This window comes from Pyrgilauda ruficollis, unplaced genomic scaffold (assembly GCF_017590135.1).
Source record: "Pyrgilauda ruficollis isolate IOZ18807 unplaced genomic scaffold, ASM1759013v1 scaffold30, whole genome shotgun sequence".
Taxonomy (NCBI): Eukaryota; Metazoa; Chordata; class Aves; order Passeriformes; family Passeridae; genus Pyrgilauda; species Pyrgilauda ruficollis.
Window position 1 is genome coordinate 7,281,449 of NW_024524378.1, and position 144,179 is coordinate 7,425,627.

Sequence of the window (144,179 nt, forward strand, 5' to 3'; positions counted from 1 at the left end):
AAAATTTCTTCATCTGTTTTCCTTCCTTTAGGTTTTTCTGTTCATAGTCAGCAAATAAATGTGATTAAAGGCCAAAAACCCATTTAAAAAATGTAAGAAATAATCAGTTGTGAAACAATGTTGCAAGGTTCTCCAGTGGGATAAACCAGGCTGTGTTTAAAAACACAGGGCAGTTAACTCTAAAGTATGTGAGTGTCACATCACAGGAACAACACAACCAATGTCACATAATGGACATTCCAAGATACCTTTACAATGGTTGTAAAACCATACATTAAAGCTGCATGCTAGAAGAAGCTTCTCACAACAGTTTACATTCACTCATAGAGATATGTTATGCATAGATGATGTAGTGTTTCAAATGTGCAGGCAATTTTCCTAATTGAATTGGGAATTTTGCACAACTGTACTTCAATCCTAGATCTAAAGTTCAGCCTGCCTGTGCTTTAAGACACATTTCAGTTTAAGAGGGAAAGAATTGTTAGGAAAACATCATCATAATGGAGAGTGAGATGAAAGATATAGATATGTAGTAAAAGCCAAAAATAATGCCAGAGACTTGAGTTTTGTTGTGAAGCCCTTTGTCACTGAAGTTTGGGTTAAAAAATTGTGAAAATTGATAAAATTGTATCTTATATAAAATAGCATCTTTGCTGTATCTAGCTTTTAGTTCAAAATATATGAAGAAATAGCAGACATTTACCATACACTAAGGGAGACAAAAAGAAAAAAGTATCTCGTGCCCAAGAGTGATGATATGACTACATGTTACTGTGATTCCTTTGAGACCTCTTCTATATGAAGATCATGAGAATGACATATTAATTTAAAAATTCCTACCAATTTCATCTGTTTTCACATTCCTGTATGTATGAGGCTATTATCATTTGTGATGAGTTTGTCACTGGAGTCCAGAATATAAAGGAGTGCCTCCTTTCAGTCCTGGGAAGAATTCTCTTTTGTGTGTCTTCACCAACACATATACATTACAAAAACCCAAAACTAAACCCAAACCAAACCAAATAAACAAAGAAACCCTCATCTAGCAATGAAACTAGATACATAATGTATGGAAAAATGCAGCATGCTGTGCCCCACCCAACAGAGTTATGAGAAGTTCCATGTAAATTGTGTGAACTTCTGCTTAGAAATTACACTTGTACTAAAAGGGGAAAAAAAAAGGCAACCCCGCTATGATTTTTACAGCTGGTCAGCCCAAAATATTCTTATAAATAGTTTATATTCCTATAACATCTTTTGCACATATACTCTTCACAGTACCTGTGGTGGATTCACATCACTGTTCCAAATTTAAAGGCAGAGTAAACGATATGCCGAGCATTTAAGTGACCAGTTCAAAATTGTGTAACAAGTTACTGTTATCCTGGCTGTCTCAAGCTCTCATACTCTGGAAACTACACCCCAACTACAATTTGTACTGAGTCATTTAGCCACAGACATGGTAAGCAAAAAAAAAAATTACATTACTCAGGTCTTAAAAAGGTGATACTCTGTGTACTCAATAAATCAAGGAAAAGGAAATCAGCAATGGGCTTTGAACCAAAAATGCAAATTCATGGCAAGATTACTCAGATTTCAGAATCCCAGAGTCACACAGAGTAAGCTCAGTTGGAAGGTACCCACAAGGTTCATCGAGTCCAACTCCCAGCCCTGCACAGGTCACACCATGTTCCAAAGAGTAAATTTGGTTATCAAGATAAGAAATTTTCACTGCCTTAAGAGAAAATCACCAGGGATTTCTATATAGTTCTTCTATCACACAAACCCTAATTCCTTCAAGAAGAATTTGGCATTTTCCAGGTAGGTGAGGCACAGCTCAGTAGTGACAATGACCCTGCTAGTGTACTAATGAGCAAAAGATTACAAACTATAACAGGATCTAAATAAACATTCATTTCCATATCTCTTAGATGGATGATTTGCAGAGCATTTTTTTTCCCTGCATATGACATCTTTTAAATGATCATTTAAAGAGCCTGTCTCATGTGACTTTGAGCATTTCTGGGCTGCCAGTAATATGCATTGACTGGACTCCAGTTTCAAAGTGCTGTGCTTTCTCTATGATGGTACAGAAACAACATTATTAGTATTAAAGACAAATTCCTAAAAGGAAAACTAGAGAACATCCAACAAATCTTTGACTTATACAAAAGTCAGAGCTGCATGATTCAAATACCAGAAATTCACTTTCAGGAATTTTGGCAAGTTTTTATAACTAATAAATTATTACTAGTTTTCCTTGGTATTCATTATAACATTAATAGTGGTGGATTCCTTCTTACATGTTTGGTTTTAATGTCCAAAAATGTGGGCATCCCTCTGGTATTTAACAGAACAAAATTAAACATCAAAATCATTGGAGGAAATCTAAAACATTTTCATTTTTAATAGGCAAATACTCAGAGGCTGAAGACTTAGTCTTCACTGAAAGGCTTTGCCAACATAGCTGCTGCTGATGATTATGATATTTTTCAAGAGACATAGACACAGCATGACAAAAGCATTCTTGACATCCGTCTTTCACATCTTATTTTATATGTCTTCCATAAACATGTGAATTCTCATGTTTTCTCACAAGCATTTAAATTAGTGAATTTTGTAGTCACCAAGCAGCTGAAGGGACACACCTCTGGGGCTACAATCTTTAATGTCAAGATACTACACCTTTTAAGCATGTCTTCCTGGAAGGAATCAAGTGGAAAAGCTCTGATTATGTTTTCCTGAAGAAGAACATGGGTTCCAAAACAAGTGACAAAGCCTAAGAAGGCATGCATGGCTTTGAATCCAGGGGCTGCTCACTGGCATCAGGGCTCTCTGGTGCCAGCTGGAGCCTGAGCCTCTCCTCCAGCAGGAAAGGCATCAAGTCCTTCCTGCTGATCATTCCAAACACTTAATTCTGCAGGTTCTACAGGATCCAATAAGAACATGGATTCTCTCCATGCTCCACATCCTCAATTATACCTAAAACATCAGGAAATACCGTAGTTAAAGAACCATTTTAATTTTTGGTAAACCATAAGTTTCAATCTAAATAAATTGTTATGACTGGAATGCACTCAAGTTTCACAGACTGGAAAAGCAAAGTTGAGGTCCACTTTCTAAGACTTTTCTGGTCTAAGATTTGCTTGAAAATGGTCAGTGACCCCAATGTTTATTAAGTTTTAAACTTTTTTATTGCTGCTATCTCATTACACAACCATTTATGACATTCTATAATATTTTGTAATACACACTTATAAAAATCAGTTCATGTAGAAACATAGGCTGCAAGGAAGAAAATCAATTAAATGGGTGCGAGAAGTGGGCCTACCAGTACTAAACTCTGGTGACTGAAAACTATGAGGGTTTTAATGGTTTCTTGATAGGAACAGACCTAAAGATCATTTTATTGTCAACCAGGCTGGTCTATATAGAGTATGTAGTTGTTCACTAAGACTTTATTTTCCCCATAATTCCATAGTATTATTCCCGTGACTTGGCCAGTTCTGTCAAAGAAGGTGTATTTTGCTTCCCAATGCTATGCTTCCCCAGACAGAGGAAGATTGAAAAAAAGACATGATAAAAGAAAATAAATTAATTTTATTTCACAGCATAGAAAGGCACATCTCTTCTCCCTCTCTCATTTACAGAACAGACCAGGCATTCAAAGACATAAGGAAGAAAACAAATTAAAAGTAAAGAGGTTTCCTCTTTCTATACCGCATGTAATTTTGCTGTGGAAATCACCACTGCAGGAAATCATTGCACCCAGGAAATTCACAATGGATATTTATGTGGATATCAGAAACAGAGCTTTCATGAGTGATAATAACAGGTTGTTGAAAGAGATATTAAACTTTGTTGCTTCAGGGATCACATCAGTATGAAATGTAATTGAGTTCTATAGGTTTCCCACAATAAAAAAGTTGTGTGGCCCAAAGGCATGAGCACTGGACTGGGCCTCAGTTTGAGCTGGCTTCTACTTCCATGTATGACCTCCTCTTGAACTTTGGAAAACCATGTGTCCTCCCTCCACCTCAATTTTCCTATCTATTAAAAAAAACTCTCAAACTAAACTAGATAATGCATATTAGGAGCATTGCGGGTTTTGTAAACTTTCTCTCCTTCTAGCTATTCTCAAAGCAAGGAATTTAGACCAGATGGATCTCAAATGAAGTCTCATCATCTTTACACATGAATTAACAGAAGCAGATTTTGTATCTTTTTAAAGAAAACCCAAGTGAGTTAGGCCTCTGACCTGGATTTCTCAGTGTCGCCCATCTCAGTTTCAATGACTGGAAATTCACCGAGGCAGAAACTGCATTTATTTTGTTTATAATATATTTATTTTAGTCCTTACTCTGTATACCAAACTTATTATTGCTTTTGGACCCAGTATTTTAGTACAGTATTTAGGAAATAAATGTGGCGATGTCATAGGAGGGATTAAAAAAAAAAGGAAAGGGAAAAGAAATATAGTTTTATTTATAGTTGATGTATAGGCACTGTAGTGTAATGGAGTTTAAATCTCAAAAGTGTTGCTTTATATTTGCTTTATAGGACTATAAGAGCCAAATAATGACATTTAAATGATCTATTCCATTAGCATTGTATCATTTTGTCAATCTGGAATGTATTTTAATCAAAAGCCCCCTTGAAATGGTCTCCTTTGTTGTATTTTCTTTTTGGCTCATTTTATCAACATCTGTTATGTTTATACAATATGAATTAAAACTTCGGAATGCTGTTTGTACTCAGCTACTTTTGTTGAGAATGTAACGTCCCAGGATTGGCAGTGTTTATGTAAATCAGTGCGGCTGACACAGCCATCATAAACAAATGAGAAAATATAACAAACATATTGTTCATGGAGGAAATGTTTGTTTTTAGACTTGGCTTCAGTCTTGCCAGATTGATGAAGAGTTGCTGATACCAGGGATCTGTAGTGTAGCGATTCAGCAGCATGGTTGGGCGCGACAGACTGGGCAGCTTCTCCGCTGTTATCTGGAAAAGGCAAGAACGCATTTCTCTTTCCTTCTGTGCAGCACATTAGAGGTTCAAAAGACTCCCAGTTTGACTCCTAACAAAAAGACTTCTAGCAGAGCTACACCAGCAGAACTTGTCCAAACTTTGTAAATTCTTTTGCCAGTAAGACTTAAATTAGCAATTGAAATTAGAGCACTCTTTAGTTACAAATTTTTGTTTTCCTTTACTGTAACTGTATCTCTATTAAGACAATGCCAGTTTTATTGGCTTAGGGGTGAGGTTTTTCATGCTGTTCAGATTCATGCACTAAGTGGTAATTACATGATAGCATAGTGCAGAAATATGCAGCAAAACTGGTATCAGCCATCAGCTGAGCTTCAGCCATTTTCCATAGGAATATCTATTTGAGTACTGGCACCTCATCATACATAACTGCCCTGATCCTTCTTAACATTATTTTGCCAGCCACATTCCCATGTGCAAACCAAGCTTCAGTAACACATGATGACTTTCCAGTTGGGCCTGTATAAATTCCTTAAACGACATTACTACTCTTGCCTTAGAAACTCACAATTTTCTTCCACTACGCTTAACGTTTACTATTATTAAAAATCCTTGGGTCATCTGTCAAGGGGAAGAATGCTACTTGCTTTTCAAGTTTGAGAGCTTTTATAAACACTCATCATTCAGAAAGGTGCTATCCCATATAGAATTAAATATTATAACAATTCTGCTATCCATAGAGAAGTCGAGAAAGAGAAGACTGGAATGGCCTATCTGAGCAAAGAAATTCTTTACCAGCAGTCTTGCACCACTTCCAGACTCTAAGTGGCATTATAGTTTATGAATATGTCCCTGTAAGTTTTCTGATCATCCTTAAATTTAAGTTGAACCTGATCACTTCTTTATCTCGACCACATATGTTGCATAATCTCTTCATTCATGGAGTACTCATCCTAAATCACCCAAATATGCTTATTAAACAAGGAAAGAACTGAAAGAAGAATGGTTACCTTCTCATAGGAGAGCAGATGAAATGGGGAGAAAGATTCATCATTTGTCTCCAGTTCAGAGATGTGCTTTTTCTCCAGCAGTATGCACAGCCTTAACCCGAAGTTAGAGCAGATGACTACATTCATTATAATGGACAAATTTTAAACAGCAAGTACACAATGCTTTAGCATCAGAGATGTGATGACACCACAAGTCCTGTGTGTAGGTTTGGGTTCTTGATAAGAAGGACATCAAACTATTAGAGTGTATCCAGGGGAGGGCAACCAGTATGGTAAAAGGCCTCAAGGACAAGACGTAGGGCAGTGGCTGAGGCTGCTTGTTTTGTTCAGCTTGGAGAAAAGAAGGCTGAGGGATGGACTATCATAGTCTACAACTTCCCCAAGGACAGCAGCAGACTGGGAGGTGCTGATCTGCTCTCTGGTGACCAGCAGTAGGACACAAGGAAATGGAATGAAGCTGCATCAGGAGCATTACTTATGGGTCCCTTCCAATTTGAGATATTCTCTGATTCTAAAGAATTAGTGGGCTGACCACACATTTGGCGTTCCTAAACATCCATTAGCAATAGCAGCATCACACAGATGTTTGCTGATTTAGGTTTGGCATATTAGATTAAAAGACATCACCTATCCTACGTGTTCTTCTTGACTTCTCCTTGACCTTGCCCTTGGCAGGACCAGCTTATGAACTGTGTAGTTTGCAACCAACAAGACAATACCTGTAATAAGCAAATACAATTATCTAGATGCAAGTAGACTGTTGTTGCTTCCCTCATCCTTCTTAAGTAACAGCTACATTAAAACAAGATCTGCCAAAATATTATGTCCTATTTTAAAGCATCACTGAAACCTTCGCTCACAGTACTGCCCTCTAGAGTTCATTAAGACATCTAATATTATTGCTGACTTAGTAATGTTAAAATCGATAATTTTATAAATTAATTTATAATTTCAAACCTTTCTTCAGAGTTCTACCTTTCTGCATTACACAGATAAGGCCTTGTCAAGCAAGATACATAAAATTGTTATTTTTTGTTTATTTTAGTATTTGTTTGCTACACTCACACACATACACACAGATTCCATTCATACTATCCACTTCTCAACTTTTAACTTACATTTTGGTGATAGATACTTTGGGGACCACCACAGATCTTTTTTGTTTGTAGCATACTTAGCATCATGCTAGCCTTATTCTGTGATTACAGCTAGGAGCTAGGAGTTAATACAGTAGTACAGAGTTTTGCAACACACTGCTAAATTATGTGCTTGATAAACTCAGAGGAGAGCAGTTCAGGATGAACTCAAAGGAGAGCAGCAATCTTCATTAGGGCATCAGAAGAAACATAAACAACATACCAAGTGGCTTTTGTGACTGTATCACCAAGTATAAGCTGGGAATTTTTAAACTGAGTATTTCTGTGTACAAAAATACTGTTTTATTCAAACCAATAGGGATGTTATAGGGATTTACTAGTTTTAACATAAATGTCTCCTAGGAAAAATCAGTCTGCTTCAAGGTGTTATTAGCACTCCGCAGCAGAGGGCTTACACTGAGGTCTTTAGCCATTTTAATGATTCCAGGACTCTGTGATTGTAAGAAAACATGCCTGCTTGATCCAAAAGATCCTAGAGACTGGATATGGAAGAACTAGGTTCAAGTCCTTTATTATGAAACACCATTTAAAGATACTCTGTGAGAATCTACCTCTGCATTTTTGTACAGATCTGGAACACATAGTTGAAGAAAGCTATCACTTCCACCTCCCACAAGTTAACATTGGAGAGAGACCCCTTTCTCCTGAAATGGTCAGCTATTGCACTGTGTAATCTTGAAATCTGCATTTTTTTCAATGGCTTTGGTCTCTCATCTAAGATTCTTAAAGGGATTTTTATAAATAAGTATGCCATGCGAGTATAACTTGTAGAAAAACATTAGTTCTGAAGGAAATTAGTGGCACAGCCAGAAATACTAGGAGTCTGTCACCTGCTCCCACCTTTAAAGCACATCCCATTCACAGGACAAAGAAGGAATTGGGTATTCTTCATAACTATTGAAACTTTATTTGTCTCTATTTGATATCTGACTGGCTTTGGTTTTAAAAAATCTCATTCAGATTACTAAAATAATCTGCAGCAGAGCTAATGGCTGAGCAAACACTTTGCCCTGGGTTCACATCTCCCCTCCTGGGAAAATCACTGATCTTCTCTAAGCCTCCTACCACATGCATAACATCATATGGACATGTAGCATAGACAATTAATGGACTTGGTTTTGAGGACAATGATGAGAACACACTAATGAGGCATGCTACAACAGGCAGGACCTCTTCCACTCAGACTATGTTTGGAGGAGAAAATGGAGAAAAGCACAGTATATTCAGAGTATATTCACTGCAGCAGAGGGTATGGAGAAGAAACTAATCCAGTCATTCCCTATGAATTACCTTTTGTGCATTACACAGTTCTGCAAGACTCTCTAAAGGTTCATATTCTACAGTCTTTCACAAAAAAAGGTCTGTAATCATTCTAAGAGACATAAATACACAGATCTAAATTATCTAAATTGTGCTCCGAGATCATCATGCACAGCTCCAAGAAGTCTATTTCAAGAAAGATCACTGGGCCCAGGAATACTCCCAAGACTTTAATCCTAACATATGTAGAGAGCAAGTGTGAAAGTTATGATCCACCCTGATCCTCAGCCAGACTCTGTTTGCTCAGGTCCAAAACACTGTTCAGGTCTGTAGCCCTGTCTGCACCATTTTCCACTTGAACATGATGCTGGACTTAAGGAAACAGTGACATTCACCATGAGCTGAAAGAGCAGAAACATTTGTTCATCACCAGTGTTTTGTTGGCTGGTTTTGGCAGCTCGCAGTTTGCTCGGCACCGCTCTTAACTAAATGCAGCAGGGAGTCACTTAACAAAACTTCGAAAAGTGTGAGAGAAATTTGGATAGTCAAAAAAAAAAAGCACACACAAACACAATGAAGTAAATCGTTGGAACATTTCTGATAAGAATCCAAGCCTATTAAAAACTGCCATATTATGGAGAAAAATGAGCATACATTATTTCACTTGGACTTCCAGAAGTCAGGCTTCAGAGGTATAACAACATCATTCTTTGATGTTACATACAACATCCTTCCTATCACATCATCAAACCTTAGAAAGCAGACCAAACATGTTTCTTGCACTATTTTGTGAGGTTTAACAGGAAGTGCTAAGATTCAGACTTGGACTCTGCAATTGTTCGTTTACTCTTTATTTATTTAAGAAGGAAGAAAACTCTTAAGTAGGGAATCTCATTTCAAAGATACCCTGGCAAGGCATTGCAGTAGTTTCATATGCTCTATCTGTTATAAAGCATGTATCATGAAGATACACCTAATTAAGATAACACATTATTATTCCAATATCCACATGTCAGTTTTGGCATGGAAGTCAGGAATGAAAAGTATCTGACAGCTGATTGTGTCACTCTTCTTGTCAAGATGGCCAATTATCTGAGGAAACTACAAATTCTAAATATTGGGTGAGTGACATAAAAGGAACTACAGCTCCAAGTAGTTGCAAATGAACAGAAGGAACATTAAAAGGTGATGCAACTGGCGAAAGCATTCAGGGCAAGACTCTCCTAAACAGAATGGATAAAATAGCTACACAAAGGGACAGGGGGAAGAGGGAGGATTAAAGAACATGAAGCATCATTTTTTCATTTACTTTAGAAAACTTTAGGCTTATTTCTCCTGCCTTAATCCACCAAAAGTACCTGAGTTTTTTGGATTTTTTTATAGCTGATTTTATCTATTGTTTTGGCCAATATTCAATGCAATCATTTGCCTGACTTGAAATAGTGTTGTGCTTTTTTAAACTTGTAAAAAAGAGTATTCTGCATATGGTGACCTAGACAGTAGAGAAGGACTAGGTCATCACATATCAGGAACTGTTTTAAATCAACCAAGTCTTCATCTTACACAATAAAATCTCAGGGTTACCGGGTTGTTTCAGGTTAGGCAGCCTAAATCATTACTGTTTACTTAATATTTCGTTCTTCAAATGAAGAGGGAGCGTTGCATGAATTTTTGGCATCTTACCTAAAAGATGATAAAAAGGTCACTATCAAGTACTAGGCTGAGGTTTTCCAGAGCAAAGATCAAATTCTGTCTATGCTACAGCTTTTCAAAGGATACTGAGCAAATATTTAATCTCTGTACCTCAGTTTTCAAATCTACAATACAGAGATTTCATTTACGTCAGGGCTGTGTTTTGAAGTTAATACTCATTACTTAAGTTGCCAGTTGTCAGGTTTTATAGGCAACATCATCAGGGTGAATGAGCAGACGGCAAGTCCACAGCCTCAACAGGAAAATGCAAAGGCAGCTGTTAATAAATTGTAAATGCAAACTTTATTTTTCAGACCTGCAGAAAGGCTAGATTTTAGAAATGTATGAAGACTTAAAAGTCAGATTTGTATTTCCCTACAAGCTGGCTTGCTGCTAGGCAGACTTTGAATTTCAGAAGAGCCTACCACACATATAAATGGCAGGACAAGCATGTGATCAGTCTTTCCATTCACACACCAGTTTTCCCCATGCCTATATTTGATTTCGACATTTAACAACACTCTGCACTTGCCTAAAAGCCACCCACATGCTGCAGTGTGGCTGCATACGTTTTTAATTTGGCTTTTTGCGTTAGCACACAGCCTCTGCAACACTCCAGTTTTCCCTGCAAAAGGCTCCATCACAAAGTCCTGCAGCACCTGCACAATTATTTGTAAGGCCAAGCAGGCCTACTTATTTTAAAAGTATCATATAATGTTGTTCTTTGGAAGAAACTTTTCGCACTTTGGATATGAAATAAAACCACTGCCACAGACTCTATAAACCTTCCTCCATCTGTGTTATTCACGAGCTACAGTGCCCCAGGACCCTGACAATGCATGGGAGGATTGTAATGTCCAGGGCTTTTGTTGAAAGTACTGAATTCCATTTATTTAAATAGGCAAGATTACTGTATAGTGTATCATTGAAATAAACTAGAGCAGCTCTTCAAAAGCAGGAGGCTGGACAGTAAAAACAATCAATGTGCTGACAGACTCTACTCTCTAACATGAAAACCAAGTAATCACAAAGGCACTTTGGTACTGCCATCAGATATTGCTGTCAGCTCCCTAGTCTGCACACCTAAAAATAGTTTTCAAATCCTTAATATGCTTCCCCTTCCCTTTTTTCTTCTTTGCTGGCTGAGTTCAGATGAAGTCTTCAAACCACTGCCAAAGGTGTTTCTAGCTTTGATCAGACCTGGTAGAATCACCATTGCCCAGAACATACAGCGAAGGCACAGTGAAAAGGAAGGGGGAAAGTTGACCGTGATCCTCTGGTAAGAAACAAAACCCCATTTTTATCTCCATTTATTGCATGAACTTAGCAGACTTCTGTGTTTGATTGAGTAACTTTGCATTCTTGTGCTCTAAACTTAGCAATCTCTCCACAACAGTGCCAGAAGGAAAAGGCTCTCCAGCAATCTTTCAAACCCATATCAGTTATTTTGAAAGTGCCAGCAGCAAGGCTGTCACAATATTAAGGTAGATATCACTAGCTCAGTAATTAATTTGTGAATTAAATGTTTCAAGTCTCCATTCATCTTTAACTTTCCTTTCTCTAAGCTGTTGCACCACATCACTACTGAAGGCAAGTACTTCTTCTCTTGCTAACGAAAATAAAAGTATTACCTTATTAAAACAGTGTGTGAGGACTCTCTGAACACATGTGCATGCACAAGCCTTGAGAGCAGTGTTTCATTAGTCCCAGCTGGGAGTGCAGATTAAAGAAAAATGCCAGAAACCATACCTACAGTCTGACATATCTAAGATATGTTGCAATGCCTGATATGTTCTGTGGGAAAGGAGATCTATATGCTATACTCAGCTTCACTGAAGTGCTTGGCAGAAAGCATTCCTGACTCACAACAGTGTCTGTTCACTGGACTGGCCAGAGGGGAGTCATACCTAATAAACTGCCATAAAATACACATACACACACCACTTTGGATCATTGATTTCACTGCTAAAGGATGTTACTGTGTATTACAGCTTTAAGTTTTCAACTTTGTCATATTTTCTAAACTCTGATCTCTTCAATTTACTTTCAGTTATGTGACATTCCCCTTTAGCAGAGCGAAAGCATGCATTAGCTAAACAATGTGGTTTGGATTTAGCGTTCCCATGCATCATTGTGAAAATGTTTGTCTCAGCAATAGTGTCATTATTGTTACTGGGAACAGCTGCTCTACTATGTCTTCTGATTGAGGAGAGCAGAGTATCTCCCTTCCCATACCACCTCACAAGCAGGGAATCTAAAGCAGGACCTTTGAGTAGAAGTAGTTCATGAGCACACAGTATTCTGTACCTGGCTTCCTCCTACCACAAAGGAAGCAGAAAGTGCAGGAGCGCAGCAAAGAACAGCAGCAAAATAAATATTGCCAATATTTAGAAATATAAATAAATATAGAAATGAAGTTTGGCTCCCTCCTCTGGCAGTTCTTCTGGATCTGAACTGGGGACTAACCTGAGGCAGAAATCCTCCTCACTCAGGTGCAGCTTTCTGGCAGCTCAGCTCCATTAGACATGACATCCTTTGAGCGAGAATTGGAGCAGGGAGTTTGCTGCTGATCAAGCGGATGTTTAATATCTCCCTTGAGTTTCTGAAGTAGAAAGATGTAACTCTCAGCATTCTTGCCAGTGCTCCCAGCCCCACTGAAGTCAGTTTCCACGTCCAGATCTACAAGAGCGCTGGAGTCCTGCTGGGTTTGCTGGGAGCATCCCAGCGGCAATGCTGTGCTCTGCCGGCCTGTGCAGCTCGGCTCAGGCCAGCTGGACATTTTTAAGGAAAGCTTACAAAACATATTTGTGTGATTACACAAAACAGCAGGCTTTAACTCACCTTTCAGAACAGGACCTTCAGAGGTAATTAAGTTTTATTTTAAGATGGATTGAATCTGGTTTCCAGGGTATTAGACCTTTTGAAATGTCTTTGGATGGGAAGCCATGTTTTCAGTCAGCAGGCATTTCTGCAAGTCCAGCCTCTAGTAACATTTTAGCTACATGAAGACCACAGCTTTTGGATGTATTTTATCTTTTGAAAGGATCTTAGATTCCCAACTTTGTCCTGAAAATTAAGTACTGTAAACACTACATTTGTATCAAACAAACTTAAGTAAGGTAATCACACAGTCAATACACTCTTGTGTAGCATATCCTTAACATACAATAATAAAACCATAGAATGGATTGGATTGCAAGGGATCTTAGAGATAATCTAGCTCCAGCCCTGCATAGGCATGGACATCTCCCATAGACCAAGCTGGTCAAAGACCCATCCAGCCTGGCCTTGAATGCTTCCAGGGGTGGGGTATCCAACTGTGATAAAACAGTTTGAACAAGCATGGTAAAGCACCAGGGTTTTAGACAACTTTACCTTGAATATTTTATTTAAATTTCGTTTTGGCTTCAAAGTAGCTATTTCAATCAACCACAAATGCTGAAGTTCCGGTAAACTTGATGGGTGAGAAGAGATGGGGTTTCCTAGGTGAAAAAATACACACAAAAATGCAGACACAATGTCAAATAATTTCACATCCCCCTACAGAAGTAGCATAAAACCAAGTTTTACCCATTTCTGCTTAGACAGTTATATTCTGTACAGTCTGCTTACCATCAGCGATATCGTGGTTTCTGCATAATTACTTTATCCCAGTCGAATTAAATCAAGCAAAAAAAAAAAAATCCTTCATCTAAAAGATAGACAAACAGAATGCAGAGTAATGGCTAACAGCTGTGTAGGTAAGAGTACAGAGGCAAGCACAGGGAATCCAGCCCTCAGCCTGACAGGAGGAGAGGTACGTATGGTACAGATCTGAGAGCCTCAGGCGTGAACAAAATGGCTTATTTGTTATGGTAAAATTCCCAAACAGGCTACTCAGTGGTATTTGTCAACCTCGTATTTTCTCCAGGAAAATTGTCTCGCAGCTGTGTTCGAGGCAGAAATTAAGATTGCTGGGCAGCATTCCAGCTTTTGACTCTCTTCACCATTTTTCCTCAAAGGACACAGAGGGGACAGCTCCTGATCTAACAAGACTCCAGCATGCACCTGCTTTACTTCAACGGACACCAGGAGGATTTAACCACAGTATGGAAAAGCTGCTCCCTAATTTTCCTTAGCAAAAGGGAAGGCACAAGCAAAAAACGCCACCAACATCAGAACAGTCCCTGGGAGGAACATGGGAACTGACTCTTCATCAGTCACAAATGTGCAGGAAACGTACATAAAACAAGGAATAAACAGCATCCCAGGAAAAAAACATCTAGGTAGAAAGCGCGTTGTCATCCATTACACATGCCTGTAGAGGGAGGCAATCAGAGGATGCAAAGCATGGCAACAAAGGTGTTGCTGCTGACCATGGAATATCATCACCCTACATGTTATATCCCAGACGTGTCCACAGACAGGGAAAAGAAATTCATTACCTACAGTTTTTCTCCTCAAATCCTCCATGTCTTCTGGTTTTATTGTGCTTTACATTATGAAGTAACCTCTGGCAAAGAAGATGGAGCAGCAAAACACAAGTGATGATATGTCTAATCTCTTCATCATGTCAAAGAACCACTTCATTGCCCCACAATGGCCCTGCACCAGTACATTGTAACATATGTGGAAATGAAAAAAATAGCTCTTTTTTCAGATTTGGTCTCACAGAAATTAGGCAGAAGCATAACTCTATCTTTTCGCACTGGAGGAGGATCTGGAGCCACAATCTAGAGCAGCCAAGACAAAAGAGAGCCAAGGGACCTCCCAACAACTCCTCAATATGCATTTACAGCCTCATGCTGTTTCTCTGGCAGAAACGGCCTGGGAAGGAGGGCAGTGGTCCTATCCTCAGGTCACTCTGAAGAATGAATTCCACCTAGCCAGGAGGGCATGTCATTGAGGGCATGACATTTACAGCTCTCAGCGGACTCAGGGCTAACACATTCATAAACAGCTCAGCTCAGCTGCAGTCACTGGGGGGGCAACAGGGGAGGCATTTCAGCTGCAGTGCGAAAGAATAGCCTGTTTTGTTCTGATGTGCAAGTATCATCACTACTGTGGGAGAAATGAAGGGGGCCAACCAGTTCCTCAACCCCCTGTGCTGCGCACAGTAAATCGATCAACCAACCAATGCATCCAGTTCACCATCAAGTTCTGTGCATGCCTGGGAAACCCCTGCAGAGTTCAGTTTGACGAACGTGTAGCCACACGTTCCTCAAACTGAACTCTGCAAGGGTTTCCCAGGCATGCACAGAGCTCTGACTGTGGCAAAGTGTCAAATGTATTACTCTAAGGAGATCTTTGTTTTGGAAACTTGCTTCTCAGCTACAGCTTGCTTCCTCTTTAACAATTTTAAAGCCAAGAAGTTTTCTTTAGTTGTTGCTTTTGTTTTTATTTTCTATTGCTTGCTCAGCTGGGGAAGATAACAGTTTCAGATTTAGGTCACCCATGGTAAAACGTGTTTGGTGATCTCATCTTGATCCCCAGTGGGTAACCATGCAGATCACAAAGAGCAGGAGAAAAATCTAGCCCCGCTAGACAGATCTGGAAGATCTGGGGGAGAGGGGGAAGCACGTCTGCGTTTTTCTTTAATAAAATTGGAATATCTACATGTTTGCTACAGTCCAACACTAAGGTGTATTTGTAGGCCCATGCAAATTCCAGCCAACATTGCTTGGCCACCATCCTTGCTTTTGTAGGAACTGGCATTGACCTTTTTTCTTCAAAGGGTCAGAACCACTCATATGTGTTATGAAACATAACAACACTTCATCCGTATACAGCAACTCTCATTGCTGCAGTTTCCAAGTGCGGCCAGGTACTGAATAACTTTTACATTTGGACCAAATTTACAGTGTTTTGTCCATGCTTATTTCATGAGAAAAAAATGGTACAAAAAAACATATAAATGAGAAACATTATTAAAAAATTATGAGCTGCCACTGCCTTCTTGCAAGCTTAGCAGATTGTTTGTTTCTTTCCCTTCATTAGCTTGTTACTCCATTCTTTTTAATCTAATAACAACATTTTTGTTCAAGAGAGGAAAAAACCCAACAAACATATTTGAGAATCAATAATTACATACAAGGCAACTCTCAACAAAAATATCATGGCAATTATTTTTTACATCTTCCCCAAGCCACTTTTTTAAGATATGTCAGTCAAGCCACACATCTTCCACTTTAACATTATTGATGTACAAGATTGGTAAATAACTTATCACTTTTCTGCTGTGGTCATGTCACGTCCGTATGGGATTTCCTTGGATCTTATAGAGCAAGAGGTTGAACAGTACCCTTCTCCTTTAAGGAATTCACAGCATTTGTCATTCTGGTCTTGAGAGTTACGTGCTGCAAGAGCAGTAATTTTATGAGTAAGATGGAAAACCTAAACCCTAAATGCTTCTGGTCATGAACACACAAATTCCATGACACATCACATTACTGGAGATTTGTTTCAGAGGATGACTGCAGAGCATTCCCTTCCCAGCGTTGGTGAGAACAGCAGGACAGCAAAGTCACCTGTGGTCCCTGCTGGGGACAAGGCATTCCAAATTCATCATGAAAGTCCTCAAGCCACTGGGCAAACCCTGGGGCAAGAAGGGGTGTTGTCACAGCACCCCAGAACACAATTCTTGCTCCCAGACAACCTCTCTGTATGTGTTTCACTGGAGTGAGGTACCAACTAGCCAAAAAAGCTATTTGATTCTTGTCAACCATTTATAGTATTATCCTGGTTTTATTCAGAACAGTCTAACAGCAGTTCATTTATGCTGAAAGTGACAGGGAAAAAAACTTCTTCCTTCATCCCTTTGAAAAAGCTCCAACAGAATGTATCACCAAAGAGCTCTGAGGACTGAGAGAACCACAACCCTACCAGAAGTTTTAGGGAGCATCAGCTTTTCTCTACAGACACCTTTCTTTGGAGTGTCCTAGTATCAGCCTTCCTTTCTCCCTTCTTGCTTCCCTGGACACCAATTTGCTTTGCATTATAAAGCACGACAGTATTTACATGAAGTCTGCATATGCCTCAGCAGCCTGGGCCTGTAAAGTGAATTTTAAAGGAACTTGGGCTGTAGCTGTTGCTAGTGTGCTTTCTAGTTTTATTGCTGTGAACAGCTGAGAACTAAAAAAGCACACTAATTTATGTTCTATAATAGCTTCAGACTGGTACACACTGCAGACTACCACTCAGAAATTTAGGTTTTAAGGCCTTAGCACATTTTGTATTAATTATGTTTATGATAATAACACTGTGAGGAAACAAGTTTATGTATCATACACAAGTATACAATATTGCACTTATTGATGTCATTACTCCTCCAGGCCACTAAAACCCAAACAATTCCCACTGTACAATTCTCATTGCAAGAAGATATTTGTTGTCCTAAAAGGTTTATACAAACTGTTTCACTTGTCACTGATGCAAGTTCAAAATTTTTATTAAATATTCACTCAGCTGCTGGTAGTTCATTCTTGAAAATTTGTTACAAAGTAGGCAAATGGGAAAATCCTAATCAAATCTCCACCAATGATGCACAGATAGATTTTTCCACCATCCATATTGACAGAAAAAAATACTTTTGTTCTTGTTTGCTCACAGGTAGCTCCAGTTAAGTTAAAAAGATAAAACAGAAGGGGATAGAAAGGGAACTCTGTACAAGAAAAGATCTAGAATACTACAATCATTTAGGACAAAAGAAATCATGAAAATTATGAAAAATTATAACATTACAAAACAAAACTTGCCATCTGTTTTTATTACATGTGTCCAGTTTTATTGTTATTGGAAGCAGAATTCATAGGGCTTTGCTTTGTGAACGCCAATGCAATAGGAGGTGCATATGCATCTTCTTTTCTCTAGGATACTCAAAGTGGAAATTAAGTCACTGCATCTCCCACTCATGACCCACCACTCAAAGGACAGTCTTAATATCCCTTCCTAAAAGGATGAATTCACTCTTGCTGTCATATGAAATACAGTACCACAAATACTTCATTTATCAGGAGATTTTATATGCCTTTTGAGAGTGCCCCATATGGCAAGGATTCCTTTAGTCTGATTCTTGTTTACCCTAGCATGTTACTTCCAGTGACTTTGTTGCTTATCTTGTCTGTAATATGATTTATGTTAACTCATTTCCTGTAAAAGCATACACTAATAAAATGAAAAAAAAAAAAGTGAAGAAAGAGCGGGCCAGCTTTGAATTGGCATGGGAAATGTCATGAGTAACTGGATTCAAATCCTTTTAAATTACTGTTTCAGTGAACCTTTAAGGCTCCAAAGGGCATTTTTCCCTTTTTCTGCTGTTCCCATAAGATCATTTCATTGTTGCTGTTTCCATAAATTCCTGATGCAATAGATAACCTTGTGGTAGAAAGGACCTGGCTCCTTTCTTTAAAGGACACCTGCTTTTCATGCTAAAGAAAGTAAGAGCAAGTTTTGTATACATCCCAAGTAATCTTCACAAACAGATGCTTAAAGAAAGAAAGAAACCATCTGATAAACAGCCAGAAACATCGCATGTCATCAATTTGGTAGCATTTTTACCTTTTAATAGTTCCCTGGAACACCTCTGCACATTCTGGCTTGGGGCTGCAAACCACTAGGAATCGGCCATGGCTTGTATTTGCAAGAAGTCAAGCCAAGGAGGCAATGTTTTCCTTCAGGTGGAGGGCTCTGACGCCAGGCTCCATGACGTCCCTGGCAGAGAACAATTCCAGGTTCAACCTGAAAGACACAAAGCAGACGGCCAAAGGATTACTTAGTAAACAGGAAATGGCATACTGCACCACGTTAGCATTTGACGAGTTTATAATGTGCTAGTAAATTACTTCAAGATGGAAATCAATCTGCTTTGCAAATGTAAAAAAAAAATGTAATTACCCAATAAAAGTGCTTATCAAGCATTGCCTTGCTTTGTGTGATAAACTCTACCATGTGCATGACTTGGTCATCCTAGGCAGGATGTCGTAAGACCCACTTATCAATTTGCATGACTTTTCATGGTAAAAAAAGATTTTTAATCTGAGTTGAAATCCTCTGGAATTTCTGGATGATATCAAATAGATTAAAGTTAAGCGCTTTGGAGAAATTCATGCTTACGCTTATCATTGCAATAGGGTTGGTTTTCTGCAGCAGTAGCAGCTAGAAAAATTGTCCTTTCAAAGATAGTTCACAAATCATATACAGATTCTTGCAGTATTTTCTAATAATTTTCAGGTTCTAGGCAAAGTTTCAGAAAATATGAACATACAAAATTGAAAAACGTGTACCCCCTATTTCTGACAGTTGAGTGAAATGGAAAATAAAGATACTTTCTGCAAAATTTTAAGAGTTATTTCTATGGAATTATAGTAGGCCAGAGTCTTATAACTGAAATCAATTAACTGCTCTAGTTATAAGCTTGTTTCATAGTTTCTGTTTTCAAAAAAAACCCCGGCATTAATTATTCTGACTATCATCTGGACACACCATAAGCCAGAAACTCCTGGTCAGAAACAGGCTGACACAAACCACAGACAGACAACTGGAGCATACATTTGCCCACATCCTGTTTTACCATGGTACCTTTCATCCCTGTGGTAAAAGTAACTCTTTCCATATGCTATTAATTATTGTCCTCCCTCCTGACAGATATGAGGTTATTTTTTCAAACCAGTTATTCTGATGGTTTGTTATATGACCACCTGTCTAAGAGTAAATGAGCTGAGAAGACAATGCACTTCATACATGGCACCTACAAAGTTGAAGTTTCTTCTTCTAAACTGGGATGGATTTAATTTAATGCCCCCAAAAAATAGTCTTATATGCATCAAAACACGTCATACCCATCCCCAGTTATATGAAACAGACTGCAGCAATATAAATTTGGAACATCATCTTATTAGAGAGCCACATTTCAAGGGACCAAGAACACAAATTTATGGAAGTAATGAACCTCTCTGAACTGCATTTTGTTTCTGAGTTAAAATGAGAAATAATTTACCTTGCAAATCAAAGTGGCTGGGTGCAAAATAAACAAAATTTTTAAATCCCCAAGAGATGTGTTTTTATCATTCTTAACCTCATTGAATTCTACCAATTAATGAAGTATGAGGGGTGAAACTCAAAGGGAGCCATAGATGCTGACAAGCTGCTGTCAGAATTGTGCCACTGTGGCTGCTTGTTGTGTAAAACACTCCAGCAAAGGAATTTCATTGTTCCTAAGTGAGTAGATTCCTGCTCATCCTCTGCCTCTTTTCCATTTCCATAGGCTAGAAAAAATTCTATATTTGCCTGCCTTAAGCTTTGTTTAGGAATATGACGACCTAGCACAGTGAACACCATGTGAAAACATGATTAATGATAATAGCTACTTCCTGAATCTCATGAACTATGTACAAACCCCAAACAGTTTTTAAATAAGAGCAATGTGAATACTGTTTCATTCCAGCAATTTCTGGAGTGCATTTCTTAGCAGAGGGCAGACTTTCAGTCTTCACAACTTTACAATTTTTCTCTGTTGCATGGAAAGCAAATATTTCACATTATTGCAGAAACCTATGAAATATCCTTTGTTTTGTCAAATCAGCCACTTATAAAAATCTGAGGGACATCTCATTAAATGCTTCTGTGATCTAGGTTTTGTCTGGGATCATGAAGTGTGTGTATTGCCTACATCCACTATACCCCTTGCATTATCATCAGTGAGTGAGGTAAGAACACAACTAAAGACTGTGCTGATTCACTGCTCATCATCAGTGACACTGCTTTCATAAAGTCTTCTGTCTGTTGGTGTAAAGAATATCTTTGCTTTGGGGGTATAGGAAACCAGCAGGCAAAATAGTCTTTATGAAAGACTGTTACAAGGCCAAGGCATCTTTAAAAAGAATTGGCTAAAGAAAGCCTTTACCAATACATTGCTTCTCAGGTAAACACCAAGCCAAGCTGTAGTTGCACCTGTAGGATCATAAGAATCAGGGATTGTTCAAATCAGAAGGGATCTCAGCAGTTCTCTGGACCAGCCTCCTGCTGAAGGTGGACTCCACCATGAGCTCAAACAATTTCTCCCATCAAGTCTTAAAGACTTCCAAATGATGAAGGCTATGCAACCACCTCAAGCAGCCTGTGCCACTATCCCACTGTCCTCATGGTGGGAAGGTATTTCCTCATATCCAATATGAACATCTCATTTCAACTTGTGCCATTTTTCCTTGTCCACCATGCCCTGCTGTGGATACCATGGCTCCATGTCCTCAATGACCTCCAGTAGTTGTGGGGGTGAGGAGGAGGGGACACACTGTTAGGGGCCTCCAAAGCCACCTCGTCTCCAGGATGAACAAGCCCCAGTTGTGCAGCCTCACAACACCAGCGGTCCAGCCCTGACCATTCCAGTTTGCCAACACTTGCAGTTCTGTTGAAAGCACACTCCACTGCCTCCTCCAAGTAATTTATGGAAATGTTAAACATTTCTACTGATAGACCCTGCAGTACTCCCCGTGTTAGGCCTCCAGGCAGTGCATGTCCCACTAATCAGCACCCTCGAAGGCAAACCACCCCACTGGCTATTTCACCATCTGGTTGTTCGGCCTCAAGACTGAAGACATTGGATACAAGCATATGATACAAAACAGCGTCAAAAACCTTGCTAACCTTCACAACCACAAGCTTGCCCAAATGCCTCCTAAAGGATGCTTTGCTCAGCTGCTGTGTGCCACTGCTGCTGCACACACATGTTGATGCAACAAAGGCCTCAGTTTTGAAATGCAATTTCAAGCAAGGACATTTCATTTACCATGCTGAAAATGCCTTTTTATGGAATAATGCAGGGTACTTACATTTGGATTTTATCAAGTAGGCCTGTCTTACTTTAATAAATTTACCTCAAAAAGAGACACAGAACTGTAGCCACACTACAAAAATAGAACCAATGTAAAGTTTTCTTTTATAGGACATGTGAGAACATTTTCTCCCAAAATATAACTCACTATAGTAGCACAATGTGTTAAAGTACTAAGGCTATTTCACCAAAGTTATGATATCCAAGTTTCAGGTTGCTTTCAAGACCACATCCATGGGATTGGATATAACATGGAATAAAGACAATCTGCCTTGTGATCTAAGTAAAAAAGTCATTTGGTAAGAAGCCAATATTCCCGAATGGCAAACTGTCTTGAAATGATTCATGAATATGTAGTTCAGACCCTGTTGCTATTAAATCCAATGGAAGCTTTCCCACTGAAATAAATTGTTAAGGATCTAACCATAACAAATCTAATCATAACACGGAGGTTTCCTTAGACAACCTGCAGTACAAGAGAACTTTTCTTCAAATAGATTTATTCCATATTTTATGTAAGTTTCAGATTATTAAAAGGACTTAAAAGTGGGTGGGAGGGAAGCATAATCCTAATTCAAACACATGACAAGGACTAAGGTGCATGAGAACACAAGCAACACTGCGTGATTGGATTTATTCACAGACTTTCCTTCCTTTCCTTCATCTGTTTTAGGCTGTTTCTCTCCTCTTTTTCTTTTTGCATTGAGAATGTTTACCCATTGACTCGCCACAGGCCATCCTGCTCAGGACAGCCCTAGGTTTTATTTGGGCTTCTTGTAAACCACTGTTTTACTGCCCTGACTGACCACTGCATCTTGTATAAATAGTTCTCAGGAGGACGTTTTGGGGGTTGCTTAATACTTGTGGTGGTTTTTCGTCTGAGTATGGTCAGAAGTTTGAGCAATTGAGAGGACAGGCTCATCAGCTAAAGGGAATTTTTCAGGTTGGAGGATGTTAAAATTACTTACCTGTGTTATGAACATTGGCAATTATTAAAGTTATTCTGTTCTAGTCTCCACTATTCATGCATTTTCTGAGACTAGAAAGTTCTTTTTTTTTTTTTTTAATACATTTCATTTTTCTGGAAAAATGGAATATTCATTGTAGTATTGAACAAGCCACACTGCTATGATGACCTGTAGCTGCTACTACGTTATAAATCCAGTTTATTTTTTTTATATTAGCTTTCTTACTATCTGTCATCTTTAAGGTTACCCCATTGTGAACAAACTCACAACATCACAGGAAATTGCTTTCATTTAAATACAAATTCTTTTTTTCCTTGCCTTAAAAGTCACAAAAAAGTTTTCTACAATACTTGTCAGAGGCCCACCATTTTTCTTTTCTACAGGACATTTAGTGAAAACAAACTATGAAAAAGCTTATCCAAAAATTACATGCCAATATGGATCTCACTGTGTAACAGAATAGTACATATGTACCACAAAAATGTTAAGCATGTGCAGATGACTAAATTCAGTAGTTTTGCAAGTAAGCTGTGTGAAAAATAAAGGGTTTTTTAGCATGTTCATAGAATACCATTGAGATCAATAAAGGGAAACAGAAAAGCCTATAAGACCTCCTTACACTGGAAAAGAGCACCACTTTAATTAAATTTAAAATTTATTTGCTCCACTCAGTGCTAGCCCATGAAATAGACACATTTAAGCTGATTTGAAGTTAAATTAAACCTCTGAAATCTCTGTGTGCTTTGATGTAAGTGCATGCATGCTACTGATGTACTTTTGTTTAATTAGTTCTATTGAAAATCACTCTTCAGTGGAACTTTGCACGGCAGACCAGGCCTATGACTCCTTGCTGTCTCTATTTTAGTTGAACACTAAACTAAGTGAGAAATCCTTATGGCTAATTCAGGAGCCAGAAGTTTTGCAGGGTTCAGACTCCCTTCAGAATATCTACAAATATTTACATTGACTGTAAGACAACAAGCTTCCCAGCATCCCCTGATCCTGGCTCCCTCAATATCCTTAAATCAGGGAACATTTAGCTATTCAGTCTAAAGGCCTTTTGGTAGAACAGCACTTACTGTGAAATGTGTTGTTTGGGTTAGCTGAATGTCTCCCTGTCACTTGTTTCCCAGAGAGGATTTGAAAGTTATATATGTTTAGCAACTACTGTACACTAAAGAAAAATGGATTTCCACAAGGTCTCATAACCTGCTGGTAAATTGTCTCTCTCTAATGCTTGAAAAATTGCAGAACAAAAAAGAAAAAGGTCAGAGATAAAAAGGTCTCTGTGTTTTGGAAAAGAGATGGATTGGGACAAAGAAGATGAGGGGTGGGAAAGATGGGGAAAATGTTGAATGTTTGGAGATTTTCTTCCAAGAGTTTGCTTTTCTATTCCATTACCTTTTTTTTTTTTCCTTCATTCTTATGAAGTTTTTCCCACCAGCACCATCAGTATAAAATACTGCTAAGTTAGAAGAACAGCAGCTTCTACCCACTTTGTATAGGTGCAATTGTTTATGCAGGGGCACTTAGTTACAAATACATGAATTAGGATGTATATGTGACCTTGGGATAAACAGGTAAATGATCATGGAAGTGGATCCACGTGCTTGAACTATACAAACAGCAACTTAATCACTACAGCCTCAACTCACCACCTGCAAAGCCATAGGTAAAAATATAAAAGTCATAGTTCTTAACTAAGTTTTCACACTACAAGTCCAAAAACAAATTTCAAAATGTAATTAGCAGCCTTCATTAGCGATGTCAGTATTAGGGGAATACAGGCATCTAAATATTCAGAGCTATTGACAGTGCCTGGTCACTGCTTCCACCCAAACCTGAAGGCATCTAAACTCAGTTGGTGTTTCTGTCCAGAACTGGGCATTTCTCCATGTGATTAGTAGCAGTTGTGGAAATGTCTCATTTCCAACAAGCAGCTGTCTGGCACACATCTGGTCTCACCAGCTCTCCAAGTCCAACAGAAGGTGCTGCACCCTGGCCACTGAAGAGTGGAATCCAGCAGACATGACCTCTAAAAGCCCACTTTTGGTAGAAACATCAGAGAATCCAAAATGGGTTCTCACCTCTGCTGTGGGGATTATGAGCCCTCACCTGGGATCTCCAAGACATGGGGGGTGATGCAGCACCCAGGCTCTCAGCAGGCCAGGAGCAAACACCCTCCTGCCAAGGCTGCTCAGCTGAATGGTCAGGAGAGAAGGAGCCCTGCAAGTAATGCAGAGCCAGCTCAAGAGAGAACGTATATGAATGTGTGTAAGTGTCCACAGTCAGAAGGATCCAATGTCAGATCAGCTATCTCCATGTCTAATGGGCTAACCCCAGAACACATTGCTGATTATTATTGTATTAAAAATGGCAATGATTCGGCTATCCTTGCATTTTCCAAGTTATTATCTAAGCCTGTGCTAATCTTTTCCAAAAACAAAAAGGGTTAAGCTTGTGTTAAATCCATTGGCCCTGGCATCATAACCAACCAGAGGCAAAGAAAGTCATTTCTCAAAATGAGACCAGTACAAGCTATCTAAATTCAAAGAAGTATTTCAAACAAACTTCCATAGGAATGGAGGAGAGAAGTGAGAGAAGCAAGTAAATTGAGCACTGAAATAAATGCCTTGTGAACTTGCTTATAACCAACAAACAGGGAAATGCCTCTTCTCTGGATGGAGCATTGAAGAGCAATTTCCAAGGGAAATTCACAGAGTACTAAGCTGGCTTTTGCTGTTTGAATGCAAAGACATGATGAGTTTCTTGCAAATGTATGCCAAAAAACCTAATCCAAACTGGAAAGAAGAGAGGAAATCTCCTATGAGACAGTTTTTATAAAAGCTTCATTCAGGGCCTCCACCCTCATGTACTGCCCCAGCCACCTTAGTTTTTCCACTCTTCCTGGTCCAAGAGAGCACCGACTAGTATATTAAAAATTCTGGCTTTAAAATGTTTGGGAATAGACAGTGATAGCTGTATATGTTTTAATAATCAGGCACAGATTATCGGCTGGTGTTCTAGTCAAAATTGGTATCGAGATTTAGGTCTAATAGATTACAAAACAAGTAAACTAAAGTAACATAGATGGAAAAAAATATAACAAATATTTCAAATTTCTCAATCCCTCCCAGAATCAGACACTTTGTAGTGGAAAACTGTAGTCAGGTTATTAAAACACAACATTAGTTACCTAGAGATACAGATTACACCCTGTTCCCAGTCCAGCAAATATAGGGGTTTGACATTTTTAACCAGAATTTCAAGCAAAAGCACTTCTCCTTCCAGCTGTACAATCAACTGCCTTGGGAAAAGCATTTAACCCCTCAAACTTCAGCATTCCTTTTTCTAAAAGAACTATATCCCTCTTATAGCTCTTTAACATTAGGAACTGTAAATAATTTTTCATAAAAATAATTTGAGCTACAAATTTCTATAAACTTTCATCATTAAAAAAAAAAATCCCTCTGCTTTTTGCGTACCATTCATGTGCAGCGCATGTTTTTTCCTCAGTTATGACTTACAACAAGGACCCTCCACTACAAGTGCAGAATGTGTTAAAAATAGTACCCTGGATGCTGGTATTACTTTCTGCTCTTCCAGGAAAAAAGTGGCTGTCTCTGCACCTGGCAGTTTATTTATAGCGAAATGTGGTCGATATATGCACCTACAATTCTGGGAACAGAATTTTTGTATGTATGACTTGCTTTCTTTTTCTCCTTCCTTGTTTCTCCCCAGCACCAGGATTCAGCTTCCTCAGGCTTTTTCTGTCTAACGAGGCTTTCGTGTCCCATTCACCTGCTGTCAGAACTCCATGTATGGAATGGCAGCAGCTAATAAAACTATGCTCATCTCTTTATAGCTTTTCATAAAACTACTCCATTCTATGTCTTTTTATTTGTGCCTTACTTCTGCTGTCGCTCTGTGCATACACAGTATACTGAATAAAAACCTCCTTCGCAATTGTGCAAAATAGCATTTAACACCTTCACAAAACTGATATTTCTAAAACAGGTATTTAATTTCTCAAACGTGCTGAAATTCAATGAAGTATTTTGTGCCATCTGTTTCTTCTTTTTTAATAAATAAGTCTTTTCATCATGGCAACCATTATGACAACCTACCAATATTTATGAGGACATAGCAACACTCACAGGAACAGAAAAAGTGACATATGAGCAGCAAAGAGACTCTGTTTCAGCTTAAGGTGAACTTGGAAGGAATCCCCGGTGCCAGAATGAAGATGATGTCCTTACACGCAACTCCGGAATGCTGAGGTGTAACTATTACGTCAATGGATGTCTGTATTCCCACATCCAGCAAAGACCCCCAGGGGATTCCAGCCTGCCTCGAACCAGACCCACCATTTCTTGAAGGAGTTCAAACAGTTGTTCAGTGACATCTTCATGAGATCAGCCGCACAGCTGGCTTTCTGGTGAGGCTGGCTGGCTTTAAGTGGAAACTGTCAGTATCTGCCAAATGGTGGCCAGACACCAGAACAGACTTTCCAATTAGTGGAATACCCCATTTGATGGCTGGATGTGATTTTCCTCTGTGTGTGTGTGTGTGTATGTGCATGCTCTCCCTGCGTGCTGCCACATCTGAAGGCTGCGGTGAAGCCCTTGCAGGGAGCCTGTCGTCCCAGGTGAACCAAAAGGGAGTCAGGCAGTCTCCTCCTCACTGGGCCAGCAGAAGCCGTTTCAAATTTCCCACAGCTGAAAATCACTGTGTGCAGGTTTTACGTAAGGGCCTGCTGGAGCCGGAGCGGCTCCCTTGCTGCCCACCAGTGAGCTGTGAAACACAGGTTATTAGTTCCAGATGCTGCTTCAGCGCCTTTCCTTCTGCAGAAAGTGTGCAGAAGTCACTTCTTTTGGTTTCTCAGGACTGCCCAGAAATAGAAAACACCACCAAAAGTCACTGTGGATTTGTTATCCCTCTCTCAACATCAGGCAGAAAGTCTTGTCCATGAGCCAAAAGGGATCTGTATTACACTCACTATGGACCTTACAGCTGATTCACAATGGACCTCACAGCAAGAGCCAGAGCCTCATATTAAGTACCAATCCATTGTCACTGCATGTCTAATACATGCAGCAGGTATGCCAGCTCCATGACAGTCCCACTGACACTCTAACAGGAGCCTTATTTTGGACAGAAAAGAGAAGCGCCTTGTGACAGAAACCAGAGGAACACTCAGCTGCTTCAAAATTCCCTGCACTATGTCTTCATGCCTCCAAACTTTCACCCTGAGGTTTTAAAGAGCTGCCTCAAACCTTTCAAACTTCTTACAGGTTTGTTTCTCTCAAAAATCTCTCTACAGAAAAGTCATTTTTCTTATAACTTCTTAATTATAATAGAGGCAAATACTGTGGATGCGTCTTTTTGCCAATTTATGGTACAACATTCTCTTGTAAATTCAAACCATTTTCTTCCTACCACACTGTGATCATAATCAATACATAACTTTGGTAGAACTCACCATTTACATTCTGCATATTTGGAGATAGAAAGGAATCCAGCTTTAACTGTTCATGAGAAAAAATGGTCCAGTAGAGAAGCTGAGCCTGCAGTTTTCAGATGTATCAGAAAATATAACTTCTTAAAGCCTGAAAACATTCCAGTGTTAAAACATTTTGGGCTCACGGAAAGGTAATTGTGAAAATATACAGGCCCTGTGTAAACATTAAAGTATTTACGAGGTCCTTCAAGGATTTCAATCCGACAGATTGTTGGCTCGTCTTCACAATCCCTGTATTCGTAACTTCTATTGTATATCCTTGGTTATGAGCACTGCAGTAACTACCAGTGCACTTCCAAGGGCAGTAGGTCAGCAGTGTGCTCTAACTCAGCCTCCAGCCCTTCCAATCCAATCCCTCCAGCCCTTCCAATCCCTCACCTCAGCCAGCTCCATACTTGCTCCTCACCCACCTCTCTGTGGAAGCCTGCAGCTCCAAAATTGGAGGGCACAGTGCCAGCTCTCATCCTGGATGTTTTAGGAAAGGGAATGGCTAAGACTGGGAAAGGTTTATTTTAGATTAGAGGAAGAGTTATATCTGTTGGTATTTACTCTAGCATGGGAAAGGCAATTTGTTTCATTTGTTCAGAGTCTGCTCTACAAATAAACAACTATGTAATGTAATGCAACTGGAATCTTGGGCTTCTTTTTATGGTTTCACCAATCTAAATAGATAAAATCATTTTGATTCATGTACTATCTTTAGGTAGTACCTTCATTAAATAGTCAAAATGAGACCAGGTAAAAATCATCTTCTAGAGTTCACAAGAAATTTTGCCTTTACATAAGGCCTTTTGTTTAAGAAATTGACAATACTTGGCAAAGACAATGGACACTGAAAGCCACATGAGACACGGAGGCATTGTTTTCCCCTCTGTAACTGAGAATATTGAAAAATGAATTGGTTTGGCCAAAGCAACATGAGAAAATGGGGCAGGCCTGAAAACAGAACTCCTCCTGCTTCCCCCCATATAGCCTTCCTCTCCCTGTCTCCTTTGAATATTCACATAATGTGATTAAACTGTTTGCATGTGACTTTTTTTCCTAATGGATTTGGACACTGAAATCACTTCATGAAAAATTTGAAATTTGGGGCGAAATTTAACAGTAGAAAACAGTGTCTATGTTCTCTGAGGATTAAAGCTGAAAAGGCTCATTAGTTCATCTTTGTGGCTCATTCAGTGTCACTGAATTTTGGGTTTGTTTTTTTTTTCCAGAACTCCTATAAAAAGAGAAAATCAGATCTCCTGAAAACTGCAGAGCTAAGTAGCCTTGTTTACCACACCTGTCAGAAAAGCATGCCTCCAAAACATAAATATTTGGGTTAATATACACCAGTAACTCTGCCCAGCTGGAAGTTTGCCTTCCATTCATGTTCAGATGAACCTTCTTCACACAGGTTCATGTGCATCACCTCCTCACTTTGTTTTGTTGCTTTCAGGAGCAGTTCTGGATAACCTGGTTGCAAGCACAGTCTGAAAGCCGGTGCACAGTGAAGCAAGCTGGCATCAGCCCCTGGCCAGGTTAAGAGGATCATGAAGGGAGACACGCTGGACTGTCCCACAGAGAGCTGCTGTAGGTACAGGAGGGAGCAGTGAATCCTTTCACCCATCCCACGTGGGCACCACCAACTGCACCACCCTGAAACCAAGGCAAGGCTGCACTGCTGCTCTTCGGTGCACATAAAGCAGCCCCTGGTTCTGCCATAGCATTTTTGTCAGGGGTTCAATTCCAATGTTCAGGGCTCATACAGCTGCTTTTTGGGTAATGGGATCACACCAAACTCAAAACCCAACACAGGAGAATAGGCAAAAAAAGGGAATAAAAATGGTTCTTTGCCATGTTTTCTTAAACCTGACATAGGCTTAAAGCCCAAATGTAATTTTAACAAATCTCACCCACATCTCAACACCTTCTCTCCATCTTTTCTGTGGTATCCAGGATGCTCCTGAGACAAAGCATGGCCTTGTTATAGCAGCTCCCTTTTTCCTTTGTGCAGCCAGAAAAGGATCCAGCTTCCCCCACAAACACTCTAAAATAAAGATGGACTGGATGCCCTCTGATGCAAAACTTTGCCAAGTCCACCACCTAATGATGTCTGTCAGTAAGAAAGCACCAAGCAGTCATACAACACACATCTTCTCTGAGAGGCAAGACAGGATGCACCACATGTTGCACCATGTTGGCAAGCTGTCTTTGAGCGAATACTCATGCCAGCAAGACGAGAAAGGAATCTTTTCATGTAGTAGTTGCTAGTGCAGGCCCAAACCAAAAGCACCCTCCCAAAAGTCTGCTGATTTTCAAAGTCCAAGGTATCATCTGAAAAAAAAAAAATCACTAATTACCCAAATTTTATTACAGGCCAAACCAAGACCTTGGATCCCAAATAACCCTCAGACCTGGGTTGGCTCAAATTCTGGATCCAATGTCTGCAGTGTGGGCTAAGGCAAAACCAGAAGGGAGAAAGAAAAAAAATCGGCCTTGCTCCATGGATCTTTAATATAGGGCCACCTCTGATACACTTTAGAAAAATATAATGAGACCACTATAATATATGTTCCAGCCAAAATTCTTGGCTCCCAAAACCAGCTTTATATGGTATGTAATACAGAAACACCCAGGAGACGCTATAAGAACTTCGACAAGGCTAATATTAAGCTAGAACAAAACAGAACTACTGGCACCAGTTCCACTCAGCTCTTAAGTAAACTTGTCCCATTAAAAAGTAGCCTCTAAGATATTTTCTCTCTGAAGTGTATAGTAGCTTATAAAAAGCAGGAAGGGTTGCCAAGTCATAGATGTGTTCAAGTACTCCTTACCCTCATTAAGGAACATTCCCTGGCAGCCAGCAGCTTTGAGTGTTCCAGTGAACCAGATTTTATAAGGGGGGTGTTTACAGTGGTGTGTGCAATGTAGCTGGAAATCATAGTGCACTGTAGCAGCCCTGCACTAGATACAGCTGTGTCTGGAGCCTTATCACCCAGAACACAGAATAAAACAGGCAGGGTGATCAATGAGGTTCCAAAAATATAATGAGTATTAACAAAACAAATCTTAGGCCTCCCTGCTCCATAGGAAGCAGAGCATCCAGAGATGAGTGCCTAAATACAAATTAGGCAGTGAAATACCACTGAAGATCCAGGTCTCACTTCCAGCAGTTTTGTACATAACTATTTACAGAGATGTCTTCACAGTCAGTGTGTAGATAATGTAGCTTCTCAATGTACCCACTGAATTCTGCAGCAGCTAGGAGTCACAATCCTTTGTGGAGTTGGACCTTAATGCTGCCCCCCACCTTGCTCATCTAAGGGCTGGTTTTGCTTCTCCATTCTGCCTAGGGATATTATCCAGACCTGTAAGAGGAATCAACAAGATGATCAAACACAGAAGGTCTTATCATCCTTAACACCAATAAAGAACTAAGTAAGAGAAAATCCACACTTTGACACTACCAGTGCTGAGGACCTAAAATCACGTGTTCTCATGAGTCTGTCACTTTTCCTCTCTGCTACCAACCAGGTGCTGTTTACCGAGGGTTTTTCAGTTTCCATTGAGGAAAGATCCAAATCTATGTGGCATTTAAGCAAGCTGTTAGTTATCTGAATCCTTCACTCTGCATATACGAATATAATTTATCACCTGTTTATAAATACATGCTAGCTACTAGTTCCTACATAGCTGACCCCTGTCCCTGTTTTGATTTGGGGAATCCAGCAATGCACAGTTTATAAATCTTGTGATCTTTCAGAATAATACTGAACAAAGAAGATGCAGAACCTGGCACAAATGTAACTGTGTCATCTACACTTTCCCAGAGCAGCAAACCCTCAACCAAGCTGACACAACTAGAGGAAGAGGTCAGTCTCTGCAAAATTACATCTGGGTGTAGGCATTTGAAGATTAAAATACTACTAAAGTGTAGCAAATAAGTGGAACTTAAAAACAGCAGAGCCTTACATAAACTGTGTGGTCACTGAGATAAAAGACCAAAGAAGCAAACTGGCAGGCTCCCACAGCATCTTGTTAGCTGCAGGATCAGTCAGAGAGAAAAAAGAAAGAGAAACCTTGGTCCACAGGGAAAACACATGGAAAGATCATTGCCAGACACCTTTCTGTAGAATTTCTGCTCCAGAACTTCTGCTAAAGTTTCAAGGATGCTCAGAAGCAATGAGGAAAGAGAGATAAGGTAACATGTAAAGAGACTAATTTTTTTAACTGTCTTATCTTAATCTGTGGATTTCCCATGCTAGGTGAAGTAACAAGATCTGAAGCTTGGAACTCTTACTAAGACTTAATGGTAGGCCTCATAATTTGTTTCAATTGAGTCACTATTCAGGGTTTGGGATGCCCAAGCTAGAAGAGAGCTGGGGACCAGTCCAAATCCTAGAGGTCTAAGGTGGCTGAATGGTGAAGCATCATTTGTTTGAGAGGATAACAAGGAAACAGAGCATCCAAGAAGTATGCTGGAGAGACCAGGGACAGAGAATGATATAGAATCGTTTGGGCTAGAAGAGTCCATAAAGATCATCCAGTTCCAACCCTCTATACCATGGGCAGGGGCACCTTCCACTAGACCAGGTTGCTCCATCCAACCTGGGCTTGGACACTGCCAGGGATGAGGCATTCTCATCATAAGAAATGTCTTCCTTATATCCAATCTAAACCTCTTCTCTTTTAGTTTAAAACTGTTGACCCTTCTCATATCAATAGAGGCACTGATAAAAAGTCTTTCTCCATTTTTCCTGTAAAGCCCATTAAACATTAAAAAGGTGTCCCCAGAGCTTTCTTTTTTCCAGGTTGAACAACCACAGCCTTTCTTCACAGGAGAGGCATACCAGCCATCTGATCATTTTTGTGGACCTTCTCTGGACCTGCTCCAAGAGACCTCTGTCCTGAGGGTTCCAGAGCTGGATGCAATGTGCCAGTGAGGTCTCACAAGAGCAGAGTAAACCTGCTGGTCACATTTCTTTTTACACAGTCCAGGATACAATTGGCTTTCTGGGCTGCAATTACACATTGCCAGCTCATATCTGTTTTTTTGTCAACCAGCATCCTCAAGTCTGCAGGGCTGCTCTCAGTCCATTCATTACCTCGTCTGTACTGGTGCCAGAGATTGCCCCAGCACAGGTGCAGGACGTTATGGAACTTCATGAGGTCCACAGTGGCCCACTCCTCAGGCCTGCCAAGGCCCCTGTGGATGACATCTTTTCCCTCAAGCAGATGAACAGCACTACTCAGCTTTTCATCACCCAAACTCACTGAGGTTACAATCCCACTGTCTATGATAGTTGCTGGGGTCTGCCTTTTTATCCTTCTTAGAAATGGGTATGAAGTTTCCCTTTTTCCAGTCACTGAAGACTTCACCTGGCTGTCATGACTTTTTAAATATGATGGAGAGCAGCTTAGCAACTACATCTGCTGTTTGAGATATATATCAGCCTATTCAGACTATGTCTAAGAGGATTTAGGCTAAAACTTGGCAGTCTGTAAAGTGTCTAGCTATAAAATCCTTACCAAGTTGTGATGCTATGTATTTTGCTTTAGAGTATTGGTATAGTCTGTGATCAGGTTGTCCAGAAACTTTCTTTAATGTGCTTGGAGAGAAAAAAAAGAAGGAGTGGGAGTAAAATGAAATTTTATATATATATAAATGTATATATATATGTCCTTCAAGTGAATAGGACCTCATTCTGAACCAGGAAAGCAGTTATAATTCTTTCCGTGGGCTTGTCATCTAATTGGAATACCATGGGAAACTTTATGGCTTCTTCCCCTCTGTTTTATCTGCTGTGGTACATATAGAAGTCATCCATAATGTCACAGATTGTTTTTATTTCCTCCTACTGCATTGCTGGCAATTTTTCCTCTCATGATAAACACAGTTAGATTATACCCAACATTCAATGTGCTTGTTAAAACCTTTCAGGCATGGCTACATTTGGAAGAAAATGTGGACAGAGTGAGTCGCCAACATTTTATTTTTCTAGAGGGTCATTTGAAGCTAAAAGATTGTCCAGTAGACCTCAGTACTGGGAGAAAAGTGAAGTGTCCTGGAAATAGCTTTGGCTGTGGATCTATACCTAATTAATTCCTAGAGAACATCTCAAAGAATCAGCATTTCTGCTAATTATTTTATAGAAGGCAGAGTTGTCACTAGCTAGGATAAATACAGACCCAGCACCTACACTTAGGAGAGGAAACAGTACTTATTACCTGGCATAAATGCCATGAAAAAATGAAGATTTGGATACTAGTTTATACACTGAAAGACACACAGGACATGTTGGATTAATGTAGAGTTAAAAAATAAAGGATGCAACTTTTTTCCAAGCTATTCATTTACTCTTTAGTTAAAGCAAGCACTTTCAAAAAACAATTCTTCTTACCTGCCTTTAATTGCTGTCCTCGGATGGCAGGAATCACCACCTGAAAAGGTACATCTGTACAATGGTACCCAACACACACGAAGCCCAGACCAGTCATCCAGAAGTCAAACCACACTCCACCATACTCTGTTGTTTCTCTGTTCTACAGCTTTTGCTCACAAGAAACAGTGACAATGGTCTGTGAAAACCTCCACTGGATTCTCAGTGGGACCATTAATAAACAGCATCCACCTGGGCACTGTGGAGCACTTACTGCTCTCAGGGCTTCAGTGGCAGTGTAATTCAAAACCTACCACAAGCCTGAAGAGAAAAGGAGTCTTTCATTCTCTTTGTACAGCACATCACACTATGGGGACCTTGCTCAGGACCAGGGTCTCCATTTTCCCCTTTTTCTCTCTAAGCTCCAGGTCTCAGAGAAGCCACACAGCCTCTGCAGAAAACACGACACCGCAAAATTACAGATCAGCAACACGAGAGACCTCACCATTTTCTCCTGTAACGAACAAAAGGTTCCACATCCAAGTAGGGAATGTATTTCAGCTTCATGAGGGAGCTCTACAGGGGACACATTGGATGAGGATACATTGAACAAGTCACCAACCATCTTGGGCAGCATGACCGCCAGCACTACCTGTGAGGAGGACTGGATCATTTGTGAACTCCACCTAAGGAAAAAATGGAACAAAGGACTTTGCAATTTTTTCATATACCTGGAGATGAAGGCAATGGTTACACAGGACTACCTACTTCTTTCACAAGGGAATGGAAAGCAACTCAGTCCACTGAAAGGAGAAGGGTGCTCCCCTCCTCTTCCAGGTATAGGCTATCAATCAACATTTCCACCAGAGAATCTTGGCTGATGCAGTGGCAGCTCCTCCTCCCGTCCCTGTCAGCTTGAAGCATGACTCTTGCATTAAAATTCACATCTGATTCCCATATTTCAGGTGGCTTGTGATAATTCAGATGTAGCAGAGGATAGTGAGTAGAGATGAAGTAGCCAGATTGCTTAAAATAGCTTGGCATTGTGACAAATATTTTAAAATGCAAACAAATCCAAATTCTTTTTCTTTCTTGCTGAGCTCAGGAGATATACACTTGTTTTCCTTACTCCTGCTTCCTGACAGAACAAGCTCCTTGAGCAAACGTTGTCTTGAAGGATGCCAGGAAAGGGATGAAGCAGCTTCCAACAGAAGTCCAGCTCAGGAGATCAAGCAGCAGGAACATCAGTTACCACGCAGAACAACGCTGGGCAGTACAAGGCATGGTTCAGGCATCCCTGTCCCCACAATCACAAACCTATGAATTGGCATGAAGTTCTGCTTGTAGAAAATCATGTGCAAAGATTATTGTATCTCACCCAAAACACCTCTTCAAAGTGTACTGGTCCTTTCTCCCTATGTAGTGACTGTATGTTCAGAAAAGTGGTGAGGTATGTAGTATGTTTTTATACTTTAGTACCCTCGAGCTGATTGGTTTTACCTCCATGGTTGCGTACAACCACTATAACTAAGCACAAAGGTAGACCAAGTTCACCTGACCTGCTACTGCAAATGTCTAACAGCTGTAGGGGAAGCAACTTAAAGCACACCAGTACAAGTGCCTTTGAATAAAGGATTCAGAGTGAATCCTCTCACACAAAATAGAGGAATGGGAATGTAATTAATGTTGTTTAGACCCACAATTAAGTGGGTCTCACGCTCAAAATTAAGTCAAATATTTTTCATGGTGAAAACCACTGCACAAATATATTGTCCTTACCATATTTACTAAGGCTTTTTAGTAAAAATTGCCATCTCCTTTCACATCCCACTATTTTCCCTGGATATATTGTCCTTACCATACTTTACTAAGGCTTTTTAGTAAAAATTGCCATCTCCTTTCACATCCCACTATTTTCCCTATCATTGCATCCCATTAAAAAGGTATATTCATTAGCAATTACCCTGCGACTAAATATGCCATCTTTCCTCATAAGACTAAGAGGCTTTTGCCCAAGAACTTTTCTCCAACTCTGACAAAGTGAATTACAGCACATGGCCATTTAATAGACCTCATCAGTTAGAAATTGTTAAGCACTTCAAATATCTACATTCAAAGAATGCCAATAAACACATTTCTGCATGATAAGCTGTAGGAAATTTATCCAGACTTAAATTTTCACCCTCCTTCTGTCTCTGTTCTGGGTCTGAAAAGATAACATTCAGGATGATTTACAGCATATCCCAACAAAGGACTCATATGGCATGGTCAGCCATGTACAACAGAGTCATGCAACTGCCCTTTCTGCTTGGACATAGCCAGAGATTTCCAATAACACCACAGCATTCTTTGAATTTCTCTTTAAACCTAGCATTCAGTGGTTTTATTTAAAAACAGGAACATGTCAGATGAAAGGAAAACAGCAACTGTGGGATTTTAAAAATTGCTTCATCATATCTGCTGCAACTCATTCACACAAATGGAGTATCCTTATTGTGGATTCCTTTTAAGGTTTTTTTAAGTATCGTGCTACAGGAAACTCTTCTGGAATAAAACCAACAGTAAAAATTACTATAAAAAGCTATAAAAGCACTCTGAAACTCTAAATATAAAAACTCTTGAAACTTAAAATCTAAAAAATACTTTCAAGTGATTGTTTTAACCTATACAGAATATCTTCAGAACAGCAAGAACCAGAGCCTAGCTCACCAGCCACCTCTTCTTGGTTTTCATCCCACTTTATCCTTTCCTCCTACCCCTCTGTCCTCTAGGAGGAACAGTCAAGCTGACCTGGCCCAGACCCTCCTCCTTTACTGTCGGAAACATTCGGCAGCATTTTACATCTGCAACTGAGAAAGCCTGAGGCTTGTGCTGACTTTCCCCAGCCCTGCAGCCTTCCTGAGTGCTGGGATCTGGAGGGAGGACGGCTCCTCTCGACAGCAGCACTCTGAATGCTCGGAGCAAGTGCCTCTGCATTCAGTGTTGGACTTCACTTCCTCCAAGGGTTAATCCTGTCCAGCAGAAACACTGTTTATCTTTGGCAAGCTAGAATGGCTGAGGTCATTTCTAAAAAGACATGTTAAAAGCATTTTGAGCAATATCTTTTGTATGTAAGTAAATTTAAACTTTGGCCACAATAGTGCCGATGGTGTTGTTCAGAACTCTCACTATAGATGGAAGTTGGAGAGGCAATTTCTGTGACACAAAATTTTCTTGGATATAGGCAATACTGGAGCAAAAACATGAAGAAAATATGCAGATGATTTATAAATCAATTATATATTTCAAGCATAAGAATAAAAAAACAGATAAAATAATTTATAAAATTTCACGAAATCTGCACAAAAGTTTAACCCCTTATGTGATCTTAAGATAAAGTGAAGTTATACAGTAATTATAGATCAACTTATTTATGAACCCCAGCCTAAAGCAAAGTCTTATCTAAAAATTGACTTGATTTCATATCCAAGTACTTAGAGACCTAGAGAAAACCATTCACTGAGAGTTCAAACAAATTCTTGCAACAAAGAAAGAGTCATACATGAAAGACTCAGTCATTCATATAATAAAATGTATGCTGTCTTGGTGCTGATGAAAAAGGAAGAAGTCAAAACCTGCAGCTAAATGATGGCAATTCAGCAGCAAAGTTCTCCTTAGGGTATCTTAAAAAATCACGGACGCAGAAATTAACCCAAGAACTGTGATAGATTCAAGTCATCTCATATAAGCACATGGACAGGCACGAATCTTCATGCACACAATATCTGGGCTCTTCATAAGGCTTTATTGGTATTCCCTGTTTAGAGAAGGGCCATCTGCTCCCTGCTGAGAGAGACAAAGTGCAGAGCCTCGGGATTCGGCTGCATGAGGAAGTTCATGCTCAGTGAGCTGGGGTGTGAATTTACTGCATATTAGCTACTCTGCACTAACTGCCCATTTGGGTGCCCTTGGTGCTTGGGAAGTGAAAAACAGCATATTTCACCTTCAAAAAGGAGCCTACCTAACTCACACAAAAGCACTCTTGAAGCTAATCTGCACAAAAGCACTCTTAGTAGGCACTAGAATCATCCACCCAAGGGAATTAGTGCCAAGTACCTAGCAGGCTGTAAATCCATACTGGAGCTCTCTGCATGCTGATTCTCCCAGCAGACAGACCCTTGTGAGCCCAGAGCAGCAGCCAAGCAAGCCCAGCCACAGCCCAGCACTATCATGAGCCCATGTGGTCCAGGGCTGGAAGCTTATACATCTTGTCCTTTAAAAACACCTATGTGTACAAACCAGCTCCTAAAGATTCTCTAAAAGGAACAAGTTATACAGATTATTACTGGGGGAGAGAGAAAATGTAGGTGACAAAAGCAGAGAAAGGAGGGAGGGAAGTTGGGGGCAGTCACAAAACGCCTACAACTCTTCAGCCATAAAGCGGAATGTTTCATTTATCAATATTCTTTCCAAGACTGCATTCTAGGGGCTGCTCTTTAAGATGCAATTTACTCTCTGTGCATATTGCCAGATTTTTTTTTTTGGTTCCTTTTGATCCTACGGGTGAGACAGACTGTGCCAAAAATGTCTTTGCCTAGGGCACCCGTCTGTGCAGAGCCAGCAGCTCTAATAGGCACTGGAAGCACTCGGCGCTGACACTTCATACATCAGCAGCCTAGTAAATTGTACTTTTTTTTTCAATAATCTTTCTATATACAAAATCCTGAAAAATGTCATTTACACACAAAGAGACCACAATTAATTTATCAGCACAGTTATTCAAACATCTTTAGACATCATCTTTGTCACCAGAGGAACTTTTCAACAACCCCCAATAGTCTTTAGTTTCTCAGGCCTCCACATCATTATAATCTATTAGGCACCTTCATGTTAGCTCTGTTTTATTATGTAACACATAATTATGCATTTCATTAACAGCATCACCAGGCACAGTACATCAAAGAGAGAAAAGCAGCTGCCCAGGAAATTCAAAAAGATGCAGTTTACTTAAAGCTCACTGTTAAAAACCTCCCCCGCTTTCAGTTAAATTGTGACTAACGTGTTTCAAAGATTTTACTCTGGCTCACAGAGCAGAGTCCAAACAACCTCATTAGATGCAAGGCTGCTGATGCAGTGAATATTTCCTGAACCCTTGATATTCCCAATAATATAAAAGGAAAAAATCATCAGCTAGCTACATAGTGCAAATCAATTTTCTTCTACTGAAAGCCTACTTAGCCAGAGATCTCTCTTGCTACTTGCAGCTTACAAGGAAAAATGCAGAAGTGGGGGCTCATCAAAAAGAGAAAAATATATATATTTATTTTGTATTTTAATTAATTTTTCAAGATTTGTTCAAATAGAAGTCTGTCTGGCCAACTGAACAAAGAAAAGGCAAAATCTTCTTCCTTCAGATAATACAAAAATCATCATCCTCGGAAGAAGCAAACAACTTAGAAGAAATAATTTTGTCATTTTTCACAAGGTTACACTAAACCAAAAGGCTTGGAATTAAGAAAACATTTAGAAAAAAACAAGTAGCTGCAGGACAGAGGTACAAGACAGTACATATGGGAGCAAGTTTAAAAAGGGGGTGGATGGGAAGGGACTTGAAGTCTCGGTACTAGCAGCCAAACCAAATAGTTTTGGAGTTGAAGCTGCAGCTGGCACAATACACTACCTCTGGGCACAGTTTCCCAGTGTTCTCCCAGATTTTGTGGAAGAGCACACACTCCCCCTGGAAAGCACCTTTGAGTTCTTGCGCGTACAACCAGAACTTCCCTCCTTGGAAATTTTTGCTCCTATTTATAAAAGACACCAAGAAAAAATTGTTCACGGTCAAGAGAATATTTCCAAAGGGTGGAGGGCTTGTAGCCAGCAGAAAACTTTTGATCATTCTTCTCTTGGAGCAAATACGAACAAGGCTGCAAGATAATCATTTGATGTAAAGAATGGAAGGAGACTACAATTCCCTTGTCACAGAAGTAAAAGACCTGTACATACAGCTTTCTTGAGAACTGGAGTTTATGGAAGTAACATCAACCAGGATTAAGTTACTTGTATTGTCACAACCATTTCATAGACAATGTAGATCTGCATTTCAGTTTCTTTAATCTTGGTCTTATCATCTGCTGGCCCTCAGCAACCTGTGTGCTGGAACACTTGAGTCACTTTAATTGCCACTTAATAATGTCCTGACAAACCATGAATTAAAATGCTGTTATCATGATCCACTATTCCCATCTGGGATTATGCCAAAAGAGGCACCTTCTTCACATATCGATACAACTGAATACTCCCTTCCTGAACTTGCATTAATCTCTCTCTTTAAAACAAAGTGAAAAATATTCCTTTCCTGTGCACTTCACCTTTAAAGAAATCCTTTATAGTCTTAGGACTACATTCATTAACGCAATTTGCTTTGCTGTCTCCTTATCACTCGCCACCATCACCGCTAAAAATTTTTGGAAAAGTGGGATGCTGCATTACAATAAACATAAATCTCCTGAAAAGTCACGATTGTCATGCTAGCCCTGAAAAGTTATGCACTAAAGTTGCACCCTGCTGAAAATGATTATTTCTTGCAGCCTGAGGCACACGAAGCTGTGCATCACACTCTACAAAGGGCGGCACACCCAGCGTAGGTTCACTGCGAGGACGTCCTGCCAAATCCTAGTGCCAGGAGGATTGCACAATTAGTGGGATTCTTCCTCTTCCAGAACTCAACACCATTAACTATTCCAAGCCATTACAAGGAGTAGGCAGCCTCTAGTACCCTAGAGCTTAACTGCTGCCAAGACAGAGCACGAAAAAATATCTCAGTGCAAGGCACATACTTTTTAAGCAAAGTTGTTCTAAGTAATCACACTGGTGCACTACTTCTTAATTTAACTTAATTTGTAGTGTTAAGTAAGCTCTCATGCCAGTTTTCTCTGATGTGAATTTTAATATTTTTGTGAGTTTTTCTGAAGCCAACCAGCATTTTGTTGATGACTTCGTTGGTAGAAGAGAGAATTTTTTTTTTCTAAGACCTAGAAGCAGGACATAGACTGCAAAAGAGAACATAGAAATACTCAGCACAGCTAAGTAATCCCTGGAAACATATCAAAATCCTTTGAGTCTCAGTCCTTGTGAACTTGATGGAAAATGCTATGCAAATGTTTGATTTCTTGTTTCAGTCCCTCAAGGCCTATAAATACACCTGTTTTGACAGGTGTGGCAATGGATGCAAGTGATACCAGAAACAGTATTGGTGATAGCAGTGACTCTTGCCAAGATCCCCTGGAAAGACATCTATCAGTGATTTTTTCTGTAAGCTGGCTCTTCACCTTATGTACACAGCAGACATGAAACCCTGAAAGGAGGTTTCAAAGCCATCTAAATCTGTGTCAGAAAGGTAACACTGGTGTGTGTTGTGTCAAGTGAACTTTCTATTAATAAAAAGAGCAGCATTGTGTATGTGTGTTGCTGAATATGCCCAAAGATTCAGCAGGCTCACCTATTAAATCTTTTCAAAACAAGCTCCGTACTGTATAATAACCCAGCTAAGCAACCTGGTACTTCTTTAATTCGGAGTATTGCAGAATGCTTTTAATTATGATTCATGAGCATTTTTTAAAATAAAGTAGACAACTGCCATGAATATCTGTCGTATTTAAATGAAGTTAAAACCAACATCTTCAGAATGCCAGAATTCTTAATGTCCCTGACTCCTGAGGTGTAGAAAAGGCTGGAGAAGAAAGAGACACTTGACTACAGACAACTGCAGACTACACAAGGTTTTTACCAAGGCTTTCTGATAAACTCTCTACACCCCCAGGCTAAGAAACTCATTTCAACTTTAACTTCAGTGGTAGATTAGACCTTAAATAGCAGAAAACTTACAAAATCTTGCTGTTGTCTAAAACGAGCCTAGATATTCATTCACTGCCAGTTCCTTAAAGAACTGCATTACAAAATCTGAGGTCCTGAAACCATTCCCCATCCCGTTCTCTGTGAGAATAGTTTCACTTATTTCATTTTCCAGAAAAGCTACTGCCAAAAAACACACAGTGCTCTTCCCCTAGTTGGAGTAAATTCAACATAAAATAGTAGGACCTAGTGTATTGAACAGTTTGCTGATTACGCATGGTTACGCCAATTATTGTGAGATTATTTTGAATAAAGCTAGAATCTGTACCATTCTATTCTGCATCTCTTCTTCTTTGTAAAAAGGTTGCAATCTGAAAAAGTGCAAAACATACCATTTGAACACACTGGACTCCTCACAACAGGCAGTGAAAGGAGAGCAAATGCCTACCCTGTTAGGAATATCTGCAGGCTTGAAGATTTTGAAAAATTGTTTTACTAGGGTTTAATCTCTTCATTAGACAAAATATCAGGCAGCTCAGTAACAGAAAGCTAGGCCCTGTCAAAACAACTTCTGTGAACCATCTCAGGTGTAATCAAAAAACAGTAAGTGATCCCTAAACTGTTTAAGTGTGACAGGCTGATGCATTAAACAGCCTAGCACTGGGAAGAACCTGCCAAATTATTTTCCAAATAATATGCACTTCCTCTGCCTTCTTTAAGGAAACACGATGTAAAAAATCTTGAATACTACTCATTTGTCCCAGCTTCTGCAAAAGATTTTCCTTTCCCCACCAAAATCAGATGGAAAAGCAGCCTTGTGGCATTCTTTCATGAGGAGTTAAAGTGAAGACTGTGGCCATGGAGAGAATCCAAAGCTAAATTCACTATTGAGTAATCCTGCTGGAGTAACAGCATTTAAGGAATCTATTTTTGAACTATTTTTAAGCAACTAAGGAGGAGACAATTTGAACTTGCCTGTTGGGTGGGCACATATGCCTTCCTGCCCTTTCAGCAAGGACTCTGTATCACATTCCTTTTTAGCCAGCAGTGCAAAAAAATGCTCCCTGATCCAGAGCATGCACAGTGTACTCATTCTAAAACAAGGGTCAAAACCGTCTCTCATCTACCCCTATGTAGCACAGCATGACCTGTCATGAGCCTCTACTGCATTCTCACACAGCAACGCCTCTCCTGACAGAGTGTGCTCCCTAGCATTCTCTCTCCACGTCTGCTCCAGGAACACAATGTCCCTTTCACGCCCTTCCATCTTGAGCAAGTCACAGGAAGGCACAATCAGAAATCTCCCAGCGTCTGTGCTGCCAAAGTGTGCCGTGAGGATGCAGTCATTTTTTACAGCCAGTTCTCCCTTGTCTTCGTCTCTTGCCTCCCGAGTATTGCATACACTCTGCTAAACAAGTGGGAGAAAGGGAAGAGTATGACTCAAGCCTTCCAAATAAATTATCTTCTCTTTAAACAAGGGTCAGACTGAGGAACAGGGTGAAATGGGAGCAGTATAACTAGAGTGACCTGATGTCAACCATTTGCTACATGATCTGAAGCACCAGACAACACAACTCTAATTAATCTCCACAGTCTGTGCAACTTTGTCCTTTCTGAAATCAGGCACTGCTGTTTCACACGTTGCACCAGCAACTGCAGAAATCACCTGCTGCTGCACAACTCACCAATGGATAACAACCTGATCAGCCACTGCCAGTTTGGGGTGTTAGTGGGGTTTTGTTTCATAAGAAAAGAGTCTGGCTCTGCAAGCTCTGCTCTGCCACATCCATCAGGCACTCAAGAGTTTTTCCATCATCGTTCTTTGGTATTTCACAATGAGAGAAGAGCTGTCATTAGGACAGGTCCCACTGGATACCATTTATGCTCCTCTTTTCCTTAATGGTTCTACTTTTCCACGTGCTTTCACGGCTTCCCCTTGATGCCCATCTCCATTCAGTCTTGTTCACGACAGCAGTACACCTTCCACCTTCTTTCACTGCCATCACCATGTGTGTCCTGAACCCAGTCTTACTCCTCTTCCAAAAACACAGAGGACATGTAGAAACTATAGCAACAAAACATGTTGCTCTGCCCAAGGGAGGACCATTGTCCTTCCTTAGGGATTTACCTCTCTCAGGACCTACAGTGGGAGCCTCCATCCCACCAACACACCGTGTCCAGCTCAGCAGCTGCTGTGTTCTGTAACCACTTGCTCCTGTTTCAGCAGGGTCCAGAAATCAAATGGGGACCTCTGGCCCCAAGCCCCCCTTCATCAGAGCACCCAGTTACATGGGGAGTTTCATTCAAAATTATTATGAACCCCTGAGGCAAGAAAAAAAAAAAAAAAAGGTTTATTATGGTAGCTTTCGTCTCAGAGAAAAAGAATTTTTTCAAAATTTGTGAAGAAACACTCTTGGCAGCATTATGAATGTGTTAAAGTTACAAATATAACAAAATTTAATGGTTTCAGATGCTTTTCATGTCAGTGTATCTGGGAAATACCTTTAATATGGTAACAAATTAAATTTGGCAAAGAATTACTACTTAAGACATCACAATTGCATTTTGTAATTCAAAAGAACTGAAAACAGATAAGATACTGTGAATTAAAATAACTTCTGCTTGTTAAATTCTCATGAACTTTCATTAAGGTTTGTGTTACATGTCCCAAATGTACCATTTCATGTTATAGTACACTACAACCATTTATTTATGAAATACTTTTAAAGCTACTGATAGCTAGAGCCAGAAAAATGACTATGTAAAAATGTTATCTTCTCAAATTACAGCTTGATTTCCAATGTGTGTATTTAAAAGAGAGATGCAATCTCAATTTCAATATTTCAGATGCACAACTGAACTTTCAGTGCCAATTGAATCCATGTACAATTCAGTCGTGTCTGTTTATTTTACTGATAAAACCTGGTACCAAAGCTGACACAGCTATTTTAGAGATAAAGCTGGATTCTCTTCTGGTTTGGGAATTACCTGCAGGCTAACCAACTGTCCCATAGGTGCAGTTCTTCTATACAGATGATGAATGAAGGATTCAGAGGGGACTTGTTCTGACCTTCTTGGGCTGGGTTCACAAGGCTACCATCCAGAAAGAAAAAAGGAGTTCATTTCATTTTCCCTACAAGCATACATCTTTTATCAAATGTTCAAGTGACCTGACAAATTGTTTATCATCCCTACAGAGCAGTATTTTTCAGGTTAGAACCCAAGAAGCTTTCATTTGGAATGCTATATTGTCATCTCTTGAGAATTTTAAAATTGGATTTGGCTGGGCCTCTCAGATTAAACTACATCTCCCACGATGCACCATGTATTGGGCCTCCTTCTTGAATATACCAAGAAAGTTTCTTTGGTGTTTCAAGGCAAATACTTCATTCCTTAAAGAAAAATGTTAATGTGGAACAACAAAGTTTGTAGCAAGACAAGTAATTTTTTTTAAATTTTATTTTAGTTTGGGTTTTTCAGATGTTCAGCTTTCTGATGAAATGTCCAAGGTTTTTGTAAAAAAAAATCTGAAGTCCTCATTTTAGGTCAAAAATAGAGGAGAAGCAAGCTTTTTTAAATCATTCTAAATCGGGTGGTGGGATAAAAACAAGCTCTTGCAGACTTCAGTGTTTACCATCACTCCAACCACAGAGTTATTTTACTATATTTGACCATAAGATCATATTAATCTTACTTCAAATCAGCCTGTTCTCCTGCTTCCTGGTATGCCAAAAGCATATTCAGCTCTCAGAGGATTTTTCTCCTCACACTTCAGCAAACTATGATCCTTATCAAGGAAAGGATCACACTTTGGATGGCACTATGAGTTTGGAAGGGAAGTCCCTCCTCTTCAATTAGCCAGATGAAACACCATGTTTTATGTGCTGAAAACAAGACTGGTTTCTTTTAAGACCAAAAGGACCAATTAAAACATTTAATTTGACATCTTGCAAAATATCCTGCTTCCTGTAATTCCTCATGCCATAAGACCTGCCCTGGAAACCTGTCATGGACCAAGATTGAATGGTCTCCATTTTCTGATCTCACAGCATGGCTGTGCCACAGCTCCTGAGCCCCATCACTGCAGGGTCAGCTGCTGCTCCATTTGCAGCAACAAAAGGGCACTGGTGCAGAAGCACAGCTTTGTGCCAGTGCACATATTGACCATTTAACAATTTACACAAAAAAAAAAAAAAAAAAAAAAAAAAAAAAAAAAAAAAAAAAAAAAAAAAACTTAAACCAAAGTAGGTGGAAACTATATATTACAGAAAGGACAGAAAGGCACCTGCACTCTAGTTGACTCTAAAGTCAGCTGTTTGAAGAGTATTTTTATTGTTTCCTTCGTGGAATCATATAATGATTTGGCTTGGAAGGAATCTTAAAGACCATCCAGTTCCAAACCCCCTGCCATTGACAGGGACACTTCAACTAGACCAGGTTGCTCAAAGCCCATCCAACCTGACCTCAACCTTTCTATTACTATAGCAATTTCTAAGGCAGCCAGTGCATAAATAAATCTCACATAAGACATAGCTTGCACTGAAAATCTTTTGCACTTCCAAGTCTGGCCAGCTCTGGCAGAGCATCTCCTAGAGTAGCACCCAGCTCCCTTTGCAGGCTCTCCTTGCTGCCTACACAACACAGCAAGAACCAGCAGGCACTTATAAACCAGGGAGGGACAAACCATTTCACACTGTGAGCTGCTTTCATCCCTTCCAGCTCAAGAAGCATGCAGGAAGAGGGAAAAACCAGAGGTCAAGGTGGCAGAAACAGCCCTCACCCAAATGGAGGTAGGGGCGGCTCAAGGCTAACAGGCACTACTGTTTCACTGTAATGAGGAATCACAGAATATCCTGAGTTGGACAGGACCCACAACAATGCTCAAAGGCACAGCTATACAGGCTTTTTCTAGCATCCCATTTGTCAAGAAAAAACCAGAGAATTTACACCCAATTAATATTCACATTTAATCCAAGCCTGATATATATCACTATTTTCTTGCCCAGTTAATGTACAATTTATCCATCTTTGCCTGTAGAATAGAGGTCTCATCCATTAGATCTGGACTCCCTCAGGAGAAATTTAAGTCAATGAGGATTCTTGGCTTCCTGATAGTCTCTTTAGCAGCCAGAGATTGTTTTCTCTGCTTGGTCTTCAAACATCAGCTATGCCCTATTACCTTACTCAGCTCAAGAAGGAAAGACTCAGAACGTATATTTGTGCTAGCATTTTTCAAAAACATCCCTCCTGCTTGGATCATCATCACTGCAAAGGGTTTTAAATGCAGCATCTTGCATCCTACAACCACTGAGCAGCTCTCTGATTAAAAACCTGCACTGGTACCAGGCAGATTTGACATGCATTTTAGAAGTTTTGTGCTTATTTTTCTAACATCATCTATCACCATTCTGATTTTGTTATAACTTCCCTCTAGTTACCTGGATTGGGTGTTATTGGGCTGTATCCTCATGTCACACCCATAAAACAATGCCTCACTTAAATTTCTTGTGAAAGGAGAACTTAAGCTTCTTGAGAGTCTCTCTCAGAGGAACTGAGAGGGTAACCCCAGAATCTGCAACAATGCATCCTGCCTATAGTTTCAGGTGAGTACATTTTGCCTAAATTAGAAGTACTGAAGGAATACACAGAGAAGGGAGAGGAAAGGATTTGGTTGTTACTATATGCTGTCAGAGCTATTTCATCACACTTAGTCCAGATGACCTGTAGCAATACTGTGGAACAGGTCAGAAGTACACACTACAAGTGAGGTATTCAAATTGCGAAAAAGAAAAGTTCATTTTCATTACTAATGGAATGTGTATAACAAAGACATACCAAATTTCCTAACTATAGGACACTGGTCACTTACAGCAGCGTAGGTTATTATATACAGCATGTTTTAATGTAGGTGAACAAACCTGATTTCTGAGTTTTCATTACTGTCTTAAGAACCAGATGATTTTTCATAAAGCTTTTTATTTCTGCCATATTGCAGACTCAGACAGACATTCACAAGCAACTTGTCATAATGGTCTGAACCCCCATCAGGTGGTCATATTTCAGTACCAACATCATGTCCCTTAGCACAGCCCGTTCATTCACAGCAGCCACACCCACCATTCCCAGAGGAGACTCTGGGACAGAGCCTCTCTTGGGAGCGTTAATCCCCTGAGGAGATTTCCCTTTGATTTATATAACGACATTGCATTTCCACTTCCAAATCCTAAGAAATAGTCTCTTTTCTCCTTTAGTCTACATCTGTCAAAAGCCTGATATTCCAGCGTTTCACACTCAGAGAAGAGTTTTGAGTCTTAACCTTTTCAGAATTAATTGCATTTCCCATATCCATCAGAAGAGATTTATAGGAGAAATAAATTTGGCCAATAAAGTGATATGCTGCTTTAATTCTGTTTGAAAAGAATAGGCAAGAAAGGGGTGAGAGTCAGGGTTGCTTTCTATCATGTGTAATAGAAGGAAAAACAACTCAAAGGACAAAGGGTCCAGATTGGTGCAAATGAAACTTCTCTCAGCTTGCACATGGGCACATCACCAGCACTGAACACAAACACTAATACCAGGCTAGCCCAGAGCCACCTTTCCTCTTTAACACTTGTGAGACATTTTTATTGAGAAGTATAAACGAAAGGAATGGTAAAAAATACAGAATTCACCGGAGAGCAAACACACACTGTAGGAAGATGCTGTTCCTCTTCCACGTCTAGAGCACCCTGAGGCCCGCAGGCCAGGACACATGACACTTAAAAAGACATGGGAAACAGAAGGCTGTGGGAAGGCAAGTCATAAGGCTGTTCCTTGTACTTGCCAAAAAAAATGTCACCACATCTACCCTTTACCACAAAAAGCTGAGGATGAGGGTCAAGTGTCAGCATGGGGGGTAGAAACAGGCGGCCAAGAAAGAAGAGGTGGGCAGATGCCTGTGGAGTCTGCCATGAGGGAAAAAAGGAAAAAGGCATCTTACAAACCTGTTCGCTACAAGTCCCACATTCATAACTGTTTCCAAATGGAAGGCTGTGAAAAGCCAAAACAAACATTTCCAATTCTTTTTGAACCCATCAGACTATATAGGAAAAATATGTGCATTTTATGGTTTGAGGGCACAACCTTTTAATTATGTGTTTGCATTGTCATGTCCAAGACCTTTTTTCTCTTCAAAAATTAATATTTCCTCAAGCAATGCAGCTATTTATCTTGGATGAACATAAATTGAAACAGAATCTGCCTGTGCAGAGATTCAGAAGGGTTAGAACATGACACCTAGGGGAATTCAGAACGCACTGCAATGCAATCCTCCTCATTTTTCTGGGGCCTTTTCAACTCAGCTCCCTACAGTTTTTAAGGGTTTCCAGATATTGTTTTGCATATGCTGCATGTGCATGTGCAGAGGCACTTAGAAAACAAGTACAGGTAGTGGGGAAGGTAGGGAGAAACTGATGGAAAGAAAATGTAGGAATTTCCTCTGTACCAGAGCTGAACGAACAGCAGTTCCTGGCATGTAAGAGCAGCAAGTGTTCTGGCATATAATCACCTCTCGTTTCTCTGTGATAGAGCACAGCCTCATGAGCTGAGGAAAATGTCAATCAACTGCTTTTACCCCTAAAGACTTATACCTGCAGAAAGACTGTACAGTAATGGTTTACAAATTATACTTAAATTAAAATGTATTGAGGCATTACAAGAAAATCCAGGCCTACTTTGGAAAAGACATTACATTTAGTCATAATTTGGGCTCTCAGAAAACTTACATCTAGTGTGCAGGCATCAACTTTCCCCTCTTCAAGTCTCACAGATTTAGCTGGCCAGCAATTCACCCAGTAACTTCCAAGATATGCATAATAGCAATAACAGAAGCAGAAATAGCAGAGTTCATTTTTACTTAATTACTTAATGGATAAGTAAATGCTAAAGCACTAAGAGGACACTGAAGGAGGACTTTTTCCATAATCCATCTAATTATTATTTCACAATAGAGAGGGTTTCTTGCACACACAACACCTTTCAAACTAGAACATAAGAAAAAGTAATGCTTCCTACAGAATTTACACAACCTATCACTAACATGGGCCCAGCTTGGTGTGAGTGCCAATGAACAGCTACTTTATCAAACACTGTGCAACAGTGTACTAGGAGGGAAAATCCAGGCTTAGTCACTCCGTGTGAATTCTGACATCTGCAAAGATTTCAATGAGATACTTTTGGGCAAAACCAGCTGGGCAGCCAAGTCTGGGTTTAGTCATGGGAGAAATTTCCACACACACTAACACTCACAGGCCTTGAATGTCCTGCCCTGGAAGGGTGAAAACTTCCCCCTTGTGACCTCAACTTCATTTCTCTGTTGATTAAGCTGAATTTCAGCTGCGCCTTACAACTCACTGTCCCCAGGTGTTGCAATCAGGGAGAGCAAAGAGCACCCTCTCTAAGAATATTATTTGCAAATACTTCAGCTTTCAGAAGTTTGCCTGGAAAGTGTTGTAGCGCGGACTCAAGATGTTCTGTTACGAAAGGAGGGGGAAACAGAAATGTGAAATGTGTTCCAAATGAATCCCAAAATTTTGAAATCTATGAGGCATAACTTGACCAGAGAGACCTGTGAGATTTCCCATTAGATCACTTGCCTATACTGTAAATCCTTACTCCATCTAAGAGGCCATACTCAACCCCAGCATTAAAAGGTGAATTGTACAAGGCCCTCATCCCCCCCAGAAGTGAATTCACAAGGCAAGCAGTGTGACCTACAACTGTTTTGTAACCTAACAGAAACATCCCTTTTCTTCTTTGTAAACCACTGATAGCATTATCACTTCTGTAACCTCAAAAAAATTAAAAATAGGAAAAGAGACAGTCAGATGTCTCAAAGTGTTACTTCCAAACTTACAATCCACAAATAAAAGTTCCCAGATAAAACAAAACAGAGCAAAAAACCCTCTTTGGGCAAACCAGACAGGCCAATAATTTATTTATCTCTGGTTCAATGTGCACAGGGTACCAGTGCTTTATTTAGCTGCAGCAGCAAAAGCTCAACTCAACCTTGGCCACAAAAGTACTTGAAAACTCTACATACTTACCATTATCACAGTGAGGGGGATGGTTAGTCTAAGAACACCTCTGAAATATGAGGCAGCTCCAATGGCAGCAGAGACCTCTATCAATCCATATTCCATATTCACTAGTTTGACACCAATTAAGGAAACAAGGACCAATCCCATCATCCTGCCATACAAAGCTCCCCTGCACCTGTATATAGGAAGAAAAAAACAATCTTTTTGCTAGTGGTGATGTTTTCTGGAAATGTTTTAACATTCTTTTCATCCCAGATTAATTTTGTCAGGTTCTGTAGCAACTACCTTCCCACAAAAAGCTCTAGCAACCTTCCTTAGTATGACCATTTACTTTATGCCAATCTCAAGCATGAAGCTGCCAGATTTACCACACTCTGAAGAAAAAGGACTAACAGCATGTCTGTCTTCATGTCCTTCCAAGCACGATAAGAATTAACCTTATAGCAAAAGTCAAAAGTATGGGTCACAGAAAAACACACTGAGATATTTCAGATTAAAAGGCCACACTACTAGAACTCCAGCCTTATATAATTTCTCAAAATTAAGGCTGCATTCGCTCCATAAACTTGGCAAGTAAAATATTACAGTCATATAATAAATGAGCAAAAAGGAGTAATAGGTATTAATGACTTGGCCAAAACTAACCAAGAATGAAGTCGTGAAGAGAACCCAGGAGTTCTCAAACCAACCCACTCTGAAGAGTGCTGGGGACTCTCCACATGTTGAGACACGAGGCTTGACTCCATTTCAGAAGGCTGATTTATTATGTTAAATATTATATTTAAATACTACATTAAAACTATACTAAAAGAACAGAGAGATCAGAGAGCTACAACAAGAACAGAACAGAATAGAATAACAAAATCCTGTGACTGCTCACAGCCTTGGCACAGGTGGCTGTGATTGGTCATCAATGGAAAACAATCCACATGGACCAATCCCAGCTGCACCTGTTGCATTCCACAGCAGCAGATAGTAATTGTTTACATTTCTCTCCTGAGGCTCCTCAGCTTCTCAGGAGAGGAAAAATCCCAGCAAAGGATTTTTCATAATATTATGGCTACAGAAGAGCAAAGCCAAAATGTAGCCCAGTTGTGCAGGTAACTGCTGATGTGATACACAACATTCCATCCCAAATGCAAGGGGTTAGATATACAGACTCAAGAGTCAGACAATGAACAAGACTTGTACATTCACTTCCCAGAAATTGTGAATTATTATTATTAATAATAATAATACAATGGTCATTTTTATGACATAAATTACATAGTTATTTCTTTTCTGACTGTGCACAGGGGGAATTAGCTCAAATGGTAGAGCGCTCGCTTAGCATGCGAGAGGTAGCGGGATCGATGCCCGCATTCTCCAGCATCACATTTTGCTGAACAAGGGGCTGGAGAGCAGCCCTGCAGGAAGGGCTCCGGGGCTTGATGGCAAGTTGAACACGAGCCAGCAGTGCCCTGGCAGCCAGGAGGGCCAACCCTGTCCTAGGGGCCATCAGGAACAGCACTGCCAAACGGGCAAGGGAGGGGATTGTCCTGCTCTGCTCTGTAGCCTCACCTCAAGGGCTGTGAGAAGTTTTGGGCACCACACTCTGAAAAAGGCATTAAGCTCTTCCAGAACATCCAAAGGAAGTCACAAGGTGGGGAAGGGTCTGAAGAGGAAGTCTGATGAGGAGTGGCTGAGGTCACTGGTCTGCTCAGACGTGAGAAGAGGACACTGAGAGGACACCTCATTGCAGTGTGCAGCTTCCTTGTGAGGGGAAGAGGAGGGATGGACGCTGATGTCTCCTCGCTGTGTGACCAGTGACAGGACTCAAGGGAATGGCTTGAAGCTGCCAGGGGAGGTTTAGTTTGGATATTAGGAAAATGTTTTTCATCCAGTGGGTGGTCGGGCACTGGAGCAGGCTCCCCAGGGAAGTAGTCAGAGCACCAAACCTGACAGAGTCCAAGAAGCATTTGGAAAATGCTCTCAGGCCCATGGTATGACTCTTGGAGTGTCCTGTCTAGGGCCAGGAGGTGGACTTTGATGATCTTAGTGGGTCCCTTCCAGCTCAGGATATTCTGATTTGAGAAGCACCATACACCATTACACAACTTTTTCCCGTTTATTCATACAACTGATCTATTTGATTCCAGTTCTGGAATGGTTTTTAAGACTCTGTGTAGTTCTAGACTGGTTATAAAAATTAGGTTATTGAGTCAAAAACATGAGTGCTGACTGATAGACTTAACTGTCTACATCTATTCAGGCAAGTAAACCATGTTTCAGCAAACACTGCATATTAAGAATTGATTTAGACAATATTTTTGGGGAGGGGTGGAGGTGAATACAAAGGGGTAGGGAAAAGGCAGGAGGTTGTGCACACAACTAATCCTTTTTATATTTTTTCAATACTTTTGAACGGCATTATGCACTCTCCAGCCATGACCCCTTGCTTGCTGAACATTAAGCCTCTCAGCATTACTGCAAGAACCTTGCTCTAGTCCACAACAGCTTTCTAAAAGCTATGACAAAGACCCAGCTGTAGTTTTCTCCAAAGTTCAGGGTGTTATGTCCAAGATTAAGGTTCAGGCTATTACATACATAAGAAACAGATGAAAAGTCTGGATCTGAACCCATAGTCCTACAGTTACAGAGATGGAGCCAGAAGCTGAGACTCTTTCTGGATCCCCAGAGGATTCAAATGATCTAAACTTGGAAAGTCCACAGTTTTGGCTATGGTCCTTCCACAGCTATTCTCAGATGATATTTCTTCATTCTTTTCCCCAATTTTAGCATCTCTTTCCAAGCAACTCATCCTTTTCTACCTATACAGTTTCCTCCAAGCGCTTGGTGTTTTGCTATTGCCAAGTTTCAACCTGCAATTCAGATTGTTGCTACTTGACACAGGCCTTTCATACAGAAAGCACAAACCAGGACTGAAGTGAAGTATAGGAATAACCAGGCCACTAGCAAGCCCAGAATCTGCTGTTCAAAAACCAAGGATGAAATAAAATGCCAAAACAATGCAGAGGGATGTGCATCCAGATCCTTCATGAGTCCCACATTTAAAAGCTCTGTGATCCCTTGCTTCCCACCCTCAACTGGAAGCACAGCATCTGCAGCACAGAGGAATGAAGAGACACGAAGAGAAAACATTAAAAGGTCCTTTTACAAAAATGCAGTTTGTAGTAGTTCCCATTTGCCTTAACCTTATTTTTAAAAAGCAATGAGTTTACATGACAGCTTCAGCATCTGGGGCACTTCAGGAAAACAACAGATATATGTTCTCTCCAGTCTAGTCTGTGTGATTGTCAATCCAATAATGAGAAACTGCAGCAATTTAAGCCAAAGAAAGGCAACTGAACTAGTTGTGAAGAGACTCCTTCCTGAAAGGAAGGGGGAAAGCAGGACTCCTTTTCTGCTTCTTTTCAGAGGCAGCAACTCAGGATCTTCCCAGCATATTTGTCTCAATTAGTTTTGATATATCAGAAGGGAGCATTACATTACTTTAAAGAAAACCTGCCTTATGAATATGCTTTAATATACCCTCAAGTTATTTGAGTTTCTTCTGAAGTATTAATCACATAACTCCCCTTGACTGAAGGCTTGATTAGAATCTGACTCCATCTGGACCAATCCATACACTTGATGAACTGCTTGTTTCAGAAATTTCCCTCTTGAGCTGATTTATGCTTAAATATTAAAAGCAAAACAAAAAAAAAAATTACTGAATGGATGAATATAACTTGCCTTGCTGCCTGTACAGAATGTGTTGATTTACACAATCTATCTGGTTTATCAATGCTTATATTCCTCTACATAAACTTCTGGCTGCTGAAACCCCAAATTCTCAAAACCAGGAATTACTTTATGCTGTCTAAACACAGAAAACAGGGTGGGAGGGAAATTAAAATGCATAGAGCCTGGCCTTGACCCACACAACACTGTTACTCTATCAAAGGGAACTAGCTGACCAAGAATTATCATTTCTGAGGAGCGCTTCAGTGGATGAGAACAGCACTCAGAGCTGATGGATGCATTTGCAATTAGAAAGCTTTGCACTGGAGAGTGCCATGGAGAGCTGGAAGGACGTAGAGGTTTCCTTTTCCACAGCAGCCCAGGCTATACTCAAACCACACCTCAAAGACATCTGTCCCACGCATTCTTAAAACTCTCCTTTGGTAAACAGTGGCAGCAGTTATTTCAACATTTTGCAGCTTAGACTGCTGGTTATCATGCTGGCCACAACCAGCCTTCCTCTACAGCTCTGCTATTCCTGGATGCTTTCTCAGTCTCTGTCATCCAGAACAACTGAACTCTCCAAGCAGGTACAGCTTCCTTCTTCCAGCCTGGAAAGCAGCCAGCATGTTTTGGACATCACCACAAGCTATACAGTAACAATATGAACTCTGTTCCTGGAACAAAGGGCAGGAGATCTGTGGTGTTTGACCCACCTGATCCATGTTCAGAACTACAGGGAAAAATTTAAATGCAGCCAACATCTAGCGCAAGAAAATGTCTTCCAGATCCCAGATTGGCAACCAAAGGGACACAAGATACTTCCCAGTCTTGTATTTGCTTTTTACATTATTCCACCCTCTCAAACAAGAAAATATTCCAAATTCATAATGGTCAATAAAAGAAGAAAACCTGATTACTCTGCCCTGGTTTTGAAGCCATATGATTGTGTAACTCACTTATATCAAAGCCTCAAGTTCTATACATATGTCTTTGCTACCAGTAAAGGAATGCACACTCAAAAAACAGCACATCTGAGAAGCAATTTGAAGCTTGCAGCAATGCCAAAAGAACTGAGAGAGAAACAACAGAAGAAAGTGGGGTTTTGCAATTAAAGTACAAATGGTTGAGCAAGAAGAACAAAGCACAGAGAGTGGAGGTGTAGGGCTTGCTTACACACAGGGTGTTGTACCCCTAACCCTTCCTCTTTGAAGTCAGTGCATTTAGCAAAGACAGATTTCTCCCTGGTGGCAACAGGAGGACTGCACTGCCACACTGCAGGAATACATGTGCAGTACTGGGACTTGCTGGTGGAAAAAACCCATTGTTTCTTAACCCCTTTCTCTTGCCTTCCCGTGGCTTCCTATTCCTCTTTCTCCAAGGAATACCAAAGCCTGCTGGAAGAGCTACAAAACACTACCAAGAGCACTGTTCAGTGTAAATGTGTGAGGAGAAGCTATGATAGAAGGAAGTGCTGTCATGCTGGCATAGCCACCTACAGCCCCACCTGGAGCTGCAATCTTTCACTATCACAGGTTAAAGCAAAACCATACACTTGACTGAGTTTGATCAGTACACAAGACAAAATTCAGCATCTTACAATTTCCTTGTTATTTGGTTCTTATTGCATCTCTTAAATTGGCAAGGGTGCTTATTACTAATCCATTGGATCTCAAAAGGGTAATTATATTTATCTGCTTCTGAAACATTGACTGATAATCTCACATTACACTGAGATGAGCCAAATTTAAATGGTCCTAACTAAAGTCTACAGCTGCAATCATAATTTCCTTTTTCATTTCCTAAGAAAAAGAGAAGACTGAACAAGCTTCTTTTCCACATTTAGTCTTATTACAAACTCATTAGAGACATCATCACTACCTTCAGCATGTGCATGACCTTTCAAAGTCCAGAACAATTTGATGCTTAATTCCTTTCAGATCTATCCAGTTTCCACATGATGTACTCTTTATAACTCGTAGCCTCACCAAATGAAAAATTGACACTAAGCCCATCCAGCCTCTAGGTTGGATCAGCCTGACTATTTTTGATTCAGAGACAAACAAATAATTATTGTGGTTTCAGATATTTTTCCTTAACAGCAAAAAATAGTTTTGTTTCGAAAAATAACATTTTGCAAGCATTTAGTCCTTAAAATAAAGAGGGATTAAAAAAAAAAGTATGTCAGAGTGAGGGAAAATGCTTTTTCTGTAGCAACCCAAATAGACAGAGATACCAAATCCCAGTACTAAGTGACAAAGGCTGCTTTTATAAAGAAAATGTAAATATATGTTATAGAATATGTTATAGAATCAAGTATTACAAGTCAAATAACAGACTAGAATTGGTGGCAAGCATGGGAAAGCATGTGTCCTTTCTATATAAGTATATATAAGTTTATATAAGTATATATAAGCTGTTTTGAATTGTCCTGGTTCTGGCCCAGATCAGTGGGATGGGGTGTGGCAAAGACCTTTTGGAATTCAATACCATTTTACATCAGAGACATCTGAAAAGCCAGGGACAGGTGAAAGGGGTTGTTTTTCTTCCAAGAAGGAGTAAGCATGGAAGGCATAGGGTCTGTCCACCATTGTTTTTCATTGACTTGGGTTCCATGAGCATTTGGCATGTAAATCACCCTCTCTTTGTATATTTTTGTTATTACTATAGTTGCTGTTGCTGTTTCCTTATCTCAGTGCTATTTCCAGTAAATTGCTCTTATCTCAATGTGTGATTTCTGCTTTTTTCTCCCACTAGAGAGGGAAGGGGAGCAGCTCATGGTTTTTAATGGGAGTACTGAATTGGGGAATACCATTCCTAAACCATGAAACTAGGTACAGTCACTAATGGCAAGCTAGTCAGTATTTACAGTTTGTTTTATACAATGTGTATATGATGCTGCCCACGAGGAAGGATGAATAAATACATTTTACAAATTTATGAATTTGCAGAGCTAGAAGATGGCAGTGGTCCTTTGCAATGGCTGTGAAGTCAAGCTGTCATTTAACCTCAGTTTGTCTTTTTCTACTTCCTCTGGATTCCTCACCTGTATTTCCTAAGAAATACAAAAAGAACTGCAAAGCCTATAGCAGATTCGAGGATCTCTTCAGCTGTTTAACCATGAAATCCCAAGCCATTCAGCCACATATTCCCTGCCTGTTTATTAACACAATACTTGCCATTTTAAATTCCTGGATTGCAGTTTGTACTGGGTTACGTATTCATGTCCTCACAGAGAGGACTGATCAAATCATGTCCCTCAGCCAACTGGAGCTGAGGATAACAAAGATTTTTCATCAGTTTCCAGTTCCAGATTTCCAGCTCAAACACAGCCTGTCTGCTATAGATTTATACACCTCTCTACAAGGCCTTCATGTTTTGTAAAGCAGAGTTAGGATTCCAAGCTGAAGAAGAAGTGGTGTGATACATACTGCCACATTTCATGTTCTTTTACATATTTAGTTCCCTTTTGTTTCTTTCTTTCTCCTTTCCTCCCGCCCCTTATTTTGATGTGTCAGCAAATGCCTCTTACTGGAAAAGTTTAAGTGTGATTAAATTTCAGTGATTAAAAGATTAAGTGTTACTTTCGTCTCTACATGAATTCATGTTAAATACTCAGGTCTGACACACCTTTGAATTTTTTCCATCTGAAATCTTTGTAACAGCTGGAAGAAATGGTTAATAACTGTATTCACATAGATATGCTCACGGTGATCCTCCCCACTTATGTTTCCCAGTTGTTTCTCATGTGGCAATTTCTCACACTTGAAGACAAGAGTGCAAGGAAGGAAATAGAGTGAACATTCTGTAATAGTTGTCATGCATACCTGCAGCCATTGAGTAAACAGTCCATTGTGAGATGTAAGGATGGACAAAACAAGAAAGAAAAGTGTCTAAACCCACTAATGCCACCACTTACCACAAGAAACTTGCTCTTTTGTCCTTCCCATGTATCCCACATTTGCTCGCAAGCAATGAGAAAGGCTGAGATTCACCCAGTCTAACTTCAAGGATGCGACTGTTGGAACAAGTAACTGGCCTCTGACTCTGCGGCCAGCAGAGACCACTGGTCCCTCCAGGAAGATTTGGAGCACGTGGAATGCTCTACTCACGGCCAGCCTGCCCACCCTGCACCCTGGCAGATGGGGAGATGCGAGTTCTTTCACACTGCCACTTGTGCACCGCAGGGACTCGGGATCATCTTTCCTTTTTTCCATCGGTACTTAAATGTATGCTGTGAGTCAGAAAGGGTCCATTGCTTCAATTTAAATTCCTCCACTTATGCAAATTTGAAGTTCCTGGTCAGTATGAACAGTTAAAGACTTGTTCCTAACTTGCAAACTTATTGCTTCCCTTCTCTCATGAGGATGTTATGATAGGATTAATACTCAGTTAGTCAACAGAAAATGTTCCTAGACATCCTAGCAAGACTAGACAGCTATAAAACCTAAAGCTAATTATATGCTATGTGGTGGAGACACAGACTTGCAATCCAAATGGCTGAAGATACTTTATCAGGTCCTCCTAGTTTTCCACATGCCCATTTTGAAGTAAACATGAATGAAACCAAAAATGTTTGAAAGAGAACACAGCACAGCAGAAGTGGTTTTCACTGGCTGCTTTGCATTCACCAAAAGCAAAGGGAGTTTTTACATGAGATGACTGCATTGCATTTCAGTGCTGCATTTTTCATCATAATATAGTTCAGTATAACAGTTATATTTCATTCAAAACTAATGTTCGGGGTTTTATCTTAATTGAGATTAATTTACATTTCTATACAAATTGAAGATACACCCAAAATAAAAAGATATTTGGAAAATATTTCAGTAGACGTCTGGAGAAAAATTACAGGAACACACAATCAGAGTAATAATATATTTTCCAAGCACAAGGTTTCATCCCCTCTGTGGATAGCTATTAAACAGCTCAGATAGCAGATTTATGGAAACCTTCAAGCCGAGATTCAGCTGTGTGCCATTGTGACAAGTTGTCAGATGATTGTATCTCAAGCCTTTGTTCCCCTGTATCTCAAAGATTACAAGCTTATGGGCAGAGCACATCTACAACAGATAGACGAAACTGGGAGTAGTTCAGTCTTCACAAAGCTTAGGTCAGGTTTTGTTTTTGAAAACTTGACTCTGGGACAGTTCAAACCCAGGTCAACTTTTTGCCAAAACTCTAAAGTCCAAAGAGAGCTAAAAGGACAGCTAGCCTGGAGCCAGTGGCTACACATTTAAAGCAGTAGCCCATCTTCACAGCCAGGTAGAAAGGAAAATAATCCTCTCAAGTATCCCTTTAAAGTTTTGACAGCTTATATATTAAGTATATATGCATATATGCCTAAATTGTCCACCCTGCCATGGAAACACTGAGCTTTTGGAACAGAAGCATTAGTCAACGTGATTCAAAAAAATAGAAAAAGAAAGATAGCTCTGCCAGATTCTTGGCAAAACATTATCTTCATTGTGATTTCCTCACAGAGAGAAAGGTGATGAATTGAGGAGAAGCAAATGCAGGCCAAGGGGCAGTAGGACTCTTAGAAGACAGCTTCGTCTAATCTATGGGCTGAAGATTAGATATTCAATTCCAGTCAAAGGAATGGTACTCCGGGTTATGTTGTGGGTGTGGAAGATACCGTGATGGGTTCTTTCCAAGTTTAAATGCAAACTGGTTTATACAAGATTATTTTTGGTTAAAGTCACTGTGACATAGTTTCTTTCAGCTGCCTCATTATGTGAGTTTATTAAAAAAAAAAAAAAAAAAAAAAAAAAAAAAAAAAAAAAGTTGCATGGTTCTCTCTCAGATCAAACAGTTTCTTTCCTGCCTTTTTCTGCCAAGTTATAATAAAATAAGGACTGTGACCTGAGCAGGATCTTCTACAGCTAACAGAAAAGGAAAAACAGTCTGAATAAGAGTTCATGCTACAAAGTTAACATTAAGAAAAAAAAAAAAAAAGCAGAAATTAAAAAAAAAAATACAGGACTCAGGCAAAATATATATACACAGAAAAACTTTATAAGCACCACAGCCCTACAAAACACATGCTGTTCTGTCATTTTCAGGTATGAGCTGGCAAGGTGGTAACCACTCCATGAACTTTTGGAGTCAGCAAGGCACCACTTCTTGAACAACATAAAATAACTCTTAGGAGTTTTCTTAGTCCTTCCTTTATGTCTGGCACTAAATCTTTGCAAGATGGTCTTACGTCCAATTCTGTAGTGTCTTCTGACACACTGGCTCTTACTGGCTTGTGCTGATGCATGTTTTTTGGCTTTTATTCCAGAGAGTAAAAAGCAGTGGTTTTTATGTGCTCAAGCAGTTTGTGCAAGGTTTCTGTAGCGTACAATGAGAAAGCCAAAGGCTTCCCAACGGTAGGGGAAATGGCTGTCAAGCATTCCAGCACTCCAGCTCCAAATTGTTAGAACAGTGATTGTTACAAACCCAGTCTCTTGCAAACAGAGGGCCTTGGCATTTCACAGGACTAATGGGAGTCACACATGGGAATTTGCTCCTTGCCCTGCTGGACTGAAAACTGGATTTTGCTTAAGACATCTCATTGCAGTGCTCAACAGCACAAAGCCATGAACCTGTAGAGAGATAGGGGAGCAAAGCTGTAGCACAACGTGAGAAGGATGGGCAGGGCTCTTCCTAAAGCTGAGAAATCCTCTTTTCCTTACTGACCTTACTCACAAACGTGGAAGCAAAAAGCTTGAAGTGATCTTCATCAGGCTGTGTTCCCTCAGTAGATGGTGAGCAAAGACAGCTGCCAACAGAAATGCCAGCATTTTGCCACTAAGAGGAGCTGAAATTCAGCTGTCATCATCAACACGGGCATGCTCCAGCACAGCCCTTTCACCAGGACCCCTCCTCCTCCTCTTCCTCTTAGCCAGGTCAGATTTCACCTCCGATGTGCCAACAGAGAGCCCAGCACAGATAGCTGCTCTGACCAAGAGCAGGACGAGGCAGAGGAGGTGGTGGCCTGCCAGAGCACACACAGAACTTCCAAGAACTAAATGAAATGCACTCTTTCTGACCCTATGGAGAGGTAAGCCATTGGGAAACATGCATCTGTACCAGTCTGTGGAGAGCTTGCAGAGACTTGCCTATGTGCCTCAATCTGCAGTTACTCACACGTTTAGCTCTAAAAGTTTCCTCTCTCATATTCAAAATATTGTTTTCCTCCCAGTATCATGCAGGCTGTCAATGCAAGTCAAGGTGATTGCCTTTCCCTGAAACTTATGTATTTTTGCTGGCTTGGAGTGGAATCTGCTGAAGGGATGTCTGGGCTGATGGGAGGAGAGCATCTCTATAACTCACTGATCTTGAGTTGGGCAATCCTCTCTCCAGCAGGGAGAGAAGAGAAAGCAAGATAGATAAAAAAACAGATACAGCATACATTAAACATATTGGCAAGTCTGCCTGTAAGAGGGCAGAAGAAAGGGGCTTCAGCGTGCACCAGTTTCCCTAAAGATAGGTTATCTCAACACTTAAAAAGACTGGGAAACCCATCAGAAACAATTCCTCAAAAATAATGGAAATCAAGAAAACTTTTGACAAGTAGGTATTTTCTAAAGAAACTTGCAGAGAATCAAATATTTGCACAATTTACTAAAAGTGCAGTAGAAAAGTCCTGAAGATTTTTTTTTCTTCACATTTAATCATAGAATGATTTGAAATGAAAGGGACCTCAAAGATCATTTCGTTTCAATGCCCCTGCCGTAAGCAGGGACACCTTCCACTAGACCAACCTGGCCTTGAGCACTTCCAGGGATGGGGAATACACAACTTCCCTGAGTAACCTTGTTCAGTGTTTCACCACCTTTACAGCCAAGAATTTATTCTAATATTGAATTTAAATGTGCCCTTTTTAAGTTTGAAGCCATTCCCACCATTCCATCACTACGTGTTCGTGTAGAAAGTCCCTCTCCAGCCTTTTTGCAGCCCCCTTGAGGTACTGGAAGTTGCTCTAAGGCCTCACCAGAGCCTTCTCTGCTCCAGGCTGAACAAACCCAACTCTCTCAACGTGTCTTTATAGGATTGTTAAGGTCATAATGTTCTTCATAACAACATGCTTAAGCTATAACCAAAGCATAAAACTGAAAAGCATTAAAATAATCAAAATACGGGAACCCTTTGCCTATACCCTTTCTTTTCCAATGGCATGACTCTCCCCAGAGGCATATGATGCCAAATGGAAATTCCAAATGTAAAGTGGCCCATCATGTCTTATCAGGACATTCGAGCTCTCCATAGATTGCAAATAAATGCAAAAGCACACCAACACAATGGCTATGTGCCACTATTCTATTGTTTCTATTCTTATATACCTACCAACATTAAATACACATATGCATTTTGAAAATCCACATTTTCTTTACTCTCTTGCACATTATGAAGTACCAGCAGGTCAGATCCATTTTTCCATCCAGTAGTTTGTGACCTGCCCTCATTTGTCTCCATAAATGTTATATAATTAAGAGAACCATATTATTAATTTACAAAGATAAGCACAGTCTCCAAAAGGTTGCTTGTTTTTCTTTGGAATTGAATTAAAGAACTGCATATATAATTGATTCATTTTTAAATTTTGGGGGGAAAAGGAATCTCCTAGAAGACCTCTAAACACTCCAAGGAGGATGGTTGGAATGAAGGCCAAGATGTTCACGTCCAGCAAGTTCTTAATCTGAGTCAAAGAAAGAAAACTATTCTGAGCATCCTGCCAGTGACAAAAATTATTGCATCCTTTCTCACAAAACCTCATACCTCAAAGTAATTTCCATGGAAGAAATAAATCTTTCCTTTTGATTTAGAGAACTCAGCTAATTCATTTAAAGCTGATCTCTTTTTGCACACCTCACCGAGGTGGAACCAAGCAGGTAGACACTGGTGTTGGCACACATAGGAGAAAACTATGATGTACTGCACTTACCACTGGCACTCAGCACTTCAGGTTACATCTAAATAACACAATATAATGGCTTTAATGAGCACTTCAAAAGACTTTGCTGAATCAGAGCTTTGCTGAATGTTCATTTTTTAAGTGTCAATCTGCATTGAGATAATTTATAAGTAAATTTATTTAAGTGAAACTGTGGAAATTCTTGCTGAGCTAGAACAACTCACAAAACAACAAATAACAGGCACAGAACATAATCTGGCAGCTGTAATAGTAATTCAATTTTCTGCTTGACTCCTCAACAAGCAGCAAGGATGAAAGCAATATCACATTTTAATTTTATCTTCCAGGCAACAAAATGGGGTCAAGAGGTCAGCGACAATCTATTAAAAGTTGTGAGGATATTGTTTCCCTAGCCTAGGTTTAGAGTTACACAGCTTTTTGTCATAATTAGGATATGAACAAAGTAAGAGATCATGAACTGTATAAAAAGCTACCTGCCAGGATGTGGGAAGGTCACATGTCGAGTTGCCTGCAAAAAATGCTAAACTGGTCTAATCTTGGGGTTAGTGGATTGGACAAACTGTCAGCTGTCAGCCTGACTTAAATTGCTTGAGCATGAGGTCCTCTTATTGTTAAAATTCCTTTCTCTTCTTCCTTTTCTTCTTGCCTCTAATCTTATTCTTCTTCTTGCTACAAATAGCCTAGAGTTTAACAAATTTAATACAGGTGGCTATATTAAATATGGGTGGTATTTCCTGAAAAGGGAAATGCCAGGGTCGAAATCCATTCAGGCTTCAAGAGCTGGTCCACAGGATGCTGCAGACAGAAAAGCTGGGTCTGGAAGGAGAATGCCAGCAGCCATTCCCAGGCACAAGAAGCTCAACACCTGCATGTACAGACAGAGGGAGTAGGGAGAGACTCAAGGTATATCATGCCTTAGAACCAGGATTACAACAATCACCTACATAGGTACCCTGTGTACTAAGCAAAACTTTAATAATGCTATTTTAACCAATAACTGTAAAAATATCCATCTTTTTCCAAGGGATTTAAGGTAGTTAAATCAAGCTTTATTTGAAGTAGAAAAAAGATCTGGTTTATTTACTTCAGAATCCAAATATCTTGCATTATATTCTACTTAATTCCAATCCTGCACTAAAACTAAAAATAGGCATACATGATTTTATTGGTTTTTCTCCCTACCTCCATTTTTGCTAAGGAAAAGATATACTGAGATATTTGCTTTCAAGTAAAATATGCACATTACACTGTATGTGTGTGGCAGTAAAGGTGAAGTCAAGAGAGTATTCCACAGCCTGTAAATGAAAGGTGGCACAGTATACTCTTTGTTTTTGTTGTAACACAAACCACAAGCTTTGGCCAGTCATCAAGAAAAAATGGTACCTGCAGAGTAAGTTTCACCTTTAGAATTAATCCTATGGTCTTTGTAAAAATAAAGTGAAGTTTCCTGAAAATCTCATGCTCTGGAGTACAATAAATTCCCCTGGTACCATTATGCTAGGTAGAATGAAACTAAAAAAACCAAATAATTTCTTGAGAAACATAACCCACAAGCTTTCAACTCAGTTTATTCACTATAAACTTTTTGTTAATGCCATAAAATATGCAAGAAACAAAATTTCCCCTGAGCCTTATGTTCAGTGAAATGAAAATGTTTCTGCTTATCTGTACCACATTAAGAGCCAAAAACTTATTGAACCCTGCCAGAAGTTGTGTCGTTAATAATTTTAGCTAACTTTTCCCTCTAGTAACACTAAGAGAAGATAGAAGGAGACAGAATCCACTGCTCTTTTCAGAAAACATCCTCAACTGAGTGTTAAAAGAGCAAAGCTTATTGTAAAATAGCAACAGAAGTGAATCCACTTTCCCCTGTGCACACAGCTGTTCATTACACAATACTTTGGTTTCAACAATGAATCTGCCTTCAGAAGGCTTGACCTCTTCCCTGCCCACGTAGCCTCACCTTTCTGCCACAAACTCTTATTTTCTTGGTGTGTAACTGCGGCTGTTTGGGCTCCTGTACTATGGGCTGGTCCACAAAAAGGATTTGGGTGGAAACCCAATGTCTTCTCCACTTTCCCCAGCTAAACCTGTGGGAAAGCAGATATACCAGGGAGCACGCATGCGAGAAACATTGCCCAATTTCCCAGCTGAGGTACAGCTACGTGTGGAAAATGCCATGATCTTTAGTTTCTGCATTGCTGGAGGGATACAAGCCAGAAGAAATTCAGAGGTCAATGAAAGAGATTCAGCAATTACTTTAGGAAAAATTTACCTATACTAAAAAGTAGCAAAAAGTAGATTGGGATTCAGAATACAAGGCATTTATTTCTAGCTCACTAATTGATCTCCAAGTCTAATACAAAGGGTATTTAGGCTGGAAGAAGTGAAGATCCTGATACTTGCACATCACTATTGGATCATCATCGTCAGGAGCAATAAAAGTGAATGAAAGACATGAAAATAAAAGCAACTACTTTTAGGTGGACGTAAGGTAAAAGGTTGTGTCATGCTGGAAGGAATAAAGCAAAGGTGGCTGAGGCTGAAGGTCACCTCCATTTTGCAACTGGAAACAAACAGTGATTGCATCTTTTCAAATGTTTAATCTGTAAGCACCAAGGAACAGGGGCACAGTACAGCAATGCCTGCAACAACAACAGAGTGCTTGAGCCGGCTACAGAAGGGGAGGACAGTTTATTTAAGAGTTTCTCTGCTTTTTCCTTCACTTCAAAGTATCTTCTTCCCAGCCAGCACCAACACAGAAAATTCTCTTATTAATAGCTAATAAGCAAACAGTAGATCCTCTGTCTGTCCACTATAATTTAGAACAAAACACTCTGTGTTGTATTTAAGTGATTTCCAGACAAAGTGTGAAGACTTCCATAACCCACTGATCTGATAATTCTCCATATCCCAGCTTTCCCCCTTCTCAGTCCCCCTTCTCTGATACCCCCCCCCCACCCCCCACCCCCAGGAAAAACACTGCAAGAAACAAGCCTAAACCCCTGCATCTATTTCCTCCCACACCCACACAGTACATATCCACAACAGAGCTCTTCTCAGCTTCAAAAATCCAAAATGTCCCCTGAAAACAAACGAAGGGAAGGGAAGGGGAGGGGAGGGAAGGGAAGGGAAAGGAAGAGAAGAGAAGAGAAGAGAAGAGAAGAGAAGAGAAGAGAAGAGAAGAGAAGAGAAGAGAAGAGAAGAGAAGAGAAGAGAGAAGTAAATGCATGGTGAAAGTGGCCACCAAGCAGCAGCAGGTTTGCCAGGCCAGCCTGATGCCCCACTTCTTCTACAAAGTCTGCTGATGACAGCACAAAATACTGAAGCTATGCCTGCTCATGCACCAGCTGTAATGAGACTGTGCCTGCAACAGGTAGAAGAGACAAAATGTGGGTAACAGAGGTAAAAAAAAGAGAAACAAAAACCACCATAATTTCCTCTCAAAGCCTGCTGGTATATTATGGGGCTGTTACAGTGCCTTGCATCTCTAGGATGTGAGTTCAGACATGTTTGCCTTGAGAAAATCCTCAGCCCCTTAGCACTGTTTGGGTACCGCGGGCATCATGGGACAGTGAGCTGCTGAACTAGCCCCAAACAGCCCAAGAGAGATGTGCCACTTCCCATCCTGGAACAGTGCACTCACAGGAGTGAGATACTGCAGTGAGAAAATGCTGAGACAGCTTGGGATTCACTAGAGAACAAGAATACAGTCCTGCAGCCTGAAAGCTCAACATGCTGCCTCAGTCTGTAAATGTCTGAGAAACCCACATGGAATATATACACCTTGTCCCCTGCCCGTAAAGGTGTGGAGCCCACATGTGCCCCAAGGAGCAACTCCATTGCTGTAAGCAGCACCAGGAGCTCAAGTAGCAGAGATCTGCACTGTGAGACAGTTCCAGTAAAGAGAAAACAAAAAAGGGAGAAAAAAGAGGGAGGAAAATATTTATAATATTATAAAAAAGGCATTAATGGGACGTCTTCCTTAAAAATTTATATTATATACTTACACACACACAACATAATTTTCTTTCCAAAACACCCATTTTGTTCTATTAAAACAACATCCTGCATACAGCAAATCTTACATTTTTAAGGGAGGCCACAGTGTGCAAAACAGAGGAAAGGCTTTAGAAGGAGGAAATAAAATTATGCTTGAATTCTGTCTTAGAAAAACAGACTCAAGTCCAGCCTTTGTGGGGGTTACTGGAGTGATGCTGATACATCTAATGAACTAATCAATAGTGCTCAAAAGCTTATAAAACTTGCATCCTCTGGATGTGCTACCTGACACCTCGGGGTAATTTGTAGACGTGCTGAGCATTCGGTACCAGCTGAAGTCAATGAGTGTAAAAAACATTTCAGTACTTTAAATAGTAACAAACAGCAAATTCTCAGAATTGAAAAAAAAAAAACAAAAACAAAAACAAAAACAATCAGAGTAGTCTCTAAACATCTGGAGGCCCTTTTAACTTTTCTGTAGTGTTTACAAGTTTTATCAGTACAAGGACAAGTAGCAGTGAGGATAATGGAGAGAAAGTAAGGGAAAAAATTAATGAGGCTGTGTCAAAGCCCTTAACAAAGCTCACCAGTAAAGTCACACAGGTAACCTCATGACTGATTTCCCAACCCACAAATGTTAAGACACTTTTGTGCATGGATTTTTACTTACATGTGGTGCTTCCCCAGTGGTACTGTTTCCAGCAGAAGGGAACTCAAGAGGTACTGCATGCCTCAGCAGCAGCTGGGAAAGCTTTCCTTGGACATCCCCAACTTCTTGCTCCAGCCAGCTGTACATGCTACATGTCCCACCAGTGGTATCAACATCAAAATTGGACCCTTCCAACACATCCAGTTCAGCTCTCCAATGGAGGAAGGCTTAAGTGCCTTCAATAGCCCAATGCTTGCTGAGCTGCTGCTCTGCCTGTGGCTGTACCTAGAGTGGGTGCATCTCTAGAGCCTGTTCAGCACCAGAAGGTACCAGGAGAGTGGGAGTTTGTCATCCTGCTCGTTGTAAAGAAGTGAAGTCTCGCTTAGACTGCCATTTGTCTCTGCTGCTCACCAACAGCCCTCTCTGTTCCATAGAACCTGCTTCCCCCAGGATGGTTCCTGACTGCAAGCTAGAGCTTCTTTCTCATTAAATGGATCCTGCACAGAAAAACAAACATTTTCTCCACTTTTCTTACCACAATTGTTGATTTCTCCTATGAGTAACATTCTGTTTAACCAGCACGTCTCCAATTTATTTAAATTACTGTTCGCAAAATGCTAAAGGTAAAGGACATCCCATATCTTCCCTTTGATGCTTTTTGATATACTTTTAAGCTACAGATAGTTCACAAGTGACTGCTCATTTGAATTGTATTTTTTGAGGAAATTAACAGAGGATTCTTTTCTTTTATCCTTACTTTAAAAAAACAAACAAGGTTTTGTACGTTAACATGACAATGAATATCATCCAGAAGTCATAAAGTGGTTGCAATTTCTTTTCCTGGAAACTAATGTAATTAATTTCAGTAGAACTGCTCAAAAGAGAGAGTTTATCAGCATTAGCTCACAGAGACACATGAGCAGACTAAAAAAGTGTGACAAACAATTTACTTTTTCAAAATTCAAAAAATAAAACAAAGACCCCTGTGAACATTGGGCAATCCCCATAATCTCTTTTTTTCCTGGGACAGCATCATTAATTTAAGGATGAAGTCCATGTGTAAAAATCCTGCTGTTTCTCCTTCCTTATATAGCCCAGAAAGCAATGCAAAAATGTCTTCTATATTAATGTATTAAACAACTTGTGAACTTTCTTTTATTAAACAACTTTAAAGTTGTTTCATTAAACAACTTTCTTCTAATTAGGATGGGTGGCTTTTTCCCCATTCCAAAGTGACAAACAGCAGGAATGCTGGAAGGTTGCTGGTGCAGCATCCCTGTTTCCCTTTCAGATGCAATGGGCTCACCAGTGACTCACCAGACACCCCTGGGGCATGGAGGGCAGTGGCAGGGTGGCCCTCACAGAGCCCCACATCTCTGCCCATCACTTATCAGCTAGTGAAGATCAGGAGGTGGATGCCAGTGGTGTCCAACTGCAGCTGGCTCAGGCCACAGCCCTGGAGAGCACTAAAAGTGAAGTTGCATAATTGAGAGCACTCTTTGGTAAATTATTCATAAATCAGTTAAAGGCAGAGGAGGACAGAGCCTTAGCCAACACGCAGCAGCAAAGCCAGGTTGGTTTCAACAGATTTAAACATGGAAAATGCTGAACATGTCTTTTAAATATGCAAAGTCCCATTGACATAAAGGAGGAAGCTACTAGAGACTATCAGAGACTTAAATGTCTCTTTTGCAGAGATTATGGTAGTCCATGAAATGCCTTTGAAGAATTGCATGTTAATATCTGCCCAAGTGTGGTGACACGTCAGACTAGAGCCCATCGTTTCAATCATCTGTTCCCAGGTTAACAACACGGCAGCCAGAACAGCCCTACTTGTAACAGAAGACGTGTGATGATTTAAATTATTACAGTGTGTTCCCAGGCAGCACTTCAAATTACATTTAAATGGGGGAAAAAAAATCCCAACCCTTAGTGGAATGAAAAATCTATTCATTGTATAATCTTGGAAGACTTTTCTACAAGACTTAAATTAGGAGCCTTAATAAATCTCTCAGAGGCTTTTAGCAACTTACGTAGTGTTTATGTTTAATAAAAATGGTGGAGGGTTCCAACTAAATTAAATTAAACTAGCTCTTAATTCCTATGTTTTGAAAAGGCATCACGTTGATACTGTGATGACTTTATTCATGGAAATATGATTCAACTCTTTGGCTCACAAATCACAGTTACCAACCCCGCACGAAGGAAAAAAAGAAATCACAGCTGCAGTCTCTGAGCTCCTGGAGACAAATGTCTGAAAGCAAAGAAAACAAAAGAAACCAAAAGGGAGAGCTAACCCTTGGGAAGCATTGTCTAGATTTGTGGCCACCTCTGACTAACCATGTGCTCTTATTTTTGAACATCTGAGTCATCCCCTAGGGTGCTGCACCTCTGTGCAAATAAATAAATAAGGATAAACCAACAGAGCAACAGAAAATGTGAGCGGTTGGTGGGGATGGAGGAACATGTTTGGTCAGGGTGGTGAAGAGGAGAGAACAAACCTCATGGATAAATACTTTCCAACCCCAAAATGGATCAGAAATAAAACAGCAAAACAGCCAACAAACAATCTATATCCTTTTAGCAGAGACCAATTTTACCATCTCTATTCAAGATATGCTTCCAGACAGATAATAAAATGCAGCAGGATTCTCCTCTGAATGATGAATAAAGGAAAATATGTCACTTTCCAAAACAAACAAAAGACCCCAAAATCTGGCCCGCAGTTACCAAGTTTGATTGTATTGCAACATAGTAAATTTTAAGATCCTCTCTGAGCTACACAGGAGGACCAAGCAAGCCTCCTCTATCCCCCTCACAAGGCCAAGGACAACAGCAGGGTGATGGGGATTCTCTTCCTTTGTACATACGAAAGCAACATAAAAACATTATCCTTCAGAAAGACCATAAACTCTACTTTTCCCAACCTACAAACATAGTGTAACTCCACTGCATGGAAAACAAGCAGCTCCAACCCAACTTGCAATCTGCCACCAGCAGAGCAGCCCCTGGCTCCTGCGGCTGCCCTCAGCTGGCCCTGGTGGCTGTTCCCAAGCTGGACACACAGATTGCATCAGCCTGCACCTTGCACAGCCACTTAGGGCACTTCTGCAGGTGGCTTTAAAATTACTGTCCTTGTTGTGTGAAGCCACTTGACAGCAGCTTTATTTTTATACAGACTTTGCACAGGTGAAAACATGAGATGTAAAGCAGCCAGCAGGCCATGGCTGTGTGGCTTTGCAGAAACAAAACTGACTGCAGTTATCCTGATAACTGCTTGCTGAGCATCACTCAGGGAATCATACTAGGAACCAAGCCAGCATTTAAAACACACATTAAACAAATCTTTTCCTTCCCTGCAAGGCACGAATAGTTGTGCTAATGAAAAAGGGATGGGGGACAGCACAGGTGAAAAGAGCTCCTGGTGCAGAACATTTTTTAAGCCAGGGCTCCTACTAAGACAGATGTTGCAAAGCCATACCCTCAGCCTGGTAGGTTTAACATTGAGAATTGCTATTTCTCACCCCAAACGGATCATGGGACCTTCTGGCTCACAGAGGAGCCTGCAGGCTACAGCCAGCATGCATGAGAGAAATGTCCCTAAAAATGTCTTGTTGTTAAAATGATGTTGAATAGAAGTGCCATTGAAAATACCCAATGATTTCTGGCAAGCCACACGGTGAAGCTGCTGGCAAAAGAACTGCAAAGGGGGAAAAAAAAAAAGTCAACAATCATTAGATGTTGATGTGTTAGATGTGTCTATGGACAATTTTTCAGTGTGACCCTCACCTTGCTCTGTTCACAAACACACTTTCCAAGAATTAGCAGCCAACACAGATGCCCATACAGCTTCGGGCAATGCATAAAAGTTCAAGCTCCTGACAGTATTGCTATACACATACTGGGGCTGAGAGAGGAAAACAACTGACAAGGGCCCCTGTCCCAAGCCCCAGCCTCCATCCTGATGCCCGAAGCTCATCAGCCTCTCATCTTTGCACAGGCTGTCTGTGGGGCAAGGTGTACATGTGAACCTTTGTGATTTCTCCAGTCTTTAGAAAGCTTAAACCTGCTCTGTTATTGTATGTATAGTAACAGTGAACTCCCTTTTCCTACCATTGGTGGATTTCGGGGTAAACCTAGTAAAATACTCACTTTTTCTCTCACCTATGCTGTTAATTGCCTGTCTATAATTAAATTCAACACAGCAGGACAGTAAATGACAGAAAGGCTCAATGTTTTAGCTTTGGTGCCTCATAAAGTACTAACCTGGGGCACATGCAATACCCACATAGCAAAGCTAAATGATCTAAATCTAAAACCAACAGGAACTTTTATATGGACTGATGGTCTTTGGCTTAGACCCCTTCCAAACACTGAGTTTTCATGAGTTATACCAGCTGCTGCTTGTATTTATTTTATAAACACCACATGCTAAGTGTAAATTGCATCGCCATGACCACTGATTTCACCCCAGATATGTCTATACAAGTTGGGGGTGGTGAAATCCAGGTTTAGGCTGAAGGCCAAGAAAGACCTCTCCAGTAGGGTTGTATAATTGAGGCTTTTTTTTTTTAATTTTATTTTAATAAAATACTGAAACAACAAGCATATGGAAGAATAAGAGATTTGGTTTATCACAGCGTTATTGACTTGTTGCATAGGAGACCTAACACTTGCCAGCACAGAACCCAGAGAGAGAACCACTAGCCCACACAGATGCACTCACAGCCAGGTCATCAGCACCAACAGACCGGGTCCTGCTTTTCAGTCATCTTTTGTACTACAAATTTCTGCAGGCAGAAGATACAGGACCGGGAAAAAAACAAAACAAGCAATGCAGGCTCTTCAGAAGGAAAGGAGTGAATAAAGGTAAGGTGAATCATGACTTTCAGAGCCAAGTCACAGTGTTTTTTCCAGGACTTCCTTCCCATCTCTAAAAATATTGTAAAGGAAACATTGCTACTCCTCAAGGCCCTTTTCAGGTCAGAAGCAGGGTTCAAGTACCTTAAGAATAAGCACAAAACCACACTCTCTAGAGTCTTTAGGCATTTCGCCTGAATGGAGCCTTTAAAGTCTTAGATCAGTAATTACCTTAATGAACTTGCAGCTATTATTAGTAGACAGACTATAAGCAAGCTAGCTGTTTCCTGCTTTAATTTAAGCAGCAGGCCATCTCTCAAACTGGGCATTCTCACACTGAAAACACATGTTTTGGTCAGCCCAGGTTTTTGGTTGGTTTGTTTATTTGTGTTTGGGCTGACCACGGCCGTGCTGTCTCCAGAGCTCCTCAACTCCCACGCACTTCGCTGCCTCCACAGGGCTCAGCTGTGACACATTGTGGGTGCAGGTCAAGCACATCCCTGGCGTTTCTGAGGTCACAAGAGTTACAGCCTTCCCAGCAGCACATCCCATCAAGTGTTTTCTAAAAGCAAGGCCAAATAGCAAAGCAAAGTGCACAAAAAAAGAGTTTTGCTCATCTGCAGCTGAAGGAGGTATTCAAATGGGGAGATCTTCCAGGGCAGGAATTACATGTTTGCACTGATGTCAGAGCTTACCTCCTGCCCTTCTGTATTAATAATACAATAGGACAGATTTTATAACAGAGCAGGACCAAGAGTGTGTGTAACAGTTGTTGTGATGACCTGGAGTCAAAGTGTGGTTTCTTTCTATGTATTATTTACTTATACTGTAGTGTGTATATATACACACATGCTTGTATATACATACAAATGCATATATACACGTTTGCATGTGTATTTATCCACTGTTTATATATTTCATAAACTTACACGTAGTTTGTGTATTAAAAAAAGGGAAATAATTTTCCAAGAGTATTATATATGCTTTCCTCATGGAAAACCTAAACTTGTTCTTTTTTTTTTTTTTTAATATTTCCTCTGGTAAATTCAGCTTCCATCTGTTCTGCAGAACAATTCTTCCCTCGCATTTCTGTGAAGTGATTGAGATCTTCAGCAGTTGATGGTATTATTCCATTATCTTGAGTCCACGAATACTGGAGGACACATCCATGTCTCCATTTCATTGGAAGCCCAGAATTGGGCCCAGTACTCCAGATGTGACCAGTGCTGAAGAGGTGGGAAGGATCACTTCCCTCAGCCTCCTGTTAACACTCTGAATGCAGCCCAAGAGGTCGTCAGCCTCAGTCATGGTCTATCAAGCACTGCTTCATTTTATTTTTACTTTTGCCTGCAAGTTTGCTGAGGGTGCACCAAAACATTATCCCATCATCCAGGTCATTAGTGAAAATATCCAACAGCATTTGACCCCAGGACTGACCCCTGGGCTATACCCTTGAGGACCAGCCTCTGGCTGGACTTCATGCCACTGGTTATAATGCTTTGAGCCCAGCAGTTCTGCCAGGTTAAACCATTTCACTATCCAAACATCTAATCCATACACTATTAGGTTGTCCATGAGACTGTTATGGGAGACAGTGATGAAAGCCTTGCTAATGCTGAAATAAAGAACAGCCACCGTTCCAGTCCAGTCACGTCATTGTAGAAAGTCGCTGTCCACTGTAAATCCATGTTTGATTTTGCTTGATTTGCTCATTGGAATGGACAGCTCCGCAACACAGATGAAAACCAATCAGCCCTCTTGGACCCCAGTTCTCTCCAGGATGATCTCCTCTGGGATTCCTCCACACAAATCCCTGAACAAACCAAAGTGCTCTCCTGAAGTCCAGTCCTTCACCTTTTCCCCCTTATCTCAGGATCCCACACACACACACAATCTCATGGTTACTGCTGCCCTCAACCCTCACATCCCTGATCAGTCTTTCCTTCCCTGCAAGTACAAGGTCCAGCACAGTATGTCCCCTCATTTGCTTCTTGATCACCTTATCAGGAATTTGTTATCAATGCACTTCAGAAACCTCATGGATTGCTTGTGCCTTGGTGTGTTGTCCCTCCAGCACATAATGGGATGTTTGGCTAGACTCCCACAAGGATCTGGGCCAGTGACCACAAGACTTCTTCCACTGAACACAGCTTTGTCTAATTCCTCACAGTTTACAGCAGACATCCACAACACCACCCCACATGTTGGTGTGCCCTCTAACACTGATCTGCAAGCTCTCAGCTGACTCTCACCTCTTCCCAAAGCAGAGCTCCAACCATTCCCACTTGTAACTATGGTGTGTCCTTCCTACAGAGCTCTATCCAGCCACTGCAGTGCTACAGCATTGTCAGCTATCCCACCACATCTGTGCAGACAAGGAGCTCATCTGCCTTGCCCCAACCTCAGTTAGAGATCCCCAGCCCCAGATCTGCAGAGCTAACCCTTCTCAGCAGCTTGCAGTGGGCTGTGGCCTCTGCTGAGTCAGGGAGTTGGGGTAATTTCTCTGCTGAGTGCTGGGATCTACCTCTGGCAGCTCCCTGCCACTGCTGCCGAGCACAAAAGCCCTGCCAGCCCAGCCCCTGGCCTCCCCCTGCACTAAGTGCTGCTGGCTGCGTGCCGGGAGCGATGGTTTTACAGGTTCCCCCAGCACCAGCTGCCAGGATTCCTGACCCTGTCTGGTCAGGAGTCAGCTGGAACAAAAGCTCAGAAGCCCCTTCTCACAAGCAACTCTTCAATATTTATACCATCTACCATAGATATCACAAGCCAAGTGAAAATTTTACCATCTGCTTCTTTCTACAGGTGAGGAAAAACAAGCAGTCAGGGTCAGAGATGCCTTAACACTTACATTGGTTTTATCAGTTCAGTGATTTTTACCACCACCATTCCAATTATCACGGAGCTAATGACAGCCATCACGGACAAATTAATAATTCCATAGTAATCTATTACTGAAAATAAAGCTGACCCAGACATAGAGTGAAATAGTATGTCTAATACCAGGTCCACACTCACTAAGTACCTTAAAGAAAGTTAATCCCTTCCCTTGGATATCACCCAGACCTAAAGCAGCACATGTGTATGCCTCTGGCATACACGGAGGAAGAGGAAGGTGACAGTATATCAAAGACTGCTTGCATCAATCCCATAACAAGAACAAAATCAGATATTATACTGTACTATAAGCCAAGTTGTAGCAAAGGACACCAGTGTGTGTGCACACAAAGGATCACAAGGGGATCTGATCTCCACTCTCACCTCCACAGGCAGCACCTTCAGGCTGTTAAAACTTGACCCTGTGCATATTCTAATAAACTAACACAGAAAATGTCACTCTGACTTTCTCTTGCTCACCTCCAGGTAATTTTCCACCAGGTTCCAGTTCCATTTGATGAGAGACTTAATTATCTGACAAATCAAAATCCCAGCACCCCCCACTGCTGTTCTGATTAGCCCCATCAGCAGCCATCGTCCCACTCTTTTCTAGAAACAGGAAGACACAGTTACCTCTCAGACCATAAAATAGGATTGTCATACTGCCTCTCACAAAGACACAAATTCCATTTTTAGAGCATTTTGAATATTACCTGTGACTGCCTGAACAACAAGTTTCTCTTGCCAATACCTCTTTTAAAAGTGTACACTCAACAAAGATTTACCTTCAGGTGAAAGCCATTTTCATTTGGGTAAGGAATACAGTTGGATTTTTTTGTTTTGGATTTATTTGGGTTTTTTTTAATGGAGAATTACCAATGCAGTCTGATCTCTGATGTTGAATGCTTGATGTCATATCAAAATCAATTGTATGACCCAGTAATTAAACATTTGGTAGAGCACTTGGAACACATTTCAAAGTAATCCGTTTCCTTCGACTGCAATAATGCACTGAGCACCCATCATGTAAATGTGCAAACTTTTACCTCCACTTTCCATCTTTCCTAAACTTACACTTCTAACAATAATGTGCACCAGTAATAATGACAGATTTATTTTAAGTATCACCTAGGACTAGAGCAGGCCTACTGAGATTCAAACACCATGGTTCCTGCAGATTATGCTGTGAGAAAAAAAAATTTAAAATTAATTACTTTGAATAGTAATTTTAAAAGTTAATTGTAATTTAAAAAATAACTATAATTAATTTCAAGAAGTCTCAGTAAGAGAACATTTACCCAAACTTCTGCAAAGTCTCTTCCTTTTACGTTGTATACATTGAGAAGTTAATAATTTAATTATTTTTTGCATATTCAGTAAGTTGTGAAGAGCAAAGACATAAACACTTACAAAATATGTTTTTAATCCCTTGTCCCCCTTCTACATTCAAAATATGTTCCTGTACACAGAAACAATAAATAACTTTTTCTTGATTCCTTCTGCTGTCAGAAGCATATCCCTGGAGTGCCCAAATCACACATAATTTTAGAGGCAGCTTAACACTATTTGAGGTAAGTTTACCTATATGTTTTCTCTTGTAGCCACTTATAAATCTTTTTGTGTGAAGACAAATAATCCAGACTTTCATGGGCTAGCAGGTGCTCTGTCTACCAAAGGTACTACAGCTTGGATGCTTTACCCAAGGCAGTGTGCAAGTTGGCAGCTTGGAAAGGAGCAAAAGACTCGATGCACATCAAATGTTCACTGTAAATCCAAATCAGCAGCATGATTTGCCACTTCCAAGGCATGACCTTGGTATACCAAAGAAAGAGTACAAAAGGATTTCTGCTGTTTTCCACCAACTGGAATTTGGACCAATCTGGCAAGGTCTCATCTCAAATAATTATACAATCACAGAACCATAGAATGGCTTGGGTTGGAAGGGACCTTAAAGATCATCTAGTGCCAATCCCTCTGCCTTGGACAGCAACACCTTCTACTAGACCAGCTTCCTCAGAGCCCCATCCAACCTGGCCCTGAGCGCTTCCATGAATGGGGCATCTACAGCTTCTCTGGTCATTGTTCCAGTGCCTTACCACCCTCACAGTGAAAAATTTTGGCTTAATATCCTATCTAAACCTACCCTCTGACAATTTGAAGCCATTCCCCTTTGTCCTGTCACTACCTGCCCTTGTAAATAGTTTCTCTCCCTCTCTCCTGTAGGCTCCCCTCAGGTACCGGAAAGCCACAACCGGGTCACCCCAAAGCCTTCTCTTGTCCAGGCAATGAAGAAACATAAATAGCTCCTGGCTGTGAATCAGTGAGTACTAAAGGGCAAGAGAGAAGAAAAAAGCCACATACAAATTACCCAAAACAGTCTTTTGAACCTATGGTTTTCCAATGCTGAAAGTTTGCTTGTAGCCCACTGCTCACATTCCCAAACGTAAGAACACACGGTCATGAAGGAAATACTGCCCAGGGCAGGAGGTACATACATGTCAGGATATAGCAATGGCCTAAGTCCAATTTCTTACACTGTGACTGGGATTTTTTGCCAGCTCAATCAGGCATTTTATTCTAGAGACTTCAAAAGTACTATGCAAATTGCAGACCTGGCAACAATCAATCTGACAAAAAAGAGAACGAGTTGAAGAGAATTGATCTAGGTGGAAATCAAAGATTGCAGAAAATAATTGTTGCTGGAAACAGTGTGAATAGCTCCAAGCAACAGTAAATGCACTAAAAAAGTTACCTTCTTTCAGATACAGGGAAATAAATGTATCTGCCACCAATACCTCCACAGTGACATTATCAGACAACAAATGCACATTGTGTAATCAAATAAATCCCTCCAGTCAAAGGTGAATTAAGTAATAGCAGGTGTCTGACTGATTATGTACACTAATAATATAAAAAGTGGTACTTCATAAACAGAAGCTCAGACCTTAGCTTTTTGCTTAAGCACAAAAATTAGATTAGACTGCTAACTTCTGCTTACACAAAACCCAGGTTTAACTACTCCTATTCCAAGTTTAAAGTGGAGCAAAAGAAAGCAGAAGCCAGGCAAGAAAAGCAGACACCTGAGCAGAGCTCCTGGCTGGGATTCCATCACCGTTTCATTCTGATATGCCAGGCTGGTTACCCCAAGGCCTCCATTTAGCCCATTTATTTCTGGAACATGGGAATTTGTATGATGTCATTTTCTAGTTGTGTTAGACCAAATGTGAAGAGATCTGGGTATTATAAAGATTGCAGCACAAACAAAAATACAAAATCCACTGAACAATACAGATGGGGGATGGGAGAGGAACACTGAAACTAAAGGTACATTTCTAGGGGAAATAGATGAGGCCAAGTCACACTGCTCACAGACGACACAGATATTCCTCATTCCATGTCCCAATGACTTGTTACATAAACAGGATGGCTGCTTTTACCCAAACAGGAATATCATTCCCATCCTTAAAAGCACACATGAGCATTTGCCTTTGCTGTCCCCAGTTGCCAGAAAACCAAAGCTGACAACTCCTCTTCCACCAGACTTGGTCTCTACAGCTGTGGCTCAGCTGTACTGCAAATTCTCACATATACCCTCTCGTGCATTCAGATTTTAAAAAAACAAAATAGTGTAAGAATGTGTTTTTTAATTTTGACCCATAGTTATTTGTTCCCCATGGGCTCCTCTGTAGTCAGCTTAAACCCATGAGTACACCCACTAATCTGAAATATATTTTGTGGACCTCTGAGAAGCAATGCACAAATGGCCACAGTTAAAAAGCTAGATGGTGAAAAACAAAGCAAGATTTGAGATTGCAGGGGGGCATTGCTGAAACCCTGACATGCAGGAGTTGAGACAGCTCTCCAGAGGACAGACAAGGCCTTACAAAACACATACACACATGGAGATTTGTTCATTTATGATAAAACCTGAAGACTGAGGGACATGAAGGCAAATGCAGACTGGGGTTGTAAAAGCTTCTGCACCAGACATTCCTCTCCTAAGAACACATATTTCTTAATTAGCCTGTAAGAATTTGACCCAAAACCTATGCATTTTGGCTGTCACTGTTACATACACTAACACCTCCCAGTGCAGAACATGAGTCTTCATCTTCCTTTTGAAAAGTATTTCAGATCATATATTCTCAGTTCTGTGAATTTTGCATAAGGATTGTCCTGCTTTCTGCAATGTTTTTTATCTTCAAACACCACACAAGGATCTTTCTGCTTATTGAAGATCTTCCAAAACTCAAGTTTTGCCATGAATAAAGAAAAGCAGAGGCAATGATGAAAAAATACCTTCTCAATACTAGAAGACAAAATGTTCCCACTATGTAAGACCAGAGAATCCAGGCTGCAAACAGTTCCCATATTTTTCACTAATTTCTGACTTCTGCAAGGTGTGTTCCTGGACTTAGAAGTGTTCTTACCTCACCACAGCCTAATTGGGAATGGCTGCTTTGGACACAAGGCAGGGAAGAAGGAATCTGTGTTTATCACCACTAAAAGCTACCTACACACTTCTATGCGTAAATGCTTTGAGGAGTCAGGTTATAAATTGAATTTTTCTCAGTTGGGAAAGAATTTTGAAAGGCCGATGTGGGAAGAACCCATGCTTTTAAGCTGCCACAGAGCAGCTGGGAGCCACAGAGCTCCTTGTTCCACTCCCCAGCAGCTTTGATGCAGGCCACGGGACTGCAAAAGGGTGATGGCCAAATTAGGAGGGTGGGCAGACACCGGCACAGCTCTCTCTTCCTTGGTAAACATAAGCAGGCTGGGCCAGGCTGCCTCCAGTTAGGACCTGGAAAGTAGCTCCCTTGAAACCAGAAATACCAGCAAAGGATCTGGATGACAGGCGAGGTGTGCTGCACAGCAGAAATGCAGCTACCACTACCAGCTGGCCATTCCAAAAAAGTTTTGGGCTAGCTCATCTAACTCCTCTCCCAAACAACTGAGAAGAAACAACACAATTTTATTTGCCTAAATGCTTTGTAAGTGAGAGGATGTGCATGCATGCATCACATGTGTTCTTTATACCTTAAAAGACCAGGATGGAACAACCCCAACTAATACTATAAAAATACAAAGAGCTGCTAAATGAGAAGCCAGAGCAAATAAGAACTACCCACCAAACAGCAGTAGAGATACAGCATTAATTTAATACTAAGACATTTTGCCACTTGTCTTTAAATAATACAGACATAAATCCAATTCCAGCTATTACACACAAAAGCACCTGCCACAGAACTCTAATTCTTGCTATGGTTGTAGTAAACCCCTCCTGCCTGAGCACAAGTTACTGGTCACCCCTCTACCTAGATAACTCTATCATGTAATTTTAACTTTGTACTGGCAAACATGTAAAAAACCAGGCAAATACTTAGTCGGCATCTCAGTTTTAAGTAGACAGAGAACCACATACGTTTTGAATGGTGTCAGGAGTTGCATATACTTAAAGGGTAAGAATCTTTTCCCTCTCCACGGCCCTTCTGTCTTCAACCACAGGCTCGTTTAGTGCAGCACATGCGATCTGTCCATCTGTCAAGTAAAGCAGTGCACCATTCTTGTTGGCTTCAGTTTTAATACTAGAATCATAAAGGTATTATAGGATCATACAATCACAAAAGTACAATAAAGGATTAGAGACTGCAAGTTAACGTTAACACCGCATGAATAACACATCAATTCCAAATAAATCTGAAGGTAAAAGTCAAGAGGTTTTGAAATGCCAGAAGAAATAGTTTCTACTCTATGGAACACGAGCAGTTCAGAATATATTTTTCAACAGATTGGAACCAAGGTGATAGAACGAAGAGCTTCCAAAGCAGTATTCTGTTCACAGCATCCCACTCCAAAGATCAAACACCATTACACTACTAATTGAGGTGACACTCAAAGACTTCAAATAATGAGTTTTTAATGCGCAGTCTGAATGACAGCTCAAGGAAGCAAATAATTATCCCAGTCATTGGACAGATATAAAGACATTGTTAACTAGAAATGTCATGGCTTTTAACTTTCATTTCATATTATTTCAGTATTTCAAAGTTACAGCATTAAAGGAGTGAAAGTATAGTACTACCTTGGCATGAGAATTTTCCTATACATGCAACAACTACATATGGTGCTGACTTAAAGGACAGAAATGTTGAAACATCTTCTGATAACGCTGTAATAAATCTCACATAGTGCAACAAGTTAGTAATATCATATGATACAGTAAATTTAATCTGCAAACCTTCAGACAGAAAAAAATGTACATATGACAGGAAATTGTTTCAGAAAACACAACCTAAGATGACTATGACCATCTCCGCAAATCCTCAAATTGTGATGTTGTGGCAAGGAGTTATTTTAGATTTCTCAGAAGCAGACAGTCCCAGAGTTCAAAGTGCAACGTACCTCCCAGAGATGGGAAATAATGCTCTCTCCCAAAACTGCAGTCAGGCAAACAACAAACACTGAAGGAATCTGTTGGCCAGAAAAGGTCAGGGCTGTTGGCAATTTGCCCAATACCATTACAAAAGCAGAGCTTTTAGTACAGGGTTTTCTCAGAATAGTGTTGACTCTCTCAACTACATGCACACATTTAAACCCAAAACTGCTGATCACCAACCACTTAGATGAATGTGGAAACTAAAGAGCCAGCTGCCACCACCACACACTTCTACACTTTTGGTTTACACAGCTCCTCATTGTGGCAAGTTTTGTCAAAACTTAAGAGAAACAAAGCCATCTCAACCTGCTGTACTTCACCACAATGTTTTAACAACTGCATGCAGGAATACTCTATCTTAAGAAAGTAAAAGAGATTAAGAGTGGGTTAAGTCCTGCGAGGCTGACTTTAAGGAGTTCCAAATGCCACATCATTTCCCAAAGCCATTTTGCGAAGCTGAACCCTCACTCCCATGTTAACCCAGTTTCATGATGCTGGAAGATCTGCTAGAAACACCCTCTTCCGTATCTTCATGACAACTTCACAGCTCTACTATTTAAGCTGCTCTCATTCTAATTGAAACAGCTCTTTAATTCTGTGACAATTGGAAAAATACAGAAAATTCTTCAGGCTATTTTCAAGTCAAGTCAGTAAGAGATGTGTTTACCTCTTCCAGGTTTTTTCTTTTCTTGGCAATTTTTAGTAGAAATTGCAGAGGGAAATCAAACTCTTCTCCCCTCCCCTTGTCATTCCCACATGCTTAAAAATAATAATAATAGGATGTAATAATAGTAATATTAAAATTTAAATAGCCAGTGTGTTAAATCAGCATACCTACACATTTGTAACAATCAGCAGGGAGCAGAGTAGGAACAAGCACAATCCAGCTTAGGAAAACTTTGATAGTATGACTGTACAGCCATTCCTTCAGTACTTCTCATTTAACAAATACACAGTTTGGGGTTTTCTAACCCACACTACATAAAGTTTATAAATTATGAATTATAAAACCATGTTTACATTTAATCCATACTGCTTATATTAAAAGCAGAAGGTTGGGCTGCTGCTGTTAAGAAGTGGTGAAAAGTCATAAATTAGTATAGAAAACACAAATTTCATCAAGAGATCCAAAACACTGCTTATATGTGCATTATCTCAACATCTTCCATTAAGTTATGCATTTATACAGTTTGTTGCTTATATAAATAATTTTTTAAATATTTATCACTATTTTTAAATGGTAAAGACTAAAAAACATTATAGAACTGCTTGAATATGGAAATGCTACTTGACAGTTTGCTTATGTGTATTTTAAAAAAACAGAATTGACTGTACATAAACTTAAAGCTCTTTACAAATTGAGCTGAAAGTATACATCCATTTAGTTGAAAAATAAAAAACACAAGAAACCCAACAAATTTATAAACCACTATGACCACTATGATAGTAACACTATGGTAATGTAAGAAGTAATTTTGTGAGGTTTTTTTAAAGCATCAAGTATGTTATTTTTATACTTCTAGCATTACATCCTTCACACTTTAGCCCATGATCAGTCGGGTCTTCAACAGAAAATGTACAGCACATTGATTGAGGGAATAAGGCAATCAGCAGAACAGGAAACAGAAAAATACATCTCCCACAATTGCTTCAACAAAGAGAGTTAAAACAGATGGATTAACAAGTTTTAAAGCTTTTTCTTTTTAATTTATTATCATTATTATTAAATAAAGACAACAGACAGTCATGTTCCTCCAACACCTCCCCACCTCATAAATCTTTCAAGCTTCACAAAAGAGTTCTGAACACATTATTTAGAAACATTGACGAGAAACATATTTTGTCCCACTGCTTCACATCTATCTGGAATTTTACTCACATAGAAGACCAACAGGAGTTTTAAGTCATCTGTCTTTGGTACAGTAACACATATTCAGACTTGCTTAGTACCAGTTTGCTCCTCCTCTAGCAGCTGAAATCAGCCACACCAGGGCAATCTGGCTGTGTTTTCATAAAGTAGAGGCCAGAATTAAAGTAAGTAGTAGTCAGACATCCTGCCTCTGCCACAGGACAATTATCTGGTGGCCTACTAAGTGTGCCTTCTGCATCAAAAGAGAGCATAAGAGAAGTGTAACTTATATTTTTAAGCCTTGAGCTATTGTCCCAAAAGCAACTAAATAGCTACAACTCACCATGTAAGTAACCATGCAAAACACAAAACACTTGTCTAAATTATACAGCTGTTACCATTATAGGTGATCAACTGTCATAATATGCACTAGAATTTTTCTTTTGGTATCCCCTATACAGTAACAAACATTTAGGAGGAATGTGCATTATGCATCTATTTGATAATAGTTGAGGGATGTGCTGCTGACTCTGTCTTGCTTGGTGAAATGCATTCTCAGCTTGCATTCAGGAAGAGGAGAGCAATCAAGGCCATTGGTAGCTTCACACCTTGCAATGTTTTCTGTTCTTTATTATCTGAGTAAGGCACATCATTTGTAATGTGGCTATTTCCATAGGCTTGCTCATTGTATCTTAAGGTTTAACAAAGTATGAATCATACCATCTTTGGCTTTTTTTTTTCTCTGCTTCACAGAAAATGTATCCGTGTCTCAAACAACCAAAACACAAGAACTTTGGCAATGCTTCAGAGCACAAAGCTAGTTTAAATCCCAGCCAACGACCACCAACACAAAAAGAATTATGTATTTAGAGCTTTTCCGCTTTGTCCCTCACTCAATTGGCTTCAAATGGTGCTCTGCTTTGCAAGATTTAGTTGACAATAGTTCAAATACGGGTTTGAAAAGAAAAAAATACACATTTGGTAACAATGGCAAATTCAAATCTTGCCAAAGAATGTAACACAAATTAAATACTCATGAGAGGAAAATTAAAATTCTGTCATCTAAATAGGCTACCTAATGAGAACTTCAGAATATGAGAAAGCAAATCTGAAGTAAACACTGAGCAGAATTGATACTTGCAAAACATAATTTTTCTGGAGGAGAGTAAGCACATTGCTTCAAAATCTTCTTCAGGGAGTAGAAGAGTTTTGAGGAGGCTCTGAACTTTATGCAGTAATTGAAGACATTTTAAAATTTCACAATTAATTACACTTCAGACTTGTCCCAGTGTGAGCAAAATAGAGAACCAACAAACCTAAGATCACTGCAGGAATATTTTTATAGTCATCCATGTATTACATACTCCAGTGTCAGAAAACAGCTCAACTCCCTCCAGAACCGATTTTTCCTTCTGCAAAATATATCTGTTTAGAGCTGGATATGCAGATTCTCACTGATACAAATGGACAGACTATTACAGGATCACCTTGTACCACACACAGCCATGCAAACAACAGGCTCTTCTTGATGCTCTGTGAATAAGCCAGTCTCTTAAATTATGCTACCAACCAAATAATAGTCTACAAGCATTGTCTCAATAGCTTATGTTGTAATCTTCCAAAAAATTCACATTTCAGAACTGTACAGTTCCATTATTTTAATTGATTAAATATAGATTAGCAGTGTTAGTGTAAGAAAAAAGATTTAATGGCATCAAAGTCATTCCAATTAAAACAAGGAAAAAAAAAGTTGCAATGCACTTCAGCCAAACCATCACAAATGATATGTTATATAAATACAGACACGAGGTAGCTGGCAGCTATAAATCCACCAATTCTGGAAGTGCCCAATTTGTCTAAAAAGCATAAATTGACAAATATCAATCAAACCTTACCATTAATTAAAAAAAAAAAATGGAATACCTAGTTTATTGCTTTTCATTGTTTACATCAGAAGTAGGCAAAGGCTTATCAAAGAAAGTTACTTAGCTGTTGATGGCTTTTGATCATATCCACTTTTCAAAAGAACCACTAAATAAAACTTTGAATGCAAACAGCTATCTCACTCCCAATGTTACATATTCTCACCAAAATGAACAAAGGTTTGCATTCTCCAAGGTGAGGGGCAGGGAAAGAAGACGTAATATCCAAAAGAATGGCATTAACTACTTGCTTATGAGAAATCACTAACAGAAAAAAACCAGTGTTCCCACCAGACAGAATACATTGAAAAAACAGACTAAGGACTGCAGGAAAGGCAGAAAGCTTCTAGCTACAAACACAGTGGCATCACAGCAAATGATTCATCTTAAGCAGATGGAAATAGGATGATCTGTAGCACAGGTGTGATTTTTAGTAAAGCTTCCTGAAGTCTCTTTTTTGTGTGTTTCAGAAAAGGCAAAAGCAGAACAGACAAGAAAAAAAAAAAAGGGCAAGTAACATAAAAGAGGAAAAAATGCAAGAAAGCAAGACAAAGGACAGAAGTAGGACAGACTTCAGCAATATGATCTGAAAACTGCTTAGAGGTCAAGTAAGCAAAGTGAAAGTTATGCTCATTTCTGGAAATAATCTAGAGGGGAAGCAAAGGGCAGATGGGTAGGCTAGGGGGTTTTGTTTGTTTTTATTTTGGGGTTGGTTTGGTGTTTGGGTTTTTTTGTTTTTGTTTTTTTTTAATATATTTATATACACACACACAGAATGCAAGTTTCTCTAAAGAAGTGATACTACAGATGACAGAACTTACTCCCCTGCAACATATGGAATATCTTGACCTCTCAAGTAAACTAAGCATACAAAAGTGATAAGAGCAAAAGGTGCACGTAACACCAGCAGCAATATTATGTTTTGCTTTCCACTACTTCTGCCAGTTACTGTACATATATTACATGACTATTATAGAAATGGCACAGCCTCAGACACTTTCCACATTTTATTTACATTTTAAGACTAACTTTAATCTCAATCACATATCCATACATTTCCTTTGTTTCACTAAAACTTAAATGCATGGTTTATTAGAACAAAGACTGTAAACAAATATTTGCCATGTCCAATACATGTAACACAGGAGCTGCTTAACAGAAATTAATCCCCCCATTTTATAAATACAGGTATCAAAACAATCCTGAACATACTTTGTGACACTACTAGTAGTCGGCACCCACACCCTTGCAAAATTAAACAAGATGAGCAACGGTATTCACTGTACCTGCTACCTTAAAACAAATTTAACTGCAGCTCTTTTACTAAGCAAGATGGATAAAGCATGCCATTTATATTTTGCCTTCTCCAGAAATTATTTTCAGTAACATATATTATTCCACAGCAATCTGACACTTTCTGTCATGCTTTCATCTTGTAAAACCTGAATTCCAATTATAGGCTATTTCAGGCTTAAATGACAGTGCCTCAGTAAGAGAAAAAAAATAATTGTGCTGCCTTTTTCTCCCATAGTGCCTGAAAACATATTGGGCATACATATATTATATATATTCTTACAAATGTCCAGGTCATGTATACCAGCTGAAATTTTTTAATGTGTGGGTGTTTGCATTGTGAGATTTAATCAAGACATTACATGAGTAGAAGGTTGTTGTTTTAAGACAGAAGTTTGAGAATCAGCTAAAATTAATTATTGTAAGTTTGTCCCTCTGGAGGTTGTGGAAGCTTCATATTTTCTTTGGACATCATTAGACGTCTTAGCTCTTGAAGTACAACTTTAATGCTATATGAATTTTGCCATTTTGCTAACACTGGTATGCTCCGTGCATCCACCTGGAAAAAGAAGAGAGAAATCTGATTTATGATTGAACACAAAATATCTACATAAATAACTGTTATTGACAGTTGCTCTAAGAAATAGTCTAAGCATTCCCTGACACCTTCTCTGTGGCATAAAGTCCCTGTGGTCCTAAAATATTTTAAGGAAAACAATTATATACTTACACACAGATATAGATTCTGCAATAAAATCCATGCAGGTGGACTCTTCCATCTGTGCTGCTACTTACATTAGTGTGAAGGAAAGGAGGACAGGAGGAGGACACCAGCAAACTGTTCACTGCAAAACTGGAGCTGCTATCTTGCAAAATTTATGGGGTTTTTTCAAATTACCTCCAAAAAAGAAACAAGGAATTACCTCCACTATGCTAATATATGCACCTGGTTGTTCCTCAGCTCTTTAAAAGACCTGCCACACCAGAGTCCATAGAATACCTTTCTAAAGGAGCAATTCCCTTATTATTTCTTTGCTACAAGTATTGTTGGTGATTTCTTTCCCACAGATATTACACGGTGCTTCCGATACCTCTAGAGGCACTACGTGTATTAAGAAATGTCTTGAAATACTGAAATAACTGATCTGTAATGCTCAGACATTTCTTGGTATCCTTCTCACAGTAAGTCATCTTACGGAGCCGTGAAGATTACTGTACATCACTTACCAACTGGAATAGGAACTGAAAGGAAAGGACATGGGACTTCTCCTATGCGTTTATAAAACCTGCGGGACAATTTACACAATTATATTATAATGGGGAGGTTTCCATAGGAAAGTCAGCAACTGAAAGTCATCCTGGGAATTGTTTTGGCAGCAGGTTAAGTCCCAACCCCTGCATGGAGGAACTTAAGAGCACAGAGGGGCCTACAGCCATGCAACTGCAAAGTAGGCCCTGGGGCAGGAATAGGGCTATTGCTTGCTACTGGATTCCTCTGGTAGAGTTGCAGCCCACATGGCTACAAGAGTGCTGGAAACCACTATTTTATTATTTAAGCAGCACAAAACATAAAAAAGTTTCTTATCCCATCTTAATTAGGGCAAGCTGAAAGAAAAAAAAAACCTGGAATCAGAAATAAGTATGTTAACACAGACGTTTTATTTCTAGATTATTTGAAGTGAGGCTATTTTCAGAACACCAGATGAGACTAAACCTTTTTGTAGGAGGAAACTGAGGCCAAGGTTTAACTACGTGCTGGCTTGGGTAGCAATACTACCCCAAGAAACTTCTGTTCCCTCTCTTGTTCCTTTAACAGTGCTACTGCCTATCAGCTCAGGTAAACCATGTACGGGGAAATATTTTCTGATCTGAACTGACAGAACCCACCCAGTTTAAAGCACCACCTTGGAAAGAAATCCCTAAGTAGGATCCTTGACCTTATTTACAGCTCAGCACTTACAAGCATTTCTTTTCACACAATGTTCTGCTCAGAGTTGGGAACCCCTTGAAGTCAGCAGAGTTGCCAAAAACAACTTGTATCATCAAGCTGCAGTACGAATGGCAGTCAGGTGACTTAATAATTATCGCAAACATTTGATAAAAAAGAAAAACACCATCAAAAGAAAAGCTCTACTACGCAGCAACGCCATGCCAGTTTAAAATACATGAGTGTATGAGCCAGTACAGAAAAAGGTTTTGAAAGTTAGCACTGGTGAAATCATCACTCTAATTCTTGTGATATTACTACTTTTTTAAAGGGGGATTTGGGTTAACATGGTAGATAGGAGGAAAAATGGCTGGAAAGGAAGTTGCTCTGGGACTACAGAAATAAACATCTATCTTCATTCTGGAAATTCTGTTTTCACACCATCTTCCTTCTCCATGCTTCTCCTCAATTTTGCCTTTGTTGGCTCCTTCAGATCTGAATGTTTGCCTCAATTACAGCACACAGCAGCCAGTCACCACTGCTGTTCAAATAATGCAGTTCTACAAAGACTGGAACATGAGAGCTGATCACTTAAGAGTAAGCTCCTCCTGCTTCTCTTTTTTCCTGGGAATTTGCAACAAAAAACCTCACAGACTGCAAACTCTGCTTTACCATTGCTATGAATGTTTTCTGACTAAAGACTGCTGCAACATGACATTTTTGTTGCTTGTTTATCTCAAGTCTCTTTTCTGCAAGTCACCAGCTTCTTTCATAACATCTTGCAGCAGTAAAGATTTTGGCTCAGGTTCTGTTTTCTGTCTTGCAGAACTGATTTCCAAGTTAGTGCACAATAAACTCACTTTATGAAGAACAATGATAAGACATCTAAGAGAGTGACACAAACTATGTTCAAGTCACACAAAAGCATTAGGTAACATTCAAATGATTCAAATGCACACCCTGGAACACAGAGGGAGACATTTCAAGGTCAGATAAAAGCTAATAAAGCTGCAAACTGCAATCTGAAGACTATTTTATTTAGACTCTTTTATGGGGGGGGGGGGGAACCCCACTGGGGAACCCTGAATAAGGGGGGGTACACCACTGTGGAACCCTGAATAATAGCAAGAGAAGCAATATATAAAATGCATTGTTTTTTTCTAAACAGTTGAAAATAAAACAAATTATTTTACACAATTATGCAAAGTATTCAGTGTTTACAATGTTCCAAGTAACTTCAACAAGTAGCAAATGTCTACAGCAAACATAGTCAAAGCAGTAACTGGGCAGCTTACAGATTTACAGCTGAAAGTCCCAAATGATTTAAAAGGAAACAAGTATTTCCAGCTGTAAATGGTATCTTAATGAACACAAGTGATTGCAAATCCTGCAAGACAGACTGCTGAGGAGCACTATCACAGATGCAAAAATGAGACAAACTCAGAAGAAAACGGGAGAACAAACAGCACATTAGAAGGCAACCTGTGTTTTATCAATATGGGATACATAAGTCTCCAAAGGAAAGACCGTGTAGCATCAGGAATAATAATCCACAGTTTTACAACAGTGATGCCATTAGCACATAAAAGCATTTTGTGCAGTTCTACACAAGTACTTGTACGAGTTTTTTTGACCTTAGTAATCTAATTCTATATAGAAATATTGCAGCTTCATAGGTAAACTAAAAGAAAAAAGGCACAAACTTTTTTCTTAACTTGCAGATAATAAAAGAAAGACAATTTAACAGGGTGCCTCAGAGCACCTAAGTCTTTTGAAATAAAATAGTCCTGAACTAGTTCTCTCCTTTCTGGCATTAAATTTATCAAACAGTGATTCCTGAAGATATGCTGCTGGCAGAAAGTTACTTATAAACTCCTCTCTCACAGAATAACCAAACAAAAATTAAGTTGTACCTGTAAGTATTGATAAATTCATTGCACACATGCCCTTTTCCTGCAAAGTGTAAAAGGATTTTTAAGTCAAGAAAGTTGAGAACCATTGCCTACAGGGCAGTATGAGAACAGTTTCCCTAGGTCCCTAGTAACTGCACTTATCCATCTTTCCCCTCCACCACTCACACTCTAACTCAACAGAAATTATTACCCTCTAAAACTCCCAGTGTGGGCCCTACTTTTCCACAGATGTTGACTGGCACACAAGCCTACCTTAACAACATTACAAATGTTTTGAGTACAATCTGCTAAGATAAAACAATTTCAGCTGCTGTTTGTCTCAGGTCTCTTTTCAGCAAGTCACAACTTCTTCCTGACTTCTATAAGCAATGTGACCAAAAGCTGACCACATGTCAAAACCCAGGGTGCCTGCAGAAGCACAGATAGTAGAAGAAGTCTGCAGATGAAACCCTGCCATTAATTCAAAGAATTCAAACCACTTATGATCTATTAAATGAAAGATGACCATAAAGTAGTAGAACAGCTTGGAAGAAACATGAAGCAGCTATCAGGAAGCAGCAATATTAACTGCTTCAGGATGCTGAACATGCCCCACTGTTTGTTTCACGGTTCCTCTAACGACCACAAAGTAAGATAAAATGCAGGACACTAGGACAATGGACACATTAAAAATTATATAATAAATGTGTTTTAAATTCATTACTTATGAAAATTCCTTTCATTAAAAATACTATTTATTCCTATTTAAACCCATTAAAAAAAGAAGTTATGCATTTGCATAGCAAATCCCTCATAAGATACACAAAATTATCTTTTGGGGCGAAAAATTAATGATGGTTTGATGTAAAGTTATTAACTTATTAAAATCAATTTTTCCTGTAGCAATGACTCAGTTTGAACAGTGCTTTTAAAATGACTAGGCAGATTTCCTGTCATAGTAGTCACCCTGCTCCTCAGCAAGCTGAGCGAATGTAGACTTTTCCAAAGAGAAGCTCAAACTTACTGGCTTCAGTAAACAAGAGCCTTCAGGCTCTGCTAGTCTAAGGTCCTGCTTCTGAAAACCAGCACTTATACCTTCAGGTATGCAGAGATTAAGCCATGACAGCATACTTCTTCACTGAATCACAGTAATACACGTTCCTATGAAACTAGGAAGAGGTATGAAAATCATCTTCCAAACATACTGTAAGCCGTTTTTGCTTCTCACAACTTCTCAATAAATACACACCCTTAGACAACAAGCCACAGCTGTGATAAAGGGCACGAGTCAATTTTCAGATAGCAATTTTAACAGGATCTTCAGGGAGAGTAAGATTGTTAGCTACATAAAAGTATTTTCAGAGTAATTTCAGATTATTTCTGAAGCATTTGTGCACTAGCTTTGGATGACCAACCAAAACACTACTCTACAACCTACAACAGCTCAAACCTGGGAACCTCCTCCCCTGCTACAATCATTGAGACACTTGAGCTTCACAGTTCAGTACCGTTAATTACAGAAATGCAAGTCTGTATTTCTTTTAAATCTCACAAATTATTTAAAATCCAAAGATGCTAATGCACCTTTAGGTATTACCTTAACCCAATTAATCTGCATTCAGTAGAGACAAATATGCCCACAAATGTGATTGTGTTTCCTGCTGATACAGGCACACAGCACTGCAAATGCAAGGCAGCTCACACTTCTTCTCTGAGCAAAGGGGCACCACAATTGCTCACAGTGTTTAAGTACCTGGTGAGTAACAAGCTTGTCTGAGCTGCTGCCACAGCAGATCTGTGAACTCATCCCACCCTAACTGCAGCATCAGTGAAAGCAACTTACTGCAAATTGACCTTTAAAATGCAAGTGATTACCAGCTATATCAAAAGGTCTTAAGACTGGTGTTCAGAATCACCTTGGATTTTAATAAATCCAGTATAAAGGAAACAAGAGTATAAATACACCAGTTCATTACAGGTGAGTTAATACATCCAGAGTGAGTCTCATCAGGAATAACCTCCATTTTTAATTAGTGGAAACATCAGAGAATCTGTAATATTCCTGCTACAATACGAAACTAATCCCCTTTTATAAGAGTATTATGAGGAAAATATCTACATAGAGCTTAAACACTTATTGTTTTCCTGTTCAAAACTAAAACCATCATTTAAAAGAAACAACTGTCTCAATATTATAAATAATGCTCGTCTCATTGGTAAGCCACAAAAAGCCACAAAGATTTAAAGTAGTAGGCCACCAAATTTCAATTTAAATCTGCATTTATATTATAAAAATGAAATAAAAAGCTCTGTGCAACATGCATATTCCTCACCTGATTTTCACAGAAATATTTTTTAGTGTAAATTAACAACATGGTTGATCTTACCATTTCAACTTACCATTCCATTGGAATTATTTATTCCATTCATATTAATTTTAGTTACAAATCTAACTGTAGGAGGTGCTTCTGGGTATTTAGGTCCACACTCTACTTTCAGACTGTATATTCTGTTTTCATAGTTTGTCTAGAAAGCAAAAAGACAGACTAATGCATTTTACTGAAAGCTAAATAGTAAGATTTTTTTTAAAACAAAGCAAAGGCAAAAGGAGTAACAATTATGAAATATTAAATAAATATAAATTCGTTAATATTGTGTACCAACTGAAGGTCTTGGATTACTGACTGATTTCCACTGTTTTGGCTGTATTGATTACTTCATGATTATGCAAAAATTACACTGCTTTTTGACTACACCATACACAAGTTTTAATACAATTCTGTTTTTAATTCACATTTGCTCTCATCCTTTCTATCCACCTGCATCCTCAAAACAACAGTGGCACAGTAGAGGACTAAGAGAAATCAATTAGCTTTAAGAAAATTACCGCCTTCCCCCATAATGAAATACCTAATACTGTAAAAAAACTGGAAATGGAGAAAGACAGAAATGCCAATAATTTAACAGTTAAGATATAACCAAAACCAAAATAAAAATATAACCTGCAAAAGAAACATATTCTGGAAGTAGTTAGCACTACAGTAAATATCTGAAATTTCTGCAGCTGAGAATCACTTGGTTTAGTGGAGGATTTATGAGCTTGGACAGTAAAGTGACTGCTAGTTTGCAGAGGTCATTCCAAAGTGACCATGGAACAGATAATTCTAAGCTCAAGTATACTTTGAGAAAGCCACATTAGAACTAGATATGATTCTATTTTATTTTAATCTTGTCAAGTAGGCCATGTCAAAGATCAGTGCTTTGCTGGTCACTGATGCACGTGCCTCTGTGTTCCAAAAGGAAGATGAACTCCATTTCTACACCTGCTTTTGCACTGGCACAACAGAAAGAGCCAACATGAACAAAAAAGCAGCAACATGCCTCTCAGCTTTCCAGAAATAGCATCTTTAACCTGTTCTGCATCAGTCAGCTGCCACTCTCCAAGCAGAAGTATCAACCACACAGCCAAGTATCAAACAACACTCTAGTCTGTGGTTAATTAAAATGCAGAGTGAAAACAGGAAGACTGAAGAACCCCAACTGTGTACCATAATTTTTGAGCAGACACAGAGAATGAACAGCAAGCGGGTCACAAAGAAACAACGAAAAATAAAAGGTTTTCTATTAATCTTTCCTATTATTGTGAATGTAATTAGGCACTGGACAAGGTTGCCCAGGGAGGCTGTGGATACTTCAACCCTGGAAGTGTTCAAAGCCAGATCAGATGAGCTGTTGAGCAATCTGGTCTAGTGGGAGGTGACCCTGCCCATGGCACAGCATGTTGGGACATCTTAAGGATCATAAGGATCGTTAAGGTCCCTTCCAACCCTTAACATTCTTATTCTATGATTAAAAACTAAAGGCCAGATAGAAGTCATCTTATCCTGCTACAGGTAACATAGCTGCTACCACAGCAAGAAAACACAGTAACTAAAATTCTCATTATTCATTCAGCCAGAACAATTTACTTCCCCAGAGAGGGATGCTGTCAGTTACAGTGAAAATAGGCCAAAACGTATGCAATTCTGCTCACAACTCTGGAAAATCCCAAGAACAGCACTCATTCTCATTCCTATATCCAGGTGGCTTCTCAATTTTGCTCAATTTATCAAGCCATTGTTTTACTGCAAGCCAGGCATCCCTGGCCAGCTTCCCAAAAAAACTAAAATCCCATTTTCTGTAAGTCAGAAAAATATTTCCGTTAATCCAAAACAAATCTTACCCTCCTCTCTTGCAGCTGGGTCACCTTTCAAATGAAGCAATAAAAAAACTGATACGCAATTTTTTTTTTTTTGCATGACTGTATAGAAGCCACATAAGAGAAGAACTTCATGGACAATATTAGCAACTTTCTCCATGTTTTGCCTAACTGTACCATCTACTTAACTCAGCCAATTCCAAAAAACACTCATCTTCTACAGGCCCTGAAATTAGATATGCAATTCTTCTCAAGGTGCTGTAACTGGTTTGGGAGCTGGTGGCTTCCACTTTCTACAGTCACTACATATTGCAAGTCATTCTATCTGCAAGGCTTCATGTCCCTGACATGGCACAAGATATATTATTTGCATGCACTCTTTATCATAAAGAAAATAAACTCACAGAACTACAAACTGACCAGGACTAAAAGTGTATCCCAAGCTGGGTTGAATACTTTTACTCTTTTTTTAAAACACATGGGACCTTCTATAACAGTATTATAAAGTATAGCACTTTACACATCATAATCTCTTTTCAAAGATGTGTAGTAGTCTACCTTAGGTTGAACAAGAAAGCAGTCACAGGCAGTTCTGGAGGGGTTTTGGAGAGCCAGGGATACCCTATGACAGCTAGGTCAAAATTTTCAAGTTTTTATCCCAACACATTAGGCTACAAACTTTCCTCAAAATGGAGTCAAATACTGATTCCACAGAATATCCAAAGCATACAGTCATTATGATTATATATTAAATCTGCCCTCTCCCAGCTGCGCCCAAATCTTAGGAGCTCAGCAAGGTCATTCAGGTGTTCAAAGCAGCCTACTGCAAGTGGCAAAGGACTTCCAAAAGAAGCTTGAATTACACTGAATCTGTCTCTGGAACTCTGCTACTTTGGAAGGCATTCTTTTCACTGAGGCAGAGCTCAGCTCATTCCATAAGCCCTGCAGTACCAAGAGACACATAAGATAGTTCTTCTCACTCTAGCAGTGAAAGCCATGTGCTATCTGAGGGCTACTTAGATATACTCATCTAAAGGTCTCAGCTACACACTGATCTTTTGCATCATATTGTAACTTAGAAGAAAGCGTGCAGTAATTCAACTAAAGTCCACTCATATCTGATATGGCTGATACACACAAGAGGTGATTACTTCTCTTGCAAGTTGTATCAGTCTAAATGACACTCTACAGAACTTCAGAGGTCAGAAGGATTAAAGGTGATTAGAAGCTGCTAGTCTTTAGGTATGATTCAACTGACATTCTAACACTGTTATACTGAAAGACTGTTCTATAGAACTTGTAGAAGTTGAAAATACATTGCCAGTTTGCTACAAAATTGAAATTATCAGGAGCGTGACAAAATGGGAAAGACCTGTTTATTGTACTATCAGTCTACACTTATGTTCAATAACAGTGGAAATGTAGAATTAATATACTCATAACTGAGTAAAATACGTCTCAGATCACAACTGGCTTTTACAGACAGCTGCAGAAACAGGGGAGGCTAGCCTGAAATACTTACATGCCAGAAAATGAGGAATTATACATTATTTCTACAATTTCATACACTGAATTTTAACTAGTCCTTTACACTGTAGAATAGTAACTTTTGCATTTTGTATTGCCTAAAAACTTAATAAAAATGTTTTATTTCATCACACTTACCCTTGGTGGCCCAATAATCATTCCTGTCCATCTGGTGAGTGTCATATCTTCATCATCTTCAAGGCCCCAGCTTACTGTACCATCACCTACTCCCTTCTGCCCTTCTTCAAGTTCTTCCAACAAGCGAAAATTACGAGGTACTTTAACTAGAGAAAATGGAATAATGCAATTAATACTGCTGACATTAAGGAAAAGGTAACAACTTTGTTACTTTTATATGTTACACACTGCCAACTGCTCAATGTATTTTCCCAGTCAAGCAAATATTGCCTGCACAAATTTATTTAGCAATTCTAATTGCTTTGAAGCAACTAACTGCTTCACTGGAAGTTAATTACTACCAAGTAATACCAATACAAACCATAAAACAGAAAATAGGAGAGCTCTCTTTAGCCTAAGACAGCATAGTTCAGATTCTCTTTCCCAAGCACAGAACTGTTTAGATCCAGTACATTTCAAAATCAATTGACTGTCTGTCAAGTTCTAATCAACCAGAATTCACATTAAATCAATATGGCAAATTTACTCCAAAACATAATTAAAGAATGTAACATTTAACACAGATTATCCTAATAAATGTCAACTGAAGACTGAAATATTTTCACTTGATTTCACTTGTTTTTTAAAAAAAACCCACAAAAGACTAATATCTGAAAGCAAATTGAAAATCAAGTCTTTTTTAATCTAGTGATTAATACTGTCACTTGCCAGAGGAGAAAAAAAAAATAAGCACAGAAGCATTGATTAAATTGTTAGAGATAAAGACATATTCACAACAGAATACAAAGATTAACTGCCTTTAGAGAGCACCAACTAACAGTCACTAACCAAACTATAATTACAGGATTTTTATTATTATTCATGAAAAAAGGCAGATTTTTATAGTTATTAAACAGGATACTCAATTGCTTTACAGCATCAGCTAAAATGGTACTTTTCAGCACTGAGAGAAGAAAGGTAATTAACACTTGTGCATGCAATCATGGAATGCTTTTATTTTCAAATAAAATATGCACAATGATGTAGTAACAATATTATAATATCATAAAACTTCCACTTAGCTATAGCTGCTTATAGTTACTTATTTTTTGTTATAGCTTCTTCCAACTATAGTATTATCCATTATTTTCACTAGAGATCCTTTCCTGTACTGTAAGAATCCAGGTGCTCCATAAAACTAAAAATTAAGACTGAGTACACACAATGTTATTATCAAGTTTGAAAAAGATTAAGGTTGAAGACAACTGTTTTGCATATGAGTTATTCAGTTTTGCATACACTGTGATTTCATTACTAGGGTAATGTAAAACCCTTGTCTGCAGTCCAAGCAGTCTCAATGCAAGAAATCAAGAGCTTTAATGTACTATATTATTTTTTAGTCAGATAATTGATGCAGATATATGGACCAGTATAGATACACGTACCTTTTAGCAACTCTTCAAATAGCTTATCTTGCAGAACCATAACTTCTCTTAAACAGTGTTTGAAACTTTTTTTTAATAACACAGACTAGGGAGAGGCTTCTAAAAATTGCACAAACTATTGTCTCCAAGTTCTCCAAATTCCCAGGGAAAAGCATTATGGGTATAGTATCAGGACGCTGGAAGGAAATTAAGTCATTCATGTACGGCCTCACCTTCCATCCTGCCTTAGTGCTGCCACTCATCTGAGCCCTTACAGGGCTACATCAGTTTGCTAACTGAGCAGAAAGTGATACATTTTGGCCAGTCTTCTCACAGCTTAACAAACAGCCCAGCCAGCACGTGTACTGAAAGCACCAGCAGAGTACATCAAGAAGCAGATTATACCTCAATTTTTTGACATAGATCCTTTTAAAAACCTCCACTGAAACACATTTTCCCATCCTCTGGTCCCATTCTGATTTGTGATAAACATTAAATGTTTACATTTACATATCTAATTCCGACTAGAGATGAGAACTGACAATCACACTTCAACCACAAAGTTTTTACTCCACGTTCATACACATTCTGAGTTGAGTCTGCCAAACCAGAATGATAAACTTCTACTTTGCATCACATGACTGAATAGATTCTGATTGGTATGTGCAGTCTCAAATAAAATTAAAAAAAAACCACAACAACCTTCACCTACAAACCCCGTGTACTTAGCATTCACACATTACTTTAGGCTTCCCCAGAAGCTTAAATCCACCTTTCCTCAGAACCCCTGCTCAGACTGCAGAACTTCTGAGTCACAGTTTAGCTCTTTAAAAAGAACATAAAAGACGGTACCAAACAGGATTTAAGCTTATTTCTGATTACGTGCTATCACCTTTCAGCTTAGACTGGATGACCCAGCTGCTCACTGTCCTCATGTTCCATGCCTTCTCCCAGAATTCTGTTGCTCTTGCACTAACCAGGCTCCTCTATTAGCCAAATTGTCACACTAATTTTGCAGAAAAGCTGTTTTTCCTTCAGGCAAAAATCAAATCCAACCAGTTAATCAACTGAATTGACTCAGAAAAAAAGAACAACAAATGCCACAGCTGACTGCTGTGGTTCTCAGTGCCTTCCTTTGCAAAATCATGGGTGTGAAGATAAAGGAGTTTTTTTGTGACAAAAAGCCACTGCACTGACTCAGCTGTATCATAAAATTGTACCCAACACATTAAATTGTAGGAGATGACACTTACTAGAAAATAACAAGCCCTTATGATGAACTGACCGGTGTTCATCACATTTTTTCCATCCTATCTGTGTTCACTGGTTCCCATAACTGCCCACGGGGACCAGTGAAGGACTTGGGAAAACTCCAGAACATCTCCAGAAAATAATTTAGATCTGCTCTGAAAAGAGACAAAAACATCTGAGAGCAAGAGCCAGGCTCTTGACACTAACATTCTTATCACTGCTAGAACTAAGCAGCAAAACACTGTTCTGAAGTTAAAAATAAAAGCACCATGTGTTAAAGAAAAAAAAACAAAAAAAAACCCACAACAATAAACCCAACATACATGCACACAAAACCCTGTCAATAACAATAAAACTCTCCCCACCAAAACACACTAAACTGCTTCTATGTCCCTGGCATATATGATTAATATTTTATCATCAATACTTCAAACTTTAATAAAGTAATTACTGAATGTTTTCCTACAAAACTATTATTTCTAGATTTCTGATAAGTGACACAGAATAACTTAAAAATTAACACAGTGGATTTTAAAAAACAAACAAGCAACATTTAAAAAAAAACTCCCTTACTATTATTTATAATTACAGACTTCAAACTTACAGCAAAATTAAATGGAATTAAATACTGTTTTAAGCATCCGCTTCTGTCCTTTTGCACACTATTGTACTCTATATGCTTGCTTTGATCATGCTATAACCTTTACACAAAAAAAAAAAATTTACCTAGCCTGAAGAATGGAACACACACACAAGACTGTGCTGTCTTCACAGTAAAAAACAATTATAACTTCTGTCTAGAAATCCAGTCAAGGATTATCTGGATTTTCCAGAAATTAAGTTTGCTCCTAGTATAAACAAAAAGTAAAAAAATTCTTCTTCTCACTATTTCATGCATTTCAGAAGGCAGTTTTATCTCTAATCCAGACAATGCAATTCATCAAATATTTGCTAAAAACTTTGAAATATTCCTGACTGAATTTGAGTAAGAATTGTTATTTCATTTACAGAATTAGGACAATGAAACATTTCTCTTCTCATGTGCAGCTCATCAGCAGTATGAAATTGCAGAAACCAGCACCATTGTTCAGCTGATTACCAGACCTCAGGTGTTCTCCCCAGTGCCACTTGCTCAGGGGACCTCTAAGCAGCTTCAGACAGGTTGGTTTTACTCTTTGTAACAGGCACTCCTCAGCTAAAACCTCACACTTTCAAGTGAAAGGGATTAAAACTGTCGATTTTAACACTGGTAGAGCTACAGGCAAGTTAAATTCCCCTCAGCAGGTTGTGATTTACAGCTCAATACAACACTGCATCCAGCACAGCTCTTTGCAATGATGGACTACGGCTCTGCACGTGAAAACACAGATGGTTTCACCCAGATCAAGAAAACAAAAAGCAAAACCTTTCTTCACTTTATCTGAAAAGATCAACTCACTGTGGATTTTACTTACAAATAGCCTCCTGACACCCCTGCCCAAATCTGTCACAGGAACTGCCAAACAACTTCTACCAAATTCTCACAAACAGTTCAACTAAATATATTTCACTTAAACAAACAAAACATCACTTATCCTTACATATACTAATAGTTTTTAATTTAAAAATTGAATCATTATACTGGACTACAGAAATTCGTGAAATTATCAGTGAATTGACTGATTTACTGAAGAATCCAGGTGCTGGAATTAGAAGGGAATGAAAGAAGACTCAGTAAACAAAGTCCATAATTTAAGCATGAGGATCTACTTTCATATATATGTAGCTACTTCAGACATTACGTTCTAAATCACCAAGTTAATAGAAACAAAAAACACACTTCCACAAAGGATGAGTCAAGAAAAAAGTTATAGCTATGCTTTGATCCAGAATCTGCATAACCTGGAACAATAATCAGTAAAGAAAATAAAAAGGAATCTTCAGTGTCCATTAGTAGTACCACCAACTTTCACTAGAATAACAAATGAGAATTGCCAGGATGGACCTGCTCTTGCTAGACAGAGTTCCACAGCTGGTAATGTCAGATCACTCAGTGATACAGTGATTTAATCACCAGCATCAAGACAGAACACACAACTGCACTTATGTGCACTTACGTCAGATTTGACACACCTCACTGGATATGTTAAATCACATTTTTAAACAATTCACATGGACACACTCCTGCAAATAGAGCTGGCAGTCCAAGCTCCTCACACATCAAATGATTCTTTGCTGTGTAACAGGCAAGAGTGGCATAACCTACCCACTGCTCTTGTCCCTGCAGGTTACAAAAGCAAACCATAACCCAAATTTTTAATAGACTGGCTCAGAGCCTAAAGTGTGAAGTTTTCTGTTAGACCCAAAACTATGTTTTTTAGAATAACTGTCCATAACAATATCCATACCAACATTCAGTTTCTCTTCAAATCTCCCTCAGTTCTTGACTTCAATCACTCCTGAAGTTACATCAGTACCAGGACTATTTTACTATAATTAAACCAGCACACCCTATACTACCAATACTCCAATTTGTTTGTTTGCTCTACAGACAAATCCTAATATGCACACAGGAACAAGTTATATCAAAAAATCCTACATTAACACAGTCAGATACTGTCAGGGATGTTATTCTTCCTGATTGAGATAGCTATGTCAGGGAGTCTGTAATATAAATAATTTTGAATTTTTGAGTTAGCTCTTGCCCACTGACTTCCAGCAACACAGAAACTGAAAAGTATGTTCAGCTTGGTAACAAAGAGAAAAACCTCTCAAACCCCATTTATCAGCTTCAGGCTCGCAGCAAAGTAAGCATTTCCTAAGGACAGAGAAAGAGGGGAAGGATGTCAGTCTTGCAAATTTCAAGCCATAAAAAAATTTCTCCTGGGGCAGGGAGAGGAAATAAAAAAACACAAAGAGAAACACAGAGAAAACAACTTGTTCCTTTTGGTCTCTGAGCAATTCATCTTGCTCTGGACAAAATGAAGAAAAAACCTGAAATGCTGTACTAACAACAACAGTCCACACACCCACAAAAAGAACATAAAACAACCAAAACCTTAAATAGGCCCTGAAATGCCAATACATTAAAAACAAAACACACAAACAAGCAAAAAATTAAGGAGAGAGAGGAAAGAGGGCCAGGGCTTATGAAATACTAAGATATTCTATTCTGGCTGCAGAAGATATTCCTCTGAAAAAAGCTTTTTTTTTTTTTTTTTGCTTTTTTTTTTGGTAATCTTGATGTGTATTCTTCTTTGCCAGTTACCACACTCACACCACATACTTTTCAGCCTAGTAAATATTCTGAAAATACACACAAGACAAGCCCTACTATCACAAACCTACTATCAGGAAGTATTGCCAGGTGTACCCTAATGATATTGCAGGTATCTGAGGTTGATCACAGTAACCAAGCTCCAAAACCCTGAAATATTTCTAGTAACTTGCCTAATTAGTACAACAACCAAGCTGGACATGATAGTTTTGTCTACAATAGAACTCCATTGCTGGCATTAGTAGGGGAATGCAGCAATTCACTAATGGACTTTGTTATTCTTGTTGCTCTTGTTTTAAAATCAAGTATGGTACTACACACATAGTAAAATCACTGTTTCCAATGACCAAGACAACATGATTCCTACTCAAGGTAAATTGACATTGTTGGAAATTGCTTTCCAAGAAAGTTTCAATATATTTCAGTAAAATTCAAATTCATAATTCTTTATATGTCATATTCATAAAGTTGAATTTACTCTACGCTATTTTTCTCTACTTTGCTCCAGCAAGTATGTCCCAAAGCAATGAAACTCAAGCAATGGAATATTCTGCATTAACAGCTTTGAGTTCAAATTGGGAAAGTCCTATACTATGTTAACCTAAATAGTGACACCAAGGTATCTAACAGCAATAGGTGGCCCATGCACATTGATCAGGATGAGGAATAAGGCACTAAACAAGCCTGAACCTCACAGAGCTGTTAGCAATATCAGTTTAGGTAAGTCTTAAGGATTTTGCAGATCTAACTATGCTTCCGTATGGAAATTTTCTAGGAATAGAAAGAAGTTCAAGAAGAAAATCAGATGAAAATTCATTTCCACATAGAAAGAAACTATTTATCCCAAAAGAAAGAAACAAGACAACTAACTTGAAGAATTAATAAGCGACGAGTAGAAGGTAAGACTCCACAACTCAAGTAAGGAGATGTACATCAATGAACACCACAGAGCAAATAAAGCAAATGGCCATTTATTCACTGTGTTCAATACTCACTGTAACTCAGAGCCAGTTTTGCTACAATACTGAACAGGTATGAAGTGGTAAGAACTAAATGGGTTATTGCACTTCTTTGCAGGATTAAAACTGTGTGTATATATATATATACATGGAGATATATAAGATATATGGATATATTTATATAAAATACTACGTAGGAGCCCTGTAACTGGTAAACCTCTTTTCCTTTTATAATATTTGGAATTAAACATGTTGAAAGCACACAGGTTGGAAGATTTCAAAGAAGAGGTGCAATTCTAGCAACGACACTGAAGCTAATCTATGCATTTCATCAGGTTTTGGGTTTTGTTTTTTTTTTTCATATAACGAAATGTCAGTTGCTGAGAAACATTTCCCAGCATGAGGCAATAAAGAGCCACAGCAGTGTGAAAGCTATAACCCTTTATCTTAAAACCTAATTTTTGGTTAAAGCTAAGTAAAGTCATATTTGTTTTCAGAATTCTATTGGTGCAAATTCCTATTTATTTCACCTAAGTGAAATCCTACATTTGCTAGTATCTTAATAGCCACAGTCCAAACTTAAGTTAGACTGCATGAAAATAACTTCCATAGGAATTTCATTTTTATTTGAGTCCAGCCATAGTCTAAACATTCTAAATATGGCTTATATTAAGAAGGCAGCAAATGAGAAACTGTTAATAGAGCAGAAGTCTTTGTTATTTACTGCAACTCAGCATTCAGATTTTGGTGGAAGGAAAAAGGGCTGGAGAGGTACAGAGATTATTTCTTTAGGGCAGGGCACTAACACTAGTTGAAGTGTTAGTGCCCAAAACAATAAAGACAACAGATTTATTAAAGCAGGGTTTTTTCAACTGGTTTCTCATTTCATATGCATACTCATAACATTAAGACACTATCAACTATCTACTAGTGATAATAATTAAAAATTATAACTTATACACAGAATGACATTTTCAGTGCTAGCTTTAGTTTCACTGGGGTGGGAAGAAATTAATTTCTAGACAGCTAGCCATTAGTAACTGGATTGGCAGACACATACCTGATTTACAAACAAGTTACAATTGTTTAAACCACAGATCTTGATGCTGGAGTGAGAGATCTCAGCATATCAAAACTGCAAAAGCAACATCAATTTATTCAATATTTTTCAGTTGCTCATGGTTTCATGCTAAGAATGATGACACCTCAAACTTGAATTCTTCAGCAGAGTGCATATTCCAAATACAGAACTTCTTCAGGAAAGGTTTGTACAATTTAAGGTTTTAATTATGTTTTAAAGTGTGAGAAATTACTTGCAAAACATACAACAACAAACCTCACCAAACAAACAAACAAACCTTACCAAGGCATCACATAAATCTTCCCTTATTTTATCTTGCCTCCTGAGTAACCAGAAGGAAGTGAGTCAACTCCTTGTAGTAATTTTGATTTCTACCAGTTCTGTTCCATAATCCATTGGATTATTTACTGAAAGCAGCCCTGTGGACAGGACTCTTCCAGTGATGATCAGCATCCCCCAGGAAAACACATCATATCTGTTTAGTTTTTATTCACTTCTAACCATACTCACAGCCTCTCCTCTTTCCCTGCTCCCCACTGCCACCCCTTTCCCCTTATGCACCTTTTCCAGAGGAGGAGCAGATGGAGGTGCGGCTGCCATTAACTACCTGATTCATCAGAGCTACTCCAACCTCTGACCCTGGAGGAGCCAATCTCTCAAAAATTCCATCAAGTTGTTCCCACTCTCCACCATCTCTCCTTACCAAGGCTCATGCCTCACTGAAAAGCTCCATTCCGCAACTCCTGCAGCCCAACTTCCAAATGCACTCTCCATCCCCCTGATTTGTTATGGAACCACAATATCCTACACATCATAAAGTTGCACAAGGCACAACAGTAAATAGGAACAAGAGTCATCATATGCACACCAGCAAGAAGCACAGAGTAGTCAAGACTGGATATGTGCACACACAGAATACAGTCCAGACCTGAGAGCAACTCCAGCTGAACTCACCTTTCTTAGCTAGGATGCAACATCATTCTGTCTTGACACCTTCATGCAAATAGACCATCTTGAGTACTGCTGCTGGCATGGAATGACTAATGCTGCTCAAAAAAATTACACTAATGAAGAAGCTTGCTTCACTACAGATACAAATGTTGTTAAGACTACATAACAGAGAAGGCATAAGCAAGCTCTTGGCAAAAACAAAGAGGAGGAAAAAAAAAGGAAAAAACCTCCAACCTTCAGAAAGATTCACAATTTTTTAAGTAATTAAGATATCTCAACCAAACAAACTTTTTTAATAAGTTACCACAACATCAGAAAACTATAGCATCAATCCCACTAAACTGGACTGCAGCCCAAAAGAAAACTGGTGTAAATTGCTTGAAAGTAATTTTACAAATTTGCACCAATATTAGTGGGATTTCTTTATCAGTCCATATTATATCTAAGTGCATTTTTTTGTTATAAACAAGACCACTGTTAGCTCAGACACTACATGATCAGTGATGCCTCAGACTATAAGAAAAATCATACAGGTACTAAACAGTTAAGTCACTAAATAACTCATCAATTGACATCCAGGTGAAGGGTGGAAATGCACAAAGCTGACTACAGGTTTAAAACTTAACTCTTTATAGGCAACCACTGAATGAAACACATGACATATTAAATAATTCAACCACCTTCCCATATGTTTTAGTGTATGAAATGATAGATAATGAAAAGTGACATGTTGTGACGCTTAGCAAATTGAGAATTACTATTTCAATTCTGTACGAAACAATGTAGGGCAGGAAGCCAGCAAACAGGAGTTAGAAAAGAGATCTGTCACTTCAAAAACCACCAGCAATATTAACTGATTTAATAGTCTAAGGAATCAAGATTTTACCAGGCAAAAAAAAATCTTTCCAATTTCTACCCCCAGAAGTTAAAAACTAATTCCCAAACTTGCTTAGTAATTACTCCATTATTAAAAACACAAAGCTAAATAACAGCAGAAAAAATTAATGGAAGTTAAAATGGCTCATTTTTGAAACTTTCATTTTAAACATGACATTGCGTTGGCAGAGAGAAAAAAATATTTGAAACACATACTTCTTAAGTTACCTTTTAAGTTACAATGACATAGAAACTTTTTTTTTCCCCCATATAAAGGGACAGGAGGAGAAGGAGACTACAGGAACCCAGCAGAGCCCAATATCTCCTCACGAAACAGCTTTCCCAGGGTCTGCTTTAAAAGTTAAGAATACAATGTGTGACCCAGATAACATGAGTAGCATCAAGGATTTAGTCTAGCAAAGCTGTAAAGCTGTCTTAAACGGGTTACAAGTTATTGATTAGCAAACAGTTGTTCTAACATTTGCATGAAGGTCCTTTCCAACATGACTCAGCACCTATCCACAGTGCAAAACATAAAGATCCTTTATCTATGTAAAACAAATTATGTTATTCTTTCAGTTATACACATAAGCAAACACTTATGGATATAATCAGCACATGTGCCAATCACCACATATTTAGTAAAAAGAACTGCAATTAAATTATTTCCCTACATTCTTTTTGAGAGTCATAGAAAAAAGAACGTAGGGAAATAACAGCATATAGAAAATAGCATCTAGAAAATAGCTATTTTCTATATGCTGTGGTATTCAAAAGTTCAAATTATTTAATATTTAAATGATCACACATTCCATTTCAGTGACAAGAAAGAAAACTTGCAATTCCTTCTCTGGAAAAGTTCTAAGTTACATGAATAAAACTGGACATTTTACTGCGAATATACTGAATAAAGGACACTCCTTTTACATGTATTGGGCAAAATGTTTTGATTTACTCAAGCAAATTAAAAACACACTTGACTATCCAGTTTATGAATAGTCACAAATACAATGAAGGGAGCTGATTTTTTTTCTTTATGCTATTAAACACATTTATTGCAAGAATTTATAAAAAGAGCATACTGAATCTATAATTCTTCTGACTATTTTTAAAATCTAGTTGAAGCATCTCATCCTTCTGAAATAAAGACTGTAGAGCTCTAAGTGTTGAAGATTCCATTCCTTCCAAAATGCTAACTAGGAAATGGTTTAGAGTCACAGACTTAAATCATCACACATTTTTGAAAAGGCTCTAAACCAGAAGCTCATGTTATTCAGAATCAGTCTGACAGCTTCACAAGTTTCTGCACTGATTCAATTCAAAATATTGTTTGAATTATATGTCATTAGTGTATTCCAAATGACAAATATAAATAAAAACATTCTTTGGGCAGGACAGCATATAGTAAAACCCTTCCAAATACTTAAATCAAGGCTACTTTGAACCCTTTCCCAACAGCACTTTCTTGTCTTTCCACAGTCTGTGCTGAGACTCCCACAGGATAACTGAGACAACAAGGCAACAAAACCTAACAGGAGTAGCTGAAGCTGATTAGTACTTTACATTAAGTTTCAGTCAAGATGAAATATGAGCTACAGTACAGATAAAAATAATTAATAGTAGATATACTAAAATAGCAGATAATACTAAAAAATAACAGATAGAAGAGATAATAGTAGATAAAAAGAGTAGGGACAGAGAGACAAAAGGTCTGTTAACAAAAAGAGGCTGAACAGCTTCACAGCATGTATTTAACACTGCCTCTGGAAAACCTTCCATAAGGCAAAACACAAATACTAACAAATACATATGTAATTCAATTCCACCAACTATTCATAAGACTTGGAAATCTAATGCTTACATGAGAAGCCTTCCCATGCATGCTTAGATATGTAGTACGGACCATCTGCCTCCAACTGCTGAAAGGCATATCCTCCTGAAATTCTGTGTTGTACCTTTATCCAGGCTAAAATTTTCCAGGATTGTACAGAACAGTTTAGATAATGGGCTTCAATACTATGTCTGATAACATCCTTGAATTTCCAACAAGCTCTTAAACAAATAGAAGATTACAAAGTAGGCCACTTTTTCATTGCAGAGGTAAGTTGCTTTGCTGCAAGAACACTCTTACACAGCTACACAGTGGCAGAAAGACATAAGTAGGTTTGTATTTAAAGACAGAGTTATAAAATACCAGGAACAAAGGAAAATTATACAGGCAAAGCTCTGAGAAGAAACAGGGTATCTTGCCTATATATGCCCCAAAGTTGGAAAGAACTGATGGTCTATATATAGTTTTAAAGCAATTTGTAATCTAAACTTTTCTCAACGCAGCTGAAATTATTTGTGGTTTGTCAAGTTGTTTTTAATCAGGCAGAACAATCGCAATTGCAATTCCTTGTGCATAGGACAGGATGGAAAAAATGCTCCATACAGAATACTTGCTGCCTCATGGAACACAATATTTTACTTCTTTTGTTTTGTTTGATTACTTGCAGCTTCAAGAAGTCTGTGCTTACAGAGCTAACACTGTAAACCCACAGAACAAACTTTGAGGACTCTAGAACTCTAAAAAGCTCTTAAACTGACTTATTGGACCAGTTCTGGATAGATGAACAATGTGGCAGAGGCATAAAAGAGAAAATGGGAGGGTGTAACACACCCCTCAAGGTAAAGGGGTAAACACAACCCTCAAGGTTTTTATCCCACAGTGGATAAAAACCACAATTATTTCCTTGACAAGAAAAAAAAAAAAAAGGAAATGAACATTCAACAGGTCAGACAAAAAGAGAAGCCTACCTGTGCATTTTTCTAGACATGAAGTTTAAATTATATCACATCTCCTACATGAACAAAGTGGTCTTTAAATTGTTGCTTCTTCAACTCATTTATGAATACATCCCTTTATTACTCCTCTGAATATCTCTTAATATCTAGGTGTCCCACACTCAGGGTACAAATTTTTACCCTACTAAGCACAGAACAGACAGACATCAGCTTAATTTAGAACTAAAAAAAGATTTTCAAGGCGTTTAAGAGAAAGTGTTGCAAAGTATCTCACATAGAGTATCTTGCAACTGTGTATTTTAAGAGATGAATAAAAAACCCCAACTTCCAAAGCGAAATAAACTAAAACCACCACCAAAAGCCCAGCCATTAGGAATGGCACAGTCAGTCCTTGCTTCACGGCTCAGGGAGCCTAGAACGCACTCAAGACCACTTCCAGCCCTTCACTTTTAATCCCTTCTTCCTTACTGCTGTAGTCATGCACGCTCAGAACTGCTTCCACAACCACCAAATGTTTGCAAACAGAAGTAAAAAACAAAGTTATGAAAATAAGTCACTGACGCGCATTGAGCCATTTCTACTCACAGAATCAATCATCTATAAAATCAAAGGGAAGCACGTTTTTGCATGGGCAAATTAGGTTACACAATGAAGCCATTTCACCCTTATAGAGTAGAATGAGTGGAAATTAAAAGTATGGATTTTACAGAAAAAAATATTTCACAGGGATCTAGCCGTGTACCTTCAAACACACTTTCAAAAGAGGTTGCTCAAGACTACATACTAGAAGTAAATCAGGAATCTCATACAATTTTGACTGCAGATCAGTCAATTTTTCTTCCCTGAGCATCCAGTTTCAGCAAGCCAAGGGGAATTTTCATTAACTCAGCCCTATCCACCCTCCCCCAAGCTACTGAAGCTCTCAGTTGAAGAGGAAGGAGGCAAAAGCATTAGTAGCCCATAGTTACAGCACCATATTTGACACTGCTGCCTTAATTCTCGTATTTTCCCACATAAATTCTAACCACTTTGTGACACCCTCAGTGCCTTTAAGGAACATTAACATATATATATATATATATATATGTATGTGCGTGTGTGTGTATAACCCTATATACGGTATATAATACTATATTATTTATCATAGGCAATATAATACTAAGTGAAACCCAAATTATCAAAATGCAGAAATTCACTCCTGAATTAACTCCTTGTAATGATGTTTTTTATATGCTTTTCTCGAGACACACAAGAGATGTTTAAATGGTATGCCTTAGTGAAATATTTCTTTTAACTCGAAGCTGTATTTTCAATGTATTTTCAAACAGACTAACAGAATGAATCTCCAGCTAAGCAATATGAAACTGGATGATTATATATTATATAGCTGCTCTCTTCTCTAGAAAACTGACTTGTTTAACCCCAGACCTCCAGCAGTACCCAGGCAAATAACCTAGATCAAGCTTCAAGCAGAAGGAGTTGCAATATCAGATCAAACTTCAGCTTACAAATATCCATTTCTAGCACATGCAGTATCTAAATGCAAAATTTACTCATTGCAGGTGATTTTAGAAAACTGGTTAAGATACTTATCAAACAGCAATTTAGCACTGATATATACAATTTCTTTGGCATACATTAAAGAACAGTTATTTTCAAACTAAATTCTCTGCTGTTAAATGCACATAATTTGTTACATGATTGTTCACAGAATTAGCGAGCCCAGGAAAGGAACTTCTGGGATAAAAGTAAGACAGTTGATCTTAGTAAAAGTTTTGATGTTGACTTCCTTGGGGTTAAAATTTCATTCCTTGACTTCATGCAGTCAAAACTTTTTTTTTTCCTGAAATAAATAATTATGAAGTTGAACTTTATAGCAAGACCAGACTAAAATAACAAAGCTAGGTAGGTTTAAACCTTAAGTCTGTAACAAAGTTAAGTCTATAGCAAATCATTCCCTCCCCTCCTCCACAAATTATTATAACACAACTTCCAGGCAAGAGCAGTTCTGGGTGAAGTCTGAATTTTTCACACTATGTGGAAAGCATAAAACAAAACCCCCACCACCTCATGTGTGTACCAATAAAAAGTCTCAGTATTTTCTCCACAAGGATATGTTGTTTTAGAAGCTCTGACTAATTTTCCCAGCAGTTTTGTTGATGATTCAGCCTGCTTGCTGCATTTTACTACAACAAATTAGTTTAATTTAATTTCTTCAACAAGACATACACGCAGTACTGACCCTTTACATTGTTTGGAGCAGTCACACATATTAGGAGTTTCCTACATCTCCTGCTTTTTATGAACTTTAAGTGTGGCTGTATTTCTGAGTCAAAAACAACCCCCACTGAGTAACTGTATATAAGAGATTTTTAAAACAACTCTTGTAAGACTGCAAAGAACACTTATGGCAGTGAAACCATCGAAGTTCAGTGAAACATTTATTCTTATAGGGCTGAAGTAGAAAGAAAATAGACTTTCTCACTACAAAAAAATTTTGTAACCGATATTCTGCACTAGCCAGGTTGAATGCCAAATGCCAGTACCCAATACATGACCTAAACCAACTTTGCTTCCTAGTGTATTACAGGAAATCTCCAGTGACAGCCTAGATGAAGTCTTTCAATGTTGCTCTGTAAAAAAAAACCTTTTAAATTTAGACAACAGGAAAAAAAGTAAAAAAGAATCCTAACACAATAAAATGCAGTAATTCCCAGATGAGCAAATACTTGGGTTTCTCTCAATATATCCACTCTAGCTCAGTTTATCATAGGCAATAGCTATCTTTTTGGACTGCTCTTCCACATAGTTGCAAAAGTTACTTTATCAAATTCCACTCTGAAAATCCCACATACCCAAACGTATAACCAACTGGAGATGACTCTCCTTCCTCTAAAAAAAACAGCAAAACCTGCCCAAGCTCTTCTCACAGGATCAACAGCAAGGTACCAAGACCAGTTTAAATATACAGATGTTTCTTACATTTTGTTATAGTCCCAATTCTCCAATGATCCAGTGGACAAAGGATCAGCAACAGAAATAAATTAGTGGCCAACATTTACTTGCCGCTGAAATCAAGTCATTCCCCTATCCTGAGGTCCATCGTAATCCCATTTATAAAGTCCCAGAGATGAGAGAAGAGGAAACAAGCCCCTGAAGACTTCAGGTTTTAGCACTGAGGGAAAGGTCTTTTCGTATTTCAAGCCTCTTGCGGAATGAAACTAACAGTCAAATTGTGCTTCTACATTTAGCACTCGAAGCAGTATTCTTGTCCCTTTCTTTGCCACCACTTTCCACAACGTTCTGCCACACCAGTGCTCTGCACATGGTGTGCTGGTTACTGAGACGGGCTTCCTGGGATGTAACACTGCAAGGGCAGCTCTTTGCCCTTAAATCTGGCTATGAGAGACCCTTCAGCTCCAATGGATATCACAGGGAAGAGAGCTCCACTCCTCCTTCCCACCATGCTACAGTCACCACCAAAGTGAAGCACCTTTGTCCCAAAACACAGCACAGGCCTAAGCCCTTCCCCCCCCCCCCCCCCGAATAAAGAGGGGACACAGGCAATCCTTTTATTTTAGACACCACTATACCACGTCTTCTATCTTCACCCAGCAGTACACTGGGACAAATCTTCAGCACAAATCTTTCTTTCCTGCAGCATTTTTACCGGGCTAACAACATCTCCTCCCTTCCCCTGGGACACCAGCATCTATCCATTCATCGCTGCCTCTTGGCGGGTCAATTCTCCCCTCCCCCGGCACGCGGAGCCCTGTCTCCCATCACGCACCCCCAGGCCGGGCTCTCACAAGGATGTCGCTGCCCCACGGACGGAAGGGATGAGGCCCGGGCATAAGTGAATTAGGAGGAATTTCTTCTCATTAGACATTGGAAGGGGCTGCCCAGGGAGGCGGTGGAGTCACCATCCCTGGAGGTGCTTCAGGAAAGACTGGACGTGGCACTCGGTGCTGCGGTCTAATCGACAAGGTGGTGCTCGGTCACAGGTCGGCCTCGATGATCTCAGAGGTCTCTTCCAACCTAACTGAACCTGGGTTTCTGTGATAACCTGTCCCGGCGCCCCTGCAGCTTCCCTTTTCCCCTGTCAGAAGACAATTCCTCCCCACCCGGGTCTCTCCCATCGGAGAGAGCTGGTCCCCCCCATCCCGGAGAAAGGAGACCCGCCCCGGGCCCTTGCGGGGGCGTCCCCCCCAGCAGGAGCCCAGCGCGCCGCTCTCCCGGGCCCACCGAGCCCCCCCTCACAGACCTGTGGATCCGGCCATCTTGTCCGAGCCCCCCCCACACCGCTCCGGGCCCGCACGCCACGCGCGTCACTTCCCCTTGGAGCGGCTCCGTCACTTCCCGCCAGGAAAGACGAGGCGCAGCCCTGGAGCGCGGGAACGCGCGGAGCTGGGCGGGGCCCGGGCCAGGGGGCGGGGCCGGCACCCAAGGCGCGCTCCCGTCCCGGGGGCCCGCCCGGTCTGTCCCCGCCGGAGCCCCGGCGGCGAGTTTCCCAGGCGTGTTCTCCTCTCTTTGTGTCCTTCTCGCCAGCTCCCCAGTCCATACACGTCTCTCTCCAGGCACCCGCTACGTCTGATCCCGTGGGAGCTATTACACCTGGGAAGCAAATTCCCGTGGCTGCGTCCCTACCCTGCTACCCCTGCTCAGCCCGCACCCCAGCCTCCAGTAATAGCGAAGTTTGCACACAGCGGTGAAGCTTTGCTTAATTTTTTTTGGTTTTCAGCTCGGCTTCAAGCAAGACACTTAGATTCAGGAGGGTCTTTGGAGGAAAAAAAAAAAAAAAGTGCCAAAGGCAGAAAAGGAAAAATACAGATAAAAATTTAAAAGCCACAGAAATGCCAGAAGAACTATATCAAAGAGGTGCTAATTAGACACAGCGTTCAGAATGGTGTGACAGTTTCAAAGGCTGAAATGTTTGACATTCAGTAGCACAAGAACTGTGGAAAATTAATTCCACAAATGTCTAGCCGTGATACCAAATGTTTCTTCACCTGCAGAAGTCAATTACAAAACTCAAGTTCCAGGCCCTTCCCTGGGAGCCAATGCCGAGCTCAGCTGAAGGCGGCTGCGGTAGCACCGTGCACATCCTACCTGGGAACCACAACCTGCACCGTGCTGGGGACCCACTGGCAGGTGGGAGAACCAGCTCCCCTTGCAGAGTGCTGGAGAAGGGCAGCAGGCTCAGAACAATCCAAAAGGGCCCTGCTGGCATTCATGTAGACATGAGGGGAACATACACCCAAGCAACCTGCAGGTGAACATACCTGAAAGGAGACGCATCCCAAAATGTGTGCCAGAGTCACTGCAATGAGGGATTCCCAGGAGGACCTGCAGCCTGAGCACATGGCTGCTGCTAGCAGCAGTCTCTAACAAAAAAGCCTGTCACACACACCTCACTAACCAGTGGCAACACCCACATGCTGTTCTTGACATCCTATTTTAAAAATAACACTCAGTTTTTTCCTTCACAACTTATAAAGAGAGAGTAAAACTCATTCACAGACTTCTGGTAGAGATCAGAAAGAGCAACGATGCAAGATGTTTTTCTTCTAGCTAACCTGACACCTCTTCCTCAGCGAGGACTCAAATCACAGAATATGTTGAGTTGGAAGGGACCCACAAGGACCACGGAGTCCAGCTCCTGGCCCTGCACAGCACCATCCTCATTCTCACACATAAAATGCTCTGCCTTTCTGCATTTATCCTTTGTTCATTTTAGCCCAATACTGGCTTTGCTCTCTCTGTATGCATAAAAATTATAAATCTACTATAGTTTTTAGTCCTTCCATTGTTTTCTGTTTTCTTTTATTAAGTTACTACTTTTGGCCAGATTTTTGTAACAACAGAAATAAGCAGGAGTTTCAATATTTACACCAAAATAATTAGAAGTAAGCTTTTACAGTGCAGTGAAACTGTTCCTTAAGCTGCATTTCAATGTGGAGCTTTCTGTTGTCAAAACAAGCTGGCTGAAGGGATTCTCTTATGTAGCCTGTTTCAGTATTTTTGTGGAAGTAGCAACAATACTGAAAAAAAGAGTATTTTGAAAAGTTCTCCCCTATTATAACATCACTGTAGAAGATATTGTGGCCTTGAACAGAAAAAAAAAAAAAAAAAAAAAAAAAAAGAGTTGTCCTTCTCCTATTTTTTGGAATCAAGAGCAGGTGCAGGAGGGCTGTTAGAGACCTCTACACAAGCCTTGTCCACTGTTGTCCATCCATAATGTCACCAGGCTGTGCTCCTACTTGCATTAAGATAAAACCTGCTTAGCTCCACGGTCAGACAGAAGCACAATGGCCACCCAATGCCTGTGCATTTTTTTTTTTAAGATTAATCCTTCTTTTGTAGGTGATTTTGCACTAACAATGAACAGCACACCTGCAAGTCTTGAGACATGACAGAAATAGAGCTAAAGGCTCACCAAACCAAAGCCCACTTGCATTCCATGAGTCTCTGAAAGCACACAGCAGACTCCACAGTCCATCTGTGTCCAGACCCATCCACTAGATCTCAAGGCTTACATTTAGCAGCAACAAATGTTCTACAGTCTTGTTGTGAAATAATTTTATTTAAAAGAAGAGTTTCACAGAGTTGATATTTTTGAGTGCAGATTCTACAGATGGCCTTCATGTTGTACAACACTGTCTCCGGAGTTGCCATATTAGGGTCCCCAAGCTCCATCTCAGCCTGAAAGATTTTCTAAGTAATATTTGGAAGAAGGTATTGATAGAAGGCAGCTAAGGAGTAATTATTTCCTATTTGCAGACTATAACACACAAAGACATAGCAATATCCTCCAGCAAGTTTAGTACAAACAAATTATTCTTCAGAATTAATAACTACCTTGTGTAACTGATTTAAGCATGACATTACAGAGGACTGTAGTGTAAAGTATGAGTGGTAAGAGTAATAAGAGTAATAAAACAAATAAAACTGAATTTCCTCATGGTTCTTTACAAAGAATATCTCTATGTAATTTCTGACACAGAAAGCACAGATCCAGAGTGGTCACTCCTTTGACATGGGGCTCTGGGAACTACTTACCCATTAACAAGCAGTATACTTCCACAGGTAGTATTCCTTTGAGAACCAAGACTCTTGTGTCTCTCAATCCTGTAAATTCTTCTCAGGATAATTTACCTAAAAAATAAGGACATAAAACACCACACAGGATGAGCAAAGACCTCTTACTTCTATTCATATTTACACCAAAAGAATTAGAAGTAAGCTTTTCCAGTGTTTACAAGCCCTAATAGACAGAAGTGCCCCAATGTAGGAAGCTGGGGATAAATTTAATAAAAGTCATTATTCCTGAGAGCTTTCAGCTTTTCGCGTGGTTGCAGAGTGCACCTGAACAGAGCCCCACCAAATTCCCTCGCTCCACCAGTGCACAACTTGCATTTGATCAGCCAAGAAGAGCAATATAACTAATTTCCTTTAAAAGCACAGAAAGTATCAGGTTATTATGCAGTAACAGAAACACAGAAAACATAGAAACAATAATAATCACAGAGAAGACTACTGAAGAGTCTCACTCCAAGCAAACAGACATTTAAATTATTACCTGAGTCCAAAAGGGACCCATGACAAGACCACAATACTTTTCTCTCCATTAGACTTCATTTTAAGAGGCATCAAGCAGCCTTACAGTCACAATTCCTTTTTTCTCTCCAGTATTTGGAAAATACAAGAGAAATAAGCAAATGCGATTTCTATCCCATTCCATCTAGAAGTTAATTTCTTTTTTGTCAGGGTCACAGGAAGAGCTCCCTTATTTTCTTCACAGGTGCTACTTGTAAATCTATGCAGCAGAGTTTCTCCTCCTCCCTTATCATGGAGCCCAATTAATAACTTTTGTTTCCCATTTTCTGTTTGTTTTAGTATGTGCACTCCCAAGTTCCTAATTGCACAAATTCAATGTACATGTAAGAATCACATTCTGCTAGTTTCCTCATGCTACGTCAAACTAGAAGTACAAGCAGTTAAATATCTGAATAAGCTGGTAAGAAAATAAAATCAGAATTAAAGCAAACAAACACACCAACCACTAAACAAAAAAAAAAATCCTCATGAAGCCTTAAATTTGCAAGCACAGATTGAGAGAGAAAATTTCCGTGCTACTTCAGAGATGTGAAAGTTCACAAGCAAAAGGCACAATCTTGCTAGCAGCTGCAAAAAAAGTACAGAATGTTCTAGCCCACTGTTTCTAACAGCCTCTACAACTAAAATACCAAAATACAGTAGAAACAATGAGTCTTACTCAAAGCATGAATACAAAATTTTGTTCACTACACACTGAACTATGATATCAAATGTAAAGTTAACTAATGAATGAAATCATTAAACAAATACTTAAGGACCAATCAAAAATTCCTCATCTCCTTTTCTCAATAAATTTTACATGCCATTTTTAATTGAATTAAGATGTCAGTAAATTTGATTATTTCACGCAAAGATTCTATTCTTTACTTCCTCTATTCAAAAGAGCAAACATCTGATTTCGAAATGAAAAAATAAAATATTTAAATCAATATTCTTTTAGGTTTCTGTACACCATTACACAAGAAAAATTAAACGTAAATAGGAAAATATTTCTGAATACTGCCGTGTGAGTTTTAACGACATCAGTACTGAAAACACTGGAGAATGCGGGCATCGATCCCGCTACCTCTCGCATGCTAAGCGAGCGCTCTACCATTTGAGCTAATTCCCCACCTGAAAAAAAAACCCTCAAAACTTGGAGATAGAGACTCTAAACTTACCAAAAAAAAGCAACACAGCTACGTTTGATTATGAATTCGTTGTTTCTTGCTGAGTCATCCTTTCCACTCATCAACAACCGACTGCAGCCCACAGCTGCAATCATGGGACACGTCTTTCAGCATGCACATTACCAGAATAATCTTATTCATCCTTTTATAACACGAGTCTTTGTTATTTAGCTGGTTTCATACAAGAAGCTCTCCAAAAGATCAAGTTACTTTAAAAAAACCAAATGTGTTTCTACGGAAAAAGATAAAAAAAGGTCCTACTTTTATTGAACAACTGTTCCAAATTCAAGGAGGAAAACCCATGTTCTTTCCAATTTTCAGGGCATGCACATGTAAAGACTAGTTCCGGAAACGTTTAATAAAGGAAAAAATGTTATATGCTCGAATGAAACAGAGTTTTATAGTCAAAACTTACACATATGTGTGTGAGCATATATATATATATATCTATATGCATATATATGCACATACACATCCTGTCATATAAATATGTATATATGCACACATACATCTTTTTGGAAGGTGTCTGGCTTCTCTGAAGTGAGAGTGTCAGGTGAAAATAATGCAGATCTGTAATTTTCTTATTTATTACCTCACCAAACGCACTTCCCTATAATTAATACATTACGTTTACCAGCCTTAAAACACTGACTTTTTGAAAAATGAACGCACCGGTGCTCACGTGACTTGACACGTAGTATACAGCTTATCGTGGGCAGGGAACACGATGATGTACGACCTCACAAAAACTGCAACCCCAGCCCCCTGGCCCTTTAACGCCCCAAAACTGCACCCAGAGCCCCCCGGAGCTCGGCTCCCCCCAAAGAGCACCCAAAACCCCAGGGGCTCGGCCCCCGACCCGCCAGGGAGCAGCGATGGCGCGGCCGCCCCGGAGCCGCGGTGCCCCGGCCGCAGGGGCCACTCCGCGCCCGTCCCCGGAGCTCCCCTCACGGCCCCTGCGGCTGCGCCCCCTCAGGGCCCCCGGGCCTCGGCTCCTCGGCGTTTGCTCCGCTGCTTCCTCGGGACAGCCCTCTCTCCTTCCACAAACCCCTTCCCTTGGCGTTCCAAAATCCCTTGCCACATGCTCCGTGCTCTTCCATCCCCTCCTTCCTCCAGCCTCCTCGCTTCTGCTTCACAGAATTACAGGATCGATTAGGTTGGAAAAGACCTCTGAGATCATCGAGTCTAACATCTCCCTTAACACCACCACCACCACATTAACTAGATCGTGGCATTAAGTGCCACATCCAGTTTTTCCTTAAACACCCCCAGGGACAGTGACTCCACCACCTCCCTGGGCAGCCCATTCCAAAGTCTAATCACCCCTTCTGTGAAGGAATTCTTTATGATGTCCAAACTAAAACTCTCCTGGTGTATCTTACAACTATGTTCTCTTGTCCTCTCCCTAGATGCACGAGAGAAGAGGCCAACCCTTATCTGGCTACAGCCTCCTTTCAGGTGGTTGTGGAGAATGGTAAGATCTCCCCTGAACCTCCTTTTCTCCACACCTGCAGCTCCCTCAGCCACCCCTCAACAGGACATGTGCTCCAGACCCTCCACCAGCTCTATTATCTTCCTCTGGACACACCTCAATATCCTTCTTGGGATGGGGGGCCCAGAACTGAACATGGCACTCAAGGTGAGGCCTCACTGCTGCCTTGGTCTTGTGGGCCACACTATTTCTGATACAAAAATATTGTGAACACACCTGTAACAACTTTCACATACACGTAACTTGACTGACCCAGGTTTTTTGAGCTAAACCAAACCAAAGTGGCTGATCTCCACTTTACATCTTTCCCCTACTTATTTTAACCGTAGAGGCCTCTCAGGTATCTCTTTGAAACATAAAGTGATATACCAAGCAAGAGAGCTGGGTTTGGTTCTGGCTCTCTGTAGGGTGAGAAGAGTTTACAAATTCCACCTGATTTGTCATGGTAGTGTTCACTTCTGCTCTTCTCCATAAACTCTTTCTGCTCTTGCACATACAGACAAATTATGTAGCCCATAATCTGCCACCCAGTGACTTTCTGACTGTTGCCTGAACATCTTCATTTACAGAAGAGATTGTTCCTGAACTATGTCGCTACTTAACCAGACAATGGCTCCTTATTAAGCCAGGCCACATTGCTCTCTCCACAGATGGGAGAAGTTACTCATCCATCAAGTTTAAGCCAGGCCAAGAAGAAATTAAATCAGAGCTTGAGTGGAGGTAGGATCACCATCTGACTGGTTTCTAACCAGCCTGGCTTGTTTTTACATCATTTACTGGCTTCTGGTGATGCTGAATCATTTCATGTACCTTAGCCCTGACATGTGATGAATGGCTTGGAGACACTGTACGTGCACATCCAGTTGTTCCTGGAGCTGGATTCTTTGGCAGGAGGCAAGACAGACTAGGAATAACTGAAACTAAGCCACTGTCTTCACTCTCTGTGGCAGTATCCCTTTGTGCTTGACAAGATTCAGCATTGATTTGCTACAATTTTTTGACAGTGCCAACCACAAGAAAATAGGAAGGGGAAGAAAGAATAATGTATTCAGAAAAAAATATAGCTGTCAGTCTAAGAGCACTAATGGTACAAGTGAGAGTAATAATCAGGTACAAAGTTGCTCTGGATTTATGGCCAGCTGTATGTTTAAGCCATACCTGGTTTTTTGGTTGGTTGGTTTTTGTTTGTTTTTTTAAAAACACTAAAGCTGTATTTTACTAAAACTACATGTCAAAGGTAAACCCAAGATTTTTGAAGGGCAGGGGAGGATGATTGATTGTGTATAGTTTTTCAGTATTTGGAGAATGTTAAAAAAATTAAAAGCAGTGTGAAAATTATATAACACTTGTGAAGTAAGGAGAGATCTTTGCCATATAAATAATTCAGTTTTCTATGGCAGCTGCTAGAACATGCACAGGCACTTCAGCAGGTTTTCTACTGAAAACACTAGGTGGGAAACTGTGATACAAAATTCAGCTGAAATAAGCCACATGTTTTTCACATGATCTTAATTATGAATCACAGACCACCTTGGATACTCATCTAGGCCTAAAAGCACCTGCTTACTTGATCATCTCCAGGAATTTAGAGTGAGTTAGCTAACCAACACTCATTATTCCATTATTTAGCAGTGATGACAAGGAACATATTTAGACCAGGCATTCCTAAGTAACATCCTGGTCAAGTCTTTGGATTTAAAAAAAAAAAAACAAACAAACAAACTTATTTTTGTTCTTTCTCTTCAGAAAAAATAAAGCTTTCTTCACAGGAAGTTGTTTAGAGATGGCTGCTAACAATTCAAGTGCTTCTGTGATCCTAAAGGACTGGTAAACAACTCAAGATTCTGCACTGATCTTGTTTCAAGTTGTCAAACACCCTTAACATTTTTTTTCATAGCCTTTTATTTATTTGAGAAGTGTTGAAGTAGCTGTAATTTTACTAACAACATTTAGCAAAAGAAGAACTTAAGAGCTACAAAAAATAGCTCAACCCTTGCTGAAAGAAATCAATGAATTTCTGTTTTTTCCTTTTTTTTTTTTTTTTTTTTTTTTTTTCAGGAAAAATATCTAGCAATACCCAAAAACAGCAAGGTTATAAATGCACAGGAGATGGGTTATTGCCAAAACTTCAGAGACTCCAAGGAACTGAGGAAGAAGGGTGTAAGCTAGAGCACCTTAGCCTACACAGTTTCACCAAGCCTGCTGGCTGGATCAGCTAAAGGTGGGTTTATTGCTAAAACCACTTTTTCTTGTGGACAGTTAACCTGATGTTTGGTGTCAAAGGTGCAGAAGCTGAGATTGTTTGCAAGACAGGAATAGCTTTTACAGTTGAAAATAACCCTTATGTTCTATAATCCCCTTTAAAAGAAAATAAAACCAGAAAGTGACAGAGAAAGATATACTGCATATCCAAATTATTCAGAATGTTAATGTGCTCCTAGCTGCTAGAAACTATCAGGAACGTGCTTAGAAAATGGAAATTCTGTTCTCCTTAAACACATACTGATGTACATTTTTTAAAATTGTTTTTCAACCTCCACCCTCAAAGCATTGCCTAGGAAAATGCATGAGCATAAACCTTATAATTAATTTATGTTATGAAAAAAATATTGAGGTCCATTTAAAGGCATACACACTCAGCTGATTTTCCTGCTACTTACAGCCATTGCATTGGGAAAAATAGGATTAAAATCTGCTTTTTCCAGATTAACTCTTCCCCTTGATGATACAGAAGGCAGCTTCAGGGGGACAGAAGAGCTGGCCAACAGTCAGGTTGGTGGCTTTTCTTTAGGACACTTACCTGCCATCCCAACAGCTGCTTCACACATCAGGAAGAGACACAGCTATGGCATTTCCGTGTTCACACGGTGACAAACCCTCCCAGCACTGCCTGCTCACCGTTCCATCTATAAAGGAATGAAAGCAGGGCAGCAGCTGCCCTGGAGGAAAGAGTTGCCATTGGGGTGGGTGGAAGGTTCTAGCACAGGGCAGGGCACGCTTAGTGCCTGGGAAGGGTGGAGCAGAGCCCCAGTCCTGAGAGGCCGGGAAGGTGGGATCATGTGGGCAGGGGAGCTGTGTCTACTTTGTTGTCATCTGGAGCAAGTCCGGGCTGAGACTATTGAAGGACAAAGCCGGAGAAGGAGGTTTGTGCACAGACTTTTACCCGGGGGCTTTCTGGTCGTGGTGGTTGTTTTAGTGAGTCTCACAAAATCTAGTTTTGGAGTCGTGGGGATGCTTGTTTGAAGGAGGAGGTGCAGTGGGTAGTGCAGCTCCTGAACAGAGCAGGTGGTTTTGTGGGTTCTCCTGGGGTTTCTATTCCTGTGCTTCCTATTCCTTGCTGCTCTGCCATGACTCAGGCTCCAGCCCTCCTTCAATTGTTCTCAACACCTACAACCACACTAATCCTGCACTGCATTAGTAAATTTTAGTTGCTGTTGTTTTCTTTACTTCTGATACTGCTCCTCCAGAGTTCACTTAATTGTGTAACATTGAGCCCAGGAGAGAAGTGGAAGACTCAAATCAGAGGATGACTTGGGTTGAAGAATTTGTTGGAGTGGGTGCTATCCTAAACTTTTTTGTTGTCTTAATTCAGCGTGGCTGTGGTGTTTTGAATAAACTGTAGGCAGGTAGCTTCATAGGTGAATGCAGGTCCTCGATAAGTCTGGTTTCCCTTTTCTAGTTTAGGATTATTATTTGTCATGGTGGGGTATAAATTTAAGAAAGGAAAGCTCTCAGCTTTTCATATGGGCCTAAGTAATCAGATGTTAAACATACACTAAACTTCAATGAGTTCTGTGTATCTTAATCCTCTAGTTTTTGAAAATTGCAGCCAAATACATTTTTCCATTCATTCCCTATGACCAGTTGCTTGAGGCTTTTTATAAATAGTTGATTTATGTATTTGGATGAGGTTATTGTTATTAAAACTACTCTGTTATTCTGGGAAAAAAAATCTCATTTAGTGAGCATGTAGTTCTGTTCCTTAGTAAAAGCCACAGGATATAGGGATCTGAATCTTCTTAAGTCTTCTAAGCTATGAAAAATTTTCATTCTCACGCCTGTTAAATTTGGCACAAAAAGTGAAAGGTGAATAAAAATGAAAAATATAAAGAAATTGTTTACTATTCTGTGGAAATCCATGGCTTGGTAGAGACACTAAATGAACACGAGGAAAATCTTGTATGTGCTGTTTAGTGCTGATTAGCCAGGTGGCCTAATAGCTAGCTCACATTCTCTGCTATGTGGAATTATAGGGAATGTAGAGAAAATTTAGATTCTTACAGTAGTGATGTAGAAGACAAAGGCTGCAGATCCAGTGGGATTCAGGCATAGTCAATCTCATTACTTTTGTAATAACCTTGTTTATTGCTATTAACTATTAAGAGGGCATTGTACATGCAGCATGATGTTAAAACTTTTTAAAACACTCATTAAGTTAGTAGGGATACAAAGTCTTCCAGAAAAAATGGGAGTAAGTTGTAATGTGAGTCTAGCCATTTTGCTAGGGAAAAACCTAAATGCATAATCATGTTAATGTATGACTTCCTGTTTCCCCATCTGAAAATAGAATGAAATCTTTGCCAATCTGGACTCCATATGATAACCAAGGTGGAAACCTAAAATCCATGGATCCTTTTAGAGAGAAAATGGTAACTTGTATGTTTTCTTGGTATTTCAACTCTCTGATAAAGTTAGAGATTTTACAGGTTGAAGTAATGAGGGTGATTTTTGTACTGGTCTCCAGGGAGATGACACAGAGTAGCATACAATGATCTTGCTCAGAACTGTGCTCTGAGACCACCATCTTCTTATTAGTGCACAGAGAGTACAGTGTTAACCTAAATGCTAATCTGATAAATATATACAAAAAACATTTTGGTGTCAAGCTTCTTACAAAAGCAGTATATTTAATATGAATTATTTCGGCTTTTGCAAGTTTCTGCTGTGGCTGCTAATGGTAACTGAAGTTACTTAGGATGCCTGGCTAAGCTGATTCTTTGACCAGTATTAGAGAATTTTGTACTGGTGCCTAACCTCCCAGATGGACTATACTGGTTTTCCTCAAACATGGTAACCGCAGTAGCAAATACTATTAAAAGTAGCAAATCTTTCTAGTGTTTATGTTTTGAGTTTGGTTTTTTTTTTTTTTCTTTTTGATTGGTTCTTATGTTTTGGAATTTCTTTAGCCTGTTTATGTTCTGTGCTTTGGGTATGAATCAATGAATAGTGGTAAAATGGAGACAAAATTTTACCAACAAGCAATAACATCTTCACCAACAAATCAAGTTTTATTCTCATTGTGGCCATTAAAAACAGAAGTAGGGGTTCTGGGAGGTTTCTTCTGACTCATGGCATGTCTCCTGTGTTGCTTTTTATTTACAGTGCATTCGGTGGGGTGCTGTCTGTTAGAGTTTGAGGTTTTTGTTCATGTGTTTTTTAACTCAGAGGATGGTGTGAATTTTGCTGTACAATTCCATATTTTGATACTGCTTTTCAGTAAAATTATCTCTGAGGTCCAAAACACAGTTCCTTCAATGCTTTAAGTACAGCTTTTCCTTCCATACTTTAAATATGGGATAAATACTGGATGCAGAACTGGAGGCATACTTGTTTCATTTTAATGCTATATCTATCAACTTGAAGGTTAGGCTATTTAACAGCATGAACTGAATATACTAGAGCTGTCCTTACTCATTTTGTCACTGCTAAATTTATAGTTCATTCTGAGTTTTGCTTGATTTTAAGTAAATTTTACCCTACCTGCTGTGTTAAAGCCTTAGGACTGTCAGTGCCTAATCACAATTTGAAAGTTTTCTCTTTGTGTGCAGTTTTAAGACTGCTTGGGGATTCCCTTAATTAAACCAAGTAGATGTGCTGTACCTTTCAAAATCTGGCTTGATGAAACCCTGGTCTTGCCTGGGCTTACAAGCCTCATACAGACACAACTAGAAAGGTTCTGTTTGCTTGCTTGTTTGTTTTATAGCATAGGTGGGTTTGAGACTTAAATGGTTTTTGTTCAGGAGGAATACTAAGGAAAACGTGAAACATCCCAGAACAGAAGGGGCAGCAAGCTTGCTTACTTTACCAGGCACACTGACCTGCGGGCCTTTCAGTCAGTCAGTTGCTTAAATGTCAGTGGTATCTGCAGCATAATTCCAGCAGTAAAAACTTAATGACCTCCTGCAGAATCATTTCAGATGCTTCTTTCCACATTGATTAAATGGGAGAGGGAAAAACGTTTCTTTGGCAAAGCCAGCTGTTTCAATTAGAGTGAAGGGAGTAGGTGGCAAGACACTGGAATTTCGTTAGTGGAAGAATGGTCACAGGTCTTTTGGTGTACAGCTTTAGGGCTAGACCAGAGACTGCAATTCTGTTATTTTGTTTTCTGAAATCACTAAGTTATTGACGAGGAGAGATTTGAAAGATCTTTGTATGTCAGTGTGATTCACGTGTCTTCAAGCATCCTGGGGAAATCAGGAGTTGTTTATGTAGTTATTGAATAAATTTCATTTCAGACACTCCTTTTTTTTCCAGAAAAGCAGATTATTTAATATTATAAGTGTAATAAAAAATTCACAACTCCCTCTTGCTGTTTGTGAAACCACTAAACAGAATTTTTGCTGCTGTTTCATTATAGGAAAAATTTGTGTTTTTTTACATTTTAGTTGTGCATTTTTGATTTGTTTTTTATGTATTTATGTGAGTGTGCTTGTCTATCTGGTGATAGCATCACAACTTAAAAATGCCTGAGAGATGTTAGTAAATAATGTGAACTATTACTTTGTTTCCTGGTGTTCCATTTGGTGCTTTCTTCATTGTTTCCAAGAACCCTTGTTCCATGGGTGCTTTTTTTTTTACTCTCTTTTTATAACATGAACCCAGCTTTTATTGCCACAAAAGAAAGAGCTGGAAGAACTCTACCTATTCCGTCTTATATATTTTATACTGTAAAACGTGGAGAAGAATAAAGTAATTTAGCCGATTGTCTTCCACCTGGGGATTACAGATAGGAAAAATCTGTTTTAGAAAAAAATACAGTATTTAAATATATCCAGATTTCTCTTAAGTAGTAATAATTGTTCGGTGTGAACATAAGTCTTCAATTGCCTGGAAACACAAGCCCGGATGTTATCCAGATGCAGCTCCACTGAACAAAGTGCCTGCTGTTGCTTCAAGGAATCCAGATATCATATTAGGCAAAATTCCCACTACGGCTGTCAAAAGCAGTGCGCTTGCAGGAAGACCTAATTGTTTCTGCGTTTCGCTGGAGGGCTGAGCGCTGTTATTGCCTGCCCGTGACTTCGAGAGGAGATTAGAAGGGCTCGGACTGCCCAGCTACCGGGGTTTGGGGGAGCAAGCTTTGTTTGCTTTGGAGGCAGTGGCTCCCGCAGCCAGGGAAGTGCAGGCGGGAATGGTCAGTGAAGGGGACCGGTGGTCCGGGGGGGAATTAGCTCAAATGGTAGAGCGCTCGCTTAGCATGCGAGAGGTAGCGGGATCGATGCCCGCATTCTCCACTGTGGTTTTGCTGCGCCGCTGTTTTGAATTCAGATGCGTTTTCCTGCAGCAGTTTCGTAAGGATTAAAATGAATCCATTTGGAGACGTGTTTACATAGTATGAACTATTTACATTTTTAACGTTGATCAGAGCTGAGTTTTATTTTGTTTTTGTTTTTTTGTTTTTTTTTTTAAGTGCAAATTATCTTCTCCCCATGGCAAGAGGAGGACATTAAATGATACTGTGGGAGACCGAATGTCGCTTGAAACTCACGTTAGGAACAAGCGTGCCCTGCCCATCCCACAGCGGGTGCAAGGTAGCTGGAGAGACACTAATTCTGTGGTGAGCTGATGATTTTTGTAGACAATTACCAGTTTGTACATCTTCGTAGAGACAATTCCAGTAACTTTTTGTATCATTAAAAAGTGCGCATTCGGTGCAGTGGTAAGGAACGGAAGAGGATATTTCTTTTTTCCTGTATCACAGAGTAACAGCGTTCTTTTAGGTGGGTTTGTGAAGAAATTGCTCCTTAAAGAGTACACAAGTGTAATCCATACAGTTAACATTTCTTCTCCCATTTTTTTGCCACGTGAGGTGGTCTGTATTTCCTGCTGCAGATTTTCTACCACAAACCCGGGACAGTTCATGGAAGAAGATCTTGTCCTACCGTGGCGCCACAGCCCATCAAAACACTGGAGAATGCGGGCATCGATCCCGCTACCTCTCGCATGCTAAGCGAGCGCTCTACCATTTGAGCTAATTCCCCCTGCCGCGGGCGGCGCGGGGCGGCCGCACTCGTGCTGCATCACCGCGCCTTGCTGTGTCGAGCCGCCCTGCCGAACACTGAGCCACCTCTGAATTTACCTGGAAAACCCCATGGCTGAAAAGCCGGGTTACACACTTGGCGTATGAGGAGCGTTTTCTGCTGTGCTCCTTGGATGAAACAGCTCGTTTTCCCGAGCAGTGCATCCTCTTGCGTTTATTCAAGGAGAGAGAACTCATTTTTCTACATCTCTTACAAGTACAAAATGGTTTGTAAGTTTAGAAAGATTGCTCTTAGAAGTCGCTCAAGCACAGTGAGATTTTTCTTCTCCTCTTTTTCAAGTCTTTAGTTCCTTTTCCAACTTTACTTAATAATTAAACATCCATAAATGATAAATACAGTGGTTTAAAAGTTCATGTTTAGTTTTTGGAGAGGAAAAATTCATTCATATATTCTTGTGTTATAGTATAGAAATTGTTTGTATGACCACCTTTATTTATTGACTTTAATAATTCTGTCCAAATAGTATTACATCTTAAATATATGGGGTCACTAGGCACATTTCTTAAATAGAAAAATTCACCTGTAGTCATACTAACTGACTTTGCAGTAGGAAGCACATGGCCAAACCTCTATTCATAGGCTATTAAATCAAAGAATGCTTTCTGGATTTCAAGAAAATGTAGTTTACAGAGAGAGTGGTTACACTGATATGCTCTGTTTAAATGTGGAGGACTAAGTCCTAGTAAACTAAAGTGTGTGCAGTAATTCAACAACACATGTACTGGTGGTTTTCTCTGAAGGATTTAACTTGCTGCATGGCAGCAACCAACCAGTCAAAACAAAATAAATTTCAAAAGTGAGCATCAGCAAGTTATAACTTGTCTTAGGCAAGGTAGTACTCCAAATCTGTTACAATCCAATTACAGGTCGAGATGTGGAACTACAACTACAGTGTGGCTGCAAACATTCTCTTAAAATTCAAATATTCTCCTGATTAACTTCAGTCTCTGCACAATAAAAAAATTAAAATCTTAATTTTTTTAAGTGTCCTTAACACTTCTTGCATTATATTGGAGATCATTTTTTCTACCTCACTTGAGCAGTCTTGATGGGGGAAAGCAAATATGCAAAAGCAGTTTCAGTCCTCACAGGCATTATGTGTATCTTAGGCTCACTGATGGCCCCCTGCAGCCTGTGGCCAGGATCTCTCCCATATCGTGTTTGACGATATGAACGGTTTTCTTTATCAACCCTGTGCAGTCAGAGTCATTATGAAAAAGGCAGATTATCTCTCCTTGTTTTTCACCACCACAGCTCACTCTGCTGTCACTGAAAAGGCCTAGAGCTTCACCCATTTGGTTCACAGAAAAACAGTTTATTTAATGCCTGAACCAAATAAGAGAGAGGAAATATCTCAGCACTATTTTCAATTATTAAAACACGTATTTTATATAACTATATAAAAACAACATTGTTTTGTGATCATGAATTTGTTGTGAGTGTTGCTAGGTTTTCATGTAAGATGGCAAGTAAAATGTCCTAATTTCTTAACCTGGTTGGGAAGACTTCCTCACCTATGTCTGAAAAATAGCCCAACCTTCTTAGGTTCCATTAAAAATAAAAAATTAGTGTTTCAGTTTTGAAGGCTTTGTGTCCACATACTTTCATTTAACACAGATTGCTTCAATGCGTCTTCTTGTTAATACTAATGGAAACTGATGTAAGTTAATTTAATCAGGCTTGAGTTTAGCTTTCTAGATGGTCTCCTGAGGGGACATCAGGGCAAATGCGAGTTTTGTATTGTCCTGAAGCTGCTCCACTGTGTTTTCTGTGATGTGGTTTCCCTGAGTGTAGGAGAAGGACAAATCTCGCATGTGGCAGGTGGCTCTGAAAGGCTGTAGGGAGGGCACGGGTTTGTCACGTTTGTTAGCGTGAAGTGCCTTATCGCAGAAGGCGATACGTGCCATCTCGGGCAAAACGAGAGGCGGCTCCAGGTCAGGGGCAGTGAAATGTTCAGAACGGCTACCCTGGGGTTACTCCCCGCGGTGAAAATGCAGAGTAAAGGCAAAAAACACAATTTGTGTTTATAGCTATTGAAGTCTGAAGGGACAGGATGTCGAGCCTGGGGGCAAGGGGAATTAGCTCAAATGGTAGAGCGCTCGCTTAGCATGCGAGAGGTAGCGGGATCGATGCCCGCATTCTCCACTCTCGGTTTTGCTCTTCGTGGGAATAAAAATTAATTACTTCACTGCGAATATTAAAAAAAAAAAAAATAAATAAAGCCTAACGCGTATAGCAAGGAAGCAAAATGCCTCAACGCACTTTCCTTCGTAAACGGCAAGCAACAAACCGGTTATTTCTTATTAAATGCGCACAGCTGGAAAATATGTCTGTTCCGTTTTGCCTTGTTTCTTGCTGTTTGATTTGGAAATGCTAAATGACATGTATGATTTTAGAATCGAAGTTGAACGTGTTCTTTTTTGTGAGCGGAGAGGCCAGAGCAAAAGAGAAAGCTTCATTCTATGTATGGAACTGCGAATTTAGACGCTTGCAGAGGATCAGAGTTCTGTGATCCCAGGAGCAGCCTCAAGGGGGGGAATTAGCTCAAATGGTAGAGCGCTCGCTTAGCATGCGAGAGGTAGCGGGATCGATGCCCGCATTCTCCAGTGTTTTGCCAGATGGGAGTTCATCCACACTTACCAAACAAAACGTGTAACTATTTCGGAAAAATGTTAGTTTTGTTTTCATTGGAGTTAAACGGATTTCTTTTCCCTTCCTCCTTTTCTTCCTCTGCCCTTACTACCTAAATCAGGCTTATATAACTGTATAGGTCAATCCTCTCTTGTAACAGTTGACTTCCTGGACAGTGTAAATTAAACTGAGCAGGAAGAGAAGTCTGCAGTACGACATTTTTCCATGCCCAATGAAATCAACAGGTCGTGCTTTAACCCTAGCCAGTCACCAAGTGCTACAGTTGCACCACTCACTCCCCCACAATTAGAAGTGTAAAAGCTGGAGAGCTCAGTGGAAATAAAGGCAGTTTAATAGTGAAAGCAAAAGCCACGCATGCAAGCAAAGCAAAACAAGGAATTAACTCACTGCTTCTCATGGGCAGACAGGTTCAAGCCATCCCCAGGAGAGCAAGGCCCCATCACATGTAATGGTTAGTAAGGAAGACAAATGACATCACTTCAAATGCTCCCCATCCTCCTTCTTTCCCCCATGTAATATACTGGGCATGATGTCATATGGTCTGGAATATCCCTTTGGTCAGTTGGAGTCACCTGTCCTGGTTGTCTGCTCTCTACCTCCTGTGCCAACGTGGAAATATGAGAAGCAGAAAAGGCCTTGGCTCTGTGCAAGCCCTTAGCATAAACAAACACATCTCTGTATTATCAACTCGGTATTCAGTACAAATTTAAAATACAGCCCCACAACAGCCACTGTGAAGATAATTACCTGTACAGTGTCCAAAATCAGCACACAGTGGATAAATGATGGTTAGAGACCTGAATTAATGTATCTTGATCATGCAGTGGAAATAGTTTCAGAATGCTTGTTCTTCCCCAGCTGTCCATTGTGATCCCTGCCCAGATATATAGGATCTTCTTTCTTTAATGATCTTTATAAGGCTGTAGTATGAGCTGGATCGGTCAATTTAAGTTTACACCTAAAAGCTGTCACCTCTTTCCTCCAAAGTGTGTCCTGGAAAGCACACTACAGCATTTGAGCTATGGCCTGTGTGCAGGCTATAATTGAGCTCCTCAGACTTCTCTCTACTTCCATCTCTTTTGCAGAGATGCCTTTAAGAGGCTGATGCCTCTAACATACCTGATTTGTGTTAGTTTCAGATATAACCTTGACCATGTGATTCACTGACTTCCCCCAATGTCTTATTAATTTCTTCTGGTCCTCCAGACATTGTGTGTTTCATTATGGTGCACTTTCCCCTGACCCTTCCAGGAGCTGCAGAGCAAGTGCAGCTTTTTAGACCTCAGTCACCAGTTACGCTAAATTTGTTGTCTTGAACGTTAACTGAGCACCTCACAGTGTGCATAAACGCCTTATTTCCTCACATCTTCAGTCTGTTCATGGACGAGGAAGAAAACATGTGTGAAATCAGCAGAATTTATTATTGCATTTACTGGTGTGTCTCCCGAGGCCAAAAACTTAACTGTCCCCTTGAATGCTCAGGCATACCTGAAAATTCATAGCATACCCAAATGTGACTACTTTCAGTATGATCAGTAGATTGAAGAATCCTAGAATGGTCATACTAAATCTCATTGTTCTGAGAAGTCCAGGGCAACCTTATAGCTGCTGCATAGGCACTTATTTTCAGCAGTTTTTCTCAGTTCACAATGTATTGCCACTGGGTTCTTCTCCCCATAACATGCTGTGGTAAACTTGTTTTATAAAAAACTATTTCTGATCCTGATCTTTGATATGTAATTTTTTATCTCATCAACTGTAAGCAGTGTGGACAATGTAGACATCTGTCTCAGGAATATCTAATGGTTATGGAAAGACAGCTCTTTTAGGTTCTTTTAGGATGAACATAGTATAATCCAAGATCGCTTCAAGTAACTAAATAGATGGATTATTTTTTTTCCCTCCTCATGAAGGCAGAGTACAGTTTGGAATATTTCTCAGTAACATCCAATTTCAATTTTGGCTGAAACAGTTATGCAAGGATTCTAAGCTGCTCATTGCACTTAAATAAAAAAGAAGACAAAAGCAATTGTGCTGCTTTGTACAGCTGAGGAAGGTCAATACAGCATTGTATTTTTGTATTAAAAAATCACCCATACCATGCCCTTGTGAATATTACTGTAAACAAGCTATTACTGTAAACAAGACCTTCTTCCTTCTGGACTGTTTATATGTCATTACACCAAAGGTGGGTAATCCTAATTAGTCAGACCTAAAATTGAAACCACTGAAAGTTGAAGTGAAGAAATGTGGTTTCACGTAGAATCTATCTATCTATCTATCTGCCTATCTGTCTTTTTTACATTGAGGATACTTCCGTAGTACACTGAGGTCAAGCAAAAAAAAAAACCCCAAAAGCAGAGCTCCTTTCATACTTTCAGAAAGAACTTCCAAAAAATTGCAAATTCTAGACAGAAAAGTGCTCAGCACAGGATATGCTTTATTTGTACTTGAAATGAACACAAGAGTCCTTTTTAAGTCAAATAATTTTATTTCCACTTACTGCAATACTAACAGTAAAAACTGCAGTTACTAAAAAGTCATTTGAGTTTTTACAATTCAAATGGAAATACAGGCAATATTGTTACCATGCTCTAAAAAACACCATAAAAACACAAAGCCCTTGCCATGTTAGTAATTACATTTAGCTAAAATGTAAATAGTATTACTGACATGAGGATTTTCATAATACCTTGTAATAACAGTGATGCCACTTAATCATGACTACCCTTGTCATAGCAAATGATAACCCAAGCTGTGAAAATCTTGCAGTGGCAATACCGTAAGGCAGAGAGGAGCCATGATGGTTGGCAGGGAAAGGTTGTGCCTGTCATAGCAGATGATAGTCCCAAATCTCAAAGAGCTTGCAGATTGACACTATCTTGATTAAGGCGAAGTACAAGTTGTGACAGCAGGCTCTCAAGCACAGGATAACTCACAGCAGCCTCACTGTCTTTCCGGTCACAGTCAGGAAGTCCTCATCAGCCAATGCACGAAGTGCTTCTTCAAACATTTCCTTCGTGACAGCCTTAAAGAAAAGGAGCAAATCAAATAAAGATAGGGAAAATACTTCAAACATAGTAAAAATGTGATACTTTCTATCAATTTTCTAATATTTTTCTTTGAAGTTTTCATTCTATGTTAGAACTGAACCCTGAAGCTGAGTTTGGTAATTCCAGAAGCCACAATAAACTAAGGTATAGCAAATTCAACTCATTTGTCTGTAAAAGAGCTGGCTTTCTAGTCATACTAACAAATCGTTCATGTTTCCATTTCCTTCCAAAATGTGATTGGAGGACAAGAATGCTAATGTGGAAAAAAATGCTTTTAAATGTTAATGGAAATGTAAAAACAAAGCAGGAAACTTACTATGTCAGACTGTGCTCGGAGATCATCCAGAAGCTGTTGGTACTTCAAAGACGGTGCTTTACCCTTTGATTGGATGAGCTTCCGTAAGGCTTGAGCCAATTCCTCTTTCCGCTTACGAGCTGTTGCGCTCATTCCTTATAAAAGCAAAGAAAATATCTTTTAGCGATCAGCTAAGGAGGACAGCTTAAGTTACATTTTAAAAACCACAAAATCCCAACAGCGGCCCTGCTTTAACCCCATGGAAGCACAAACCTGTTGTGAGAATGGATATGTCCACAATGCCGGTCTTTGGATCAGTAGCAGATTGTTTCAGCGCTTCCCGATGGAGGCGTTTTGCTTCCTCCACATCAACTGTTTCCACCTTCTCGGAGAAGCGCACCTTGGCGTGCGCCTCGGCCAGCCGGATCAGAGACTCCAGCTGCCGGGGGTACGCGGAAACCATTCCCCTGCCACTGCCGATCTTCCTCATGTCCACGTACGCCTGAAAGGGAGACACTCGTTACACAGCTCACTGTGTCTTAATTCCTTTTCAGTCCCCTGCATCCCCCACCTCTTAATTCAGAATATGACCAATTCTGGCAAGCCATTCCAAATACTGTATTTCTGCTCACACACCTTCACGGTTTGTCTGCAGTGATGAATAACCACATCAAATAATATTTTTTTTTCAGTTATAAAGCAGTTAAACCATGGTAATTAATCAAGTTTTGAATCACTTTAGAATTCTGAATTAATCTTATATAACAGTACTTGTGTCTGTGATGACACATTTTGCTTTGGAAGACTTTTATGTGTTTTATGTGACAAAAACAAACCAACATATCTGAAAGCTAAACATTAGAATGAAGAACGACTCATCTGATCCCTCTTTCCATTAAAGACCTTTTTTTCTCAAGGATCTTACAGAATGTTGTTATGCAGATAGACAGTGTATGTACAAGGGAATTTCACCACTTCTGACAAGTCAGTAAAGACTCTGATCATTCTCAGCAGCAATTCCTTTACCTCAATAAGGGCTTGGCCTGCTTCTTCACCTAATCTGGGATTTACATAACTACGAGCATATGCGATGTAATCCCTCAATACTGCCATATCCATGTATTCCTCCTCCATCTTTTCTTCACTTTGGTAGTACAGTGAAACCAAATGGCGAGCAAGGCGTCTGTCATAAGCTTCATCACGTGGATCCAACATCAAAAAGATCAAGTCAAATCTGAATGGGATATGATCCAGTATTAGTGCATTACTAAATATTAGTGCATGACTACTATTAGTGCATACTTTCTTGTCATTTAGGTGTTTGGGTGATAAAGATTTGACGTAGTTACAGGTAAAAGTTCCTAGACTTAATTCCTACTCTCAGCAGAAATGGCTTTCTCACACAGAAGAAAATTTTTCTAGAATTCTCAAGGTACAGAACAACACAGTGGATTTGCTTACACCCTTATGGACTTGAAATTTTGAAAGCAAGGTATATTCTGCAAAATTCAGATTCCATATTCAAGACTGACATATTTTGTTTCCTTAAAAACCCCCCAAAAGAAAGCTGCAACTGCCACAAATAAAAAATCCCACACACATAACAAATGCATGGAACTTGCTGCTAAAGATACTGCTCTGAAATAGAACAGCAAAAAACCGCAACTAAATAAAATTACAATTCAAAAAGCACTTGCAGTTTAATTCTGAAGAAAATGGTTTATAATTTTATGAACAATATATTGAACTAGTCTCAACTGTAAGCAGACACGGATAATGCATTTTTAGCCAGCCAATTATTTTTGTAGGCTTAAATCCAATAAATGGTGGAATTGAGATGCTGCTCAAACCTAGAAGCTCTTAACTGAAATTTAAGCCGTAAGTGTTCTCAGGATATCCAGTATACCATCAGTGTACTTCAAATTTCCAGTTACTGTGGAAATTCTTAACAAGATGCAACTCCAGCATGTAGTTTATTTTTCTGTCTTTATTTTAGCAAGCACTAAGTGTGGCTCTAACAGCTACTGCCCACATGACTGACCAGCACTGCTACCACCACCTCCTCAGGTGAATTTTACAAAGCAGCATGAAGCAGGCACAATCTTACGATTCTACCACCTCTGCCACCAAGTTTCCTGATCATCAGTGTTTCACTCTAAAATCTTTATGGAGCTAAGAAAAGCATCCTGAATTTTTAAGTTATCAATACCCTGAGTTTCAGAACAGCTCTTTTCTAGGAGATGATTATGAAACTTAATACACAGAATTAAGTAAGAGATCCTGCAGATCTCATCACACCTGCTCTTCAAGGTCAACATGTAAATACTAAAAGGCACTCCTGTGCTCACATAGATATTGTAAGGACGGCATATATAGTATGTGCTGTAAAAGTTTTCCATTAGGTTGTGAACAACACAGTACTTCCATTCTATTCTATGTCATGATTTTCAGAAGAGGAAGGGTAACATCCCCTAAAAATGACACACGCAGTGCAGTTCACTACCTTGACAGCAGTGTATGAGGAAGCTGAATGTTTTCAATAGTAGTCTTTTTCGGATTCCACTGTGATTCTATAGGATTAGCTGCTGCTAGGATAGATGTACGAGCATTCAACTGGCAAATAATTCCAGCCTGTCAAAAGGAAAAACATCTCTGAAAACAGCTGCAGCTGTGCCACCAAAACCTCCCGCCAATTTAATGAGATCACCAATGTTACTAGGTGGACTCTGTAGTCAAAACCTGTATTGTGAATGCCTCTGAGTAAAGCAAGAGCAAAATCCCCTAGGAATAACTTCAGTTTCACTTACCTTTGCAATGGAGAGCGTCTGTTGTTCCATTACTTCATGTAGAACTGACCTTGTGCTTTCATTCATTTTATCAAACTCATCAATGCAGCAAATGCCGTTGTCACTAAGTACTAGAGCTCCTGTCTGAAGAACCAGCTGCCGTGTTTCTGGATCCTTCATCACGTATGCAGTAAGACCAACTGCACTTGAGCCTTTGCCAGAAGTATACTGGCCTCGAGGAACCAGGTTATACACATACTGGAGCAGCTGGGATTTGCTAGTACCAGGATCACCACAGAGAAGAATGTTGATCTCTGCACGAAAATTCCCTCTTCCTGTGTGAGTAAAATCCTTTCTTGATCCACCAAAAAGCTGAAGCAGAATACCCTATAACAATGAAAATATCAATTGTATAGACGTAACAGACCAAATCCAGCTGTTCAGCTGAAACATATGAAAAACAAACACTCTAAAATTAACACAACTCAATGCATCTGCATGGTTTCAAGCAGTAAAGACAGAAATTTTGTATGTTGTTGTAACCAGATTTTGGTTGGAACCTGAAGAATCCCCTTTGATGAAGGGTCCTTAGTTTTCCTCAACTCCATCCCCTAGACTTGATGTGTCTTTTTTAGCACATTGAGAAGGTAACAACAAAAGGAACTGTCATTTTACTGTGTTCCCATTTCATAAGTAAATCATTGTATGGTTTTGAATTATACTTTCAGGAACTTGTGAACAATAATAATGTATAACTCAATTAAAAAAACCTCAAAGGAATATACTTGGAAGAGAAGTGTTTGATGTCTTGCAATAACTTGAGACCTCCTACTGATTGCAGTTTTCACAATGTTCTAGTACCTCAGTTGACACTTTATTCGAACAGTCCCTTCTTGGATACATCCAAGTAAATGTTTTGATACTCCATAATTCAGAGTCAACCATATGTCACTTTGAAGCCACTCTTCTCTTGTGGATACCCCTTCTCATCAAGCACAGTTATGTTACTTTCCTTTGATAATCAGTAATCTGAATTTCCAAGAAATAGCCAAGATACATCCTGCAGTTAAGTTTTCCCAGTTCTGCTGCCTTCTTACCTTTTCAATTAGCTTTCCTCTAATTAACATTCCATAATAGCTTGAAAGGAATTATGATACACTTACAACCAGCTCCACCCTGACAAGACCATGATATTTTAAGACTGCTCAAGATAACAGCTTTTTGAATTTTTAAGTTTCAAGATACATTAACAACAAACAGTAACTACAAATATATACACATAAAAATACATGTCTTGCAAGAGAAATAAAGAACCTTTCACCTTTTTGATATCTTCATGCTCGTAGATACTTGGAGCCAGAGCTAAAGCAAGCCTCTCATATATATCTGCTTTTTTAGAAAGCTCTTTGAGCAATTCCACACGTTCCTCTGTAAACCTCTTTTGCTCATTTTCCTCATCAACACCGTGCAGGCGTTTGGAGTCTGTCTTGCGATAGTGTATGACATCGATATGGGTCCTATACACAGATTTCACACTGCTCACCCGGGGATTAACTCGAATGGGGACTGCCCTGTAGATACCTAAATACAAATTTCAATCACAGCATTAGATAAGGAGAAACATGCTAATTTCCAAACACTAAAAATTTTACAAGTTCCCAGGAAGAGTAGAGCTTTTCTAAACAGCCTAAATACTTTGTCCTCTAATTTCTCACTGCCATGTAGGAGCCATATTTAAGTCAACTAGACCCATTTTTGCAGATTGACATATATGTTTTATATTCGTACCAAAAGTGTTCTCAACAATGAAAAAAAACTAAGGCTTGATACCTTAGTTTTTGAAAAAAAACTAAGGCTTGATGCCTTTGAAATTCCCACTCCAGTCAGCCTGTCCCCCTCTTTTTAAGTGCCAAGTTTAGTAACAGCTTTCTAATGCATTTCAAACAGCTTGGGGTTTTTTACAGCACTTGTTTTTAAGCAAAGTGGTTTATAATATGTTGCTGCAGTATCACAAGACTTACTCTACATTATCACTCTCCTGACTGCAGACACTATTTAAGATTTTGTCTTTTCTTCAGCTACAGCTTCATTATAAAGGAATCAAGGTCAGACAGCCTGGGGATGTCTAGCCCCATCATGGGGTCAAACTGGAGTCAACTGGAGATCACTGCTTGCTAAAGGCTGTGTCCCAGGCTGTGTTTTGAGTATCTCTAAGGACAAAGACTCCATGCAGCCTTGCCAACCAACCTATGATGAGGCTCAACCACACAAATAGTTCTGATTTTTAACCAGAATTGTCTGTATTTCAGCTTATGACCTCTGTGTGCCACTAGGCATCATTAAGAAGAGTCTGTCTTCTTGACACTACCACCCCTCCACGCACACCTAACCAAGTGAGCATCATTAAGAAGAGTCTGGCTTTGTCTTCTTGACACTACCACCCCTCCACCCACACCTAACCAAGTGTTTCTAAATATGCTGCTAAAATTCCCCCAAACTTTCTGTTCTCCGGGCTGAGCAGTCACAGCTTTCTCAGCTTTCCATGCATGACCAAAGCTTCTGTTATCATCAAAGCCCTTTGTTGAATTCACTCCTGTATGTTCATGTCTCCCTTGCCCTGGGAGACCCCACAACTGGACCCAGTACTCCCTCAACCTCCTGACAACACTCCTAATACAGCCCAGGAGAATGCTGGCACCACAGCTTCCTTCCAGTTTTGTTTTTGTTTGCAAATTTGCTGAGGGTGTAGAACGCTGTCCCTATAAGAAAAGGCTTCTAGGATTATTGGTTCTGTCACCTTTCCCAGGGCTCAAGATGAAGCCTGCAGTTCCACAGGTCTCCTCCTCACTGTAGGGAGTGACATTGGCTTTTTTTCTAGTATTTTAGCCAGTCAGCATGACTTTTCAAAGATAACTGAGTGGCCTTGCAAAGAAAGTATCCAACTCCCTCAGCACCTAGAAGTGCATCCCATCAGGTCCCTTTACACATAGTTAAGGTCAATAAAAAATGGAAATACTCAAACCAAATTTTACCTGTGACATTAACTCTGTCGCCTGGCTGAACTTTATCAACAAGGTCATTGTGAGCAAAGAGTGCCACTGTATGTGGGGTCTGTCCAGCTGGCATATCTTCAGGAGACTCCTGCAGTTTAATCTAGCAAAAACACCATTTAAGTTTCAGTTTCAAAAAAAGCAGAGCTTTTCCACAGAGCACACAATAGGATTTTGTATTAACAGTCTTCAGCATCATTTTCAATCAGGAACATTGCTTAAGAATAAAATATCTCCACCCAAACAGCAAAACTGATTACAAGAAATCTCATTATGAAAATGAGAGTTCTGGTATTGCTACTGGCATGGATAAAATGCTGCTGCAAACAGCCAAAAGGCTCACCTAGTCTAGACAGAAGTGGACATACTGTATATAAAGTGGCTTCCATACAGAAACACTATATACTTAATTTCTTCCTCCTAATGCATTTCTTCTCCAAAGCAGACTTTCACTAAGCTGTTTCACCCATTTCCATGTTCCAAAACACTTCTTTTCAAAGTATTCAATCTCAAGACACATAACTAATGCTGTTGATGATTTTAGGAGGGTGGGGGAGCAAAAACTAGCAATTCTTTCATTTTAGCCACTACCTAAGCCAACATACCATCTGTTTGTCAGAGAACATGGATCTGTTGTGAATCAGCGCCATACTGTGCGTTGTGTTACAGTTCTTGCACACTGATGGTTCAGCAATCCTGCCACGGTCGATTTCCACTCTGGTGGTGAAAGCGCAAACCTGGCATCTAAAGAATGCTTCCTGCATCTCAGGAATTAACTGGGAGCTTCTGATGACCATGCCACTGATGGTGATGAGTTGATCAATATCTACAAAAATACAGGGACTCATGTCATGACCACATACTCTTAAAATTTAAATAACCTTCAAAATTTCACATTACAGTTGCTTTTAGGCAGAAGCTAGACCGACAGGTTACTACTATTTTGTTCAAGCAAAAAGAATTAACGCACAATATAAATACTCTAATTTATCAGAGTATCTATACAAAAGAAAGAATCCTTTGCACTTCCAGAACTAAGAACACGAGTAGCTGATGATAGGAGATATTTCCTTTATGGATAGGTTACTCTACATTTGGTCTCTAAAGCATTTTCTTCTGAAACAGACATGAATGGAAGATATTGGTCTGTATGGACCACAAGTACAGTTTTATACAGTCTTAATCTTATAGTATTCACTAAGTTTATGGAAATCTTTAAGATTTTTTTCTAACATCTTAAGCAAAAAGTTTACCTTCAGGGTTTAGATTTCTCATATTCCTGGTCTTCAGTGCATTATATGGCCTTACTTGAATTTGATGCTCTAGTATTGAATCAGGGTAACGATCAAAAAAGATCTCATTGGCAGCCATGTCAAACGTTGGGATAACTTCCTGTATTAGAAACAGCTTACATGTTAAATCACAGAATGAAGTAATTATGCATAAAGTATTCTATGTGCTGGTGATCAGCCAGTAATGACTAAAAGTTACACCATTTTCCTGCATAACACAAAACCTGCTGTTTGGGTCAGATTTATTTATTCATTCACTTGAGTACTGCAGGGGGTGGAAGCACAGAACTCTGGACACTGCAGCTCACCAGCTAACTTTGCATGCACGAGGTACTCACTGTTTCTATGACCATCTACTATGAAACAAGACATCTCATATTCAGTAAAATAAAGTAGCCACTGAGATTGCACTGAACACACACAGCATGCACACACCGCATTTAAAAGCATTTTATACTCCAGAAATATGAAAGAACTACTTGAAAGCCAGAAAACAAGTGCACTACTTCACCTGAGGATAGCAGATCAATTGCCTGTAGAGATTTTCATCAAATGCTCTCAGATGGTCACAATTTACGTTCAGGAATGGTTCCCCAACCATATTAATCTGCAAGGGAGTTAGGAAGTCTTTAGCTCGATGGCATGTAAAACTGAAAAAAGAAAAGCTGAATTACTGCATTACAAGTACCTCTTGAAGTCGTTGCATATAGCGTGGTTCATTAAGATCCAGGCCAATGTCTTCATCCTCTTTATCCAGTGGATCGATAAAGCGCTGGAGAAATCTCTGAATGTTAGAGGTAAAAGAAAGACATGAAAAATTAGCAGAATTTAGTAGTACAAACAACTCCTTTGTACCAGATTCAACTAATATTTGTTTAAATCAAACTAGCTTTTCATTTAAAAAAAAAAAAAGGAAGGAACAAAACCTACCTGGAATTTTTCTTTGCATGAGGCCACATTAACATCTGTTCCCCAGATAACAAGCTTTTGTCCAAGAGATTGCTCGGTTGCTACTATATCCTCAGCCAGCTGCATGGAAACAAATTAAGCATATACAAATATTTATATGTTCAAAAAGAAGTTGTCAGATACAAGAGGTGAGACATCCACCTACCCCATCCGAGTGTAAATCCACTTGTCTGGCTTTCCGGACAGACCCAAGATCCGGCCTCTGCCTGACTGGAGTTCCTCGTGCACCGCTTCGTGGGGTGCCCTCTACCCTGGAGCTGGGTGTGCCGTAAGTCAGAGGTGAACTGATGTCAAAGTCAAGAGGAATGGCTATAAGAGGAAGTGGTTTGTAACGATTATTGAGACACTTGACATCTACAGCAGACTAAAATTCAGCCCCTGCATTTGTCTCATTGGTCCTTCAACTCTGTCATAAAATGAGTAGTCTCAGTCAAGCCCAGTGTTCTGTCAAAACACACAATAAAGATGTTGCCAGTCTCCCTAGAACTTTTATTTTTACTTACAGCTCTTCTCAAAGATCCAAGTTCAAATAAAGCTTCCCTAGAAAACTTTACAGCAGCACTGACTTTAAAACTACACTGGAGTTCAAGCATAAAAACATACAGAATCAATTGTAGATTAAACACTTTTTTTTAGTATTTTGGGGTTGGTAGAGCAAGTGACAGAATTAACAGTTACTGGAATTAAAAACAATCCTATATATAAGGGCAAGAAAGGCTTTCTATGGCAAACAACTAGTTCCTTCTGTGTTAGCAGTTTTAATACTTTCTATAAATAAATTCTAAAAACGAATGTATATTCCCTGATATATATTCCCATGCTAACTGGAAGCTACAATAGAGATCTGCACCCCAGACACTGACTGCACTCCTGCAGAGTTCCCTGTACTAAATTCAAATGAGAAACAGGAGACAACGCTCATTTTTTCCCTCCAGCGTTTTTCAGCCGGCTCAGGCCCAGCGCTGGCTCGCCCCCCGGCAGTGCAGGGGGTGCCCGGGCTGCACCCCCGGGGCCCGCACAGCCCCGGCCCGGCC

General features: G+C 39.6%; 2 protein-coding genes, 6 non-coding genes and 1 pseudogene across 9 annotated transcripts in view; 4 read left to right on the forward strand and 5 right to left on the reverse strand.

The window, feature by feature from the left end:
- Positions 1 to 2,779: 2,779 nt before the first annotated feature.
- Positions 2,780 to 79,200, reverse strand: LOC121356830 (annotated as a pseudogene).
- TRNAA-AGC lies at positions 52,968 to 53,040 on the forward strand. The gene has a single exon. It is a non-coding gene; the product is annotated as a tRNA-Ala (tRNA).
- Positions 79,201 to 87,904: 8,704 nt separating the features above from the next.
- On the reverse strand, positions 87,905 to 114,830 carry UBE2V2 (ubiquitin conjugating enzyme E2 V2). 2 transcript variants are annotated; one of them, XM_041473626.1, is made up of 4 exons: positions 114,714 to 114,830; positions 97,886 to 98,031; positions 94,423 to 94,548; positions 87,905 to 88,762 (listed from the first exon to the last, which is right to left on the reverse strand). In XM_041473626.1, the coding sequence occupies exons 1-4, from the start codon at positions 114,727 to 114,729 to the stop codon at positions 88,616 to 88,618; spliced, it is 435 nt and encodes a 144-aa protein (XP_041329560.1). In that variant the 5' UTR covers positions 114,730 to 114,830; the 3' UTR covers positions 87,905 to 88,615. The 2 variants fall into 2 exon arrangements, with proteins under 2 accessions (XP_041329560.1, XP_041329559.1); XM_041473625.1 differs by lacking the exon at positions 114,714 to 114,830 and adding an exon at positions 114,240 to 114,525.
- Positions 114,831 to 119,104: 4,274 nt separating this feature from the next.
- On the reverse strand, positions 119,105 to 119,177 carry TRNAA-AGC. Its single transcript has one exon. It is a non-coding gene; the product is annotated as a tRNA-Ala (tRNA).
- An 8,991-nt stretch (positions 119,178 to 128,168) lies between these two features.
- TRNAA-AGC lies at positions 128,169 to 128,241 on the forward strand. The gene has a single exon. It is a non-coding gene; the product is annotated as a tRNA-Ala (tRNA).
- A 674-nt stretch (positions 128,242 to 128,915) lies between these two features.
- Positions 128,916 to 128,988, reverse strand: TRNAA-AGC. Its single transcript has one exon. It is a non-coding gene; the product is annotated as a tRNA-Ala (tRNA).
- Positions 128,989 to 131,120: 2,132 nt separating this feature from the next.
- Positions 131,121 to 131,193, forward strand: TRNAA-AGC. The gene has a single exon. It is a non-coding gene; the product is annotated as a tRNA-Ala (tRNA).
- Positions 131,194 to 131,581: 388 nt separating this feature from the next.
- On the forward strand, positions 131,582 to 131,654 carry TRNAA-AGC. The gene has a single exon. It is a non-coding gene; the product is annotated as a tRNA-Ala (tRNA).
- Positions 131,655 to 134,180: 2,526 nt separating this feature from the next.
- MCM4 (minichromosome maintenance complex component 4) overlaps positions 134,181 to 144,179 on the reverse strand; it is a 10,583-nt gene continuing 584 nt past the window's right edge. Inside the window, exons 4-17 of the mRNA XM_041473790.1 lie at positions 143,291 to 143,454; positions 143,107 to 143,205; positions 142,865 to 142,960; positions 142,688 to 142,783; positions 142,138 to 142,276; positions 141,490 to 141,710; positions 140,867 to 140,987; positions 139,156 to 139,415; positions 137,856 to 138,221; positions 137,552 to 137,679; positions 136,075 to 136,282; positions 135,322 to 135,550; positions 135,070 to 135,203; positions 134,181 to 134,728 (exon numbers count right to left, since the gene is read on the reverse strand). Of these exons, the coding sequence (XP_041329724.1) occupies positions 134,636 to 134,728; positions 135,070 to 135,203; positions 135,322 to 135,550; positions 136,075 to 136,282; positions 137,552 to 137,679; positions 137,856 to 138,221; positions 139,156 to 139,415; positions 140,867 to 140,987; positions 141,490 to 141,710; positions 142,138 to 142,276; positions 142,688 to 142,783; positions 142,865 to 142,960; positions 143,107 to 143,205; positions 143,291 to 143,454 (2,354 nt within the window). The 3' untranslated portion in view covers positions 134,181 to 134,635. The remainder of the gene's footprint in view (positions 134,729 to 135,069; positions 135,204 to 135,321; positions 135,551 to 136,074; positions 136,283 to 137,551; positions 137,680 to 137,855; positions 138,222 to 139,155; positions 139,416 to 140,866; positions 140,988 to 141,489; positions 141,711 to 142,137; positions 142,277 to 142,687; positions 142,784 to 142,864; positions 142,961 to 143,106; positions 143,206 to 143,290; positions 143,455 to 144,179) is intronic.

What these genes read in the sequence shown, in the direction of transcription:
- UBE2V2 (XM_041473625.1), bottom strand. Translation starts at nt 114,303, where the DNA reads ATGCCCGGGCCTCATCCCTTCCGTCCGTGGGGCAGCGACATCCTTGTG. An exon ending in TGATTATTGGGCCACCAAGG is followed by an intron (nt 94,549 to 97,885) that starts GTAAGTGTGATG and finishes TTTGCTTTCTAG; the next exon opens with ACAAACTATGAAAACAGAAT. An exon ending in TAAATAATTCCAATGGAATG is followed by an intron (nt 88,763 to 94,422) that starts GTAAGTTGAAAT and finishes TTCTTTTTCCAG; the next exon opens with GTGGATGCACGGAGCATACC.